Raw genomic sequence first — 122,621 nt, 5'->3', positions numbered from 1 at the left:
TATTTACTGGATAATATTGACGAATTTTAGATAGGTAAGCAAAGTTTTCACTTTAGCTGTTACACGTATTTAAATAAGGAAATGTTTTCAAAGTAAAAATAACTGAGTATTTTAACTTCAAAATTACAAGTAGGTGCTACCAAAAGTAAAGGCAAGCTAAGTAACCTAGATGTTTAAAAGTTAATATAGCGTTTAGTAATTATTTGTCGTTGTCTAGACGATACTATCTATATCATAATATCTATTATTAAATTTTCCGCCTGTAGTGTCACCCCGTGCAATTTATAAAAGAATATCGTCATTAAAAGTAACCCAACAACAAATCTGATCGCTCGACATCAGGTGATTCGTCTGCCTACACCTTTAGTGTTGCTGTGCACAGACGTTAATCGCTTACCATTTTTCTCTCGTGGAAAATTATCCAGCTTCTCCCACCTTGGCAACCGCTCAGATCTTAATGGGCGATAACTTTGACTAACTTTTGTTGGGACTGACCATGTAATGGCTTTTGTTTTTCGTTGCTCAGCAGATAGTGATATGAAGCGTGAAGTGATGAGGTCTGTCTGGGCTGGTAGAGTGACCACTTTGAGCAGCTTACCCAAATGGGCCAAACATTTGGTTGACTGTTTTCATTGTTCACACGTAAACGGGGTGAATAGAATTCGAAGGATGAAAATGGGGTGAATAGATGTTAGAACACTTTCCCAACAATTATTCACCCCTTGTATATATTCATCCCTCGAATTCTATTCAACCTGTTTTACGGTTTACAACTTTTTAAATACGAAATTCAGGGTTACAGCTAATATATAATATAGAAATAAGTTGTGTTTTCCTTCTGGACGCTATAACTGCAGAACGTACTAACCGATTTCTACAGTTTTGCATTCATTGGAAAGGTCTCGGGCTCCGTGAGGTTTATTGCAAAGAAAATTCAGGATAAAATTAAGAGAAAAGCAGGAAAACAGGGAAAGTCGTTAGTGGCGAAACGGAGTTCGCCGGGTTTGCTAGTATAAAATAAAACACGTTCATAATAATTTACTCATTTAAATATATATTTATATAATAGTAATCTGTTACGTATTTTTACATAAATAGTCGACGAGCGCCGACGATTTTACAATTTATAAATAATTATTACAATAAATTATTTTTATTTATCATTAATACAGAAACACTATGATTTAGCAAATCTTTGGTTAAAAACAAGATTCCCTCGCGAACATTCGAGTTAAAACAATATAACAATTGATAAAATTATACAAAAAAAAAACAACCACTCTGCCAGTCGCGTTTACATCGTCGAATTATAAGGACGAACTCGGCTTTATACTCAGCCGAACTCGGGTTCATAATCAGCCGAACTCGGGTTGAACTCAGCCGAACTCGGCCTTATAACTCGGAGGCCGAATGCCGACATAAGGCTTATATTTAGCTAATATTTTTACACTATCCGTTGACTACTTGCGGCGGATGTGAACGCGACTTGTAAGCAATACTTAACTATCGGCATTATAACTAAGTTACGGCATTTTGTAAAAATATATAAACGTTACCTCCCTTTCTCTTAGATACATATTTAAAGTTTAAATTGTATTACATTGAAATTACTGTCCCAACCCACCACCCATAATGAAAAAAAAAAATGACAAAAAAAAAACACCCACAAAGCTGAGAAAATAACTATTTTCGCCGCTGGAGGCGCTAGTGTAGTTTTAAGTCTACTACCTGATAGAATATTGCTTAATACCAACTCACTAGCGCGCAATAAACATCTTAAATCTGTTGTATACAACACAGAAATCTGTTTGGACTACAATGAATGACTAGAGAAAATAATACAAATACTGTGAAAAAAACAACGATATATATTTTTAATAAATAACTTAGTTTAAACATGAGTATGTCGAGATAGGTATCTAAAGCTACTGTGATGTTATGATATGACAATTAAGTCAAACTGTATTATGTTTTGGGAGGCAAACGAGCAGACGGATCACCTGATGGTAAGCGATCCGCCCATGGGCACTAGAAGAGACACAGGTGCGTTGCCGGCATTTAAAAAGGATCAGCTCTTTTCTTGAAAGTTTGAAGGTCGTATCGGTTTGGAAATACTATCCATAGTTAGTTTCGCTGTTAATTCTCAAGCGTAATTAAATACGAATTGTTAAAGTCATACACTTTAGTTTTAAATATTGTATGTATGTATAAAAGTGCTATAATTTTGTAGTACGTTTGCAAAACAAATATGTATTATAAATCTTGTTCTCATAGTTTTAACTACACATAAGATTTTAAAACGGTAATCAGTGACTAGATATCACTATAAAAAACTGTTGCTTCAAGCTATACTATAACTATTACGGACGGGAGTGATCATATTCCTATATACAATACAATATATCATCTGTTTACATATAATATACTAATATAGTGTTGCATACAACAGACCAGTAGCTATACAACCTACATAGCTCCGTCCCTCTTGCACTGCTCAATGATCGACCATTCTGACACAATTGTAATAGCAGACTAAGGCCCCTGAGACCTCGTCATCATCAGGCAATCAGCCACATACCGTCCACTGCCCTCCAAAGTCCTCCCCCAATGATTACACATCGCGAGGTTGGAAGCAACCTGCATACATCGAAACAATGTAACCAAGTATTGTATTGTGAATCTGATTGAAAAAGAGTAACCTATGGAGTTTCTTGCTCGTTCTTCTCCATAGGAATCTACACTTTGGAACGAGCAAATAGAGCAACTAGAGGACTGACAGACAGACAGACGTTATCAATATTATTATATTTGCTTTGACGTTCAAAAGTGCCTTCCTAGTCTTTTTGAAATAAATGATTTTGATTTTGACTGTTGCAGGCCATTTAGTAAAAAAGCATCAAGAATCAACACTAATCTTTTGTCATAATTAAAAATATTACAAGAAAGAGACGCAGCTATACACACGTATAGCGCTATCTCTTTCTTCTTACAAGTACATTTTAAACCTCTAAATATGTATCTAAGAACATATAGATTTAGGGATCAATTATCAAATTACAAAAACCACGTTTATTTATTTTCCCAAAATGCCAGCGGTTCCGTATATCGAGACAAGCGTTAACAATTCATATACATATATATATTATATTATTTATTTATATATTTTGAACACACTATACTAATCCGCCATATTGCTGTTTAGATTGTAATTCTATATGTTACATGTTTTGGTACAATATTTATACATATGTATTATACATATAAAATCATGCTTAAATTTGTTCATAGAAATGGGGAAAGTTGTACTTCATATCTATCTACTAGTTTGTAATAGGGTAGATGACTAATTTTCATTTCAATGTCCGTCTTGTAGATTATTTTAAAACATTACACACGTATTTTTTATTTTCTCACGGAAACAAATACTTTCGACGATATATCGATTTGAAATATCGCGTCAAGGTACATTTTATAAGTAGAAATTACTTTAGCTTTGATTCGTTTTATCTAAGTATTGTTATCTTATATGACAAAATAAAAAAATACGTGTCTAATATTTTTTCATTACCTAACTGACGGACTAAATAGATTTTTAATTTTCATACCCCGTCATCGTCCCTATTTATCTAAACCGTTTGCATGATGAACATCAAACATGCAAAAACCAAATCTTCAAGGAACAATTGTACTTTATATTAAAAAACTAAGAAAAACAACAGTAGTTTTACTGAAATTTTCAGTTTTACTTCAAGAGACACTCTCTAATAGTTGCAATATCATATATTTTCCGTATAAATATAGTACCGTCAACATATAAACATATAAAACGACAATCCAAACTCTCGCTCCATCACATCCAAGTCATCGACCTAAAATATTTTGATTTTACTTTATTTTTGTACCATAATTATCATTCAAATGGCAATTTGTATATTACTAAAGCACTCACCTTCGGTTCACTGAAGATAACTGTTCAATCTAATAAAAATAATATTAAATCCAACACTTTCAACAAACCGAGGGTAGGTAACGTAAATACAGACACGACGAGAACGCCCGACTTGGTCAGTTGGCGTCCGACAGCCGACCGAGACGCACGTGCCTGCCGCTATTAATTTTAATAATAAATAAAAACAAAAAAAATGCCATACGTTCGACATGTAACATGATTGTTTTTTTATCAACGGTAGTAGATACACAGGAACTCTATTTAAACATCGCATTGCCTGTAAACAATTTAAAAAAAGTAAAAAAAAATCTTACTGCGACATGCCTAAACCACAACTAATCATTTAAAATTACATTTTAAACGAAACTTTGGTTTAAAAACTAAATGTTTTCAAATTAAAAAATGCAGTTTTTTCGGTTAACTTTTAACCACGGATTTACTGTAAACAGGCAATGGGATATTTGACCGTAAGTATATTATAATTGGATAATAAAATGCATAATATATCTATTTTACAATCACACATGGACTTTCGAAAAAGCTCTACCTATAAAAATTAGAAAAAAAAAACAATTATAATTAACAATAATATGTAATAATAATTATATTGTATTGTATTTATGTTTAGTTAATAAATTATGAGGGGGAGGGACGTGACAAAATGGCAACGATTGCACGGTGAAGTGACATGGTTACACTCAACCAAACATAATTAAAAAGTAGGAGTAAATAATCGCACAACTAGCAGAAAAAAGGGGTATATTATATCCTTACAATTTTTAAAAGGGGGGATTAACACTTTAACAACCGCTTCGTCACCTCACTGGTGACCGATTTGCCTTCAACAATTTTCTTTCGCCAGTTAACGTTTTCATATCACTACATAGTATAAAACAAAGTCGCTTTCTCTGTCCCTATGTCCCTTTGTACGCTTAAATCTTTAAAACTACGCAACGGATTTTTATGCGGTTTTTTAATAGATAGTGATTCAAGAGGAAGGTTTATATGTATAATACATGCGTAATATATCACCATTGCACCCATGCGAAGCTGGGGCGGGTCGCTAGTTTGTTAAATAATTTACTTTTTGTAAGGCCTAAATGTAAGCACGCCACATCACCGTGAGAGAGTAATAAATTAATAAAATACAATAATATTAAATAATTAAACGTATTCTATCTAATATGTTCATAACTAGTGCTAGTAGTTTGAGTATGTCTTGGTATATTTTGTTTTTACTTACGGATTTTTATTATTAAACTGAAATTTTGTTATGTAAAGAGCTTTAGAAAAATGTATACATGGATGAAACACCATTCATGATTCTTGAATGAAGTAAAATGATCGATTTTCGGTTTCTACACATATCAATTTTATAATATTTTGTCAAGAATAAAAAAACATATTGTGTCTCAATCTATAATCATCTCTCTTGATGATATTTTTAAAATGGTTTAAAACATACCAAGACACACGCAACCAACTAGCAATTTATTGCATTGACCAAGTTTCAAAACACAACAGATTTTTCATAACAACGCCATCTAGTGACCGAGTTTGTCATCATGTTTGTTGCAACGCCATCTAGTTATATAAATAATCAACTTTCACACAAATTTCTCTATTGTAAGCTTCTGTTATCGTATTAAATTACTATGTAAATATGAATTTCTTATAAAAACTATAAACGAGATAAGTTTTCTATTTTAATACGCATTTAGTTGAAGTTTCGCCGACTAGATGGCGTTACTTGTTAAGGAAGTAAGAAGACATGTTCTTTACGTACGTGTAAATAGGGTCTATATTTGTTTGAAAAACTCAAAATTGTATTGTGTAAATACATTGTATGTACTGTTTTCGAGTTATTTTTGAGAATTTGTAGTGATAACAGTTGAAATATAAACAAAATAAGTAGCTACAGTAATTTTGTATGTATAAAAATGTAATTTTTGTAATCTGTACAATTGCCTTGAATATTGGTATCACTACAAATTCTTAAAATATGTCAAAGAATTCGGCATATCAAGCTATCCTTTTTCTCAATTTTGATGTAAACTCTGCCTATATCATATTAATCGCAGCGTGATGTTTATAGCCTATAAGCCTTCCTCGATAAATTGACTTTCTAACACAGAAAGAATCATTAAATTCGAACCAGTAGTTCCAGAGATAAGCGCTTTCAAACATACAAACAATTTATATCACACTAATCTTAGAAATGTGAAAGTTTGTTTGTCCGTCAATCACGCTGAAACTACTGAACAGATTTTGATGAAATTTGGTAAACAGACAAGGTATGAGTTGACTTAGGTGATAGGATACTTTTTATCCCACTGGAACGCGGACGAAGCCGCTGAACAGAGGCTAGTACCAGAGGCAGTGACCATTTTTATTTTACTATTGATGTCAAAGTCAAAGTCAAAATTATTTATTTCAATTAGACCAGGAAGGCACTTTTGAACGTCAAAATGGATGGGTGACGTTTGGCCGCTATCTCGCCTAATGGTAAGTGACGATGCGGCCTAAGATGAAATAGTATACCTTGATATGCCGTTTCTCATATAAATAATATTTTTCAATATAAACAGGAAATATTGTACATAAATCCATCTTCTTACCTCGTTGAGTAATACTTGTACAATTTAGAGTCCCTTTTAAAAAGGTACAGTCGGCCGGTATGACGGAATATAAACTTTAATTACAAAGCAATTAAGACCAAAATTAATTGTAACTAGTTATAATTGAATTTCTGGGCGATATATCACTACATAGTATAAAACAAAGTCGCTTTCTCTGTCCCTATGTCCCTTTGTACGTTTAAATCTTTAAAACTACACAACGGATTTTAATGCGTTTTTTTAATAGATAGAGTGATTCAAGAGGAAGGTGATCACGAGCATGTTTTTAAGTACCTCTTTAAGTAATTTAATTAAACAATCTCCTTGAGATTATTTAATGATTTCAAAAACAGACGTTTGTATTTTTGTTCCCAAACATCTCACGACTGGCTGAACCGATCTTGATGCAGTTTTTAAAAAAGTGTTTGTTACAATTGGAGGCAGGTTTTTAGTATACCAACTAACTAGAAAAAACTGAGGTTGGTCCTTACAGATTTTGATGCGGTTTTCAGAAAAGTGTTTGGTACAATTAGAAGCAGACTTTAGTATATTAACCGACTACCAAAAAGGAGTATTAAGTAGCTTTTTTAAACTATCACCCATTAATTCAATTACAACAACACTTGTCATAGAAAAATGAACCTTTTATATGAAAAAATAAAATAGAATTTAGTTAATTCGGCTATCTATATACAGCCTAAGTTACTATTGAGTTTGTACTATGGATTCCTTCAAATAATATTGTATAAGGCAATTCTTTTTACTATAGACACATATATTTGGCGTGTGAAAGAGATGACGATATACAGACATAGCTCCGTCCTTTTCTATGAACGTTTTTTTGTAGAACGGACTGAGTATTAGCATTAGACAATTTTAGAAAGAGACGAAGCGATTTTAGGACCAAAAAACGTTTATTTTGATATCTAAAATCATGTCATTATTCAGTGATCAACGTAAATCACCATCATTGGCTGGTTTAAATCCAGAACTGAACATAGGCTTCTCCTTAAAAAGAGGGGATTTAGCATAATCCCCACGCTTGACAAACTACTTGGAGATCGTAGTTACATCACCAAAATTGATGACCATTTTCACAAACCCCTAAACCATCTCTTAACTAAGTGTTACTTAGCGTTAGGAATCACCTAAACTAACCCTTTATCTGTACTGTTAGGTGTCACTTAAATGTTGGTGAATACCAAAATGTCATCAACTATCTTCGCTTAGGGGTCCCTTAAATTTTAAGAGAGGTTTTGGTAATATGAGAATCCTATGTTTAGCAATGGACGCCTCATGGTCTTAAAATCGCTTCATCAAGTTCCTAGTCCAAAAAATTCAATGTTTTAGAGTCATACCGGCCGGCGGGTAATGCTGGCGGTGTCTGAGTGAGGGGGTAGGGGGTAGGGGGTGTCAGGGGGGTGTAGGGGGTAAGGGGTGCTACGTGTGTCGCGCCAGCTCGTAGAACAGGACGTACGCTTCTGAGGACACCACGTTGCGACTGTTTATTGGGGAGACCCTGGAAATGTTGGAGTTTAGTGTTAAAATACATTTAAAGTGTAAATTCTGAAATAAAAATTTCAATATGGCAGTTTTTTAGCGTATTTTTTTACGTAATAAAGGGCTTAGTACGAGTTTGTTTTACGTTTAACAAAATCAAAACGAGACTGCGTTCGATACTTTGATTGGCTAGTTCATTCGAGCCGGCCAATCAGAGCGCCGAACGCGCTCTAGTTTCGATTTCGGTAAATAAAACAAACTCGTACTAAGGGTACATATTCATGAATTTCAATCAAATTGAAATATCGCAGTGAAGAGTTGTCGTAAATAGACGACTGAAAGTGTTATGAAGTGAGCAAGACGAGTAGAATGCAATGCACATATATACGAAAATCTAGATGTGAAAGACATACTCTTCCTTCGAAGATTATACACCTTTGCATATTTCAAAAACGGTGTTGTTTCTGTACCCTTAGTACGCGTTTACTTTACGTATACGTTGAAAACAAAACGAGAGCGCGTTAGGAGCTAAGCTCTCAGAAGGTAACAAAATTGTAGAAAGCAGTGTAACCTATCTTTGTCTGTTTATAGTAGAATGTATAAGTGTATTGCATCCGTACCGTGAGTCGTTGTACTCGTGCCAGTCGCCGGTGTAGGGGTGCTTGCAGTACGCCGTGTAGTGCCCCGAGTACGTCGTGCCTGCAACGTACGCGCACAATGTTATATTTACGTGTCGACACATGACTAGTGACAGGAGACACAAGTCGCAAATCGACGATCGACGAGCAAATCAACAACGTCATAAATCCTACATCGCACATATGAAGATTCGTCGTCATCATCATCAGCCGAAAGACGTCAACTGATGAACAAAGGCCTTCCCCTTAGTCCTCCACGTAGAACGACAACGATATACATGTGAATAAACAAGGATAGGAAATGCCAACGAACAACAGTTGGGCCGAAAGCCCGCCAGACACGATCGCCTCGCCTGGTCGGAGGATCTTACTTTTCGTAGGGCACTCTCTATTCCCTAAACGTATATTCACTTATAATATTACACTCTACCTCACACAGTCCTCCCAAGAGGTTGGAAACATAAAAATATAATAACGACTTTAAGGGACATTGTTTAATGACTTCTCCCGCCTTGGGCGAGGCGAGAGGAGTTGTCCGACTCTTACTGACTAAACACCACCCCATTTCTACTCCTGCTTAGAGCCGGAGCCATGGTAATGGCGCATCCACAAGCCCGCCGGCCATCCATTTTTATTTGCAATCTTTTACCTGCGACACGCGCGGCTTTTAGTTGCCGGCGCATTCAACGGCAAGTTTGGAACCCGGCGGCATAAGCCGGCGGCATGTGTGGATGCGCCATAACATGCTAGGTCGTCCGCAAACGCAGTCAATAAAATGTAAAGTTATTACAATTAAAAAAAAGGTGACAGTCCTCTACTGGACTATGGAGTTACATGAGGGGGTTTCAAACTCCAAGTAAGTATATACCTACCATGTACCTGATGAATAGATAGAGACTATTACAAAAAAACCCGGCAACGCACTTGTACCGCCTCTAATGTTGCAGGTATCCACAAGCAACACCGATTGCTTACCATCAGGTACTACATCTACTCATTTACACGTACAAGTGTGTGGGTGCGACATACCCGAGTGGTTGCTGACCGCGTACAGGTTGTAGACGGGCGCGGGCCCGCGCGTGGCGGCGTACGGCGACATGTCGAGGTTGCTCAGCGGGAACTCCACCAACACGTTCAGCTTGCCGCGGAAACGCTCCGTCGGGGAGAACCTGGCACACAGACACAAGGAAGTCGTATAAATAATGGAAATATTACACACTAACTTCTGCCAGCGGCTTCAACCGTGTTTCCGTGGAATAAAAAGTCCTATCACCCAAATCAGCTCATACCATGTCTGTATATAAAATTCACTGTTCACTAGTTTCAGCGTGATTGACGGACAAACATCAATACAAATAACTTTTACATTTATAATAATACTAGCTACTCCCGCGCGGTTTCACCCCTTTGGCTGGGCTCCTATTGGTCGTAGCGTAATGTTTTATACCCTATATATTTCCTCGATTAATGCACTATTCAACACAAAAAGAATTATTCTATTCGGACCAGTGGTTCCGGAAATTAGCGCGTTCAAACAAACAAACAAACAAACTCTTCAGCTTTATAATATTAGTATAGATGGAAATATTACACAATAACTTCTGTCAGCGGCCTCGCACGCATTCTCGTGGAATAAAAAGTCCTATCCTATCACTCAAGTCAGCTCATACCCTGTCTGTATACCAAATATCATCAAAATCCGTTCAGTAGTTTCAGCGTGATTGACGGACAAACAACCAAACTTTCACATTTATAATATTAGTGTGATCCTTTTCATCTACCATGGGAGACTATAGAAAAGAATTTTCAACAAGGAACCATAGGAACAAGTTCTAGGAAAAAAATGTTTAGAGGTAATAATGTATTATTTTATTCCAGTCCATCAATACGGCAAAGTAACTTGAAAAAACAAACTATAAAGATTGTAGTAACAAAATACATAAAATGCTGATTATTCCTCGAAAATCATATACAAACACAAAACAACCGCTCAGAAGTCTGGAAACACTTGTATGTATTTTTGAGGAATACAAAATAATTTGGACTCTGTACAGTAATTTTTTTTTATAACGTCACTCCTTTAATCTTTGGAGGGATATGCACATTATGGCACATAATGCCAATGTACACACACATTTCACAATTGTTGTAAGTCCCATGTAATAGGTGGTTAGCCTATTGCCACATACCGGACACATTTCCAGACTCCGTGCTATCACTGAGAAATTTTAGAAAAACCGAAAAAAGCCCAATAATACTTCGCCCGACCCGGGAATCGAACCCGAGACCCCTTGCCCGGCAGTCGCACTTGCAACCACTCGGCCAACGAGGCAGTCTGTACAGTAATAATTTCTTGTAAATATTATCTTCACATTCTTTTACTAGAAAATACATACAAAAATAGTAAATTTACAGCCGTCTAAATAATATGAGAATGTAATAAATATAAAATACCTCTTGAGATGCAACACGAGTACTTGCGGGAACTTCTGCACCGTGAACCACTTCAGGCACTTTCTGCGCACTCCGCACTTCGAACACGTCTGTAACATCACATCATACCTACATTAGAGGGCTTGTCCACCAGAGATGTGGGAGGAGTGGGGGAGAGCCATGCTTCGGCACTGCTGGGCCGGCTCGACCGGAGTGATACCACGGCCGAGCAGTACACCGACGTGAAACAACCACAGCGTTGTGTTTCGTTGTGTGAGTGAGGTTACCGGAGGCCCAATTCCCCCTTCCCCAATCTTCCCAATCCCCGATCCGAAAAACCACCAACGCACTTGTAACACCTCTAGTGTTTCGAGTGCCATGGGCGGCGGCGATTGCTTACCATCAGGTGATACATCTGCTCGTTTACCGACTTGGTTCATAAAAAAAGATGTGCTAGTAGCTATGCTACGAAGATGTAATAGCTAAGCTAACTCTGTGACCGTTTCCACTGATACTAAGCTATGTAGCTGTGCGAGGGAGATGCGCAACTCGAGTATGCGATGTTCGATAGTAGCGCGCATCTTTCCATATAAAAAACTCAAGCTGAGTCCGTTTCCACCAGTGCTAAGCTATGTGTACCAATGACTATGATTGGTGGAAGCTAAACGCATCCATAGCAACGTAGCATAGCACATCTCTGGTGTAAAAATAACCTTAAGCTTTTCTTTGAATGACCGATGGAATATTTGCTAATGCAATGTCATTATTCTGTTCAGTCTGTTGTTTTGTTATTGTGATAAAAATAAAACGAATGAGTATACAAAAAAAGTTTCTTTGAAAAAGTTGTTTGTAATCATGAGTACAATCACGTGTTTAAATATCGTTCACTAATTACCAGTCACCATATACAGTATGTAAACTAACAGAGGGCGTTCCATTAAACTCGTAAATCTATATCATTAATAGATTAAAATAAAAATATCAGCATAGAAAAATAAGCAATAAATTCCTTCCTTCAACTACGCGTGCACAGAGTGTTTCTTTTACGTATCGATTTAAAATTTTTGGTGAATATTTTAATATTTAAAAAATAAAATTGTTTTGTTTCTGAATGGTAATATTTTTTTTAGCATGTATGGATGCTATACTATTGCGGGTTAACAGGAACGCCCTCTGTTAGTTAACATACCGTAAAATGGGGTGAATAGGGATCGAGAGGTGAATAGAGACAGAAGAGGGGTGAATAGGTATAGGGAAATTCTTCATAGTATCTATTCACCCCTCTTCTGTCCCTATTCACCTCTCGATCCCTATTCACCCCGTTTTACTGTACTGTGTGCTATGTTAGATAGACATGTGGGGGGTACAGTACCGGTTTCTCGTCTCCGTCGAGTTCCTCCTCGCGCGTGAAGTGCGACAGACACTGCTGCAGCTTCAGGTTGCCCGTGCGGGACGGGATCGGCAGACTGCGACACAAACACACTACATTAAAAACTTTAGAAAAAAAACACATTTTTTTAAATACTATGCAGAAAACTGCATCAAAATTAGTTTAGCCAAATGCGAGATAGTTGCTCACAAACATACATACATACATAGGGTCAAACTAAGAACCTCCTTTTTGAAATCGGTTAATAAAAGGGGTCGGAATATAATTTAAGTGTGGGCTCGCCATGCTTCGGCTCTGCTGGGCCGGCTCGACCGGAGTGATACCACGGCCGAGCAGTACACCGACGTGGAACAACGCTTGCGTTGTGTTTCGTTGTGTGAGTGAGGTTACCGGAGGCCCAATTACCCCCTTCCCAATTTCCCAACAACCCTTAAATTCCTAACCCCCGAAAAGGCTGGCAACGCACTTGTAAGACTTCTGGTATTTCGGGTGTCTATGCGGCGGCGACCCAGCGGCGATTGCTTACCATCAGGTGATCCGTCTGCTTGTTTACCGGGTTATCACTACACAGTATAAAACAAAGTCGCTTTCTCTGTCCCTATGTCCCTTTGTACGCTTAAATCTTTAAAACTTAGCAACGGATTTTGATGCGGTTTTTGTAATAGATAGAGTGATTCAAGGTGTATATCTATACTAATATTATAAAGCTAAAGAGTTTGTTTGATTGTTTGTTTGTTTGTTTGTTTGTTTGAACGCGCTAATCTCAGGAACTACTGGTCCGATTTGAATAATTATTTTTGTGTTGGATAGCGCATTTATCGAGGAAGGTTATAGGCTATAAATCATCACGCTACGATCAATAGGAACCGAGCAGAGCGGGTGAAACCGCGCGGAAGTAGCTATGTATAATACATGCGTAATATTTCACCGTTGCACCCATGCGAAGCTGGAGCGGGTCGCTAGTTAGATATATAAAAAGAATGGTGTATGTGTGTACCTGAGGTCCCAGAAGGGGTCGAAGGTGACGCTGTCGTGGTGGCAGTGCGTGCAGCGCAGCGTGGACTTGAGCTGGCCCACGAAGATGTCGCCCACGCGCGAGTCCTCCATGCGCAGGTAGCGGCTCCACGCCTCCGCCGCCTTCGCCGTGTCGCTGCAATCGAGACAAACACTTTTAATATAAGCTAAAATATATACTAGCGGCTCTGGCGCGGTTTCACACGCTCTGCTCGGCTCCTATAGACCGTAGCATGATGTTTAAGACTCCTCAATTTATGGATTAATCAACACACAAACACTTTTTCGGATCGGATCAGTAGTTCCGGAGATTAGCGCGTTCAAACAAACTCTTCAGCTTTATATTTTACATAATGCTTCACTACTAGGTACGTTTTATACGTAGAAATAAAGTATATACTACCACTCATAAACTTTGATTCGTTTTATCTAAATACGAGTAGTATTGTTGAACCTGCTAGGTAGTCCACAGCTTCGGATATACTATTAGGAGGCTGGGAGAGTGATATAGGTTTCTTTTGTCCTTATACAACGCGGGTGAAGTGGAAATCTAGTGCACACATCACATCATCAGCCTCTCACACGGAGAAGGTTTGATCATTCATTACCACGGTTGTTAAATACGGGTTGGTGATTTCAAACTTAGAATTAGATATTACGCAACGTGTAGCGGGTATGATTCACGCACGGAGCAACTCTTTGTGATATCCACAAATTGTTGTTCCGGGTCTGTGTGTGATGTGTATGTGAACTTGTATGTTTGTAAACGCACCCACGACACAGGAGAAAATCCTAGTGTGGGGCAACGTTTTTTAAAGTAATAAGCTAAAGTGGCATACCTGAGGTTGTCGTCGATCTCAGTGAGTATGGGTTTCGGTTTGACGGTCACTCGGTTCACGTCCTCGTGTAGACCCTCGAGCAGGTAGCGGAGGAACTCCTGTGGACAAGGAATTAAAGTAATTAGGTACATACTTAAGCTAATACCCGCCTTGGGCGAGGCGAGAGGGAGTGTCAGACTCTTACTGACAAAAAACCACCCCGTTTCTACTCCTGCTTTTCGAGCCGGAGCCCCGGTAAACCCGCTAGGTAGTCCGCAGCTCCGGATATACTACAACTTAAGCTAACCTTATTACATACATGGATACTGGTAAAAGGCCATGTAACTAGGTGATTTTTCAAAAAACTTGTAACTTTTATTTAACAAATCATTATTCTCCCGCGTTATTAAGCATCGTGGTAGCTTATTATCATCCTTATTTTTATTGGATTGGTTGAGAGCAGTGATAGGGATCAAGTTATTGAAACCAAATTTTGAGTTAATTGCCAGAATTGTTAACTTTTGGTTGAGTATAATGACGCCGTTAACTTTTTGTGATTTTCTTTTTTTTTTGGAAATTCACCCGACTGGGTCATAATTTGACCAAATCCCATGTAATACTGGGTGAGTCAATAGTATCGAAAGTATATCGAAAACTGAAGGAGTTGTAAGGCCCGGGAGTAGGTTGGAAATGCCGCGGTTTTGTTTAGTTTCGAATTGCGGCTACCGCTAGCTGCCAGCGAGCTTACGGCGCGCCGACTGCGCGCTGCAACCTATAGAGTTTCTTGCTTGTTCTTCTCCATAGGAATCTACACTTTGGAACAAGCAAATAGAGCAACTAGAGGACTGACCGACAGACAGACATTTTTTTATTTGCCCTGTTGTTCAAAACTATTCAAAAGTCTTATCTATTTGAAATAAATAATAAAGATGACTGTTGATGAAGCGAAAGAGGCATGTAAGAGTCGTAGCAATTGGCGGTCCATTGTCTCTGCCTACCCCCATGGGAGACAGGCGTGAAGTTATGTATGTATGTATGTAATTTTTGACCTATTGACTGTGACTAATTGAAGAATGGTTAACCTGAGCGTCCTGCTGGCTGTACCCCATGAACCGCGGCGCGAACCGCTGCACCTGCGACTTGAGCGCCGTCGTGTTCACCACGGCGTCCTTCTCGCCGCTGCGCCACAGCTCTTTGATCACTATCCCGAATGCTGGAACCGAACGATACAATGTTATTTGGAAGCTTGTACATATTAATTTTATGGTATTTTTTGAGGAGGGGAAATCATCCAATGATATCTTCCCCTCGGGCGAGGCGAGAGGGGTGTCAGACTCTTTTTTGAGGGCGGAATATCATCCAATGGCTTTCTCCCGCCTTGGGCGAGGCGAGAGGGAGCGTCAGACTCTTTTTTGAGGGCGGAATATCATCCAATGGCTTTCTCCCGCCTTGGGCGAGGCGAGAGGGAGCGTCAGACTCTTTTTTGAGGGCGGAATATCATCCAATGGCTTTCTCCCGCCTTGGGCGAGGCGAGAGGGAGCGTCAGACTCTTTTTTGAGGGCGGAATATCATCCAATGGCTTTCTCCCGCCTTGGGCGAGGCGAGAGGGAGCGTCAGACTCTTTTTTGAGGGCGGAATATCATCCAATGACTTTCTCCTTCCTTGTGCGAGGCGAGAGGGAGCGTCAGACTCTTACTGACTAAAAACCACCCTGGTCCTACTCCTGTTTTTCGAGCCGGAGCCTTCATAACCTTGCTTCGGCACTGCTGGGCCTACTTGACCGGAGTGATACCACGGCCGAGCAGAAAACCGACGTGAAACAACGCTTGCGTTGTGTAAGTGAGGTTACTGGAGGCCCAATTATCCCCCTAGCCAATCTTCCTAATCCCCAATAACCGTTAAAATCCTGACCCCCAAAAGGCCGGCAAGGCACTTGTAAAGCATCTGGTGTTACAAGTATGTGTCCATGGGCGGCGCTGATCGCTTACCATCAGGTGACCGGTCTGCTCGTTTGCCACCTATTCCATACTTTGCCTGACCGGGAAATCGAACCCGAACCTCGTTTCCGGACTTGCATCGCCTTGTGACCACTATCAACGAGCCATCGTAGCATTTGGCGTTACACTGTCTCTGCCTACCCCCATGGGGGATATGTATGTATGTGTGTACCTTTAATGAGCGCCCCCTTCATACAGGAGAGCGTGGTGTTGATGTCGTCGCAGTACTTGTCGTCGGCGAGGTACTCCAGCAGCGGCCGCGTATTGGACAGGCACTGTCTCTGCCTACCCCCTACCCCCATGGGGGATATGTATGTGTGTGTGTACCTTTAATGAGCGCCCCCTTCATGCACGAGAGCGTGGTGTTACACTGTCTCTGCCTACCCCCTACCCCCATGGGGGATGTGTATGTGTGTGTGTACCTTTAATGAGCGCCCCCTTCATGCACGAGAGCGTGGTGTTACACTGTCTCTGCCTACCCCCTACCCCCATGGGGGATGTGTATGTGTGTGTGTACCTTTAATGAGCGCCCCCTTCATGCACGAGAGCGTGGTGTTACACTGTCTCTGCCTACCCCCTACCCCCATGGGGGATGTGTATGTGTGTGTGTACCTTTAATGAGCGCCCCCTTCATGCACGAGAGCGTGGTGTTACACTGTCTCTGCCTACCCCCTACCCCCATGGGGGATGTGTATGTGTGTGTGTACCTTTAATGAGCGCCCCCTTCATGCACGAGAGCGTGGTGTTACACTGTCTCTGCCTACCCCCTACCCCCATGGGGGATGTGTATGTGTGTGTGTACCTTTAATGAGCGCCCCCTTCATGCAGGAGAGCGTGGTGTTACACTGTCTCTGCCTACCCCCTACCCCCATGGGGGATATGTATGTATGTGTGTACCTTTAATGAGCGCCCCCTTCATGCAGGAGAGCGTGGTGTTACACTGTCTCTGCCTACCCCCTACCCCCATGGGGGATATGTATCTATGTGTGTACCTTTAATGAGCGCCCCCTTCATACAAGACAGCGTGGTGTTACACTGTCTCTGCCTACCCCCTACCCCCATGGGGGATGTGTATGTGTGTGTGTACCTTTAATGAGCGCCCCCTTCATGCACGAGAGCGTGGTGTTACACTGTCTCTGCCTACCCCCTACCCCCATGGGGGATGTGTATGTGTGTGTGTACCTTTAATGAGCGCCCCCTTCATGCACGAGAGCGTGGTGTTACACTGTCTCTGCCTACCCCCTACCCCCATGGGGGATGTGTATGTGTGTGTGTACCTTTAATGAGCGCCCCCTTCATGCACGAGAGCGTGGTGTTACACTGTCTCTGCCTACCCCCTACCCCCATGGGGGATGTGTATGTGTGTGTGTACCTTTAATGAGCGCCCCCTTCATGCAGGAGAGCGTGGTGTTACACTGTCTCTGCCTACCCCCTACCCCCATGGGGGATATGTATGTATGTGTGTACCTTTAATGAGCGCCCCCTTCATGCAGGAGAGCGTGGTGTTACACTGTCTCTGCCTACCCCCTACCCCCATGGGGGATATGTATGTATGTGTGTACCTTTAATGAGCGCCCCCTTCATGCACGAGAGCGTGGTGTTACACTGTCTCTGCCTACCCCCTACCCCCATGGGGGTATGTATGTGTGTGTGTACCTTTAATGAGCGCCCCCTTCATGCAGGAGAGCGTGGTGTTACACTGTCTCTGCCTACCCCCTACCCCCATGGGGGTATGTATGTGTGTGTGTACCTTTAATGAGCGCCCCCTTCATGCAGGAGAGCGTGGTGTTACACTGTCTCTGCCTACCCCCTACCCCCATGGGGGATGTGTATGTGTGTGTGTACCTTTAATGAGCGCCCCCTTCATACAAGACAGCGTGGTGTTGATGTCGTCGCAGTACTTGTCGTCGGCGAGGTACTCCAGCAGCGGCCGCGTATTGGACAGGCACTGTCTCTGCCTACCCCCTACCCCCATGGGGGATGTGTATGTGTGTGTGTACCTTTAATGAGCGCCCCCTTCATGCAGGAGAGCGTGGTGTTACACTGTCTCTGCCTACCCCCTACCCCCATGGGGGTATGTATGTGTGTGTGTACCTTTAATGAGCGCCCCCTTCATGCACGAGAGCGTGGTGTTGATGTCGTCGCAGTACTTGTCGTCGGCGAGGTACTCCAGCAGCGGCCGCGTATTGGACAGGCACTGTCTCTGCCTACCCCCTACCCCCATGGGGGATATGTATGTATGTGTGTACCTTTAATGAGCGCCCCCTTCATACAAGACAGCGTGGTGTTACACTGTCTCTGCCTACCCCCTACCCCCATGGGGGATATGTATGTATGTGTGTACCTTTAATGAGCGCCCCCTTCATACAAGACAGCGTGGTGTTGATGTCGTCGCAGTACTTGTCGTCGGCGAGGTACTCCAGCAGCGGCCGCGTATTGGACAGGCACTGCAGCACGCTGTTCATGAAGCAAGTGTTGCCGATGTTGCGGAGACCGTTCAGACCTGCACATTTAAAGATATAGGGTTAGAGGGGAGGGGGGTTGGGTGAAAAGATATTAAAATGTCTCGTAAAAGCCAGGAAGAAATAAAATATACAAAAATTTGGCTGTTAAATTGTAAGAATGTGCTATGTGTTTTTTGATTATGTGTCACAGTCTTACATACAAAATATCTGTGGCATGTCACACGATATATCGGACTTGCAACCAACGATAACCTTGGAGTTTCTTGCTCGTTCTTCTCTATTCGAAGTCATACTTAGGAACGATAGCCTATCTTCACTGACCGACAGACTGACGTTTCAAAAGTACCTAATTTAGGATTAATTGAAATAAATGCTTTAACTTTTGACTTTGTTTTGAACTTTTGAATTACTGCACGGTTGGTAGCTAGACAACCGGCTGCCGCACAATGCGTAGCAGGTTCGATTCATTAATAATTTTTCGGTCAATCGACTAAAGGGCCATTTACAATAATTTGTATCTTATCTAAAAAACTAGAACTACAAACACTTAATACAAAAAACAATATAAAAATATAATTATTCTCAACATACCACTAGTATGACTGTGTTTGTCCGTACGTCCCTCAGACACAGACTCGGATCTCTCGCTGCTCCTGCGCAGCCCGCTGGGCCCACTCTTACCACCGGCCAACTCCTGTCAAACAGACAAACGTTAGACATTTTTCGAAAACGCTGCGACTTTTTGTCGCATGCGATTTTTTGTCGCAACTTATTATATGTATACAAATAGCAAAAATAAATAGGACAAACAATAAAATATTGGATTAAAATACTAAATAGAAATAAAACGTTGCGACAAAAAAATCGCAGTGCGACTTTTTAACAATCACACTATGCACATGCGTTCCACTAGATACACGACAAACGCTAGGGCAACATAACAATGGATCGCAAAATAAACCGGGAAGTGGAACGAAGGGCATTCGATTCGGAGAAGCGAAAATAAAAAAAAACGTAAGTGATTAACTTTGCATGCTAAATAAAAAAAAACAAAACGAAAAAAAAGAAAACATAATTACACAAGTCTATGGTACACACGTACAGTCGCGATCGAAACAAGATCACTTGCAGAATGACATTGACAGGTGTCAATTTTGACATCTGTCAAAATTACTATTCAAAGTCAAAGTCAAAATTATATATTCCTTTTTTATAAGAAAAAATATTGTTTTGAGAAAAAAATTGAGACGATTTTCTGTAAATGCTTATTTCAATCGCTCAGTACATAAATAAACTTACCGACGCGACGTAACATTTGAAAAATACTTACCAAATAGTTTCTTGCCTTTCAGATAATAAATCGAGAACCAAAAAGACTTTACCGACTGCTACTTTGGAACGAGCACCTAGCTTCACTGACGGACAGACTGACAGACAATTGTTTATTTCTTTCTTTGTTGACGTTTCAAAAGTACCTAAGTATATGGTTTTGACTTTAACTGGGGACAAATCCGCGTCAATCTCCCAAAACTGCATCTCCACAACTCCTATACACCAGGATCTACAGTAGATACAACCATGCAAACACCGGAACACTGAAGTCTAACGTCCCAGGGACATTAACAACTATCTTGTATTAACCATCGCACTCAGAGACATTTAATGATTACTTAAACTATTCCTTAGTAACGATTTTGTTCCGAAAACAATTGCTAAGGACTGGGTTAAGTAACCATTAAATGACTCTGACTACGGCAGTAAGACTTTGACTGCCAACAAAAATCATATCCTCCGCTAGCGCCGATCACTTTCGCCACCCATGGCATTTAATGTTAAATAAAGAGACGACCTACAAAACTAAGAAACCTTTTATAGAACAAGTCGGTAAACGAGCAGACGGATCACCTGATGGTAAGCAATCGGCGCCATACCACGACAGTGGCAAGGAAGCACACAGCCCACCTGATGGTAAGTGGTTACCGCGGCCTATGTACGCTTGCAACACTTGGGGCATTACATGCGCTTTGCCGACCTTTAAGAAACCTATTTACTTCCTTCTTGAAGTACCATATATTGTAGCCTACTGGGAAAACCTCGCTCATTCCACAATCGGTGGGTCCGTGAGAGGAAACCGAAACTGTACGGGACAATTTGGAAATCTGGTAATCTATCTAAAAATCTTTGCACACAAGAAAACTCATGAACAGTAGTATTTAAAGGAAAATAAACTTTATAACAAGAGCATTAAAGACATGCTTAACACAATGTTAGTCAATATACATACATAGGTAAACCAAAAGACTTTCAAACCCAAATAAATAAAATTTGCGACCGCCAAGCGATTCGATGCCAGACGAGATATTTTGTCGTACCACGCACAAACCTGCACGAATTCTTAAGTCTCGCTAGCATAAAATCACCCTTTAGTTTTAGGGCATACCCAGCGTAATTTGGGTAACTTTAAATGGGCCTTTTTTATGGGACAATCCCGCCACTACCTCCCACACTGCTGCAACTCCAGTATCAGGATCTACAGTAGATACAAAGTCCGGCGTGTCCCAGGGACATGAATGACTGTCATGGATCCCGCAACGAAACAAATCAGAAGATAAAATGGGCCTAAGCAATTTTTGAAAGGACTTAAATTAGTCGTGGTTGCCCGGAGGTTTAAGACGTCCGCTTCTCATACACGAGGGTTCGAAACCTACCAACCGCAAGTACCAATGTGAACTTTTTCCGACTTATAGGATTTAAGATTATTTCGACACCACTGACAAACAGTAAAGGAAAACAGCCTGAGAAAACCTGGGCTTATTAATTTCTGGTTATAAGTTTGAAATCGTCAACCGGCATTGATCAAGCGTGGTGATTAATGAGGTTTTGGTCAGCAGTGGATACTTATAGGCTGATGATGTATAAAATATTATATTAATATAAAGATTGTTGAACGAAGCAGTAGTTGGTTTTTAAAACCACTATTTAGTCTTAAAAGCAGACAGTGGGTCTCCTAAGGGCCTATTAGATGCCATTGTCAAAAATACGCTGTTTTACACTTGAGTATAAAGGTAAGCGTCCACAAGCCCGTACCTTAGGCATTCCGTTTGACGTCATCAGTACGCATCGCATGTAGGCATTGCCGATGAGCGGTCCGTACGATGCGGATCAGTGGACGCAGTTGTATGAGTTTCTATACAAGACAAACTAAAATCCGTTGCGTGCGATACGTACGATGCGGGCCTATGGACGCTTATCTTAATAGTTTGACGCACCAACATTTACAACATTTGCAAAATCTTCAACCTACAACTTTCCGCCCAAATTACGCCGAGCACAACCCAACGACTATTTAGTCGCATAGTCGCATAATCGCATACCATCCGTGCGAACGTCACCGCCGCGAGCTGTACCGCGTAGCGGCTGTGCTCGCGACCACTGAACACCACGCGCCGCGACATGCGACCGTTAGCAACGTGTGCGACGTGTCGTGTCGTGTGCGCCCGCTCTTATAAAGAAAACAGTCACCGGGGACATTTTATTATAGACAGGTAATAAGAAAAAAATGGCATTTTGACATTCAGTGCATCGACTCGCCAGGAGAGTCCACGTTAATTTTATTTCAGTTCTTTCGATTAGGGTATGTTTAGTCTTCAGTATTATTTTAAGTAGAAAATTCACCTGTATTTTGTAAAGAAATAGCAAAAACATTGAACTCGCTGGGCGAGTCTACGGCACTGGAATAAAATTTACATGGACTCTCCGGGCGAGTCGGTGGCACTGAATGTGTTAACTACTAAATAATAAAGATGGGTAAAAAATTAACTATGATGGTGTCAAATTGTAACCAACTTGGTGTATGTTTAGACTACGAAAGAAATTGTGACATCTGTACTATTTCATATTGTCACAATATATTTTCCAATAGGGATGATGACGGGTATGAAAATTTTGAAATTTATTTAGTCCGTCAGTTAGGTAATGAAAAAATATTAGACATTTTTATGTTAAAATATTATAAGATAATAAATCGTACCAAAAAGTGACGTCTCGCGATATTTCAAATCGATATATCTTCGAAAGTATTTGTTTGGGACCGTGAGAAAATAAATAATACGTGTCTAATATTTTACAATCATCTACAAGACGGACATTGAAATAAAAATTAGTCATCTACCCTATTGCAGACACTCAAGTTCATACAGGAACATTCGATTTATAAATTAAGTACAGTTCTGTACCCTTAGTACAAGTTTGCTTTATGTTTAAAGTAATCGAAACGATGCGTTCGGCGCGGCGCTCTGATTGGTTGGTTTATTCGAGCCGGCCAATCAGAGCGCCAAGTTCAACAGGAACATTTCGGATTACTTTAAACGTAAAGCAAACTCGTACTAAAGCTACCGTAGTCTAAACATACCTTACTGCCATACCCAGAGACATTTAATAATAACTAAAACAATTCCTTAGTAACGAAATTTACCGAATACTAAGGACGAGGTTAAGTAACCATTAAATGACTCTGAGTACGGCCGTTTAAAGTCTACTTTGATACAGGAGGAGAACTTACTATGCTATAAAAGTTGTCTACATTGCTTTGGTCTGGCTTTCTGAAACCGGGGGTAGACAGGTCATGTCGCGTCTACGTAGACTGTCTATCTTGTCAATTGTAATACTACGTCGGGTTGGCTGTGACTAGTTCTGGGTAACTGCTATGGGGATGGAGTTTAATGGGGGTAGAAGAAAGAAGAGTAAAGGCAGACAGAAGAAAGGAGAAGTTAGGAAAATAAGTGAGTAAACCCATTCACAAAACGGGAGAAATTATTTCTTCGGATGTCTTAGGAGTTCTAAATAGTCCTTTAAAAAAAGGTAAACACTATTTTCGGAAGGAGAAAGCAGTGTCATAAGCACTGTTTACTTTGTTTTTATTAAACAAAGTAAAAAATGGGACACCTTCGCAAAAAGAGATATTATTCAGGACCATCTCAAAAGCAGCAATGGACATTTTTCTTGGAAAACATTTTGGCTAGAGTAGACGCGAACTCACCGTCTACACACGCTGCTCATGATAAAGAGTCCATCTGTGACTCGAAACTAGTAGTAGCTTTTCTCCATTAATTTACGTGAGTAAGCCGTGATTTTTAGTTAATTTAAACATTTCGGTTTTTAATTCATGAAGGTTTAACAATTGCAGGAGATAGTTATTTATGAGAAAAGACCGCTTTGACTATCATCAACGAATTTGCGGAAGCAATTAGGAAAAGAGTCACCAAGGACCCAAAAAACTCCACCCCCATAAATCACCAACCCGAACTGATCCACCATGAAAAACACCATCGAAAAATCACCATAAGCACCTGGTAAGTATTGACCCCATAGGTCCGCCCCCCCACAATCGGCAGTCGGGGCTGCGAGGGCCTTGGGTGCGCTCGACTGGGCTGCGGCGCGACGCTGCGAGGCCGCGGCTCGAAGCACCGTCGACATCCACACCTTTAGCATCTCCAGATTATAGATATGCTTATCCTTATACGTGATTTACTATACGTAATACTCTTAGAAACAGACGACACACACTTCACGCCTTTTATGCCCGAAGGGGTAGGCAGAGTGCACATTACGTATGGCCGATATACAATGTACAATTACTACTTTTCACCATTTTTGTGATATAAGTCCAATGTAATAGGGGGTGAGCCTATTGCCATATCCTGGACACAGTTCCAGACTCCGTGCTACTACCGAGAAATTTTCGAAAATCCGAAAAAGCCCAGTAATACTTTGCCCGACCCGGAAATCAAACCTGAGACCCCTTGTTCGGCAGTCGCACATGCGACCACTCGACCAACGAGGCAGTCAGAAACAGATGGTGAGAAGAAAAATGATTTTGTTTTTACATTTGATGGGTCGACGTTTGGCCGCTATCTCGCCTGGTGGTAAGTGATGATGCGGCCTAAGATGGAGCACGTCTGCCCTTGAGCAACCTATTCACTCGGGTCTTGAAGACACCCAGGTTATACCCATCAGGAAACACAGACTCCGGCAAGGAGTTCCACTCCCTAGCAGTTCGCACAAGGAAGCTTGAAGCGAAGCGCTTTGTGCGAGTGGGTGGGATATCTACCATGAAGCGGTGGCGCTTCATAGATTGACTTGTGGTTCGATGATAGAAAGAACTAGGGGGAATCAAGTTGTGCAATTCCCCAGACGTTCCCCGAATTGTATCCGGTAAAAAACCGAAAGGCTTGCAATTTCGAGGTCAAGAGATCCTTCCTAGTCCATTAATAGACTGTTGATATTGTATAGTTAAAGGCAATATAGAATAATATAAACCTCAAAATTCAGGACGATCATCTCTTAAAACCCTTGGGTTTTTATTAGTTTTTTCTGGGATACGGGGAACCAGAAGGATCACTTGATGGTAAGCGATTAGCACCGCCCATGGACACCCGCAACACCAGAGGAAGTCACAGGTGCATTGCCGGCCTTTTAAAAAGGAGTTTGAACCCCCAAAACCCCCCAGACTACGCCTATGGGCAACAGTTAATTTCACAGTTCGAAAGAAAGATTCGTGTCCGCACAGTTGTGTCAAGTTTCGCTAGAGTATTACGTATGCAATCACGTGGTTTTAAATTAAATGTCAAGGCGGTTCAAATGTAGCAAAATATTTACCTCATGGCCGAGCGCGATCAGACCCGTTGTCAAGCATGCTAGAATCACCAGAGCCTCGTAGTATGAGAGCATATAGGTTACTAGCAAACAGGCCGATAATTGCTCCTTTGGCGGATGATTCCTTACTTCTTCTTATTATATTTTTGTTCAATTTTCCCAATAACTAGAGTTTATTTTATGAATGGACTGTTTGTAACGGTATACGAGGTTTCCAAATTTCAATTTTTTAGAATAGAACAATTATTTAATGCGAAATTGGAATTTTTGCAGGAGGGCAATACAAAGGATCCAAATGTGGGTATTCCTTGTCAATACTAAGAATTTTAAAGATGGAAACTTCTCTAAAACACCACTTAAATAGAATATAAACAAAAACTAAAACAAACTGTTTGTTACTTTATTATTATAACGTTTTTTTTAGTCCGTTGCAGAGTTAAGTTAAGAGAGTTTTTTTAGTTTTATTTATTAACCACAAACTTTGGACGACACAATTGTCTATGCACATACAGTTTACATCTCAGCCGTCGGTCTTCCCTCATACAAAAAGTTATCACACACTGTAAAGAGCGTTCGCAAACTTAACGCATCGTTACACTTTCAATTTTCAAAGGGCAAAGCCCTAAAAGAGGTCACATACAAAAAAAAATTAGCACTGCATTGTCTTTGACCGCGGGGAGGAGCCGATTGCTGTCACTTTTGACAGCGGAATGCGCGGGAAAAATGACGTTTAGGTTATGCCGGCGGGAAATAGCATTTCGTTTAATTTAACGTTTCGATTTCTTGATTATTTCGTGCGGTTTGCGGTGTGCTGGTCGGCCGGAGACTAGTGTGGCGCCGTTCGGAGTGTGTAAGCCAAAAACTGATGCCAAATTTCACAATCAGTAGTACGTAACGCGCGGTGATAATAAATATATTTTATTCATTGCGCTCACGTGGGATCAGGTCGAGGAGCAAAGGGGTGTGACTGTGACCCTGGGTGGGAGACAGATCGGTAGTTGTACCTATGTAAGGGAAGGTTTACGCCCTTGAAACTAATTCATTATATCTGTTAAAAATGTATAGGTGTAGACATAAAACAAACCAGTTCCATCTATATGTACTTATTGTAACTAAAGAGTCCTGTCAGGACATCTATATGTCAATGTTGGAACTATCTGTTTCACTGCCCTGTGTTCGGTTGTTCTACAATAAATTCAGTCGTTCGTGTGCATTTGAGAAAACTGCTGTTTTATTTTATTAATATCCCTATTTATATTGTAAATGCGACAGTAAGTGATACAAGTTATTTTCCTGCGAAAAGTCATAATACTACTGATACTCATTTAATGGTTACTTAACCCAGTCCTTAGCTATTGTTTTCGGAACAAAAGTAAGTTTTAAGTAATTACACGGTTGACACAGTGGCTGGGCAACCGGCTGCTGCGCAACGTCGCTACACGTTCGATTCCCGCACGGAGCAACTCTTTGTGTGATCCACAAATTGTTGTTTCGGGTCTGGGTATCATGTGTATGTGAACTTGTATGTTTATAAACGTATTCACGACACAGGAGAAAATCCTAGATTGGGGCAACGTTTAAAAAGATATATTCAATAACCCCTTATCCCCTCAATAATGGCACAATAAAACACCAATAAGCCCAACAAAACAAAACAAATACAATAAAGAATATTTCTGTACCAACGGAGGTAAAACAGTACGTACACCGGTTGTCATGGCAACGAGGAATCGTCAGGGATGCGTCGATGTATGTCAAGGACATGCTGCTAAGGCCACTGGGTCACCGTGACACGCTAACCAGATATTGTACCTATTCAAGCAACGGTTTTTTTTTTTATAAAACGGGCCATCCTTAAATTACGTCACACGTTAAGGGGGATGGAGGGGGTCGACGAAGTGTGACATTGTGTGACAAGGGGGTGGGAGGGGTCCTAAATTTCGTGACGTCACATTTCAATTATTATAATCTAACTCCTTAAAACACGAACTTGGAACTATTATCCAAAAACTTATGTCATGTTATGTTAATTTTACTAAAAAAATAGATAATTGAAATAAAACAAATTTCGGAAATGCTGTTTTAATTTGTTAAATTATAAAATGAGACGTCACACTAGGGAGGGGGAGGTCTCACAAATGTGACCAATTGTGACAAGGACGGGGGAGGGGGTCAAAAATCATGAAATTTGTGTGACGTAATTTATGGATGGCTCCAAACACGAGTAAACGAGCAGACGTATCATCTGATGGTAAGCAATCGCCGCCGCCCATGGACACTTGAAACACCAGAGGCGTTACAAGTGCGTTGCCGGCCTTTTGCGGGTTGGGAATTTAAGGGTTGTTGAAGAATCGGGGATTGGGAAGATTGGGAAGGAGGGGAATTGAGCCTCCTAGTCTGGACGTCACGCCTTTTATCCCCGAAGCGGTAGGCAGAGGTGCACATTACGGCACGCAATGCCGCTATACAATGTACACCCACTTTTCACCATTTTTGTCAACCAAGAATTTCGAAAAGCCCAATAATAAATTACACCACCTGAGTATCGAATCGAACCTAATATCGCTTGCTAGGCACTAGCACTATTTATTATAAAACTATATTAGTCGGGTTTTCCTTCCTGACGCTATAACTCCAGAACGCACGAACCGATTTCCACGGTTTTGTATTCGTTGGAAAGGTCTCGGGCTCCGTGAGGTTTATAGCAAAGAAAATTCAATAAAAATTCAAGAGAAAAGCAAGAAAATACGGAAAATCATTAGTGGCATAACGGAGTTCGCCGAGTTTGCTAGTTTATTTATAAGACTATATATTAAAAATAAATAACCTACCAAAATAACCTGCAGGACGAAAGAGGGCATAAACCCCCATTTCGACATCACATCACTGAATATCACAAACACAGCGTTCATCTTCATCACATCACACTTTGGACATCACATCACACTTTGGACATCACGCGTCATCACAGTTCAATGACCTTTGTCAAACAAATTATGTTCCAAAAAACATTTTTCATTTAAATCTACGAACAAATTGTCAGTAAACTCATCCTTATTTACATAACAATAAGGAAATCACGATTCGCAGTAAAATTTTCCGTGATTTTTTATCAGAGAAACACAGTTGCACACTTTTATAAAGATATACACTGACAACTAACACTTTAAAATATGACGAAATCTTTTTCCAAATACCGCCTTTTAAAAGTACATTTTTAAAACACTATAAACAATGCTTTAATATCTTTGAATCGAACGTATTAATTTAACATAGTCAAAAGCACATCTTAGTAAAATCATCAATGCAAGTTTGTGAGGCTTTTACACCAAAACTGCTGAACGAATTTGGATGTAATTCGGCACAGAGATAGATTATAGTCTGGAATAACACTTTTTATCTAGACAGAAGTAAATTTAACACACAATACACTTTTTTTTAACATTAATAGGTCGACGTTTGGCCGCTATCTCGCCTGATGGTAAGTGAAGATGCGGCCTACGATGGAGCACGTCTGCCCATAAGCAACCTATTCACTCGGTCTTTGAAGACACCCAGGTTATTTGAAGATACGTTAAATATATTTAATTCAATGTTTGAATAAAAATTCGCGTCAAACGTGTGTGCATTTGGCCAAAAGGTGTGCCACTGAATTAGCGCTGCTTATCATATCAACATTAGCCTCGTATCTACGTAATCCACAAAGTTATGTAATTTGATAACGAACATATAACAACTACACTGATTTTTACAATTTAATCGGTGAATTTAACATTGATGTTTGACCATAATATTCCCAGTCTTTTATCCCCGAAGGGATAGGCAGAGGTGCACATTACGGCATGTGTAATACCGTTATACAATGTACACTTACTTTTCACAATTTATTTTGTAAGTCCCATGTAACGGGTAGGAAGTCTATTGCCATATACTGGACACAATTTCAGACTCCGTGCTACTACTGATTTTTTTTTTTCTGTGAGTTCGGTCAGAGTTATACTATGACCTCACAGAAAACCGACGTGAAACAACGCTTGCGTTGTATAAAAGATCGCATTTGCATTGAAAAATGGTACCTATACTCAAACTTTACTACAATGCAAAATCAACTTAAACATGACCGGAAAAAGGTAGCATTTTGCATCACCGACTAATATTCACACATCCGCATACATAGATAGACAAGACAAAACAAAAACTTACAATGCAAAAACTACCTTACATACATTGACAAAAGGTCTCATTCACATTGCCTAAATGTTTCGTCCAAACAACATGATGTTTGCTTGCTACTCCATAGTCCATGCACGGAGCAATGACGTCATAGTCTACGTCAGTCAAGGTCAGTGTTGTGTGTGACGTCATATGTATACAATCGCACCTGGACTTGTACGATGAAGGATTCAAATGTTTTATATGGTTGGTAGTGTGGTATGGAGAAAGAGTTTGAATTATAAAAGGTGGTATCGGAAGGACTGCCTCGTTGGTCGAGTGGTTGCAATTGCGACTACCGGGCAAGGAGTCTCGGGTTCGATTCCCCGGTCGGGCGAAGTATTACTGGGCTTTTTTTGGTTTTTTCTCATTTTCGGTGCTCGGAAAAATTATGCCAAAGTAAGCTCTGATTAGTATGTTTCTTCGAGCCGGCCTATTAGAGCGCCGAACGCACATTTGTTTCGTTTACTTTTAACGTAAAGCAAAATCGTACTAAGGGGACTGGGTTTATTTCATATCACTATATAATCGAATAAGATGAATTGCAGGCATTGAATTACTTCCAGGATTTATTAGAACTCATCAAAATTAAATGGAGTTGCATATGATCTTCAACAAAAGATGCTTTTTTAAACGAATCATGGATCTGTGTTGCTTTAGACAAAAGATATGACTTAATATCATGACCCACATAGTGAAAAGTCGTATGTCGCGGAATGCTGCTCATGAATGTGAGCCTCTAGCATGGCTTGAAACTAGTCGAGTTCCTCGTCAAACAGTTACGTGAGTAAGCCGATAACATAATAATTAATTTAGTATGTATAGGTAAAAATCTATAACTTTCGTGAGACGAGTTATCATTTTAAGATACTGCAAAGCAGTGACGTCATTTTTTATCAAGTATCACACAGTTTCTCCAAAAATGAAACTAAACCATTATAACCGTATAACGTTAAACGAAAGTTATTATGCTAAATAATATCACGTCTACACACTTTCCTTTTAAATATAATTTAATAAGCGAAACTGATTCATTTCGCTACGGCCACACCGTGGCATTGGTTATCTTGTTCAAAGCATTAACTGGTAAAAGAAAACTGTTGAAGACATATCCTACGCTAAGTCTCGGCTACTATCCGGAGCTGCGGACAACGTAACAGGTTACCGGGGCTCCGGCTCGAAAAGCAGGAGTAGGAACGGGGTGGTTTTTAGTCAGTAAGAGTCTGACACTCCCTCTCGCTTCGTTACAATTGTGTTGCCGGCATTTTGGGGGTTAGGAATTTATGAATTGTTGGGGAATCGGGGATTGGAAAGGGGGTAATTGGGCCTCCGGTAACCTCACTCACACAACGAAACACAACGCAAGCGTTGTTGCACGTCAGTTTTCTGTGAGGCCGTGGTATCACTCCGGTCGAACCGGCCCAGCAGTGCCGAAGCATGGCTCTCCCAACTTGAATTATTATCAACTATTATCTAACTGACCGACTAAATGGATGTCTCCAATCGGCACTACGATAAAATACTTTGATTAATTAATTATAATCCCCAAAGAGATTAATTTACTATCCATTGCTATCCTATCTCCAATCCGCGTAACAGCAAATTCTTAGAGATAAGGGATATCTCCCAATATTACATATATCGCTCACCTAGTAATATATTGGCACATCTGCAAAAAATGCTAAATTGACTTTATATGGTTTACGTGTTTAAAAGTGCATATTAATCTATTTATTTCCATATTCATCGAGAGAGGTCGTAAGTGTCATTATACCATTATTGTAGTTTCCCCCTCACGCACGTAAAACAACGGTTCATTGGTCAGTAAACTAAAAACTAAACAAGTCAGGTAAACTATGAAAACCGTAAATGTGCCAATATATTACTAGGTGTGCGATATGTATATAGCAACTTGCAGCAAGATATTACATGATTCTTTAATCCACTCGTCAATCAAATCATATTATCATAAAGCAAATCAAATTCAAGCATTGTTTTTTTTTTAATTTAATGGGTCGACGTTTGGCCGCTATCTCGTCTGATGGTAAGTGATGATGCGGCCTACGATGGAGCACGTCTGCCCATAAGTAACATATTCACTCGGGCTTTGAAGACACCCAGGTTATACCCATTAGTATAACATATCATATCATCGCATTGTTCCGTAGCCAAGTTTCATTGGTAGAGCCGCACTATAAAACTGTCCGATTCTCAATAGAAACTCACGAAGACGCGATACACTGCGACGTTCGCGAGAAACATAAAACTTGGGCACGCTGCCATAATCATTAAGTCTCTGGAGTAGCGTGGAAGTCTACCAGCACACCACAGGGCACAGGAGACATTGCTAACTAGGGCACCGCGAATAACCGCTCCACAAGCCCACATAACAAACAAAAACACACCGCAAACCAATTCAGACCTTAATCTATTTAAAAAACCGCCATTTCCCGCAAAAATTCGCGTGCAACAAACAACGGAAACAAAACAACCAGCTCCTCTTACCGAATAAAACGAAGATATCACATTTAACATTTAAAAAATATCACAGAAGTAGAAAAAAATTGATTGCAAAAAATTGTGTATCGAAAATCGCAAATGACATATATTATGTTAAAATTGACAGACATTTAGGTTTTGGAACGCTCTGTCAAAAAAGCCAAGCGGCCAGACCACAAGACCATAGACCAACGAAAGAGGTTAAGTTTGCAAACGGGGGAAATTTTAGCGCGCTTTTTCTAAGATGGCGGCGCGACACGTGGCGTTTGAAAAAGCGTGGCGATATCGTCTGCCGAGACCGTTTCCCGCGTTATTTATTTCTAGACGTTACATTTCGCGGTGATTATTTTTAGCTATGAATTTGTATCGGGAAAGGGGACGTCGGGTCGTTCACTACATATTGTCGCACGAGTGTGTTGATGCGAAATGTTTTCTGGCATCAAGTACTTAGTTTGCAATGTGCGTGGATGGTTAAACGATGACTATTCTTGAGTCAGAGAGATGATGAAATGCACTTTTCGTTTGCTATGATGCAGACCAAGAACGGTATTTAAGATATACTAACGAACTGATGGTAAGCAATCTGCGCCACCCATAGACATGAAGCATTTATCTGAAGATCTAATAGAGCCTTCCCAGTCCCTCTAGTGACTATTCAAGGAAGTTTAATATATCCTATTGGGGACTACCTAGCGGGTTTACCGTGGCTCCGGCTCGAAAAGCAGTAGGAACGGGGTGGTTTTTAGTCAGTAAGAGTCTGACACTCCTTCTCGCCTCGATCAAGGCGGGATGATTCTCCCCACTTAAAAAAAGACTGCCCACCTCGCTATTTCTCTGATTGACTACATCAAAATATCAATCGTCCATTCGCCCGAAAATATGACATCTCCAAATCTCCATAGCCACATGTCAGACATCATCAGGAGATTTAGTTTTAGAGTCATCCTAAGCTGACATTTCTAGTCTAATCTAGACTGCGGTGACATTCTAGTACATCGACTAGATGACTAGGTATTTATAGAACATCGAAGTTCAATGATTTGGCTCAAGGAATGTAGATTTTTTGAATACGGCCATTGGAGCGGCCAACACGTCTTGTAAAATTATTGAAAATTGTTTAATTTTAATGACATCTGAATGGTTTACAAAAACTATAGCTTCCTGTTTTTTTAAGGAAAAGGGGCAAACGAGCAGACGCGTCACTAGATGGTAAGCAATCAGTGGACACCCGCAACACCAGAGGAGTCACAGGTGCATTGCCGGCCTATTAAAAAGGAGTACGCTCTTTTCTTGAAGGTCTTATCGGTTCGGAAATACCGCGGACGACAGCTCATTCCACAGTTTTGCTGTGCGAGGCAGAAAGTTTAGTGAGAAGCGCACAGTTGTAGCCTGCCAACCATCTATATGATGGGGATGGAAGTGCTGTCGTGTAGGTCGATGTCACTATCAGACCAAACAATTCCTCAGAGCACTCCCCGTGGTATAGGCGATAGAAAATGCACAACGAAGTTACATCTCTAGTTTTTGACTTCGATGAAGTTTAGCAAAGAATAGCTTCCTGAAATCTTGTTTCATCTTATTTTTATACACCAATGAAGTGTCTTAAAAACTTTACAGTCCGATTTGGAAAGTAGTTATTGTAGACCAAATAATAAGTACGTCTGCAACACCAGAGAAAAACTACATTAACCGCCACATTCAGAAACATTTAATGATTACTTAAACTATTCCTTAGCAACGATTTTGTTTCTACAACAATTGCTAAGGACCGGGTAAAATAACCATTAAATGACTCTGAGTACGGCAGTTAATGTACCCAAAATGGACAAATAAGTCACAAAATCCATTCCAATACCAGAAAAAACATCACCAAAAATAGGGGAATGAATCACCCAAACTGGAATCTGACCCATAAAATCCCCAAATAATCCTACAACACGGCTAGAAAGGTTCACATCTCTACAGGTGTCTGATCTACTCAGTTCATTGACATTTCGAATGAGGCCGTGTATAAGTGTGCGTAACGCCTACGTAGCGACGTGCGCACACGCATGTGTGTGTAAAAACGGACCCAATTATCTCCCGACTGTTTATGACTTCCTCGTACTTGCGAATATTTTTGGGGGGTAAGCTGTTATGTAGGTGGGGGCTTCAACAGCGCTTTTTAATAAACCGAATCTTTTTAAACCGCGATATTTAATCCGTTTGCCAAGCGTGGGGATCATTGCAAATCCCTCTTTTATAAAGAAGACTCATAGTCTAGCAGTTGGCTCTTATACGCTATTGATGATGATGGGCTCCGGAGTATGTCCATAAGAGGACCCAGTGCCATTTACAGGCGCTGATACCGACCACAGAATTGGTTTTAGCAACGTAAGAATCCCATTCCCCCCTAACTCTTTCTCTTCAAAAGCTAAGTACCATTTGTATGTTTCCTATCAAAAACAAAAAGTGCCCAAAAGCTATGCATCTTATGAGGGTGTTCCCATGAATACGAAAATGTGTAGGAATTTAAAATTTTGCTGTGGTTTATGTGGACTATGACTTTTGGTGGGCGTGACCTAATTTTAGGACAGAAATAGCTCGAAATCATGCGTGCATACAGTTTTTACATCTCTTTAAACTCATATTTGTAACAAGGATCTTTTGATTTGATTTTTTAAACGTTGCTCCATACTAGGATTTTCTCTTGTGTCGTGGGTGCGTTTACAAACATACAAGTTCACATACACATGACACCCAGACCCGAAACAATAAATTGTGGATCATACAGAGTTGTTCCGTGGGGGAATTGAACCCTAGGCGATGTTATAGACAAAATAAGAGATATCTACACTTTTATTTATCTAATATATAAAATTCTCGTGTCACAGTTTTCGTTGCCATACTCCTCCGAAACGGTTTGACCGATTTTGATGAAATTTTTAGAATGTGCTTATCCGGTATCTATGAGAATCGGCCAACATCTATTTTTCATCCCCCTAAATGTTAGGGGTAGTACAACCCTAAATTTTTAAATTTTCCGCGGACGATGTCGCGGGCAGAAGCTAGTAAGAAATAATTTCCATACTTGTACTACACAATGGCATCTCACACTCAGACCTAAACGAAAGTCACGCGTTTGCTTAACGAGTCTAATTACCGATGTCCTAAATAAATAATTGACGCCACGAACCAAACCAGAGCGAATACACATTCAACAATAGCTTAAGATGTGTTGTATCGGTAAGGAAGTACATATTTCTTTTTGTCGGACAGGCAAAGGAGTAGCCGAGTGGTAAGCGATCACCGTCGCCCATGGACACCTGCAACACCAGAGGAGTCACAGAGCGACGTGCAAGAACAAGGTGATTTTTAGTCAGTAAGAGTCTGACACTTCATCTAGTCTCACCCAAGGCGCGAAGAAGTCATTAGAAAATTTTCCCTCGTCAAAAAAAAAAAGGCACATGAAATCTTTGCAAACCAAAGAAAAATACCAAAAGAGACAACACCTAGGTATTATTTCTCCAACGAAAGAAAGACCTGTAGATACAAAATACCAAAAATCCAATCACCTATTATTTAACCAACGAAAAACCTATACTAAGAAGAAAAATCCAGACTGATGCCAGCTGAAAAGGACACAGTAAATCTATAAACTAACACACACTAAAATTTCTGTATATATAAAAAAAAAAACAAGAACACAAAATTAAAACACGTGCAAAAAAGAGCCAAGATAAATGAGGTGCTGCATTTCTTAGGTGCATCGATTATGGGTACCACAAATGCCTTAAAACGCAAGACATATTTTTAAAGAAATACTGTCGTACTGAGAGACATTTAATGATTACTTAAACTATCGCTTAGCAACGATTTTGTTCCTAAAACAATTGCTAAGGACTGGGTTAAGTAACCATTAAATGAATCTGAGTATGCCGAATTTATAGAGTTATAAAGAATGCCCAATCGAAGCAACTAAGAAATGTGGGTAAAAAAATGACTACTTACCGCTTTGATATCGTCGTAGTCTTTCGAGTCCAACACTCTTCTCCTAGAAGACGGAGTATCAGGGCTCATGTTAGTATCATCAGTCGGTTCACTAAGAGTACTCTCCGTACTGGTCTCCATTGACTTAATCTCCTCCAAATTCTCTTTTCCTTCTTCACTCTTTTCCGTTCTCTTCTTCAAATAATTCTCATGTTCAAACGTCTTGTTTTCGAAGCCGGTACCGCTGGGCGATTCAATGTCATTGTCGAGGAGTATCCTGTCGTCTTCAGAGTCTATGTACTTTAGACTAGCTCGTTTCCTTGGCTCTGCTTTCACATCGTTCTTAGGTGATTCTTCATTAACCGTGTGATTTAAGTCTATCTGTTTTTTCGGCGTCGTCCCAGAGGAGACAGGCTGCGAGATCTGAATGTAGGAAGCGAAGTTAGATGTGTGTTTGGGCGTTTTCGATTGTTTCTCTATATCGCTCTTTATATCTTTAATTTTACTTCCATCCGAATTGTTTTTCTTGTAATCCAAATCGCCATTTTCTACATGAATGACTGTGGACTTCTCTAGAATCTTTCCTATTGGATTGTTTGGGTCTAGCTGGCTTTTAATGCTGGCTAGACGGTCGGAAGGCAGTTTTGACGTGAGAGAAGTGGACATGGAACTATTTCTATCGTGTATTGGTTTGGCTAGACACACTGGCTCGGATATAGTCTTACTGAGTGACAGATCTGAGTTGGAATTGGATCGAGAGCTGGAGGAACCGGCTTCCCAACGTAAACCGTTCTTTTCGTAAGGCAGATGTACGGGAACCGGTTTTTCGTCTTTCGGGACGACCTTTGTGTATCCTACAGTCCCATTTTCGCAGTCCTTGAGCTGGTTAAGATACTGTTCGGTGTACCGCGAGTCGTTTGTGGGTAATTTCGTTACGGTCATTTTCGGGTCGAATCTCTTTCTGATCTCCGACACGGAGGGCACTTCGTTCCCGTTGGTGTCCTTAGCACCGTTTAGCATCCCCCTCTTGTACACTGGCGAGCTTTCCTTATACGATCTTCGTTCCGGTCTCTGGTTTTCAAATATTACGCTTATTTTTTGTTCTCGTGACGTAAACTATGCGACATGTGAACAGTGTGTGTTAGTCCATTTAAATCATGCTTTGCCGTAATACCTGATGCAGCATTCATGGTACCTTGAGTCAGTGAGTTTCTGGAGTATTGTACAAGATAGGATGTAGCATGAATGTTACAAGTAAATGTGGTATTACTAGCAAATTCGCATCTATGTTACTACTGGAACACCTGTTGAAAGGTTGATAATTGCTTGTACATTGACTGGCGGTTACTACCTTTCAATCGGTGCGTGTTCTACGATATTTTGAAAGCTGTCATTGAATGTTTTGGCTCTTTATTAGGTGCGATGTTAAAGAACGGACACACACACTCACACGCGCACACATTTATCTGTGTGCCTGCGAAATTTTTGACATAAAAAAATGTATGGGCCAGTTGTTCATGGGTTTTTTGGAAAAGAAAATAAAACTCAGTGGTTGTGATGTGATGAGCTTCGGTATAGTTTGTCGAAACGAACTTTGCCGAAGAACTGTGATGGATGATGATTGATGATGATGATATGATGTGATGATGTTCAGTCGTGAAAGATCTTTTATGAATTTTATGATTGACAGAAAAAAACGTAAATAAAATCGATAATTTTTAACACAATAATGAATGATTTCTTTTTAATGAACCGTAAAATAATCTAAAGATGATAATTCGAATTATTAATTACTTATTCTTACATAGAAAAAAAAAACAATAAAAAAATAAGCCAATTGGTTACTAAGAAGGCTAAAACTGACATAAAACCTTTTTGCATGCTGTCAATTTTGACAGTGACATAACACCACAAACAAAATCATTTATAGAGCGAGAGTGTGACAACATATAGCTATCTCTTTTACACTTTTACTGTAAAGTTTTAGGTTAGAGCGAGACGACAATACTTTAGAGTAGTTTTATTTGAAAATAATGTTTAAAATATCTTACCACGGCCGTACATAGGATGACACCAAATATAGATATATTACTTTTATACATATTTCCGTCTGCCCGTCACAATGAGAGAAAATACAATAAGACTAAATATATAAGAATCATATTTCTCGGAGGTTTATGTAAAAATTATCACTTTTTCAAGGGTACATACATATGTATTAAACTTACATTGGAAACGAATATTTGGTAAATAACTTGTATAATATAATATTGTAATAAGTCGTGTGGTGACCGCAAGTACAATACATTAGTCACCACCCCTACTCTTCCCGCGGGTTTCGTATACCGAGTAAGGGACTAGACCGTGCAGTAGCGCTCTATGATAAACGTAAACTTTTATACTAAGACCTCCAACCTGCTTAACGAGGATTATGGCAAGACCATCTTATGTAGAGGAGGCTCATAGTCCAGCAGTGGACTTGTATTGTCTTTTGAAGCAGCTATCAAGACATATAACTATGTTTGTATATTTTGGAGCCATTGGTACATAGAGTGGGGTCTCTAGGCGCCTACCCAGTGACTTCAGGAAGACGGTGGCACAGTGGTCACGTGCTGCCGTGCAATTTGCACAGCGAGGCTCATTGGGAGACGCACGTCTCCCGAGGGATGTGCCGTAACAGGCTTTGCACCATGGGGCTCCGAAGCAGGACTACTAAGAGGAATCTGCCCTTACAGGCCTTAGTCTGCTATTACAATGGTGTCAGAATGGTCAATCATTGATTAGTGCGAGAGGGACGGAGCTATACAACCTACATAGCTCCATCCCTTTTGCACTAATCAATGATCGACCATTCTGACACCATTGGCTAAGGCCCCAGGTGTAGAGGGTGGCCACCAGGGTTGTTTTAGTAAGGTAAAAATCCCTATACTCTCTAGTCTTTTATCCCTAAAAATCTAAGCGCCTTTTGAAGGTTTCCGCTCGTCATCAAAGAAATAGGCTAATGGGAGACGCACGTCTTTCAAGGATGTTCCATAACAGGCGTTGCACCGTGTAGGCTCCGGAGCAGGTCTACTAAGAGGACTCGGTGCCCCTTATCGGTGCTGAAGGTGGCCACCGGGGTGGTTTTAGTGAGGTAAAAATCCCACACTTCCTAGTCTTTTATCCCCGAAAAGCTAGATGCCTGACGGTTGAAGGGCTGAAGGTTTCCCCCGTCATCATAAAAAATAGGCTAATGGGAGACGTCTTCCAAGGATGTTCCATAACAGGCGAGGTACCGTGGGGGCTCCGGAGCAGGTCTATTAGAAGACTCGGTGCCCCTTATAGGTGTTGAGGGTCACTCCCTAGCCTTTTATCCCCAGAAAACTAAGCACATTCAGAAGGTTTCCCCACGTCATCAAAAATGAATAAATGTATGTATGTATGTTGTCACACTCTCCTCTTTAAACTGTAAGAGTTAATAATAAATCTGTGTGTAGTGTATTTCAGTCTGTTTGTTTGTGTGTAGTGTAGCCTACTACCTATATATTATATTTTATTCGAATTTATTTAACGAATACTATATTTTATGAAGTTATTTTTGCCATATTTTAAAAGAGAACCGAAATATGGAAATATACTTTACCTATTCAGTGTTATTTTTTAGATTTTTTATGGTTTTTACTAAAGCACATTATCAATTCTGTTATATGTTAGATATTTTTAATGTTTTTTTTACGTCTATAATGTAACATTTTTTTACGATTAACCGATGCATACAATCAATCCTAATTTTAAGTAAGTTTTAGTCCAAAGATCCTAATTTTAAGTGAAATTAATTATGTATAAGTATTTAGCGTGATTGTATTTTATTTTTACCGACATAGAAAAAGGAAGAGATACTATATTCGGATGTTTGTTTTTTTTTATTTATTCACCGTCCGGATTGAAATGAACCTATCTACACCGATTAAAATAAGTTTCATTTAAGAATTATTTCATCACATACGAGTTAGTTTCCTGTAATTAATTACAAATGAATTTGGAATGATTTTGACACGGTATCAATAACTGTTGTATTGATTTCTATATTAACTGACAAACCGAGCGTCCTTGACCTCCCGGGGTCAAGGTCATTCATAATACATTTGTCATCGATCCTAATGTTTTTACGTCATCTATTTGTCTATTTCAAAATAAGCTATGTCTAACCATTTTTAATACGTATCTGTGTGAATCATTTAAAATAGACGAATGTATTTGATATTTTCTTTCCCTATTTAAATAAATGGCGATTCGATTTGTACTTAATAATCATCAATTTAATTTTCCAATGTGATCATCACATGGACATCACGATCCAAAATGAACATCATGACAATGACCATCAGAGTTCATCAACAAAACCAGAAAAAAACATGTAAAAATAAAAAAAAAATACCTTCAGAGACAATTTCGCAGACACTCAAAATAAAAAATAAAATAAAAATAAAGAAATATAGTACATTGATATAGAGAGAGAGAGAGAATGGAAGTGACAATAAATAATTACCTCGGATATCGTAGCTGCGGAGTTCCTCGCTTTCCTGGCCAACCGGGTTGGATCCGACACGGGGGGACGTCCAATATCATTGGATATAGACTTCGACCTTGAAATCTCCCCAAAATTCTGGTTAAGCTGCTGCTGCTGTTGAATCCTCTGCGTCAAAGGTATGTAGTTGGCTGGCGAGTATTTATTATACCAGTCCGCATGCGACATCGCTAAATCAGCTGACGGGATCACAGCTCGTCTCCTGCCGAGCGTATCGCTTGAAGTCTTGCTACTTTCGCTCCTAGTAGTCGAGATATCTCTCGAGCGGGATTCGCTTCGATCCGAGCGATATCTACTAGAGATACCGCTGTCAGAATCAGCGATGCTTGGCGCTCTTGAGGTTCTGGAGCTGGTTCGCTCAACGATAGTCTTTCTCTCGCGATTCCCATCGATATCAGAGAACCGTGACCTGATATGGTATTCTGACTTCTCGTAGCTTCGTATGGTGCCATAGTTTTCGCTAGTGGATCTGTAGTAGGGTTTTTCTACTGTGGATGAGGTCAGGGTTGGCCTATAGGAGCCGGACAGGCTCGATGATGTGGTGCTGTACCTAGACGGTGAGACGACGGGCATTGTGGCGGGTTCCGAGTTCACTTACTGTGTTTAACACATATCCTTAGCGTAAGTATACCTTAGTCTATTCTAGTCTAACTTTAATCCTGGACGGCGGACGTTTTCTTTGCATGATTCCTTTCTAATACACTTTGGTTAGTTGCTTGCTTCGGGCTTTCCTGTAACAAATGATAATTGGTTAGAGTCAAAGTCAAAGTATCTAATAAATTGACGTTTAGCATTCATCGTATTTTCTGGGGTTGCAAACGAGCCGAAAGATCACCAGAGGGCGTAGTATGAGTTTGTTTTACGTTTATCATCATCATATCATCATTAGCCGAAAGACGTCCACTGTCCGCATCGTACGCAACAGATTTGAGTTTGTCTTGTATAGAAACTCTTACAACTGCGTCCACTGATCCGCATCGTACGAACCGCATCATCGGCAATGTCTACATACGATGCGTACCGATGACGTCATATGGGATGCGTGAGATGCGTACGATGCGGGTCTTCGATTTAAAATAACACGTAACATCACTTCTAGGTACATTTTATACGTAGAACTGACGCCACTCCCAAACTTTGATTCATTTTATCTAAGCATTATTACCCTAATATGATACAATAAAAAAATACGTGTCTAATATTTTTTTATTACCTAACTGACGGACTAATTAGATGTTTAATTTTCATACCCCGTCATCATTCCTATTAGGGTTTTTCTTTTACCAAACACAAGCAAAAGCTATAAAATATCCTGCAGTAATACGCTCTTCATATTCAGCCGATTTTAATAAAATATTCCAAAGAATCAGGCCAAATTCAATGGTTTTATGTCTAGTAGTCAATATTCGGACTACAATGGGGAACGTTTGCCAAGAAATACACCATTAATGCCAGACTCAAGTCTTCCACTTGATATTCTAGTTTGAACATAATTCTATAAGCCCTATTACATGGGACTTATAACACAAATGGTGAAAAGTTGGTAATGTGCACCTCTGCCTACCCCTTCGGGGATGAAAGGCGCTTTACAAACATGGCATTATAACAGCCGCGCCGCATGTCCGTAACATTCCTAGACAACCTACAACATTATAGCTCTTCTGTGGTCAAGAAACATGGGGTTGTTCTCACAGAATTTAATAGGTACTTAATTAATTTAATTATTTATTTTGTTTGAAATTATTTGGTTCATTTTCTGTTTTCATTGAAATATTTAGTAGTATTATGCTTCTATAGACTAGCAAAACTTGTAGTTTCATTTAAATCATACACACATATGATTTAAATGAAACTACAAGTTTTGCATACATTTCTTACTTTTTCAAATTCCTAATAGCTACCTACTAATGAAATATTTTTACCCAAACCAGACATCAACACTATAACCTCACTTAGTTACTCAACCAAACATCACTCAAAACCCAATAACGAGATAACACCAATAACCAAACAAAATAAAATGTACTATCACCAATATTATTGTTTATACCAGTTACCATGACAACACAAACTGATTATTTCCTATCTGTAGCTAGTTTAAAAACAAAGAGATAGTAAAAGTAGCAGAAATATTGAAGTATGTACATTGTAATATTGTTTTGTATGATAAACAATAACACAGGGTTTATAATCATCATACAATCAGCCACGTACTATCCACTGCCTCCCACAGTCCTCCCCTAATGACTACACATCGCGAGGTTGGAATCAAAGTTAAAGTCAACAATTATTAATTACGAATAGACCATGAAAGCACTTTTGAATGTCAAAGCAAATACCTCAATGACTACACAAACACGTCACAGGATTGGAATTAAAGTCAAAGTCAAATTATTTCAAATAGACCAGGAAGGCACTGTTGCACATACAATAATATTAAAATATTAACAATTTCAGTCTGTTGGTCAGTCCTCTAATTGCTCTATTTGCTCATTCCAAAGTGTAGATTCCTATGGAGAAGAACGAGCTTGAGTATGTGGCTGATTGCACAAAGATGAAAAGTGAGAAACCATTAGGAGTCAAAAACCACTAAAGATTTTCCTATTAGTATTTTTAATATGCCACTATTTCGCCTGATGGTAACGATGGAGCACGCCTACATAAGCAACCTATTCACTTGGGAATTGAAGACACCCAGATACCCAAGTTTAAAAGAAAATGTCCCTGTGTCATTGGTACATATGCAAACACAAGTTACTGCCTTCAGTTTCGCCTGCATTCCTATGAGATAAAAGATGGTCTATGTGTTAATCTAGACCATAATCTATAATCTACACTGGTTCCAATTGTCATCTCGATCCATTCAAAAGTTTTGACGTGAAGGAGTAACAAACATACACAGAAACTTTCACTTTTATAATTATCAATGTTACCAATAACAAAGGATATAATTCCAGTTCATCTATCAATATCATCAGGGCAGATAAGTGTTATAATGTAATAAGGTGAATGACCTACAATGTCACAAAAATCATGTGATATTAGCTGTTGTCATGTTGATATAATATCTACATATTTTAGAACATTTTTCTTCCGGGAATAACACTAGAGATGTGCTATGCTAATGGCTGTGGATGTGTTTGGCTTCCACCAATCATATTAATTAGTTGCACAAAACTTAGCATAGATGGAAACAGACTCAACTAAGATGTGTTTTTTATATGCAAAGAAGCATGCTATGGGTGGCTTTCCTACTATCAATACATACTCGACCTGCACATCTTTCTAACACAGTTTCATAGCTTAGTATCAGTGGAAACAGTCACATAGTTTCACAGCTTAGTTGTTACAACTTCATAGCGTATCTACATAGCACATCTCTGGTGGAAAAGCAACCTAATACTAAATATTAAGTAAGTTCAATTGTTCAGATCAGAGTTGATGCAATTACTGAGAATTTTGATAAAATTCTTACTGCCACACCCAGTCATTTAATTGTTACTTAACCCAGTCCTTAGCAATTGTTTTCTATACAAAATCGTTACTAAGGAATAGTTTAAGTAATCATTAAATGTCTTTCGAGTATGGCAGTTAGACTTCAGTTAACTAATGAATCAAACTTAGGTTTAATGTTAGTAATTTGCAATCACTTAACTCTATTGCACTCTTCATTAAGTTCTCTAATATTATAAATGCAAACATTTGTGAGTTTATGTGTATGTTTGTTACTCATACATACATAACTTCACGCCTATCTCCCATGGGGGTAGGCAGAGACAATGGACCATCAATTGCTATGAATCTTACATACCTCAATTTACTTTGTTACTCAATCACATCAAAACGGTTGAATAGTTAAGGGTGAAATTTAGAACAGGAGTAGATTATGGTTTGGAATAACACATAGGCTACTTTATATACCACAGGAGTGTGGGATAAAGCCACAGGCAGAAGCTAGTTTTCAGTCATTTATAGTAATAGTTATTTGATTTGCCATAACATAATATTGCACCCTTAGAATGAAAATGACCGAATCCAAAAACTGCAAGTTGTGGGAAATGAGCCAGAAAGTCTCAGAAAATTATAGTATTGAATACATTTTAGTATCTCTTCTGTATTCCATGACATATGATTGATTTTTACTAGATTTATGGATTAGTTCTTTGGTTGTAGAGTATATTTTATAACGCCAGTTTATGATAAAATCGAATGTTACAGAAATTTTCAGTTAAGTCACTTTCATTCAATATTAGATCCTAAATGCAAGGCATATAAAACCTCTTTACTAATTTTTCAACCTTTTTAGTCTGTTCGCGATTATCTACGCAAATGTTTACAAATGCATTAGGTACTATAACTCCAATGACCTAGAAAATAAGGTTTAGTATTGTTTAAATACAAAGGAATGCCTACAAAGAACTTGGGATCTGATAACAAAATACTACAATAACATTAGTTGGGTGACCAGTTGCAATTTTACCCCGGATTATGGGTAAAGTGGAAAATCATGTTTGGACATTATTCTAATGGGAATTTTAATGATTTTAGTGTTGATTTTATAGTGATAGGGAAAATAACTGAAATTTTAACTTGACATTAAATCCGAAAATAAGATTGCGCCATTTTTTACATTGAACTGAACAGATGATTGCACAAAAGTGAAAGTCAAACACAACACTGCAATATGCCACGGTTTTTGTGCACAAACCTGTTTTTTGTAAACAAATCCTTTACACACCTTTAGAGGAGGCGAATTTTTCACATCTGGTAACTTCGCGTTAGGAAAATATTGCCGTGTTCGTCGGTAAGTAAAACACGGTTACCGCGATGCGTATTCTACTCGATTCAAGGTCATGCACTAAGAATTGATCCAATTAAAACCCTCACGGACATTCCGTGCACAAAAGAATCCACATAACAAACCAGGCAGAATAAGGATGAATAACATCGTACCTTTGCGTTAAAAAACACGTAACTTGATACTATGGATCGAAATATTGTTTTTTACTTCAAGGACATTTAATAAAAAGCGGTATTTGCAACGTAATTACAACTTTCACACGTCTTTACAGCTTCGCAGTAGCAAAATCATCAAATATATTTCCAAAAATACACTCCAGGAGTATTTTTAGCGACATATCATGACACAGGCTATGTTCATAAAAACACGAATTAAAACATATTATTCACGTTACATCACGTGTATGGTACGGCGAAACGTAAATATCGATCGTTAATAACCAGTTTTCGTGTGGAAAATACATTAGATACTCACAAAATACGAAAAATATCTCCGGTAACTTAGTAACAAAATCACACAGTTTTAACTTTGAATGTTGCGATAAAAACGATTATTTCAATTAGCACACGCGTCGAACACTTTTATCGAGACTTTTGTATATTAAATTATATTAAAGCGGAGCGCATACGTCGGGAAAATATATTTTCTTGCGCTGTTCTATGTAATTTTAGAAGGCTCCATCACTCCAATAGCGTGACGTCACTCGGATTGTTGGCAATCCTATTTTTATGCCACTTCCTACTCAAACGATAAAATGTCTTATTAACTTTATTTTTCATGCAATTTTAATCCTTTTCGTGCTGTCATAAAGCACATTTTACTTTTATGGAAAGGATTATAAACCTGTGATGGCGAGCTTCAGTGCTGCCATTGTAAAATTAAAAGAATAACTAAAAGTTTTTATGCATGACTCAACACCAGCTGATTGTTTCAATTTTAAAATTATTTTATTTCAAATAAATCTATTATGTTGACATACATTCTTATAAATCATAATTTGCTCAATTATACCAATATTTCAATTTATTTTTCAAATTTTAAGTGTATACTAAATAATCCACACCGACTGGCAAATACAAGAAAATACTGCTACACATCGCTAGATGGCGCTATACAAACAGCTATAGCTACTCGACACTAGATGTCACTACACGTTTTCACAACTCGCACTGTAGAGCAGCAGTACTTTTTATTGAACTTTTGAAATAAATCACTAAATAAACAAGGAATATTGTGCTTATGCCTAATTTCTTACAAATACGTGTACCTTCCTTGTGCGAACTGCTAGGGAGTGGAATTCTTTGCCGGAGTCTGTGTTTCCTGATGGGTATATAACCTGGGTGTCTTCAAAGCCCAACGAATAGGTGCTTGCGGGCAGACGTGCTCCATCGTAAGCCGCATCATTGCTTACCATCAGGCGAGATAGCGGCCAAACGTCGACCCATCAAATATAAAAAAAAACCCTATTTATAATTATTTAGGTACCTACCGTATCTCTGTCTTACTTTTACATTGCAAAATATAACAATACTGTGATTTTTATCTAAAAATTTGTAGGAGGCTGATGGGTGACCATACAGGCTAACTTATTTCTCATCAAGTGCTCTTGAACTAACTCAAATAGCGAACTCGACAATAATCATCATCAGAACATATCAGCCATAATCTGGCCAGCGAGAGCTACCTACAACGAAATTTAAAAGAAACGTGCTAATGTAGCTTATTGAAAAGTTCTTCTGCACTCTAGATTAATATTTTAAGTATAGTAATAAAATTGTATGTTATTTTCACTCTATACTATAAGTTTTACTTTATAATGACTGTTGATGAAGCGAAAGAAGTGTGTAAGAACCGTGGCAATTGGCGTTCCATAGTCTCTGCCTACCCCCATGGGAGACAGGCGAGGCGTGAGGTTATATTGTATGTATGTATGCCAACTATAAGTTTTCGCGCCCTACTGAAGCTGAATGTTTTTTTTTTGAGGGTGTAAAATCTTCCAATGACTTCTTCCACCTAGGGCGAGGCGAGAGGGATTGTCAGACTCTTATTGACTAAAAACCACCCCGCCCGCTAGGTAGTCCGCAGCATTTTAGTTTAAAGATTTATAACCTATGCCTAATAGCGCCTCACACAGTTTTCCCCTAGACTCCCAGATTGCCTCACAATATAGGACTATTAATAATACTGTACCTTTAATAATTGCACTCAATCAAAGCTTATTATTTTGCATCTCTAGTTCATCACATTGCACTGATTTGCAACCAACACAGAGAGCAAGAAGTCAATAGGTACCTACGAACGCATCAACTTATATAACCAGTATAAACTGACCTATCAAATGTATGAAAAGATTATACAAAGCGAGTTCATGATAAACTGGTTATTTATAGCTCAAGAGATATTACCAGTATGAACTGACCTATTAAATGTATGAAAAGAACATAGAAAGCGAGTTCATGATAAATTGGTTATTATAGCTCAACAGATATAGAGTAACCAGTATAAACTGACCTATCAAATGTAAGAAAAGATCATACAAAGCGAGTTCATGATAAACTGGTATTGTATAGCTCGATGTGTTTCGTTTAAAAAGGTACAATCCAGAATCAATTGTTTGTCAATTTATTTATTTGTTGATGATTCTATATAAGAAACCTATTTACTTCGTCGTCACACCTTTTATCCCCGAAGGGGTAGGTAGAGGTGCATATTAGAGCACGTAATGCCGCTATACAATGTGCGCCCACTTTTCACCATTTGTGTTATAAGTCCCATGTAATAGGGGGTGAACCTATTGCCATATACTGGACACAATTCTAGACTCTGTGCTACTACAATTTACTCTCTTCTTGAATTACCTCATATTGTAGCCTGCTGGTATGTTGCCCGGTCTATGTCAAAATCCTTATTTCTTATACAACCTATCACTATACCTACAACTTAACATGTTTAAACACTAACCATCGCACTCAGAGACATTTAATGATTACTTAAACTATTCCTTAGTAACGATTTTGTTCCTACAACAATTGCTAAGGACTGGGTTAAGTAACCATTAAATGACTCTGAGTATGGCGGTAAGTACCTACCTAAATCTGTTATTAAAGAGTGTCTAATATTTCCAGTATTTAAGTCAAATCATTTATTCCAATTAAACCATATACCTACTTAGGTACTTTTGAAACGTCAACAAAAAAGAAATACTTAAATAAATAATAGGTTATCAGTCTGTCCGTCTGTGAACGTCATGGTCGATACCTAACACAATCGTACTACTTCTAGTGTTGCACGTGTACCTAGACTAGTGTCTGTTCACCATCAGGACAATCATCAGCTTTATTACTACTGATAGTACCATTTTTTAAGAGTGTAATAACATCCAATGACTTCTCCCGCCTTGGGCGAAGCGAGAGAGAGTGTCAGACTTTTACTGACTAAAAACCACTCCGTTCCTACTCCTGCTTTTCAAACCGGAGCCCCGGTAACCCGCTAGCTTACTAACATTACCTAGTACTAATAAATTCGTACCTATTTAAGAATAGTTTCAAAATCTAGATAATAGATGGCGTTACTATCGCCATCGGTGTTCAAGTAAAATCTATTTTACCTAATATTTAGTTGTTTGAGAACTTTAGTAATAGCCAGTGGAAGTCCACTGCTGGACTGTGGACCTCCTCTACATAAGAGGGGTTTGCCATAATCTCTAAAGGCAGGGTTGGAGATTGCAGTTTGATCTGGAACTGCGGACTACCTACCGGGTTTACCGGGGCTCCGGCTCGAAAAGCAGGAGTAGGAACGGGGTGGTTTTTAGTCAGTAAGACTGTCCCATGACTTTCATCTCGTCTCATTATATGTGCATAGTATTATTATAAACTGAAGCATTAGATAGATATTTGGTTAGGTTATTTTCTTTTTCTACCTTTTTGACTGAATATCAGTTTTACATTGTTCTCACATAGTTGAAGCAATCGAAACAATGTAACCAAGAATTGTATTGTGAATCTGATTGGAAAAGAGTAACCTATGGAGTTTCTTGCTCGTTCTTCTCCATAGGAATCTACACTTTGGAACGAGCAAATAGAGCAACTAGAGGACTGACCGACAGATAGACGTTATTAATATTATTATATTTGCTTTGACATTCAAAAGTGCCTTCCTGGTCTATTTGAAATATAAATAATTTTAATTATGACTTTAGGTTGCGGACTACCTAGCGGGTTTCTTGGGGCTCCGGCTCAAAGCAAGAGTAGGAACGGGGTGGTTTTTAGTCAGTAAGAGTCTGAGACTCTCTCTCGCCTCAACCAGGGTGGGAGATGCCTGCTTTGAAGAATTTCTCCTCTAAAAAAGTATTAAATATTTGCTGAAATGGAGATTCGACAGTAAGTATGATTAGGTATAGTTAGTAGTTAGTATCAATGTTGGTTAAATAAAAACTCCTACTCCTACCAAATTCGCTACAATCCTACCAAAACTACCAAAATGCTTTACCTATTTTTTTTGGAAGGGAAAATCATCCAATGACTTCTCTCGCCTTGGGCGACAGATAGTATCAGACTCTTACTGACTAAAAACCACCCTGTTCCTAGACCTGCCCTTTGAGCCGGAGCCCCGGTAACTCGCTAGGTAGTCTGCAGCTCCGGATCTACGCTTGATATTTTTATGCAATAATTAGAATAATGTAGAAGTAACTTAAATGGGTAGCTACTGAATTTTTAAGAAAGTAAATGATTTATTAATAATCTTTTTTCTGCTTGTCGTTTTTATACAGCTTGATAGGTGGCATTGCATTCAGATAACGCAAAATAGTTCTTAGAAATAGTTACCTAACTTTTAAATTAAAAAAAATATTAAGCACAGCACCATTTTTGGTAAGCTTTCGCTTAATTATTAAAATATATAGGCTGTATGTAGGTACCTATTCTACAGATACCTACCATATCGGTCATTTTCATAATTTATGTTTGTCCGTCAATTACGGTTAAACTACTGAACGGATTTTGATAAAATTTGGTATACAGACAGGGTAAGACAAGACAAGCTGACTTGGATGATAGGCGGATATTAACATGAAAAGTACCTATTGCTGGGTTTTTTTTTTTCGAAAATTTCTCAGTAGTAGCACGGATTCTGGAATTGTACCCAGTATATGGCAATAGGATCACCCCCTATTACATGGGACTTATAACATAAATGGTGAAAAGTGGGTGTACATTGTATAGCGGCATTAGGTGCCGAAATGTGCACCTTTGGCTTCCTTTTCGGGGATAAAAGGTTGTATATAGGTAGAAAAACTACTTTCTTTGGTCAAAATATTTCTTTTTTAAAGACAAAAAAAATAGCATGACGTCACAACTATTAAAAAACAATAGACAAAACAAAAGAGTCTATTATGTACCCTGACCGTCGATAAAATTATTATTAAATACAGCCATTAAAATGCTAAAATATTAACCTATCACAATTTCATACCACCGTCTGTGCACTTTCCTAGCCATAACTCGGAAACTACTGAACCGATTTTGGTGATATTTAGATTGACGTATAGCTTGTTAATGTAGGAACAAATCTTTCTTTAAGCATTTTTATCCAAGTCTAATGAGAACAGAGATATTTTCAAAAATAAACATAGACTTATCAAAAATATTATTGGAATATCATAAAATTTTCGTGTCCCAATGTTATTGTCATTTATTAATATTTTTATTATAACAGTCTGTATTAATACATATTTTAATATTGTTATGTTATATAATGTTATAGAAACTGCTGTTTTATTACGAATTAAACTACACATTTTGTTTTATTTAAGTGATTTTAATTTAACACGTGGTAACATTCCAGTTACCAATATATATGTATGTGCTTTTCCACCAGAGATGTGCTATGTAGCTATGTTATGAAGATGTAATATCTAGGCTTTGAAACTTGATCCGGAGCTGCGGTTCCCCTAGCGGGTTTACCAGGGCTCCGACTCGAAAAGCAGGAGTAGGGACGGGGTGCTTTTTAGTCAGAAAGAGTCTGACACTCCCTCTCGCCTCGCCCAAGGCGGGAGAAGTCATTGGATGATTTTACCCGTCAAAGAAGGCTGAGATACTATGAGACCGTTTCCACTGATACTAAGCTATGTAGCTGTGCGAGAGATGCGCAGCTCGAGTATGCGATGTATCGATAGTAGGGAAGCCATCCACTTCGCATCTTGAGGCTCACAGCAGCAGCAGTAGCACCGGTTTGACACACTGAGCTTGGAAGATGGAATGACGCAAGAGTATTTCGGAATTCATTTCCAAAAACATGACCCTTATTTAGTGTTCAGATATTTCAGCTAGATTCATAAACACTGTTACACTACCTATATTTAAAGGTTATATAGTAGTTTCAGTTAAACAGTGGCTCAAAAGGAAAAAACAAAAAAAAGTGTAACGTTGCAATGTGTCTTAAAAACTATATAATTATACGTTCAAAGTCAAAGTCAAAATTATTTATTTCAAATAGACCAGGAAGGCACTTTTGAACGTCAAAGCAAATATTACCAAATCTCTGTCTGTCGGTCAGTCCTCTAGTTGCTCTATTTGCTCGTTCCAAAGTGTAGATTCCTATGGAGAAGAACGAGCAAGAAACTCCATAGGTTACTCTTTTTCAATCAGATTCACAATACAATTCTTGATTACATTGTTTCGATTGCTTTAACTATGTGAGAACAATGTAAAACTAATATTCAGTCAAAGTGATAGAAAAAGAAAATAACCATGAGGACAACAAAGTATAATATACTCTTTTTACATTTGATGGGTCGACGTTTGGCCACTATCTCACCTGATGGTAAGTGATGATGCGGCCTACGATGGAGCACGTCTGCCCATAAGCAACCTATTCACTCGGGCTTTGAAGACACCCAGGTTATACAAATCAGGAAACACAGACTGCGGCACTAGCTGTTCAAACAAGGAAGCTTGAAGCGAAGCGCTTCGTGCGAGTGGGTGGGATATCCACCATGAAACGGTGACGCCTCGCCGATTGTCTTGTGGTTCGATGATGGAAAGGACTCTCTTTTCCATGCTCTACTATCACACTGCAATATCTCTGCACTGTTCTTACATATATGTACATTTATTTGAGGTAAAATTTCTCGATTTATTTTACACCACTATTTTAAAGTCAATTTCCTATAATAAGTCCTATATATAGCATCCTTTTTTCAGCATCAGTAGCATAGAAGCAATCTTTCAGATTGTCAGTATGTATATGTGAGGACCATGTTAGATCAAAGGGTCCCTCAGTACATTAACTTAGTAAGTTCTACCATCTGTGTCGCGCGTTGCAATGTCTCTGCATTGTTCTCACATATATGTACAATTACTGATTGGAAAAATGTATCAGAGTAAATCTAAACATGTATTTTTAAAAGAGTAACGAATGGAGTTTCTTGCTCGTTCTTCTCCATTTGAAGATACACTTTGGAACGAGCACCTAGCTTCACTGACGGACAGACTGATATTTCAAAAGTACCTAATAATTGGAATAAATTATTTGACTTTGAGACAGTCTAACTCTTTCCATTCATGTCAGCTCCCAATGTTTCCCTCATAATCCTCACTTTTAGCGTTCATTTAAAATTCACATAATTACAACCAGGTAAAACAAAGTCATATCATTTATTTCAATTAAGACCGTAAGACACTTTTGAACATAAAACAAAATATTTCAAGACAAAAAAAGTCAGTCCTCTAGTTGCTCTATTTGCTCGTTCTAAAGTGTAGATTCCTATGGAGAAGAACGAGCAAGAAACTCCATAGGTTAACTACTCAAAATTAGCTGATTAATACTAAGTATTGAAATACCTAAATAGATCTAAAGTCTTACCTTACTTGGTCTAGTATTTTTAGTAAATGTTTTTAGGTATAGGTATTGCTCAGTATACTATCAAAGTCAAAATCAAAATTATTTATTTCAAATAGACCAGGAAGGCTATTTTGTACATAAAAACAAATATAATAAAAATATTAAAAACGTCTGTCTGTCGGTCAGTCCTCTAGTTGCTCTATTTGCTCGTTCCAAAGTGTAGATTCCTATGGAGAAGAACGAGCAAGAAACTCCATAGGTTACTTATATGTATACACAGTTCTAACATTAAATTCAAATAATTCTATATCTAGTATATAAAAACGTTATTATATAGAAATAAACTATATATGTATTCCAGGAAAACTCAACAATTATTACCTAATTTTAAAATCGTATGGATTGTTAATTTTAACTTAACAAAATTAAGTTAAATTTTTGCTGATACACAAAATGGATGACAGACAAATCTTTTTTAAATTCCTTAAATTCCCAGTTCGTTGTTAAAATAATTAGTTTATTACTTTAGAAACTATTTGATCTAGACTAATTGTTAGCAGCTAGAGTTAAGGCACTAATTCCTTAGGCCAATTACTTAGACAAACGTCTAGGTAGGTAAAATCAAATCATTAGAACTTAAAACGGGATATTTACCATGTTTATTTATGTCTACGAGTTTCCGATATTTCGGCACTGTTGCAAGCACCATGATCACGGATGAACTGGGACTCACAAAAACTAATAAACATGGTAAATATCCCGTTTTAAGTTCTAATGATATTACTAGTCACCATGTCAGTTTAAAATCTTATATAGGTAGGTAAAAGTCTAACTAACTAACTAGACAATTAGATTTAATAATCCCTACTATGTATTTCCAATAAGAAAAAAAAAATACATATATGTATGTAGTTTAAAACGAATCCCTTAAAGACTTAACCAAGAAAAAAATCCAATTTTATATAAGAAAATAAAGGATTTTTCTACAAAATAATACAATTAGCTGATCACCTGAGATAGTTTGGCTATAATATTGGTAATAGTAGATAAAGTATGTAGGTAGGTACTAGTGATACGTATACCTACAGCTATGGTTGCCTCTTTTAGGCGTATGCGCACCACGAGCGGCACAAGGCTGGAACTCGGCAACGGCGTCGTTCCGCCATTCCTAACAAGTGAGCCGCGCGCGCGCCACCTCCCGGCCCCAACACTCAGCACCCAACCAACCCCAACAACCCTCACCCACCCACCCTTCCACCCAGAAAAAAACCCAAAAAACCCTTCCAGAAAAACCCAATTTTAAAATGGATTAACAAGCCGTGTGTTACATTCAGTTATTTGTGTTACATTCCGGTCGATGGGATGGTTTGGTCGCGGTTGTCCACGTGTGTCCGTACACCAGTCTCGATAACTTTTCGGGCCCTTATCTAGGTAGCTAAGCTAATGTATCGTATGTTGTATTTATCATTCGTGTGCTAAAGTGTACGGGCTGAGGTGGCTGAGCGCGCGGCCGCTTGCGCTCGTAGGCCTAAATGACCGGCAACCGCGCCGATCCGCGAATTTTTCGCACAACTAACCAACGTTTGATTCCAATAAGATTATTGTAGGCCTATTTAGAAAATTGTCGTTTTGTGTACGAAATTTAATGAATTTTTCGATTAATAGGATATTTTTGTGTTTTTCAAAGTGTTTTTATGTTTTTTTTTAACGTTTCTGTGAAGTGTCGGTGTTGGTACGCGCGGGTTAGTGGTCGGATCGTGTTGTGACTCTTAAAAATGGATTGTTCTTCAAAGTTCCAGTTGGAAATGTGAGTATTAGAGTAATTTTGTATTTATTAATAGTTATAAGACAGAAAACGATTGATATTCAGGGGTTGTTTACCCGTTTCTGCGCGGCAAACGTCTCGGACGCGCGCGCTCCCGATTTTTGCTTATTTCCTACGAAAAAGTTAAAAATACCGATTAGAAAATGCTTAATATATGTTATTTGATGTATATTCTTCCTTATTTATAAAGATTTGTTTCATTTAATACTTGATTAAAGGGAAAAAATTCATCTCAAAGTTGGCGTCCCTATCAAAATTACTTGCGCTCATCTTGCCTTTGTTTTAAGGTTCATTATCGTTTTTAAAGTCTTTAATCTCCTCAAAATGAGCAAAATTTGTATTTAAAAAGGTATAATTTAACGAAATATACACTACTTTATCGAAGTCTATCCGTTCACCCTTTAAAAATATCGAAAAATGTGATTAAATAAGATTTTTAAGGAACCACGAGCTTTGCCGCAGTATATCGGACGAAAAATGTAAAAAAATCTAAGAAAAACGTGTAAAAATCCCAATAAAATCGTTTGTGGAAACAGATAATGTATTAGTTTGTAGAAAAACAACATTAAATGATTGAAACTAAACATATTTTACAGTTCAAAGCTTTGAGAACTTCAATCGGGACCAACTGTAGGCAAAACCCACTATTTGAAGAAAGAAAAATGTACATAGCAAACAAATTCTTGTATATAACTAAATGTCATGTTGAAAAATACACTTAGAAATACATATTACGAGTTAAAATATAAGAAAAATAGTATATAACAAGCTAAAATTGAAGAAAATAGGTCAAAACGCATTGGAGATAATTTTTGCCTCTCTCAGCTCTAGGCCTATAGTTAGTGACCATTTAATGAACATATACAAGTATATAGACCACAAATAATCGAAAATCATATACCAATGTACCTGTTTAACAATTTTATTTATATAAAACTATAGCATATAAGTGTAAAACTATATCTACACGGCGTCCCGTTTCCTATCCCGACCAAATAAATAGGGTTAAAAAAATTGTCTTAATACTCATTTAAAAAGTCTTTTTAAAATGTAGGATATTTAATTTTGAAACATACCTTGTCTTAATTTATAGACTAGACATTCAGATCTTCATATTATCTAGAAAATCTAGATGTTTTCTAATACTAACTGTCTAGAATTGGCAGTCTAAAACAAAAAAGCATCACTTTTTTGCTATGTCCTATTTACTGATTATGTTAGTATTATATCTTAGTTTAAAATTAGGTAAAAATTACTTCCATTCTTGACAAAAATCCTTTAGATTCTGCCCTATTATTTAATTTAATTTCTTTATTAGTATATAAAGCTTATAATAGAGCAAAAGTATTACTAGGCTTTTTTCGGTTTTTCGAAAATTTCTCAGCAGTAGCACGGAGTCTGGAATTGTGTCCAGTATATGGCAATAGACTCATCCCCTATTACATGAGATTTATAATACAAATGGTGAAAAGTGGGTGTATATTGTATAGTGGTATTACGTGCCGTAATGTGCACCTCTGTCTACCCCTTCGGTGATAAAAGGCGTGACGTTGCATTTAAATATAAACCTTAAAAAATGGTAAAATATATGTAGGTTACATTGTCATATATTATCATGCTAAACTACATATCATGTCATAAATATTATGAGAATTAAATCTAAATACTCTATTCGGATGACGGTAGAGTAGAACACGTTTTCCACCACCCCTAGTCTTCATGTGGGTATCACAAGTAACGACTAAGTGACTACACATTAGACAGAGACCGGGCAGCAGCGCTCTCTGATAAACCTGAACCTTTTATACTGATTTCTACCATCAGGTTGGTAAACGTGAAGGTTTTAGCAAATCCTTTGTACATTGAGGAGGCTCATTGACCACAAAACTGATACAGACTGTTGATGCTGACAAGTCTGATTCAGGCATAGATACGGTCTATATTTTTCTCTAATACATTGTTTTTATGCAAGCTCGCCAATTGGGTAGTTTCCTCTGTCAAAAATGACTGCTATATAAAAAAAATATTAAAAAATAATCACACTTTCATTCATAGATTTTATGATCTACTTAATTTTCGAATTTTTCAAGAAATAAGTCTGCTAATTGATGTAAAAATCTGATGACGTCATAATAGAGTATTTCATACAAAGTTCATAGAAAATGTCATTTTTGATGTTTCGAAAAAAGTATTGAATTTGACTAGTAGGAAAGTAGCCTATTATGGCAGATCCCTTATGACTTATGATGGATCAAATCCATTTAAGTCATAGCCGCCATTTTAAAATGACACGTTAGAGTAACCTATGGAGTTTCTTGCTTGTTCTTCTCCATAGGAATCTACACTTTGGAACGAGCAAATAGAGCAACTAGAGGACTGACCGACAGACAGACGTTATTAATATTGTAATATTTGCTTTGACGTTCAAAAGAGCCTTCCTGGTCTATTTGAAATAAATGATTGAATTGAAATTGAATGATAGTCGTTATTTAATGTGACAGCATTTTAAAATGACATTACAAAAAAAAATCTGTCCAAGGTACTGATTAAGTTCTTGTCACATTAAATGGCAGATAACTTAAGATATTTTTCATTTCAAATGTATAAAAACATGACTCAAAGATACTATGAATAAAGTACTAGGCATATTAAAAAAAACAGTTAGCATATGAAAAAATATTTTAGTGTTAAGTTATCATTTAGTATTAAATAGTTGGTTAACCTATAATTGACGACTGTATAAGTCCAAAACTGATATGTATTTACTGTACTTAATATTGTTTAAACAGAAGTTGTTGGTAACCTCTGTACCTTTAGTAAATAAAAAAAAACAGAAACAGTGTAAACTGAAAAAGCAATGAGATTTATATGGATTAAAAAAATATAAAAATATCTCTGAGTATTTTTTTAAGGGGGCAAAATCATCCAATGACTTCTGCCTTGAACGAGGCGAGAGGGAGTGTCAGACTCTTACTGACTAAAAACCACCCCGTTGCTACTCCTGCTTTTCGAACCGGAGCCCCGGTAAACCCGCTAGGTAGTCCGCAGCATCGGATATATCACAGAGTATGGAATTGTGTTTCTGGTTTAATTAAAGCTTCTACCAGCAGCTTCACCTGATTTCCCGTGGGATAAAAACTAACCTATGGGTTAATCCAGACCATAATCCCCTCTGTTCCAAATTTCATCCCGATCCCTTCAGCCGTTTTGACGTGATTGAGAAGCAAACAAATTCACAAACTCACAAATTTAAAACTAGCTTCTACCAGCGGTTTTGCTTGCGTTCCTCTGGGATAAAAAGTAGACTACGTGTTATTCCAAACCATAATCTACCCCTGTTTCAAATTTCATTGTAGATGCCTTCAGCCGTTATGACGTTATTGAGTAACAAACACAGTCACAAACTCACAAATTTAAAACTAGCTTCTACCAGCGGTTTCACCTGCGTTCCCGTGGGATAAATAGTAGCCTATGTGTTATTCCAAACCATAATCTACTCCAGTTCCAAATTTCTTCTTGATACCTTCAGCCGTTTTGACGTGATTGAGTAACAAACATACATACAAACTTTCGCATTTACAATGTTATAGTAAGATAGTTAGATTAAAAACTATTTTCTTCTGGATATAATAATAGTAAGATCTGGAACTGTATATTCCTAAGCCTATGTCTAAGAGTTTCAAAGTCAAAGTCATTTATTTCAATTAATCCTTAATTTAGGCACTTTTGAAACGTCAAAATTGAATTGTCAGTCAGTCTGTCTGTCTGTCAGTGAAGATAGTCAATGTCTTAGTAATATTCTGGTAACACCAATGTAATAACTAGTGTAGGTATATAGCCTATTTTTTTCTGAGAGTTATGTAGCATTCTAAGATTTCATTTTTTAATAAAAAAAAGTAATTAAATTAATCAAGTATTAAATTCTGTGTGAACAGCTCCATGTACCTTGACCACAGTAGAGCTGTAATGTTGTAGGTTGTCTAGGAATGTTACGGACATGCGGCGCGGCTGTTATAAATAAATTCATACATATCCTTATAATGGAAATAACTTTTGTGAGACGTACTAAATTAATTATTATGTTATCGGCTTACTCACATAACTGTTTGACGAGGAACTCGACTATTTCGAGGCTCATATTCATGAGCGTCATGTGTCGAATGCTGCTCAAGATTAAGCATCTAGCATGGCTTGAAACTATGTCGAGTTCCTCGTCAAACATTAAGTCATAGAGTCTTATACAGTATAAAGTACCTTATGTAAACTGCTCAAAAAAATCTTTACTTTACAAAAAAACATTTTTTGTTCTTTGTCACATTTTTTGTAACACTTTCATATAAAAAATTGTGTTACATTTTCATTTATTTATAAATGGGTTGTTAAAAAAGAAGTATTATTTTAAATGAATAATTTGCTCTGAATACCAAAACGACTGATATGAATACCTATGTATTCTTTATACTATACATAACATAACATTACGACTATTAATTCGCGATAGTGTGAGCAGAAATGCACTTTTTACTTGTCATGTTTATGAGACCAATTTTAACAATACTATTCTTAAAATTGTAACTTACTTCCAGACTCTATGACAAAAAATTTATAAGAATAATAATATATCGTCACGCCTTTTATCCCCGAAGGGGTAGGCAGAGGTGTACATTACGGCACATAATACCACTGTACAATGTACACCCACTTTTCACTATGTGTTGTAATATAAGTCTCGTGTAATATGGGGTAAGCCTATTGCCATATATTGGGCACAATTCCAAAATCTGTGCTACTACAGAGACATTTTCGAAAAACTGAAAAAAGCTTCAGTAGTATGTTTGCCCGACTCGGGAATCGCCCTCATGCAAGAGAAGCGGGCATTTTAAACCTCCGGGCCACCACGACATAGCGCCTATTTCATTTGAATTACAAAAATTAGCATAAAAAATTTTTCTAAAAATATTAAAATTTTCTGACAAACATGAGACTAACTATATTATAAGCAAATTTAGTAGCGTGATCATATACATACATATATTTATAATATGAAACAGAATGAGACACAAGACATATCTGTCCCTCTCTCACATATACTATGTTGTCCCAACATATAGGTATATCAGTAAAATAAAGTGTAACTGCTAGGGAGTGGAACTCCTTGCCGGAGTCTGTGTTTCCTGATGGGTATAACCTGGGTGTCTTCGAAGCCCGAGTGAATAGGTTGCTTATGGGCAGACGTGCTCCATCGTAGGCCGCATCATCACTTACCATCAGGTGAGATAGCGGCCAAATGTCGACCCATTATCAATAAGTATATAAAAGAAATATGGTTGACAGTTTTGACAGGAATATGTCCAGGTATTAATTTAAACTAATAAATGGCAATAGGCAATAGACTCACCCCCTATTACATGGGACTTATAACACAAATGGTGAAAAGTGGGTGTACATTGTATAGCGGCATTACGTGCCGTAATGTGCACCTCTGCCTGCACCTTCGGGGATAAAAAGGCGTGACGTTAACCTATGTGTTATTGCAGACCATAATCTACCCCTGTTCCAAATTTCATCCCGATCCCTTCAGCCGTTTTGACGTGATTGAGTATCAAAGAAACCTACAATTAGGATGCGATATATGTATGTTTGTTACTCTCTAACGCAAAAACTGCTAGACGGATTTGGATGAAATTTGGTACAGAGATAGATTATAGTCTGGAATAATACATAGGCTACTTTTTATCTCACAGAAAAGCGGTCGAAGCCGCTGGCAGAAGCTAGTTTTTCTAACTAGAATAAACACATTTCCCGCCAACGCCATTTCTAGACTACACCATAGACAAACCATAACCTATGTATGTGTGAATAAGTTTAGCACGTTGCGTTAGAATTAGCAAGTTTTTTTTTAAAGGTAAATGAACATACATACATACATATCGTCACGCCTTTAATCCCCGAAGGGGTAGTTAGAGGTGCACATTATGGCATGTAATGCCACTATACAATGTACACCCCCGAGAGAAGTCTTTTTCAAAATTTTTGTTGTAAGTCCCTTGTAATAAATAGGGGTGAGCCTATTGCCATATACCGGACACATTTCCAGACTCCGTGCTTATTTTAATTATAATAATAATTTTCGAAAAACCGAAAATAGCCCATTAGTAATAAAAGGCTTTTAAGTTACCCATAAGTAGAGTGGGGATTAAGACATGATAAATGTGTTACTGCATACATCATCATCAACAGCCTATAAGTGTCCACTGCTGACCAAAGGCCTCTTCTCACACGGACAAGGTTTGAGCATTAATCACCACGCTTGCTCAATGCGGGTTGGCGATTCCAAACTTATAAAAAGATATGATGAACCTCAGTTTACCTAACGTTTGTCAGTGGTGTCTAAATAATCTTAGAAGGTACATATAACTTGGGAAAAGTCACATTGAAACTTGCCAGGTTTCGAGCCCTTACGCATGAGAAGCATCCGGAGCTGAGGACTACCTAGCGGGTTTACCGGGGCTCCGGCTCGAAAAGCAGGAGTAGGAACGGGGTGGTGTTTAGTCAGTAAGAGTCTGACACTCCTTCTGGACTCCACTCGAAGTCATCAGATGACTTTCCCCCCTTTAAAAAAGCCTTTCACGACATCTACCAGGTCGCTAGTCACTGAACTAGTCCCAGCCTCGGGCCGGTTGCCGTCACGAGCCTACACCGCGCTACCAGTCAGTTCGTTCAACCGCAACTCATGACATCACTAGATGACGTCACGGAGCCGACTCTGCCCGTCTGTGGATGTTGCCGCGCGTATCTGTTTTTAGATCAATTTGATACACCGGCCGAATCGCTGGTTTAGGGTTCAAAACTGAAAATATTAAAACTTTGAACGTTTTTTTTCTTGGGACGTCATGCCCTTTATCCCTGCAGAGGTAGGTAGAGGTGCACATTACGGCACCTGTAAATTATACACCCAATTTTTACCATTTTTTCAAGTAATCAGTCCCATGTAATAGGGCGTGAGTCTATTGTCTATTGCACTCGACCAACGAGGCAGAACTCTTTTGTGGGGGGAAATAGTTCACGACTTCTCCAGCCTTGGGTGAGGCAAGAGGGAGTGTCAGACTCTTACCATCCCGATCCTACTCCTGCTTTTCTAGCCGCAGTCTCAGTAAACCCTTAGTCTGCAGTTCCGGGTCGGCATCAGCCCTACTCGGCCCAGTCTATGGTTGACTGATAGCTCTTTGAAAAGCTCTGTACGCACGGGTCTGGTTCTGGTCGGACGGCGAGCTAACCTTGCTCACCGTTCGCAGACCCGCACTCATGGTAGCCGAAGCCCGTCGCGTGATCCCCGACGCCCAGATTGTCTCTCGTAAAACTATGAACTTAAATATTTGAATCCTTGATAAGTAATATTGGGCCATTTTGTTATATAAAATTCTCAGTAATCGGTAGTTAAGAGTCTGTAAATATGTGTATTGCAATAGATTCGTGTGTGGTTTTTAGTGTGGGAGAGCCATGCTCCACGGCCTTACAGAAAACCAACGTGAAACAACGTTTGCATTGTGTGAGTGAGGTAACCGGAGGCCCAATTACACTCCTTCTCAATCTTCCCAATCCCCGATTCCCCAACAGCCCTTAAATTCCTAACCCACAAAAAACCGCCAATGAATGAAAATGAGCCTATTGCCAGACTCCGTGCTACTACTAAGAAATTGTCAAAAAAGTCCAGTAATACTTTTCATGTCAATAGCCTTTAAAAAATACTTTATTACCATACGGAACCTTGACTCTTGCAGTCAGTCTCTAACGCCCGCTGTACAGGCTTCACCTTTGACCGGTCATTAGGAGGCCCATGATCAAGCCCGCTGTACAACGATAGGTCATGAAATGAAGTTACTGTTACATTTCGTTTACTATGTGTTTCTAAGTCAGTCAAGTGGAAAGACTGCCTCGTTGGTCGAGGGGTCGCCTGTGCGACTGCCGGACAAGGGGTCTCGGTGGATTCTCGAGTTGGGCCAAAGTATTGCTGGGTTTTTTTCGGATTATATAAAAAATCATACAAAAAAATCTACCATAAAACGAAAAACAAAGAAAGATTTAAACAAACACAGTTTTGAATAATATCATGTCAAATTTTATTATCTTTCTACATATCTCATAACGTGATTGTATAGACCCTATATGACCCTAAATTATCCGGAGCTGCGGACTAACTAGCGGGTTACCGGGTCTCCGGCTAGAATAGCAGGAGTAGGAACGGGGTTGTATTAGTCAGTAAGAGTCTCACACTCCCTCTCGCTTCACCTAAGGTGGGAGAAGTCATTGGATGATTATCCCCCCTTAAAAAATGACCATAAATTATGTTACGTAGGTATTACAAGACCTATAAAGTTAGTAGATAAAATAAATAATTAAATCACTACCATCACCAACTAGACATCATCTATTATAGGATTAAATAGTTAAATACGACTCTAACCCTAAGCCCTTAAATATACCCCAAGACCAATAGCAATACCCTATATCTAGTAGACAAAAAAATAAATAAAACGCCCTACTCATAAATAGACATATAATCTATTATAGGGTCAAATAAATGAAAAATAATTTACATTTAACCTGACCCCCAGACATCTATTATCTAATATATTAAAATATTTAACATATGACCCTAAAATAGTGACCCCTAGACTAATAGGAATAGACACAATAAATCTAATAGATAAATAAAATAAATTAAATTACCCCACTAAGATTTTCAACCAATAAATAGACGATTAAATGAATAACAATTTACATTTAAACTCACCCCTAAAACATCTATTCACAAATAGACAAATAGAAATAGATATTAACAGACGATCCCTCGAATAATAACAAGAATAATATTCATTTGATATTGAAATTAATTCATTTAAATTCACCCCATTTTTACATTTAAATTCAAATACCTGTTTCAATGTACAAGTGTGAGAATGGCCTTGGTGTCTTCGGAAGGTCTTTTTAGACCCTTTTTGAGAGAGATAAGGGTTACTTTAAGGTCATCAAGGTGAGGTCACTTTCTGTAAAGGGTTAGGAGTATTTGTGCACAGTTTTGAAGGCCAAGGGAGTTTTTGGTGTGAGAAAAAAGGTCTGTAGTAACCTTGAGTGATGCTTGCAAGTTTAATGGGAACAGCGGAGTAGAGCGGGTTTACCGGGGCTCCGGCTCGAAAACCGGAACAGGAGTAGGAACGGGGTGGTTTTTAGTCAGTAAGAGTCTGACACTCTCTCTCGCCTCGCCCAAGGTGGGAGAAGACATTGGATGATTTTCCACCCTCAAAAAAAAGAGTATATTTTGTCATCGTTGTTACTTGTCTAGTAAGAGTTGGCAAAGGAACTTTTGTGATCATTGCTGTCAAGACTGCCTCGTTGGTCGAGTGGTCGCAAGTGCGACTGCCAGACAAGGGGTCTCGGGGTCGATTTCCTTAGGCAAAGTATTACTAGGCTTTTTTCAGTTTTTCGAAAAATTTCTAAGTAGTAGCACGGAGTCTGGAATTGTGTCCAGTATATAGCAATAGGCTCACCCCCTATTACATGGGACTTATAACACAAATGGTGAATAGTGGGTGTACATTGTATAGCAGCATTACGTGCCGTAATTTGCACCTCTGCCTACCCCTTTGGGGATAAAGGCGTGACGTTGTTGTGTTGAATGGCCATAGATTCTATAAGAGACTCATTCCTCACAAGAACTATTCATTGAAAAGCCATGAAAGTTACCCAACCCGAAAATCGAACCCGTGACAGTCCCAGCAGTCACGCTCACAACCACCCAACCAAGACGCACTCAGACGAAAATAGTTCGATGCAACATCTAACAGGGGCCTTAGTCTGCTATTACAATTGTGTCAGAATGGTCGATCACTGAGCAGTGCGAGAGGGACGGAGCTATACAACCTACATAGCTCCGTCCCTTTCGCACTGCTCAGTGATCGACCATTCTGACACAATTGTAATAGCAGACTAAGGCCCCTGGACACGATGACTAACCGACAGACTATTAAAAAACCCGATATATCTAGATATAACCGGTTACAACCTTGTGTCTCTGATAACGTGTTAGTTTCGGTATTTCCCCGGTTATGGAATAGAGGTCGCCACTATCAGTTACAAGATCGGGCTCTGATAAGAGCCTATCAGAAAGTATTAATGTAAAAAGCCCTGGATTTGAGTAACGTAGAGTAAAAAGGCAGGCTTTTTTTTGAAAGGAGGTAAATCATCCGATATCTTCTCCCGCCTTGGGTGAGGTAAAAGGGAGTGTCAGACTCTTACTGACTAAACACCGCTCCGTTCCTACTAATGCTTTTCTAGCCGGAGCCTCGGATCTGGCATTAGCCCTACTGGGCCCTATCCAGGCTGGTATTAGATTCCTATGGAAAAGAACGAGCAAGAAACTACATAGGCAGACGGATTGCCTGATGGTAAGCAATCGGTGCCGCCCATGGACATTCACATTAAAGAAGCCATATAGAAGCGTTCCCAGCTTTGCAAAAAGGAATACGCTCTTTTCTTAACGGTTTGAAGGTCATATAATATTAAAATTAAGTATTAATTTTACGTTACAAGTGAATAGATAACTACATACCTGTACCTTTTGTAAAAAACCTTAAGTGATTTCATTTAAGGGGTCCCAACCCTCCATTCATTAAAATTAATCCACATTACATTACAAAAAGAATTTACATTTAACTACAAAAAACTGAACATTAGAATAATTCACACAAAAATTGAAATTTACATTTAAATGTAATTTGGGGTGAATTTAAATGAAGCTCATGTGAAATTATTTTAAATTAACATAATAAATATTATTATATTTTTAAAGGGCCAATAGACGTCTTCTATTTCTATTAATAGATAATAGATAAATAGACATAGTTAGGGGACTATTAGTAAATACATACATAATGTCTATCACATATGACCCTCAAGTCTTAAAACGTCTACGTAGTGAAGGGTGTCATATACCCGACTGATTCTTCTGATTTATTTCGTTGCGGGATCCAAGACAGTCATTCATGTCCCTGGGACGCGTCGGACTTCAGTGTTCCGGTGTTTGCATGGTTGTATCTACTGTAGATCCTGGTGCATAGGAGTTGCAGCGGTTTGGGAGGTTGTGGCGAGCTTGACTCATTTAAAAAAAAAATATACCTGACTAAGGGACTACACATTAGACAGAGACCGGGCAGCAGCGCTCTCTGATAAACCTGAACCTTTTATACTGCGATCTCCAACTCGCCAACTAAGATCTGATTATCCTGCTTGCCTTTTTTGAGGGGGGAAAGTCATCCAATGTCTTCTCCCACCTTGGGCGAGGCGAGAGGGAGTGTCAGACTCTTACTGACTAAAAAACCACCCCGTTTCTACTCCTGTTTTTCGAGCCGGAGCCCCGGTAAACCCGTTAGGTAAGAGAAAGGAGTTTATGATGTGATGACGTCTGATAGGGGAGAATGGAAGAAGTGTGGGCTCGCCATGCTTCGGCACTGCTGGGCCGGCTCGACCGGAGTGATACCACGGCCGAGCAGAAAACCGACGTGAAACAGCGCTTGCGTTGTATGAGTAAGGTTACCGGAGGCCCAATTACTCCTTCCCCATCCCCAATCCCCGATTCCCCATCAACTCTTAAATTCTTAACCCCAAAAGGCCGGCAATGCACTTGTAACGCCTCTGGTGTTTCAAGTGTCCATGGACGGCGGCGATTGCTTACCAATTTACCATCAGGTGATTCGTCAGCTCGTTTACCGGCTTATACCATAAAAAAATTAAAGAATAATGAGTTATATTCTTTTATTTGTTCTGACAGACATTGTTAACACCAGCCTAGACGGGCTGGCACCTAGTGAGACTAATAATTTAATTCGTGGGCGAATATGTCCGTCAGACGAATTAGTTGACTCAAATATGGCGTGAGCTAGCTTTAAATAGAATTGTAGGATGGCAACACCATTGTTTCAAGTTATGGCAACACTCGCGTATATGGGTGCTTTTCCACCAGAGTTGTGTTATGCTACGTTGCTGTGGATGCGTTTGGTTTCCATCAATCATATTCATTGGTACACATAGCTTAGCACTGGTGGAAATGGAATCAGCTAAGATATGTTTTTTTACATGGAAAGATGCGTGCGGTAAATGGCTTCCCTTCTACTGTTACATAGCTTAGTATCAGTGGAAACGGTCACATAGTTTCACAGCTTAGCTATTACATCTTCGTAGCATAGCTACATAGCACATATCTGGTGGAAAAGCATTCTAATTGTCTCATTGGTACACTTGTCTCACTAGCGACAACTTTTTTTATGGAACAAGCCGGTAATCGAGCAGACGTGTTACCTGATGGTAAGCAATCACCGCCGCCCATGGACACTTGAAACACCAGAGGCGTTACAAGTGCGTTGCCGGCTTTTTGGGAGTTAGGAATTTAAGGGTTGTTGTTCGGGAATCGGGGATGGGGAAGATTGGGAAGGGGCGAAACACAACGCAAGCGTTGTTTCACGTCGGTTTTCTGCTCGGCCGTGGTATCACTCCGGTCGAGCCGGCCCATTCGTGCCGAAGCATGGCTCTCCCACACTTAAACTCAAGTAAGGGTTTGATTTCTCTCCACGTCATGCCGATGCCCACCGCTTCTGCTATCACTGTACGCCGCCAAGTTTGCCGAAGACGACCACGCTTCCTTTTCCCAAGTCCAATTTTAAACCTCAGTAGTTTTTTGCCTGAGATAAAACCCAAAACAGTGAGACCCTTTTTTTAAGGGGTGAAACATCCAATGTAGAATACATTATCCGATGATAAATGTGTATGTGAGTCTTACACCCACGGGAAGAATAGGGTAATGTATTCTACTCTGCTGTCCTCAAACCTTTTTTAAGGGGGAAATCATCCAATGACTTCTCTCGCCTTGGGCGAGGCGAGAGGGAGTGTCAGACTCTTACTGACTAAAAACCACCCCGTTCCTACTCCTGCTTGTCGAGCCGGAGCCCCGGTAAACCCGCTAAGTAGTCCGCAGCTCCGGATACGGTGAGACTCCCTAGCTCCGTAGACACACACCTAGGTAGTTGGTCGTTGTCTACAGTGAAACATTAATATTCAACAAACAAACAGTAGAAGGTACTGAATTTACATACTTTATAGTTTTGGATCATTTTTGAGCACAACTATTGAATATTTCATGGGTAAAGTCGGTATTGGCACTTGATTTGGGAATTTCAACCTTAGCGCTTATGTAATAAAGATCATGTAAGTTTTTATAGTGATAGGTGATATAAATCAACCAGCCCGTGGACAGTCCACTACTGGACTATGGGCCTTTTTTTGATGAGGGAAAATCATCCGATGACTTCTCCCGCCTTGGGTGAGGCAGGAGGGAGTGTCAGACTCTTACTGACCAAAAACCACCCCGTTCCTACTTCTACCCTTTTTTTACGTTTGATGGGTCAACGTTTGGCCCTTCGGTTCAGATAGTCCGCAGCTCCGGATCAGGCATCAGCCCTACTGGGCCCCATCTGTGGTGGTCTGATGGCTCTTTGAGGGGCGCGGGTCTGGTTCTGGTCGGGTGGCAAGAGCTTCAAATAGATGACATTTAACGTCATGCTTGTTTGCACCAACCTATAAGTGACACCTAAAACTACAATTTAGGGGTTAGTTTACGTAACTTTAAGTGATCTGTGATAGTTTAGGGGTTATTGGTAAACGGGCATAAATTCCCGATCCTCGAATTCGTAAAAAGGTGTTTCTTTAAATTTAATATAAGTTGGTTATAAACGGGCATTGCAGATTTTGAAACGGGATATTTCGGCCATGTGTAAATATGATTTGTGTGGTACGTCTCTGCCTTGCTCCCTGCGTGCTAGCGTGATGTAGTAGGAGGGTGACGCAATAGCCACGCCCTTGCACGTCAACGGACCGAATTATAACAAACAAAGTTTGAACCCGCGTCTGGCTGTGGCAGTGCAGTGTCGAACCAGACGCTTGGTGAAATTACTGGTCGAATGTTATTTTTGAATTTTTTTTTCTGTGTTTCGTTGGTCGAGTGGTCGCGATTCCGACTGCAGGGCAAGGGGTCTCGGGTAAAGTATTAATGGGATTTTTTCGGTTACTCGAAAATTTCTCAGTAGTAGCACGGAGTCTGGAATTGTGTCCGATATATGGCAATAGGCTCACCTCCTATTACATGGGACAAACAGTTGGTGAAAAGTAAATCTCAGTGTCCTGTCTGTCCAGACACAATCTTAATGTAAGGTAAGAAAAAAATAGAAGTACTATGAGGTAATCATGAAAGCCCAATTGGGGGTATTGGGAAGATTGAGAATGGAGGATACCATTCTCAATCTTCCCAATCCCCGATTCTCCAACAACCCTTAAATTCCTAACGCCCAAAAGGCTGGCAAAGCACTTGTAACGCCTCTGGTGTTCCAAGTGTCCATGGTGATCCGTCTGCTTGTTTACCGGCTATATCATGAGAACGACCTAATAAATTAAATCATCTTTATTGTAGACTATAGGTATACGTCATAAATACAGGTCTTAAATAATCAAAATAAGTTCAGCTATGTCGATAATAAAATACAAATCAGAATTTATAACACAATTACTTAGTTATATTAGTCTCGATACATTATTAAAATATTCCAAAATATAGATAGATACATACAAATTCAATTTTAAGTCATATAAGTTATGTAATCGTAGTTCATTATTATAACAGAAATCAGAAATGTATTTGTTAAACATGGATACATACATATATAATAAAGGTCTGACAAATTAAAATATTTAATCCAACCATATCACTAAAACCCAGTAACATCAGCATTATCCAAACATTCCCACTTTGCCAGCGACATAAGACCATGTGTATAGTAAGCTAAGCAAACAATAAGGCCAGCCGCACACTGCCAGACTGGTTTTTGTCGTAGACGCAAAAAAAATCGTCTGCAAACGATAATATGCGACTGACATTATTATTACTCAGAGCCCGCACTATTATTATTTGAACATGTATACTATATTATACTATTTTAAAATGTAGTATTAGAACTTGAAACGGGATATTTACCATATATATATGCAACGTCACGCCTTTTATCCCCGAAGGGGTAGGCAGAGGTGCACATTACGGCACGTAATGCCGTAATGTGAACCTCTGCCAAAGTAAAACTTTTCACCATATATGTTATAAGTCCCATGTAATAGGAGGTGAGCCTATTGCCATATACTGGACACAATTCCAGACTCCGTGCTACTACTGAGATATTTTCGAAAAGCCGAAAAAAGCCCAGTAATACTTTGCCCGACCCGGGAATCGAACCCGACACCTCTTGTTCGACAGTCGCACTTGTGACCACTCGACTAACGATTTACCATGTTTTTCTATTTCTATGAGTTTCCGATATTTCGGCATTGTTGCAACGGTGAAGGAAAACATCGTGAGGAAACCTGGGCTTATAATTTCTGATTATAAGTTTGAAATCGCCAACCCGCATTGAGTAAGCGTGGCGATTAATGCTCAAACCTTCTCTGTGTGAGAAGAGGCCTTTGGCCACTTATACGTGACGTCAGAGAAGAGTACTTTTAACACCACCACTCGTCTTCCCGCGGGTGTCATATACACTGCCTATAAATGGCCACCACAACGACTGTATTGTAGACTAATTTTCATTTTAATGTCCGTCTTGTAGATTATTTTAAAACATTACACACGTATTTTTTTTTCTTCTTCAAATACTTCCGAATTTATAATATCGTGTGACTTCACTTCTAGATACATTTTGTATTTGCTTCCACTCCTAAAGGTTTGATTCGTTTTATCTAAGCATTGTTATCTTATATGACAAAATAAAAAAAATATTTTGTCTAATATTTTTTCATGACTGAATAGATGTTTAATTTTCATACCCCGTCATCATCCCTTTTTTTGAGGGGGGAAAATCATCCAATGACTTCTCCCACCTTGGGCGAGGCGACAGGGAGTGTCAGACTCTTACTGACTAAAAACCAACACGTTCCTACTTCTGCCCTTCGAGCCGGAGCCCCGGTAAACCCGTTAGGTAGTCCGCAGCTCCGGATCAGCCGTCATCATTCATATTCTGCAAACCTCTCTAGTTTGAAACAGCGCTATACTACACATCTGGCCGGCTCGACCGGAGTGATACCACGGCCTCACAGAAAACCGACGTGAAACAACGCTTGCGTTGTGTGAGTGAGGTTACCGGAGGCCCAATTCCCCCTTCCCAATCTTCCCCATCCCCGATTCCCGAACAACAACCCTTAAATTCCTAACTCCGAAAAAGCCGGCAACGCACTTGTAACGCCTCTGGTGTTTCAAGTGTCCATGGGCGGCGGCGATTGCTTACCATCAGGTAATACGTCTGCTCGTTTACAGGCGTGCTTCATACACGTGGCACGACCTATATGAGGCTCATTCGTCTCTAGAAAGAGGTATGATAGTGAAAAGGGGCCACTCACTTATTAGCATGCGAAAACGGCAGATTATTATATCTGAGAGATAAGACTTATCATTTGGGGCGCCAAAGAGTCTAACATCGAGTTTCACATTTCATAACAAAGTGTTATTTTTGTTAGGTTCATAGATGTTATAATTTTTTTGTTATTATTGGAAGCAAGTATAACAGCTCACACATAGGACCCATTTAGTTTTTAGTCAAATTTCCGTGGTGCTTGGCGACTGGGCTTCTCCCAGTTGTGCAGTCTCTTTTGTGCCTTAAGGCTTAAGTTGATCTGTCTCCTGTATTAAATTCACCGAGGGAAGTGGAAACTATCGTTTTCTTTTTTTCTCCTCTAATAATATCTTCTGATTTATTTCGTTGCGGGATCCAAGACAGTCATTTATGTCCTTGGGACGTTGGACTGCAGTGATCCGGTGTTTTCATGGTTGTATCTATGGTAGATCCACGCCTTTTATTCCCAAAGGGGTAGACAGAGGTACTCATTACGACACGGAATGTTGCTATACACACTTTTCACCATTTGTGTTATATTATAAGTCCCATGTAATAGGTGGTCAGCCTATTGCCATATACTGGACACAATTCCATACTCCAGACTCCGTGCTACTACTGAGAAATTTTCGAAAAAAGCCCAGTAATACTTTGCCCGAACCCAATCAAACCCGAGACCCCTTGTCTGACAGTCGCACTTGCGACCACTCGACCAACGACGCACTACATAACATAAAATAAATAAATAAAAATATCTAAATAAACGCTCTAACCGTAACGGAAATCACTTAGAGATAACATAACTTTAAAATATTTGTTTAAACTATCATAAATAACCTTTTCCTATTGGTCGAAATGGGCCCTTTGCTATCCTAGACCACTGGTGACGTCGCGAGGGGGACACGCAATCCTAGACAACATGGATCGACCAATCAGAGCGCTGCATTTTTTTTCTATGTTAATTTTTTTATGTTATGTTATCTATTTATCTATGTGGAGTTGTGGATAGAAATGGTACTACATATTATATGTATATTGCTGTGCCTCTTTAGTATAATTTGTATAATATGTTTTGTCCTAATTCATTTTGGTATAATTTGTTTTGATATAATAGTACATTGGTATAATTTATTTCGGTATGTTTTTTTTAATTTTTTTTTATTTTTTTATGTTGGTATCTTGGTATAATATAACCAATGGCTTGTTATATGAAAATAAATTAATGTAAAGTATTATTATATCAAAAAAAGGGATCATAAAAGTATGTATGTGAACCCAAAAAATAGCAGGTAGTTCTTAGAGAGCTAACATGAAAAAAAATAATATAGAAAAAAAAATGCATCGCTCTGATTGGTGAAACTATTACATATAAGTGTGTCTATATCAACACTGGTCTGGAATAGTAAAGGGTCTATTTAATCAACGAGTTACTTTATTACCCGACTGCGCCAGAAGGAGGGTTATGTTTTTCGAGTGTATGTATGTATGTATGTATGTATGTATAATTGTTTGGCACGCTCTGCAGCCTAAACGGCTTGATGGATTTTGACTTGAGAGGTGTCGTTAGATTCGTATTTACTGTGAGAGTGACACTGGATATATCAAAATATTAAAAAAACAAAATGGCGGATTTTTGGCGCCAAATTCGAATATTTCTCACTCTCTAGCCTAAACGGCTTGATGGATTTTGACTTGAGAGGTGTCGTTAGATTCGTATTTACTGTGAGAGTGACACTGGATATATCAAAATAATAAAAAAACAAAGTGGCGGATTTTTGGCGCTAAATTCGAATATTTCTCACTTTCTAGCCTAAACGGCTTGATGGATTTTGACTTGAGAGGTGTCGTTGGATTCGTATTTACTGTGGGAGTGACACTGGATATATCAAAATAAAAAAAAAACATAAAACTAAAAAAAATAAAATAAAAAAGGTAATTTAAAAAACTAAAAAACCCGACTGCGTTTCTTTATAATATTAAAATGAAAAACCCTAAAACAAGAAAGTCATCGTAAAATTTAAGCAGTCGGGACCCATTCAAGAAAGCCAGCCGTATGTGCCTTCACAAAGTCTTTATATTAAGAATGGGTCCCGACTGCTTAAATTTTACGATGACTTTCTTGTTTTAGGGTTTTTCATTTTAATATTATAAAGAAACGCAGTCGGGTTTTTTAGTTTTTTAAATTACCTTTTTTTTATACCAAATAAAATTATATCAAAACAAATTATACCAAAGTGCATTAGAATGGGACGAGAAGCTCCGGAGCAGGTCTATTAGAGGACCCGGTGCCCCTTACAGGTGCTGAGGGTGGCCACCGGGGTGGTTTTAGTGAGGTAAAAATCCCACACTCCCTAGTCTTTTATCCCCAGAAAGCTAGGTGCCTTTTGAAGTCTTCCCCCCATAATCAAAAATAAGAAAACAAGGATAGTACGAAACATATTATACAGAAAAGGGACAGCAACATATTTTTTTGTCAAACCAAAAAAATAGCAGGTAGTTCCCACAAAACTCCATATAGAAAAATAGATAACATGAAAAAAAAAAATATAGAAAAAAAAAACAATGCAGCGCTCTGATTGGTCGAACTATTTTGTCTAGGAGTGCGTTTGTATACCTCTTGCTATGTCAACTCTGGTCTTTTTTTTTGAGGGAGGCAAATCATCCAATGACTTCTCCCGCCTTGGGCGAGGCGAGAGGAAGTGTCAGACTCTTACTGACTAAAAACCACTCCGTTCCTACTCCTGCTCTTAGAGTCGGAGCCCCGGTAAACCCGCTAGGTAGTCCGCAGCTCCGGTCTGGTTTAGGATAGCAAAGGAATTATTTTATTTAATGTGCAATATTAAAATACATACATACATACATAACCTCACGCCTGTCTCCCATGGGGGTAGGCAGAGACAATAGAACGCCAATTGCTATGATTCTTACACACCTCAATATTAAAATTTAAAAAAAAAAATATTCAATATTAAATTGAATTATATCAAAATCTATTATATCAATAATCAATTACACCAAAGTAGACTATAATAAAAAAAAACATTATTTTAAGATAAAGGACATTTAACATGACAGTGTATATGGCAACCACAAAAAAATAAATATAATAATTGCTAAATGAATTATATCCCAAAATTAAACGTATCAATGTAGATTATAACAAAAACACATTCTATGAAAATCAAGGACATCTAACATAATACATAGTATCTATGGCAACCAACAAAATATCAGGTAGTTTCTAGTGAACCACATAGAAAAAAAATAGATAAGGATAAAAATACAGCGCTCTGATTGGTTGGTTTATTTTATCTAGGAATGTATGTCCCCTTGTTACATCAACACTGGTCTATGATAGCAAAGGAATTATTTTAAAATAGTTTTTTTTGCTGTAATTTAATGATAAATGATATTTATTTTTGCAAATAGGTTACAATGTACACGTCAATCTCTTAAATAACTAGATGAGGCCGGCATTTCCTATCGGACCACTCTGAGAAGAAATGCCGAAACAAACTCAGAGGTCATAGTCTCTTTTAAAGTCCAGACAAAATCAATTAAATCTATCTACTCTATCTACCTCTTCGGGGATAAAAGGCGTGATTAAATGACATTGACTTTCACTTTGATATAATTATTACATGCGAAGGTATAGCCCTTCGAAATATTTTTTTACAAGTCTCAAGTATATTATGTTTTTTTTTTTTATACATTTCGGGTTCTTTACCTGTCCCAGAATCCCAAATGTTGAAAGGGATCTTTACCTATTGTTGTCCAATAAAAGGTAAACTTAGAAAAAATGCACCGTCGAACACAGAACCTCCCTCTTTTTTTAAGTCGGTTCAGAAGTAACACCTCATTGGTTGATGTCACAATGACACGACTGCATGGTTGGTGCGGTGGCTGGGCAACTGGCTGCCGTGCAACGTGTAGCGGGTTCGTTTCCCGCACGGAGCAATTCTTTGTGTGATCGACAAATTGTTGTTTCGGGTCTGGGTGTCATGTGTATGTGAACTTGTATGTTTGTAAACGCACCCACGACACAGGAGAAACAATAAATAAATAAATAGTAAGCTGTTTAACTGTTTGTTAAGCTCAGGTTTGATTCCTTTATCGCTTACTTTACTTTTCTATTAATAATCTTGTTAATATACATACATAGGCTAATGTTTACCCCACGGGAATACAGGCGAAGCCACTGGCAGAATCTAGTCAAAAACAAATGTCAACGTTTTTTAAAAGGTCAGACAATCTATATCTCTGCCGGCCCCTTAACACACTTAGCGTGAAGATATAGATCAGGGCCCGAAAACGTCTAATCTTTCACCAACTAAACTTGACCTCTGTGGGCGGCGCTACTCGTGAAGAAAATGTACTAGGAAACTTTAGTTCCAAATGTCGCCACGTATCTATTTATACTGGTCACTATGAAATCTATCAGTAGTATAATTCTTTACAATGCCTTTATCATTTGCATATTGCTGATAAGAAAATATTGATGTCGTAGTCAACTAAATATTACTTTCTTTTGTTAAGTAAAAATTAGTCGATTTTTTTCACAACACCATCTTCGAACCACAAGACAATCGGCAAAGCGCCACCGCTTCATGGTAGATATCCCACCCACTCGCACGAAGCGCTTCGCTTCAAGCTTCCTTGTGCGAACTGCTAGGGAGTGGAACTCCTTGCCGGAGTCTGTGTTTCCTGATGGGTATAAATAATCTTTGGTATAATTCCGTTTGAAATCGCCAACTCGTATTGAGCAAGCGTGGTGATTAAGAGGTATTTGCCACATTGGGCTTTTTAAATTATCAACAAAGGAAAAAATATAATACCTGATGTCAAACTATTGATAAATGTATAAGTAGAGATATTAATTAAGTATACATAATCCTAAAAGTCGAAGCTGTAAACGGAATTGAGCTGATTTTTCATGGAATAAGCCGGTAATCGAGCAGACGGATCACCTGATGGTAAGCAATTGCCGTCACCCATGGACACTTGAAACACCAGAGGCGTTACAAGTGCGTTACCTTTTGGGCGTTAGGAATTTAAGGGTTGTTGGGGAATCGGGGATTGGGAAGGTGGGTAATTAGGTCTCCGGTAACCTCACTCACACAACGAAACACAGCGAAGCTTTGTTTCACGTCGGTTTTCTGTGTAGTCGTGGTATCATCGAAGCATGGCTCTCCCACACTTGATGGTAAGCAGTCGTCGCCGCCCATGGACACCTGAAACACTAAAGGCATTACAAGTGCATTGTCAGCCTTTCAATCACGAATATAACTTTACCCAACCATCAAAGCTTGCACCCAGGGAGGCCCTCTTTGATGAAACAATAAAATTGAATGATACTGCGTTATCGGTCGTTAGCAAGGACACTGCTATCAGTTGTATATCGAGGTATTTGACTCAAGGACTTGTGATAATAATCTAGACCTAACCAACTAGGTGATACATCAATATAATATAACTTTTTCTGAGGTTACTAAGCGACTTACAGACAACAACTTCGCATGGGTGCAATGGTGATATATTACGCATGTATTATACATATAAACCTTCCTCTTGAATCACTCTATCTATTAAAAAAACCGCATCAAAATCCGTTGCGTAGTTTTTAAGATTTAAGCGTACAAAGGGACATAGGGACAGAGAAAGCGACTTGTTTTGTAATATGTAGTGACTATCAACAGCCTATAAGTGACCACTGCTGACCAAAGGCCTCTTCTCACACGAAGAAGGTTTGAGCATTAATCGCCACGCTTGCTCAATGCGGGTTGATGATTTCAAACTTATAATTAGAAATTATAATGTCAGGTTTCTTCACGATGTTTTCCTTCACCGTTTGTCAGTGGTGTCTAAATTTTTTTTTTTTTTTTTACATTTAATGGGTCGACGTTTGGCCGCTATCTCACCTGAGAATAATAATGCTAAATAATCTTAGAAAGTACATATAACTCGGAAAACGTCACATTGGTACTTGCCGTTGGTAGGTTTCGAACCTTGAGAAGGTACGAGAGGTTCGCAGGCATCTTAGACCTCCAGGCCACTACGACATTTTTATAGACACTAACCGCCGTACTCAGAGTCATTTAATGGTTACTTAACCCAGTCTTTAGCAATTATTTTCGAAACAAAATCATTACTAAGGAATAGTTTAAGTAATCATTAAATGTCTCTGAGTACGGTAGTAAGATTTAATGGTTACACTAAGGTTAAAAGCTTCTTCTCCTTTCAGCGAGTAGCATAGGTTTTTTTATGGTATATGCTGGTAAACGTGCAAACGGATCACCTGATGGTAAGCAATCGCCGCCTAACATAGACATCCGAAACGAAGGCATTACAAGTGCGTTACCGGCCTTTTGGGGGTTAGAAATTTAAAGGGTATTGAAAAGAGGAGTAATTGGGCCTCCAGTAACCTCACTCACACAATGAAACACAACGCAAGCGTTGTTTCACGTCGGTTTTATGCTCGGCCGGCTCGACCGGAGTGATACCACTCCGGTCGAGCCGGCCCAGCAGTGCCGAAGCAATGGCTCTCCCACACTTATGAATACTTCATATAGGTACCTATCGTATAAAAAACATTAATTTCCTTGATCTACTCATTATAAAACCGCGTATACATGAAACAACATGACAATATATCAGAATATATCTCTTTCATTGTTGACACCCCCAAATATTTGGCTGCTGTTCAAAAATTCAGTTTGGTATGTGAAATAAAAAAAAATAATTCAGTGTTGCTAGATGTAATATACAGTATGGAGATCACTCATATGATTTAAATGAAACTACAAGTAGTACTCGTCCATAGAAGCATAATACAACTAAATATTTCAATGAAAACAGAAAATAATTAAGCATAAATAATGAAATTAATCAAGTGTTAAATTCTGTATGAACAGCTTCATGTTCCTTGACCACAGAAGAGCTGTAATGTTGTAGGTTGTCTAGGAATGTTACGGACATGCGGCGCGGCTGTTATAATGCCGTATTTGTAAACAGTGTTCAAATTAGCTCAAAGAGAATAATGCACTTTTTGGCTTACCTACTGGGCCTATTTCGCTCATTTTTCGTATATTGTCAGCCAAGATGATAACAAATATGTGGTTTAAATTAAGTCATAAGAGGTCTCCCCATACGGTATGTATTACCTAGTCGGTTTGTTTATACAACTCGGTAGTAGAGTCACAATTATGACTATCGAATTCTCAGGTTCGATGTCTAGGTTGTTCAAATTTTACCGAACACTCAAAAATAATTCGTCCTTACATTATTAGGTATCACTTGTAGTTTGGTGACATACAAAATGTACCTAGTTAAGTGCCACCTATCTTAGTATAGGGGTTCCTTAAAATTTAAGAGAGGAAACTTATTACATACATACATAATATATAACTTCACGCCTGTCTCCCATGGGGGTAGACAGAGACAATGGAACGCCAATTGCTACGACTCTTACACACCTCTTTCGCTTCATCAACAGTCATCAGTCTTTTCATGCATGCTCGTCGGTTAAAGGTACTTTTAATTTGGCCATTCTTTAATATATCGCCAATCTGGTCGCTATATGTCCGTCTAGGGCGCCCTCTACCGACGGCCCCATTCATATCCGCCTTGTATATTTTTTTCGTAAAAGCTTGCAACAGTGCCATAAATAAACATGCCTCGTTGGTCGAGTGGTCGCAAGTGCCGACTGCCGAACAAGGGGTCTCGGGTTCGATTCCCGAGTTGGGCAAAGTATAGCTGGGATTTTTTCGGATTTTCAAAAAAATCTCTGTAGCAGCACGGAGTTTGGAATTGTGTCCAATAGGCAATAGGGTCACTATTACATGGGACTTATAACACAAATTATGAAAAATGGGTGTACATTGTATAGCGGCATTACGTGTCGTAATGAGCACCTCTGCCTACCCCTTCAGGTATAAAAGGCGTGACGTTGCTTATAAATAAACATGGTAAATATCCCGTCTCAAGTTCTAATGATATCAAAACAAGGGGGTGCCCTTTACTCTAGTCATAATAGCAAATATCCAACTTTGAGTCGAAACCTCAATTACAAACAATATTACCTCAGACGGAACTCAAACCAACCTACGTATACAATAATCGAACTGCACTAAAGGGTGGCATTCCCCCCCATACACCCGCTTTTGCACCCCATGCACCCACTTTTGCACCCTACACCCCCCTTTTTGCACCCCCCAAAAGGGGGGTCCTTTCTGTAACGTATTTCTGGTCCTATTGATGTCCAAATTCCCAAGGCAGCTCTCTCTTAGTGTTGGAAAGAGATGCAGATAGTTTTGTGGGTGAGTGTGAAAGAGAGGGGTATAGTCTGCAGTCGAATGCGCGGCGGGCTGGGGTGTGGTGCCAGTGTTAGCGAGGATTAGTTCGTGATTTGAGAATTGTTTAAATATATTTTTTTACACACAGTCTTATTCAGTTATCACTACATAGTATAAAACAAAGTCGCTTTCTCTGTCCCTATGTCCCTTTGTACGCTTAAATCTTTAAAACTACGCAACGGATTTTGATGCGGTTTTTTTAATAGATAGAGTGATTCAAGAGGAAGGTTTATATGTATAATACATGCATTATCACCATTGCACCCATGCGAAGCTGGGGCGGGTCGCTAGTGTTATATAAGTCCCTAAAAGAGGCTGCGGCCTGCGAGGCTGTTGGTATATTTGACAATTTCACAGAAAAAAGAACAGTATTTTTGTTATTATGTTTTCTCGGCTTACTCATGTAACTGTTTAACAAGCTACTCGTCTAATTTCAAGCTATACTAGAGGCTTATATTCAGTCTTTTTAATCAACCTTTTTTGTCTCTTTTCAGATTTGGAATGCTCATCATGGAAATACTGATTCATCGTTGTCGTAATGTAAGTTGATTTCTTATCATTTTTGCTGTCTGTTTGCTGTAAGTTTTTCAGGAGAAATGATGAAACTAGACAATTTGCATTAATTGGCTTTAAAGCAGAAGTAGGAACGGGGTGGTTCCTAGTCAGTAAGAGTCTGACATTCCCTCTTGCCTCGTCCAAGGCGGGAGAAGACATTGGATGAATTTCCCCTAAAGAAAGTTTAACTTTAATTAAAAAAAACGTTCAGTTCTATGAAAGATAACTGTTACTATCTCTGTTAAGTTTTCACTTAGTCTAACCTACTTTTACGACACCCACTCAAAAAGTAGTGGAGGCAAAACATTCATCTTACCCATCCCCAAAACAGCAGACCTAAATCAAATTACATTAAAACGACTATCGATCGCTCATCTTAAAACCCGCTGTTACTGCGACCGCGCCCGACTGGCCGGGCTCGCTCGCCGGGGTCAACGGCCCGGCGTTCACTTCCGCGAGCATTCAGCGCCGTACCTGCAGACGCGACAGCATCCCAACAATCAATTCTGATACTACAACATATCACTAATACTGCTATCTATACGAACTTTATTGTGAACTAGCTACTTCCGCACGGTTTCACCCGCTCTGCTGGGCTCTTATTGGTCATAGCGTGATGTTTTATAGCCTATAGCCTTCCTCGATAAATGGACTATCCAACACAAAAAGAATTATTCAAATCGGACCAGTAGTTCCGGAGATTAGCGCGTTCAAACAAACAAACAAAGTCTTCAGCTTTATAATATTAGTATAGATTTGATTGAAAAAGAGTAACCTATGGAGTTTCTTGCTCGTTCTTCTCCATAGGAATCTACACTTTGGAACGAGCAAATAGAGCAACTAGAGGACTGACCGATAGACAGACGTTATTAATATTATTATATTTGTTTTGACGTTCAAAAGTGCCTTCCTGGTCTATTTGAAATAAATGATTTTGACTTTGACTTTTGACTATCACTAATACTGCTATATACACGGTGTAACAAAAAGGGGGTATACATATCAAGTGCACGGTTTCTAGATAACATAACAAACGATACGGGAAGGGTTTTTAGACTCATGTTTTCATGGAACGAATTTTTCCAATACATAAAATTCCAGAAGCCAAACATCAAAATTCGGTAGATAGGTACTAGGCGATCAGATTTCCAGAAGAAATGTTTCGTAATTAGCGAGTGGCCCCTGTAGTGTTGTGATACGTTTGTATGATTTATAAAATCAAGAACCATGCGACACCAAGTATTTGGTACCAATTTTTTTAAACGTATTTTAAGCTGAAACTTTGTGTAGAGATTCTATTCAACCTGTATTCTTTAGTGCTTCTTGATGTATATGGGTATTTTGTTACACGCTGTATATTAACTGAACGGTTCGAAGATCATTTTCAAAGTCAAAATTAAATAATTTATACACTCACAATGTCACGCCTGTTTATCCCCGAAGAGGTAGGCAGAGGTACACATTACGTCGCGTAATGCCGCTATACAATGTACACCCACTTTTCATCATTTGTGTTATAAGACCCATGTAATAGGGGGTGAGTCTGTTGCCAATATACTGGGCACAATTCCAGACTCCGTGCTACTACTGAGAAATTTTCGAACAACTGAAAAAAAATCCAGTAATATTTTGCCCGGCCTGGGAATCAAGCCCGAGACCCCTTGTCCGACAGTCGCACTTGCGCCCATTCGACCAACAGGTTAGTCTTTATCAAATCATTATTATTAGTAAACTAGCAAACCCGGCGAACTCTGTTTCGCCACCAACGATTTTCTCTGTTTTCCCGCTATTCTCTTGATTTTTTCCTGTTTTGCTATAAACCTCACGGAGCCCGAGACCTTTCCAACGAATGCAAAACCGTGGAAATCGATTCGTGTGTTCTGGAGTTATAGCGTCAGGAAGGAAAACCCGACTTATTTTTATATAGTAGATGATTTATTTCAATTATAAACTATAAATGTCAATTAATAGGTCTGTCTATCAGTGAATCTAGGTGCTTGTTCCAAAGTCTAGCTTCGAATTGAGAAGAACGAGCAAGAAACTCCACTAAAAATACATATTTACAATTTCTCTGATATATTTTACAAACATATAAGTTCACATACACATGACACCCAGACCCAAAACAAAAATTTGTGGATCACACAAAGCGTCGCTTCCATTTCTTATAAGTTACGTTCCCAATATCCCTAAAGCCTTCTCCTAAATTTTAAAAATACTATGCTGAAAACTGTATCAAAACCGGATCAGTAAAACCCGAGAAAATCGCACACAAACATACATAGAAACAGGTCAAACTAAAAACCTCCTTTTTTCTAGTAATATTATAAATGCGGAAGTTTGTGTATGTTTGTTAGGTATTCAACCACGCCAAAACGGCTGAAGAAATCGGGATGAAATTTGGAACAGGGTTAGATTATGGTCTGGAATAACACATATGGTACAATTACAATTATAAACAGGAATGCGAACGAAGCAAAGTCAAAGTCAAAGCCTTTATTTCAACTAGACAATAAATAGGTATTTTTGAAACGTCACCAAGTCCCTGACAGGCGCTGGTTATAAATAAAACAGGTACCTGTACTGAACAGAGAGATATGAACCTTACATCAGATAAAAATAAGGTCCTTAATTACATATTTAGATGTAGATAATGACAATCTTATAAGTGATAACTTCTGTCTTAATGTGGGTAATTTAAATTTAAATAATAAATAGTAAGTGTGGGAGAGCCATTCTTCGGTACGAATGGGCCGGTTCGACCGGAGTGATACCACGGTCTCACAGAAAACCGACGTGAAACAACGCTTGCGTTGTGTGAGTGATGTTACCAGACGCCCAATTACTTCCCTTCCCAATATTCCCAATTCCCGATTCCCCAACAACCCTTAAATTCCTAACCCCCAAAAGTCAGGCAACGCACTTGTAACGCCTCTGGTGTTTCAAGTGTCCAGCGGGCGGCAGCGATTGCTTAGCATCAGGTGATTCGTCTGCTCGTTTACCGGTATTCCGTAAAAATAAGACACAATCTTCATAAATCAAAAACCTCTGCTTACCAACAGATCAAGAGTAAACAGCGCAAAGATAACACCAATTAAAGACACCACAAGACATACGCAAGTAAATTTTAAGTACACATCGACATAGCAACAGCACTTTTTACAAACCAACCATTTCCAGACCTTACGCAAGCCTTTGATACGGTGGCCATTGATTTTAAACCTTACACCGTACTTGCAAAGGTTTATTTTACATTAAAGTAAGACCATTTCACTTAGCCAACGTTAAACTGGTTGAAAAATAATTGATAAGAGGTAACTCGCTTGATTTTTGTTCGAACTTTTTGTATGTGTTCCACAGGGTTCGCTCTTGGGCCCTTTTGTGTTCGTCCTTCGATGGTACAAGGGTCGTGCCTGTATGACCGACTTTAGCTTTTAATATATGAAAATGTGTTATTTATTTTAATATTTTATTCTGAATAGATACGAGTATTTGAAGATTTATGTTAATTTTTGTATTTAAGTTCAACGTCTTTATGTTTGAATGATTCTTGTGTGTTGAAAGGGGTGTGGAGTTACCGTTGTTAGATTAAGATTTATGACTTGTGCAAAGTTTTTGGCAATTTTTTTGTGATATAAGCCGGTAAACGAGCAGACGGATCACCTGATGGTAAGCAATCGCCACCGCCCATGGACACTTGAAACACCAGAGGCGTTACAAATGCGTTACTGGCCTTTTGGGGGTTAGGAATTTAAGGGTTGTTGGGGAATTGGGGATTGGGAAGGGGGTAATTAAGCCTCCGGTAACTTCACTCACACAACGAAACACAATGCAAGCGTTGTTTCACGTCGGTTTTCTGCTCGGCCGTGGTATTACTCCGGTCGAGCCGGCCTTGCAGTGCCTAAGCATGACTCTCTCACACTTCACTTAATTATTATTAAAAGAGGAAAGAGGTGCACGCACATATACAATGTGACTCCTAGTTATGAGTCTCATGTAATAGGGGACGACTCAAAGTGTCTCCTAGTTAAGAGACCGTCGGTGAAAATGACCACACGCTTACACGCGTTACACGCCCCCTGGCGACAAGCCAAGCAATTAATTCTGTTGTTTCAAATATTACAGGAATGTGTATAATATTAAACTATCTCTGTGGTAGTAACAGAGTAGAATACACGTGTCACCACCCCTGTTCTTCCCGCGGGTGTCACATACCCGACTAAGGGACTACATATTTGACAGAGACCGTGCAGTAGCGCTCTCTGATAAACCTGAACCTTTTATACTGCGATCTCCAACCTATTTGCTCAGTGTGGGGATTATGACAAACCTCTCTTATGTAGAGGAGGCTCATATTGCAGCAGTGGATTGTCACTGAAAACTGATTAATGAACATAATTGTAATCCCCGAGTTAATCGCCAAGTGTGGTGATTACGGTAAAGTGTTAAATCGCACTTGAAAAGTTGGAGATCACTGTTTTGAAGGTTCAGGTTTATCAGAGAGCGCTGCTGCACGATCTCAATCAAATATGTAGTCCCTTAGTCGGGTATACGATACCCACATGAAGAGTATGGTTGGCAACAAATGCCTTCTACCCTACCGTTATAGGAAATCACTAACAATCCTCAAATTCGAAATTGCAACTTAGTTTAAACACAGGGTGTTAGAGCGGGACGCACGATACGATACAGGGTGGCACAGTAATGGGAGGGGTGGGTGAGGGGGTACGTATTCTTAGCCTAGATCAATACTAGGTCTGAATGCCTGGGTCTAGCACTAAAGCTAGTGCATTCAGGAATAAGGAAGTAAGGTTACTAAGCTTTTTAAGTATTTAGCTTGCCCTGTTGATTTGCTTGTGTCAAATTTATTAATAGGGATGATGACGGGGTATGAAAATTAAAACATCTATTTAGTCCGTCAGTTAGGTAATGAAAAAATATTAGATACGTATTTTTTTATTTTGTCGTATAAGATTACAAATACTTAGAAAAAACGAATCGAATGTGTGAGTGGGAGCAAATACGTCATTTCTACGTATAAAATGTACCTAGAAGTGACGTCACGCGATATTTCAAATCGATATATCGTCGAAAGTATTTGTTTCCGTAAGAAAATAAAAAAATAAGTGTGTAATGTTTTAAAATAATCTACAAGACGGACATTGAAATAAAAATTAGTCATCTACCCTATTGTAATTTCACCCCCTTCCTAACGACAGATAGATCTGATATTTGGTACACACTCTTAATCTTGATGACTACTTTTTTTATGGGGGAAAACCATTCAATGACTTCTCCCACCTTGGGTGAGTCGAGAGGGAGTGTCAGACTCTTACTGACTAAAAACCACCCCGTTCCTACTCCTGCTTTTCGAGCCGGAAAACGAAATAAATTCAGTGATTTATTCTTTGCCCAACCCGGGAATGGAACTCAAAACACCTTGCTTGGCAGCCGCACTACAGAACTTCTGCTCTAGAAAGTAAATAGATATGTATATATACATTTATGTATAGTTTTATCAAATAAGCTACAGCAGTTTATGAGGTTATCGTTCACAGATAAACATACAATGAGGTATCATAATATTATTTATTTTCTGTATAGTAGACTAAGTATTGTTTGTACATGATGAAGTTGGGTTCGATTCCTGAGTCGTGCAAAGATTTTTATACATATATGTAGAGCATAACTTCACGCTTTTTCTACCATACAGGGTAGGTAGAGATGTCCATATTTTTATTGACAGCCAAACAAATTACTACAGGACGTAAACGGTTTGTCATAATCCCCACAATTGGCTGGGGATTTGAAGAATTTTTTTATTAAACGAGCACACGTATCACCTGATGGTAAGCAATAGCCGCCGCCCATGGACACTTGAAACACCAGAGGCGTTACAAGTGCGTTGCCGGCCTTTTAGGGGTTAGGAATTTAAGGATTGTTGGGGAATCGGGGATTGGGAAGATTAAGAAAGGAGGTAATTGGGCCTCCGGTAACCTTACTCACACAACGCAAGCGTTGTTTCACGTCGGTTTTCGGTGAGGTTTAAATTAAGTCATAAGAGGTTTCCCCATACGGTATAAGTGTATTACCCATCTCTTGTTGGCTTATCGCAGTATTAGGACAAACAGACTTTCATTATATATGTATATATTTATAAACAAACAAGCTTTGTTCCTGGGAGCCCAACTAATAGGGGAGATGCGGGCAAGACGGGGTGGCGGGCAAGACGGGGCACCCGTATTATAAGGAATCCTAATTGGCCTATCACGATCGTTCTAGCGCGTGACGATGCGGCGCCATGATGGCTGTCAATGTGCCCGTTGAGTGATCGCAGCGACACGTATTTTTTTGATTATTGAGAAAAAAGTAGTTTCTGGCAGTTTGATTCTTATTTTTTAAGTTTATTTGGTACGTGTTTGCTACGTAAATAATACTAGATTGTATTAGCTTCACATTTATTCCTATGCTTCAACGATTAAGCTAGCAGGTAAGAACTTGTTTATTTCTGTATTTTGTATTGCTTTTCGTATGTGATTTTTTAAATATAATTAGGCGTTTGAGGGCAAGATGGGGTATTGTATACCCCATCTTGCCCGCTCGTGGTTTCTGCTTATATCGCAATTTTTTATGGTTTGTTCGTGTGTGAATGTGTAGGATAGTGAGTGATTTGGGTGCAAGGGAGTAGGTATTGATGGTGTAGGTAATCAATCGGATATTATTTTGTTTTAGAATGGTGAAAACGTATAAGAAAAAAACAAATAGAGGGGATTGGGCGCAAGAGAGTATGGCAAAAGCTGTGGATGCTGTTATAGAAGGAAAAATGGGGTATATGTTGGCAGCGAAGACATTTTCAGTCCCTCAGACAACTTTAGAAAGAAAAGTCAAGATATCTCGCGAAAATTTAGCTGCTTCTTCATCTGCAAGTATAAAAGTTCCTTTAGGGCCTAAACGACCTGTTTTTACAGAAGACGAAGAGAAAGAGCTTTGTAACTATATATTAGATATGGAGAGTCGACTTTACGGTCTTACAACTAAAGACCTCAAGGCATTAGCGTATAATCTAGCAGTAAAAAATAATAAACCACATCCTTTCAATGTTCAAAAACAAGAAGCTGGCAAGGACTGGATTCAAGGATTTTTGAAGAGACATCCGGAGTTGTCAATAAGAAAACCCGAAAGCACTTCAGCTGCGCGTGCTGCCGGGTTCAACAAAGAAGTTGTTGATCAATTTTTTACTTTTTTGGGTAATATCTATGATGAACATCATCTTACACCAGACCGTATTTACAATTGCGACGAAACTGGCATTTCAGTTGTTCCTAAAACCAAATCAAAAATTATAGCGAGAAGAGGCCGAAAGCAAGTAGGGGCCTTAACTTCTGCGGAACGAGGTGCTACGATTACAGTCGAAATATGTTTCAGTGCCAGTGGGCAATATATGCCACCTATGATGGTGTTCCCCAGAAAAAGGATGGACCCTCAGTTAATGCTTAACGCTGCTCCTGGAGCATGGGGAGTTGTAAGTGACTCGGGCTGGATGACCACTGAATTATTTCTCGAGTGGTTTAAACGATTTGTAAAATTCAGTGGGGCGACAGCAGCTCGACCTGTATTACTGTTATTAGATGGACATAGCACCCACACAAAAAACATAGACTTGATTAATGAAGCTCGTTCCCACGGGGTTATTATTTTATGTTTCCCCCACATACTACTCACCGGCTTCAGGTAGCCGACGTTGCTTATATGAGACCATTAAGCAATTATTACGATCGACAAATCACGGCGTAGCTTCGCAGCAATACGGGGATGGTAGTTACAATTCGGCAAGTTGCTGAAATTTTTGGAAAGGCCTTTATAGAGGCGTCTACCATGGCAACAGCTGTGAATGGATTCAAGAAATGCGGAATTTGGCCGTATGATCCATCGGTTTTTTCTGAAAGCGATTTTGCTCCTTCTTTGGTGACTGACATTCCGCAGGCTCAATCAATAACTACAACCAGTGCACCAAACAATGAACTTTCAACTGCAACACCACCCTCGGTGGATCTTGCAATATCGACATCCATTGAAACAGCACCAATAAACCAATCTGTGCCGACCACATCAGTTATCAGCAGTGTCGCCATTGTAACACCTACAACAATTTCAGCAGCCATAGCACTTGCTGAGCCAGAAACACAGCCAGTTAAGGTTTTCAATGTGCCAGGTATCACTGGAGCTGCTACCACTGCAACAACATCTCGCGCCTTACCATCTCCCGAGGTTGAAGCAGCGACTATTCATACGATCGCTATGATGTTTTCTGACGCCCCGTCGAGTCCTAAGCCCGGATGTTCCACTTGGCTTGATAATACCAAAACTGATAGAAGACCAACAACTCCACAACAATCCAAATTTCATGTTGCTAGTCCATAGCAAATATTACCCCTTCCAGCCACTCGCAAAACTTCACGCGTGACTCGGAAACGTGGAAAAACAGCTATAATTACTGCGTCACCCTACAAAACAGAACTGGAAGAAACGATAAAAAAAAAGAAGCTTTTGGAAGAGAGTAAGCAAAAAAGGAAAGAAATCAGACAATTAAAGTTAGGAAAGCAGAAGAAGACTGGAGGGAAACGTACAGTTATATCAAAGAAGAAAGTAAGGGGCAATCGCAGATGGTCCAGTACCAACAGCGAGAGTAACACTGAAAATACCCCTTGCTTATACTGTAGTGGACTATATTTGGAATCGAATGAAGGCTGGGTTGCCTGTTCTATGTGTGGCAATTGGGCACATTGCTCCTGTGCTGGCGTAGATGATGAGGACGATGAAGCAACATTCACCTGCGAATTTTGCGAAGAATAGTTAAAGAATTTGCTATACCCCATCTTGCCCGATGGGGGTACCCCATCTTACCCGCCCTAGAGGGCAAGATGGGGTGGGTGGAGTTTTTTTATTTTTATATTGTTAAAAAAATAATTATAATTCAATCGTTCCTAAATTTATAGAAATTTGAAAGACTGATTACCAAAGAAAATAAAAATAATAAAACAGAGTATATAAGTATAATAGTGTCAGTTTTAATGCCCATCAAACGTTAAGTACCCCGTCTTGCCCGCATCTCCCCTACTAGTCGAAACTTCTACATACTAACTACCAATTAACCTTGACCTCCCATTTCCATTAAACCCTATGTAATGTAGAGCTCAACTTATAATAGACGTTGCAGTTCCCCGGATTGTAAAACCAGGAACAAAGAGCTCCCGTTTAGATGAAGTGTAATAGTACTGGGAGCTCAAGTTATATTGGATGTTTTATTCTTATGTAAACCAATGTAATTTCAGTTTAGGGCATTGTAGGAAGTATATAAGACTTAGTATGACGACTTTTAATACCAAAAGGGGTAGGTAGAATAGTCCTATCTGGAGCTGCGGACTACCTAGCGGGTTACCGGGGCTCCGGTTCGAAAAGCAGGAGTAGGAACGGGGTGGTTTTTAGTCAGTAAGAGTCTGACACTCCCTCTCGCCTCGCCCAGGGCGGGAGAAGTCATTAGATGATTTCCCCCTTAAAAAAAGGGAGAATAGTACTAAGTGCTCCCCTACACTGCCCTAGCGCGCTACATGTCTTTCAGATGAAAGAAGTAATTTTATTGCCGCTAAACTAACCCCTAACTTGTAAAGTTAGGTGTCTCTTAAGTTTTATAAACCATTATGTCGTTAAGTAACTATCATAACTAAATCTTAGCTTAAGAGTTCCATAAAATTAAGGATATTGTAAACGGACAATAAGTACATAATATGTCACCACCCCTACACTTCCCGTGGGTGTCGTATACCCGCCTAAGATACTACACATTTAACAGAGACCGTGCAGCAGCGCTCTCTGATAAACCTGAACCTTTAAACTGCGATCTCCAACCCGCCTGGATATTATGGCAAACCCTCTTATGTAGAGGAGGCTCATAGTCCAGCAATTGGTTATTCGTTGGTCGAGTGGTTGCAAGTGCGACAGTCGGACAAGGGGTCTCACGTTCAATTCCCAGGTCGGGCAAAGTATTACTGAGTATTTTTCGGTATTCCGAAAATTTCTCAGTAGTAGCACGGAGTCTGGAATTGTGTCAAGTATATGGCAATAGCCTCACCCCCTATTACATGGGACTTATAACACAAATAGTGAAAAATGACTACCTACATTGTATAGCGGCATTACGTGCCGTAATGTGCACCTCTGCCTACCCCTTCGGGGATAAAAGGCGTGACGTTACGTAAGTAAGTAACTTTAATATATGTATGTATAGTTTATAGATCGATCTGCTGTACACAGAGTAGAAAATTTCAGTCGCTAAACCATGACCTACGATACGTGAAACTATAGTGTCTTAGCTACTCTGTGACGCACGCACACATACAAAGCTAGGTTTACAAGTCGATGTGAATCATAACTATGTATTTGACAATTTTTTTTCTTAAATATTTTTAATGTTTTTTTTTAGTTTTGTTTTAGTGTCACGGGATGGTTTGTAGTTTGTTTCCTGGGTCGTGTAAATTTAGTTTATTTTTGGCTTGGATTGGTCGATGATTTTTCGAAAATTAATGTGTTGTCTAAATTGGCTTTAGTTTCCTATTACTAGTCAAATTCAATACCTTTTTTTATCGAAACGTCAAAAACGATATTTTCTTTACGAATTTTGTATGAAATATTGCGTTGTATATGACGTCATCAGATTTTTACATCAAATAGCAGACTTATTTCTAGAAAAAATCGAAAATTAAATAGATCATCAAATCAATGAATGAAAGTGTGATTATTTTTGAATATTTTATTGTATTAGAAAATCGAAATACTCAAACTCAAATCATTTATTGTTAATAATTTATTAAATAATTTATTTAATTAATATAATTTATTTTTGACTATGGAAATTACAACATTTTGTATCACCTTTTTAACCTTCTCTGTACCTACACTAATATTTCAAGACCGAAATCTGCCGCATCGGTCCAGCAGTTCTTGAGTTTTAGCGAGACTAACGAACAGCAAGTCTTTTCTATACTTCTTTTATACAAACCTTCTCCTTACAATAAGGAATACATTGAAAAAACATCATCCAATTTGGTGCAGTCGTTCAGGAGTTATGCGGGTACAAACATTTTGGCGATTCATTTTTATTTATATGTATAGAAGATACATTTTATTAACTGGTGAAGACTTCACGCTTCACATTTCAATAATTTTCCTTATTTATAAAAATATTTTAAAGGAAATATGTAATGTTAATACTGCGCAAACGAATCATAGTTGCAGTGGGGAAATTCTGTACCTAATGTGAATAATGTTCATACCTGCATATAGTCATATTATACTATTGTTCATTTAACATCCAAACTGTCATACTCAGGGTTATTTAATCCGAAGGGCAGGAGTAGGAACGGAGTGGTTTTTACTCAGTAAGAGTAAAAACCACTCCGACACTTTTCACAATTCCCCCCCATAAAAAGGGTAATTTAATGATTACTTAAACTATTCCTTGGTAACGATTTTGTTCCGATAGCAATAGGGAACTGAGAGTAAAGTTCCCTATGAAATGAAAGATCCCCCGACCAGGCGAGATGATCCTGGCTAGCGGGCTTTCTTTTTTATGTAATAAACCGGTAAACGAGCAGACGGATCACCTGATGGTAAGCATTCGCCGCCGCCCATGGACACTTGAAACACCAGAGGCGATACAAGTGCGTTACCGGCCTTTTGGAGGTTAGGAAATTAAGGATTGTTGGGGAATCGGGGATTGGGAAGATTGGGAAGGGGTGGTAATTGGGCCTCCCGTAACCTCACTCACACAACGCAAGCGTTGTTTCACGTCGGTTTTCTGCTCGGCCGTGGTATCACTCCGGTTGAGCCGGCCCATTCGTGCCGAAGCATGGCTCTCCCACACTTAACAATTCATAAGAGGCCAATTAACAAACTTGAGGATCTATTTATAGATACCAGTTATTGTTCCTCGGACAATATGACTAAACGTCACCATATGTAGGTACCTAATGAGTCACATACATATAGACTTGTCTACTTGTGGTATATATAGATATATATACCGTATGGGGAGACCTCTTATGACTTAATTCAAACCACATATTTGTTATCATCTTGGCTGACGATGTACGAAAAATGAGCGAAATACGCCCAGTAGGTAAGCCAAAAAGTGTATTATTCTCTTTGAGCTAATTTGAACACTGTTTACAAATACGGCATTATAACAGCCGCGCCGCATGTCCGTAACATTCCTAGACAACCTACAACATTACATCTCTTCTGTGGTCAAGGTACATGGAGCTGTTCACACAGAATTTAATACTTGATTAATTTCATTATTTATTTTGTTTCCGTTGAAATATTTAGTTGTATTATGCTTCTGTGGACGAGTACTACTTGTAGTTTCATTTAAAACATATGAGTCGTCTGCTTATAGGCTTTGTATTATTCTAGACTAGCTTCTGCCAGTTGCTTCGTTTGCGTTCCCATGAGATAAAAATAATATAATATTCTATCACTCAAGTCAACTCATACCCTGTCTGTAAACCAAATTTTATCAAAATCCGTTCAGTAGTTTCAGCGTTATTGACGGACAAACATCCAAACAAACTTTCATATTTATAATATTAGTGTGATTATAAATGATCTATCTCTTTGCTAATGTTCATTCAGATTTGTTAAGCAGTTTTTGCGTGGAAGGGTGAGAAACATACATACTAGAAAACTTTATTAAGTTTATTAGCTTTCCAAATGATTTTTTTATATTTAAAAGGTTCTCGACTGGGTTTCGATCCTATGCTCACAGAAAACCGAAGTGAAACAATATGCGTTGTGTTTCGATGTGTGAGTGAGGTTACTGGAGGTCCAAGGCCTTCCCAATCCTCGATTCCCCAACAACCCTTTAATTGCTAACCCTCGAAAGGCTGGTAACGCACTTGTAACGCCTCTGGTGTTTCAAGTGTCCATGGGCGGCGGCGATTGCTTACCATCAGGTGATCCGTCAGCTCGTTTAACGGCTTATACCATAAAAAAATCTATGTTCCTCGCTGAAAGTAGAAGCTTTTTAACCTTAGTGATTAAATTGAAATCATTGAAAATCATTTACGACAATTTTTCATTCACAAATATCCAATCAGTACCACACGAAACAATCCCTGCTTACTCCCTTTACACACAAGAGCCGTAATCATAAAATTTCGTCCAGTAATATAAGCGGTGCTGTTGCTATGGAAAATGCAAGTTACTGCGTTCTGACTTTCTCGAGCGGCGCGCGTGTGGGTGAGCGCTGAGCGTGTGTGTGTGCGCCCTGCGCGTTGCAGGGCCGCAGTACATTGCAATGCATCGACTTGCAACGTCGTGTCGACTCTATACAGCATTAAAATGCACTTTTTTAAACATTTTTTTCAAAACTTGTGACTTTAAAAGTAGTTTTTTTATGGTTTTTTCGCGTTTTTCAAAGGATTATTGGTGTTTTTTTTTTGGTTTACGCTTTCTTTGTCTCGGCGCCATGTTTGTTCCAAGAGGTGAGTACCAGCTTTCTATTCCAAATGTAATTTCACTGTTCCCCTTGCTTTTTCAATCCTCGCCCAGCCCTTTTTTCAACAGTGCTTGTCAGAAAATTTTCTACCCAACTTATTAACCTACGTATTTTTCTATATTAATGCAACTTTTTTTCTTTTTCAAATCTCGCCACACTCTCTTTGTGTCGTATACTTGCGAACGTCGTGGAAAAGTGATTTCTTTTTTTATTTTCACTTAGTTATATATGTATGTATGTCTTATGTATGTGTGTGTGTGTCTTCGAGTGTGTGTGTGACATAATTGCCGATCGATTGAGAGATGCGCAAACAACGACCCTTTTCAAAAACCAAGTGAATTTTCAAAAAAAATGTGTGTTAAAATTATTTTAATTTTGCCCTTAAATAGTGTTTAAGGTGTATTTTTGTGTTAAATTGTGTTATATTGGTAGGAATTACGTCACAGAAATTGGTAGGAAGCCATTTTGGAAAAGGGCGTCCCGTCCCCCCCCCTACCCCTTCGACTTGCTTTGAAACAAAGAAGCTTCAAGTTGAGGTCGGATTTATTAACTTAAAATGAAAATTACATAAAGAATATTACTTCAAAATAATTATTTAGTTATATTTCTGTGGAATACGGTACAAATATAGCAGGTTTACAAATAAATATTTTATAATAAAGCTACATAAAGGCATTTCCTATCTGACTGACTTACTTCACTGACAGACAGACTGACGGACAATTCAATTTGACGTTTCAAAAGTGCCTAATTAAGAATTAATTGAAATAAATGCTTTGACTTTGACTACTCTGAGAAGAAATGCCGAAACTAACTCAGACACTCCAAAGTCAAAGTCAAAATTATTAATTTCAAATAGACCGGGAAGACACTTTTGAACGTCAAAGCAAATATTACAATATTAAGAAAACAAAATATCTGTCTGTCGGTCAGTCCTCTAGTTGCTCTATTTAGCTCCATTTTTAAAAGTGCAGACAAATTAAAAATTAATTGGAAAACTGCAAAAGAGGATGCAAATCCTGGTCCCACTTTCCAATAGCTATGTGTGTTACATCATTGGATAGGTAATTTTGAGCTGAATAAAAGTTACTACGGCGCCAAGTTCCAAATCTTAGTCCGTTCAGAGTTATTCTTTATTTTATTAAACATGGTAGTTTTATCAAATTAAAAGTGCCTCTAACCGACGAGCATGCATGAAAAGACTGATGACTGTTGATGAAGCGAAAAAGGTATGTAATAGTCGTAGCAATTGACGTTCCATTGTCAAAGTCAAAATCATTTATTTCAAATAGACCAGGAAGGCACTTTTGAACGTCAAAGCAAATAAAATAATATTAATAACATCAGTCTGTCGGTCAGTCCTCTAGTGAAGCTATTTGCTCGTTCCAAAGTGTAGATTCCTATGGAGAAGAACGAGCAAGAAACTCCATAGGTTACTCTTTTCCAATCAGGTTCACAATACAATTCTTGGTTACATTGTTTCGATTACCTTTAACCGACGAGCATCCATGAAAAGACTGATGACTGTTGATGAAGTGAAAGAAGTGTGTAAGAACCATGGCAATTGGCGGCGCATTGTCTCTGCCTACCCCCATGGGAGACAGGCGTGAAGTTATGTATGTATGTAGTTTTATCAGACATTCAGCTCAAAATTACCTATCCAATGATGTAACACACATATCTATTGGAAGGTGGGACCAGGTTACATAGAAACTCTAGCATCATCCTTTGTCCTACAATCGTTCGTCGAAGAAAGTTTAAAAAAAACAGTTGTCCTGTGCAGAATTTATCTTTTCCACTAGCTGTCCCGGCTTGTAATACTTTGTATTACCTCCAATATATTTTTTGTTGTTGTATCGTCACGCCTTTTATCCCCGAAGGGATAGACAGAGGTGCACATTATGGCACGTAATGCCACTATACAATGTACACCCACTTTTGATGTTGCCACCAATGATTATATTCCACCCTGTTTTCCTGCTTTTCTTTTGAAAATTTTCTTCGCTATAAACCTCACGGAGCCCGAGACCTTTCCAACGAATGCAAAACCGTGGAAATCGGTTCGTGCGTTCTGGAGTTATAGCGTCAGGAAGGAAAACCCGACTTATTTTTATATTATAGAAGATATCCTCGATAAATGGACTATCCAATACACAAAGAATTATTCAATTCGGATCAGTAGTTTCGTAGATTAGCGCGTTTAAACAAACTCTTCAGCTTTGTATAATAAAAAAGTATAAGGGAGTGTCAGACTCTTACTGACTAAACACGGAGCCATGGTAACCGCTTAGGTTGGTTTATAACTCCCGATCTCATACATAACTTCACGCCTGTCTCCCATGGGGGTAGGCAGAGACAATGGAACGCCAATTGCTACGACTCTTACACACCTCTTTCGCTTCATCAACAGTCATCAGTCTTTTCATGCATGCTCGTCGGTTAAAGGTACTTTTAATTTGGCTCTCATTAACTCTGATTAGGTCCCGATATCAGCTCCTAACCTAAAATAAGGGCGTGGCCTTAGTCTAGCCACGTGCTATGGCATAAGTCAACTCAATTTGAAATAATAGCATTTTTTTAAATAAAACTCTCCTGGTTTAATATAAGTGTGGGAGAGTCATGCTTCAGCACGAATGGGCCGGCTCGACTGGAGTGATACCACAGCCTCACAAAAAACCGACGTGAAACAACGCTTGCGTTGTGTGAGTGAGGTTACCGGAGGCCCAATTCCCCCCTTTCCAATCTTCCCAATCCCCAAAAGGCCGGCAACGCACTTGTAACGCCTCTGGTGTTTCAAGTGTCCATGGGCGGCGGCGATTGCTTACCATCATGTGATACGTCAGCTCGTTTACGGCGTGTTCCATAAAAAAAATGTTCTCAAAAATAACAAAAGAGTCACCCTCTATTACATGGGACTTATAACATAACTGGTGAATAGTGTAACATTGTATTTGCACACCTCTGTCTACCCCTTCAGGGGATAAGAGGCGTGAAGCTACAAAAGTTCAATAACCTCTCAGCTAATTAGCTTGGCACTGCGACCGAAGACAGAATCGTTTCAGCACATTTCAGTAGATACAGTGCTGAAAACTGAAGAATTTCAAATATTGATCACACTTGCCAAATAACTGAACTTGTTGTTATTTTTAGTCGTTTTACTGACATTGTAAATATTCTGGTTTACTGACTGACTGACTGACTGACTGCCTCGTTGGTCGAGTGGTCGCAAGTGCAACTGCCGGACAAGAGGTCTCGGGTTCGATTTATTTATTTATTTAATCTTTATCACAAAAATTATAGTGAATAGCGGACTTAATGCCTTAAGGCATTCTCTGACAGTCAACCATAGGGGAGTGCAGTTCGATTCCCGGGTCGGGCAAAGTATTACTGGGCTTTTTTCGGTTTTTCGATTTTTTTTCAGTAGTAGCACGGAGTCTGGAATTGTGTCCAGTATATGGCAATAGGTTTACCTCCTATTACATGGGACTTATAACGCAAATGGTGAAAAGTGCGTGTACATTGTATAGCGGCATTACGTGCCGTAATGTGCACTTCTGCCTACCCCATCTAGGATAATAGGCGTGATATTGCATTGAACAAATTATATGAAAGTAGATTAGGGCAAAAAAATGATAAGTGTGGGCTCGCCATGCTTCGGCACTGCTGGGCCGGCTCGACCGGAGTTATACCACGGCCGAGCAGAAAACCGACGTGAAACAACTTTCATTGTGTGAGTGAGGTTACAATTCTCTCCTTTTCAATCTTCCCCATCCCCGATTCACCAACAACCCTTAAATTCCTAACCACCAAAAAGCCGGCAACGCACTTGTAACGCCTCTGGTGTTTCAAGTGTCCATGGGCGGCGGCGATTGCTTACCATCAGGTGATGAAAAAAAGATTATGTGAAATTGTGTGTGTACGATCGCGGTGACCCATCCATTTGATGTCCTCGCGTCGGTCAGTCACTGTCACGCGGTTCAATGGTCGAGATATTGTAATCAGTTACATGTATTTATTTATAGCTTTGTTATTGCAAGAGATAGCATTCGAGAAATATATACACATATATATGTCGGTAAACGAGCAAACGTAATGGTAAGCAATCGCCGCCGCCCATGGACACTTGAAACACACAATTCCAGACTCTGTGTTACTACTGAGAATTTTTTTTCGAAAATACCGATCAAGTCCCACCAACACTTTGCACGACCCGGGAATCGAACCCACGACCGACTCATCCAACGAGGCAGTAGAGCGAATAGACTCCAAAACGAAAAAGGATAGATAGAGATCCCGTGTCTAAAAAAACCGTGCAGGTAAAAAAAGGGTCCCGTTGTCCCATTGGCCTACGACCATAGTATGGTCTATGATTATGTAAAAGGTCGACCAATCAGAGAGCGGCCCTTTACATGGCTCTATTATAGACCAGTGGGATAGATGACACTGACAAATAGATCCGTTTTTTTTCTAAAGGTTGTCGGAATAGGAAACAGTTTATGTTATTCCTTAGTTATCACTACATAGTATAAAACAAAGTCGCTTTCTCTGTCCCTATGTCCCTTTGTACGCTTAAATCTTTAAAACTACGCAACGGATTTTGATGCGATTTTTTTATAGATTAAATAATTTTTTTTTATCATTTCAAGTTTAAGTAAGCATTCAATGTATGAGTACGGCGATATAATTTTTTTGGGATTATTCCAACTTTGCTTTTGTTAAATAATTTAATTTATATTCGACTTTAAAATATACGAAAATAATTTATGATTTTCTTTCAAATAAATAAATATCCCCCATCACATAGGAAACTAAAAATATGGGGGTTAGAAATTTAAGGGTTGTTGTAGAATCGGGGATTGGGAAGGAGTGCCTCCGGTAACCTCACTCACACAACGCTGTGGTTGTTTCACGTCGGTGTACAGCTCGGCCGTGGTATCACTCCGGTCGAGCCGGCCCAGCAGTGCCGAAGCATGGCTCTCCCACTTACAAAATATAACTAATATAACTAGTAGATACCGCCCAATGGCCCTTCCTAACCTTTAAATCATTCAGTCATCGTCATTGAGATATTTGGACCAATCAGCTGCCGCATAGATTTCGGTCTATCACAATGCAGTTGAATGCAGTAGGTTTAGTTTGAGCAAATGATTTGTAGGTCGGTTAAAAATTTTTTTGACTAGATTTTTTGTGAGTGTGATGTGTTTTTCTATTATGGATAAAAAGACTAATTAAAAAAAAGAATTTATTAAATTAGTCAAGAAAAATATGAGTAATGAAATAATATAGGCTCAAAAAATAGTTTAAACGAAAAACAAACTGCTTTATTTTTTTCTTATACTTGATTATTACATTTCTAAATATTAAATTAAAAGAAAAAAAAGTATTTAAAAATATAAAAAGCAGTAGTAGTAGTATTTTTTTAATTATTATGTTTCTCGGCTTACTCACGTAACTGTTTGACGAGGAACTCGACTAGTTTCTAGCCATGTAAGAGACTTATTCATGAGCAGTATTCTGTGACACACGACGCGGTGATTGTCGCGCTGTTACTACTAGCATGGCTTGAAACAAGTCGAGTTCCTCGTCGAATGAATAAGCCGATAACATAATCATTAATTTAGTATGAAAAGCTCTACTAGTTTCGAGTCACAGAGGGACTCTTCATCATGAGCAGCGTGCGCAGACGCGGCTACATCACGCAGCCTGATTTTTAGTTAATTTAATTTAAATCTATCATTTTATTACACTTCAATAAAAACAGAAAAAAAAAACAATTATTATTTTACGAAAAAATATCAAATAAAATAGTTAATAGTTTTGCCTCTATAATACTTCTGTTATGTCTTGCATAGTGACTATGATGCATTCGATGCGTTGAAGGGATCGACCAATAGCAGGGCCGGACGCCCTAGCCGTACTATTGTTGATTTTTGGCCCTTTGTGGCCCAGCACTAGCGAGCGAAGCGGACATTTTTTATTTGATTTTTTGTTGTAACGTATTTTTGACAAAATCTTTTGAGAGATTTTTTTATGTTACACTTTGGTACCTAGCTTCACTGAAGGACAAAATTACATATTATTATATAATTCTTTCTTTGTTGACGTTTCAAAGGTAACTAAGTATATGGTTTAATTGGAATAAAATTGTCATTTTCTGTTTTATTGTTATTTTCTAACCTTTAGAATAACCGTTCTAATATTACATTTTTTGAAGACAATACATTATATTCTTACAGTAAAAGTATGCTATGACTTGATGATGAGTGATTTATGTACAACTGCGTTTAAATAATTCTGGAATTAGGGTCTGTGTTTCCTGATGGGTATAACCTGGGTGTCTTCAAGCCCCGAGTGAATAGATTGCTTATAGGCAGGCGTGCTCCACCGTTGACCACATCATCATTTACCAAACGTCAATCTATTAAATAAAAAAAAAACACATTGAGATTAAAAAAAATACCTACCATATAAAAATACAGATTGATTATTTGATTTCAAATAATTTTCCTTTTCTAGGCTCTAGTCCAAATATAAATACCTATTCAATTGCAATAAATAATTGTTCAATCAAATATAGGTAGGTATCTATGACAAATTGAATAGAATTAGGTAAATGACCCCTGTTGTTATTCGTTAATCAATGGAGGAAGGAAAATTGAATAAATACCTGGTGACTTAGTAGCTAAACTGACCTATTATACATAACTACATAGTATAAAACAAAGTCGCTTTCTCTGTCCCTATGTCCCTTTGTACGCTTAAATCTTTAAAACTACGCAACGGATTTTGATGCGGTTTTTTTAATAGATAGAGTGATTCAAGAGGAAGGTTTATGTGTATAATACATGCATAATAGTAATAAAAAAAATAACTGACTTCACTGAAGAAAGACGGTTAAAAAAACATTAAAAGGATCAAATTGACTTTGATTTCGAAAGTCGTTGTTTCTCATTATTGTTTGTTGCTTATTTAACACCGACCTCCGAAATAAAAGTTATTTTCACCATTTTAGTGTACTTTTTCAGAAGTTAGCTCTTAAAATACTAAAATGAAGATTTAAATTATAGGTATCAATATAATGATCAAAGACAATCAAAAATACGGTCCTGAAATCAAAAATCCTGGTCTAATTGAAATAAATAATTTTGACATGTGAGTTTTTTGACTTTTGACGAAACTCTGCCTATCCCTTTTTGTCATTGATATACAATATGATGAATATTATTTACAACAGTTGCACCACACTCAAGGCAATGCGTATCTGGGTGGGGCGGCGCCATTTTGGATTTTTTTACTTTTTTTATCTATTTGCTCAAGAATAGAGTGGATTATTATTCTTATTTGAATGTTTTCGTAGGTATATATAATATGTCGCATATACGTACTTGTATTTTTTTGTCTGAAGTATTACCTAGATAGAGGTGTATTAGTATGAATCATCTTCGTCAAAAATAATAAAGTCTAGGTGTGGGAAAGTCTGATCCGGAGCTGCGGACTACCTAGCGGGTTACTGGGGCTCCAGCTCGAAAAGCAGGAGTAGGAGCGGGGTGATTTTTAGTCAGTAAGAGTCTTACACTCCCTCTCGCCTCGCCCAAGGCGGGAGAAGTCATTGGATGATTTTCCCCCCTCAAAATAAAAAGGTGTGAGAAAGTCATGCTTCGGCACTGCTGGGCCGGCTCGACCGGAGTGATACCACGGCCGAGCAGAAAACAACGCTTACGTTGTGTTTCGTTGTGTGAACAGCAGTGAACATTGAGTGTCCTGGCGGGCTTTCTGCCCAACTGTTGCACGTTGGGATTTTTTTTCGTGATCTATGTTAATGGTAATAAGAGCGATGTAGGATTTATGACGTCATCCGTTGATTTGCTCGTCGATCGTCTATGTACGACTTCTGTCATCTGTCACTTGCATGTGTCACCACAATAATATTAGTAAAGATCTTCAGATCAGACTGACTCGTCAGCCGAGTGGTTGGAAGTACAACCGGGCAAGGAGTCTCGAGTTTGTTTCCCGGGTCAAATGAAATATTGTTGAACTTTTTTCGATTTTTCGAAAATTTCTCAGTAGTAGCACTAAGTCTGGAAATGTGCCTGGTAAATGGCAATAGGTTCACTCCCTATTACATGGGACATTACAACATAAATTGTGAAAAGTGTGTGTACATTTTACAGTGGCCTGACGCGCCAAAATGTGCACCTCTGCCTATTCTTTCAGGGGATAGAGAGCGTGACAACATAAAAGATTATTTTCTTTTTTCACTTTGACTGAATATTAGTTTTACATTGTTCTCACATAGTTGAAGTAATCGAAACAATGTAACCAAGAATTGTATTGTGAATCTGATTGAAAAAGGGTAACCTATGGAGTTTCTTGCTCGTTCTTCTCCATAGGAATCTACACTTTGGAACGAGCAAATAGAGCAACTAGATGACTGACCGACAGACAGACGTTATTAATATTATTATATTTGCTTTAACGTTCAAAAGCACCTTCCTGAATTTGATATAAATCATTTTCTCTTTTGACTTTAAAAAAAATATTTAGTTAAATGAAAAAACAACCCTTATTGACTGTTAACTTTCTATACAACATTAATCACAGCACATATTAGCATGCACATGACAAGGTGGTCAGACAGCCGTTGCTAAGGCGACAAGACGACGCCGCCGCGTCGCCACACCCAGTTGCAAAAGCCTTGCCTTGAGTTCGACTCCGGACTGATGCAACACGCCGTAGCAATGAGCTTTTATATTTTAGCAATGAATAAATTTAAATTTGTTGCTACGCTGTGATCATATATACTTGTAATAAATCTGTTGAGAGGTCATTTCTGTACATTAATGTTTATTTAAAAAATAACTGTCAAAGGGTGATTAGTGATCGAAAAATTATTGTCTGTCTGTCTGTCTGTCAGGAGTCGCATATTAGCACATGCCACGCGGACGAAGTCGCAGGCAAAAGCTAATATGTTAATAAAGTTTTGTATACGTGATACCATATAAAATAATAAAATAAAAATAAAAATCATTTATTATCAGACAGGAGTCCATAGCACAGCAAATCACTAAATATACATTATACATTAAATAAAATTATTATCATTTAAGTCTCAAAAATATTCAAAATCATAATAAATAAATTCAGAAAATAGGTATATGATATCACGCTTTTTAATTCCCAAAGGGGTAAGCAGTGATCTGCAACCCAGATGAATGCTGCCTGCTCCAATTCGAAGCAGGAATAGGAACAGTTTGGTGTTTAGTCAATAAGAGTATGACACACCCTCTTGCATCACTCAAGGAGCGAGAGGACAGTTCATGATTTTCTCCCCTCAAAAAAATAAGACAAACGCGGAGATTATGGTAAATTCTTCTAAGTAGGACTTTTGATCGATTCCCGGGTCGCGCAAGGTATTACTTACTAGCTTTTCGGTATTCCGAAAATTTGTCAGTACAGCACGGAGTCTGGAATTGTGTCCAGTATATGGCAATAGGCTCACCCCCTATTACATGGGACTTATAACACAAATGGTGATAAGTGGGTGTACATTTTATAGCGGCATTACGTGCCGTAATGTGCACCTTTGCCTACCCCTTCGGGGATAAAAGTCATAGTCCAGCACTACATTGTCACGAGTGATGATGATGATTAATATAAAAGTCATTAATTGTGTCTGTATGTTGCAATTTGCACTGACTCTTTGACCCTTAAGAGTCTACAAATGATAAGGTGTAAGTCGACTTATCACCTCGTGGAAAGTAATAAGTTCGCCGCGGGAAGTAAGGTCTTATAGATATTTTTTTATGGGACAAGTCCGCCACAACCTCCCATACCGCTGCAACTCCTGTGCACCAGGATCTACAGTAGATACAACCTTGACATCACTGAAACACTGAAGTCCAACGTCTCAGGGACATGAATGACTGTCTTGGATCCCGCAACGAAATAAATCAGAAGATGTTATTAGAGGAGAAGAAAAAGAAACGATAGTTTTCACTTCCCTCTGATGATATTATTAATATGACGATGACGATTAAACGGTTCAGGTTTGTCAGAGAGTGCTAAATACGATATAACAAACTCAGTGATTATACCAATTAGACTAGTATTATCAACATAATGGCAGCCACAAGACATTGACTGCTGAACATAAGCCTCCCCTTTTTTTAAGGAGAGAAAATCATCCAATATCTTTTCTCGTATTGGGCTAGGCGAGAGAGAGTGTCAGATTCTTACTGACAAAAACCAACTGTTCCTACTCCTGCTTTTCGAGCCGAAACCCTGGTAGCCCGCTGGGTAGTCCACAGCTCATAGAACTTCCCTAATGGCATACAATAAATAGGACTAGTATACTTAAAAAAAATATAGCTTTTCAATAAGAATTCCTGGATTTTTTTCGATTTAAAAAAAAATCTCAGTAGTGGCACGAAGTCTGAAATTGTGCCCGATATGTCCCTATTAGGTACATGGGACTTATAAAACAATTGGTAAAAAGTGGATATACATTACATTGTACAGCGGCATTACGTGCCGTAATGTGCACCTCTACCTACCCTTAGAGGATAAAAGGCGTGACGTTGCAAAAAGTTTTTCAACAAAAAAAACGTCCCGACCCAACATTTTCATTTCACCAAAAAAAAAAAGAAATGTCTATCACCCCAACAATTTTTTTCCAAGCATCCATACCTGTACAACGACATATATAAATTGATAAATCATATAGTAAAGCGATGCAAGGCCATAATTTCCAAAACTAAGCTGTCTCGCTGCGCGCGCGCCAAGGCCGTGTGACGTAGCAACATGGCGGACGCGCGATGACTGTGAGTGTAAAGTCGAGTTCGTTCATCCGAACACACACTAACGCACGCTATTACTCATTATTTCACTTCACGGGGACAATTTGCTGAGCGACGGGGCAGACAGAGTAGTTTTGTTTTAGCGTGTTTTAATATCATTTCACTGTGTAGAATATATTTCTGCCTCTGTTCTTTTCTGTCGTTTGCACCAACTGAAGAATTACTTCAGTTAGAGCAACTCAAGAGTTTGTCAAAGTAATTTTTTTAACGTTGCCCCACTTTAGGGTTGTCTCCTGTGTCGTGGGTGCGTTTACAAACATACAAGTTCATATACACATGACACACAGACCCGAAACAACAATTTGTGGATCACACAAAGTGTTGCTCCGTGCGGGAATCGAACCCCCTGCACGTTACACGGCAGACACCGCGCCAACCGTGCAGTCAGTTATTTATTTAGTTAATTAATTATTTCAAATAGACCAAGCAGGCATTTTTGAACGTCAAAGCAAATATTACAATATTAATAACGTCCGTCTGTCGATCAGTCCTCTAGTTGCTCTATTTGCTCGTTCCAAAGTGTGGATTCCTATGGAGAAGAACGAGCAAGAAACTCCATAGGTTACTCTTTTTCAATCAGATTCACAATACAATTCTTGGTTACATTGTTTCGATTGCTTCAACTATGTGAGAATTCAACTTTGTTTCGGCATTTCTTCTCAGAGTAGTCCGATAGGAAATGCCGGCCTCATCTAGTTATTTGAGAGATTGACGTGTAAAAGAGTAACATTGTAACCTATTTGCAAAAATAAATATCATTTATCATTTTTCAGGATCTTTTAAATATCAATTGCTAAAAACCATGTGGATTGTACTCGTATTTATCCTTTTACTCTTGTTTGCACCTTAAAGAGCCATCAGACCACCACAGATGGGTCCAGTAGGTAGCTGCGTGCTACCTAGCGGGTTTATCGGGGCTCCGGCTCGTAAAGCAAGAGAAGAGAAGGGTGGTTTTTAGTCAGTAAGAGTCTGACACTCCCTGTCGCCTCGCCCAAGGTGGGAGAAAACTAGCTTTTCGAGCTGGAGAGTATTAAAATCAGCATTACAACAATGTTTTAACCCATCTCTATCAACCTGGTGTTCTAAATAGAGCCCTAAAAACAAAAGGAACAAAGTATAATTTTACATAACAAGTTGTAAGGGACCTCTGGGCACAATAAACAACTTGGGTATCTGTCTTTGAGTAAACAAGAACTCTTTTGTTCAGTTGTGTGTGATAACAGAACATACGATGGTTTATAACATATTCATTGTTATATACGCAACGCAACGTCACGCCTTTCATCCCCGAAGGGGTAGGCAGAGGTGCACATTACGGCACGTAATGCCGCTGTACAATGTACACCCACTTTTTCACTATAATGTGTTATAAGTCCCATGTAATAGGAGGTGAGCCTATTGCCATATACTGGGCACATTTCCAGACTCCGTGCTACTGCTGAGAATTTTCGAAAAACCGAAAGAGTGTGTTATGTGTTATTCCAAATCATAATCTATCCGTGTACCAAATTTCATCCCGATCCCTTCAGCCGTTTTGACATAATTGAGTAACAAACATACAAACAAATATTCTCATTTATAATATTAGTAAGATATGTCCCCGAAGGGGTAAGCAGAGGTGCACATTATGGCACGTAATACCGCTATACAATGTACACCCACTTTCCACAATTTCCTTGAAACACCAGAGGCGTTACAAGTGCGTTGCCGGCTTTTTGGAGGTTAGAAATTTAAGGGTTGTTGGGGAATTGGGGATTGGGAAGATTGGGAAGGGGGAAATTGGGCCTCCGGTAACCTCACTCACACAACGCAAGCATTGCTTCACGTCGGTTTTCTATGAGGTCGTGGTATCACTCCGGTCGAGCCGGCAAAAGTTATGTTATGTTATAAGTCCTATGTAATAGGGGGCAAGCCTATGACCATTAACCATACAATGCCACTACATATGATACTATTACATCGTTGGACATGATCAAAAAGTAGACACATTCCTTCCCTATCGTATTACATACCGCAACTCCTAACATCAGCATATTTGTTTGTTTATACGTGCAAGTCTCAAGAACTGCTGATCCGATTTTGATTGAACCTTGACATTGGATTATTTTATAAAAGATTATTCTCTTTACACTGTTGTTATGGAGAGTTATATTTGATTGGTCGTTGACCTTGGGTGATAGGTTATCCGGAGCTGCGGACTACCTAGCGGGTTTACCGGGGCTCCGGCTCGAAAAGCAGGAGTAGGAACGGGGTGGTTTTTAGTCAGTAAGAGTCTGACACTTTCTCTCGCCTCGCCCAAAGCAGGAGAAGTCATTGGATGATTCCCCTTTAAAAAAAGGGTGTTAGGTTGATTGTCAAAGTCAAAGTCAAATAATTGATTTCAAATTAAAGGAACAAACAAACGAGATAGACCATCAGTTTTTATGGTGGGGGGTAACCTTCAAAAGGCACTTGACTCTTTAGGTAGAATCTTCCTACATTCGAAGAGAATTACTTAGAGCAAGGTTTATACATATATTAAAGTTACTTACTTACGTAACGTCACGCCTTTTATCCCCGAAGGGGTAGGCAGAGATACACATTACGGCACGTAATGCCGCTATACAATGTACACCCAATTTTCACCATTTGTGTTATAAGTCCCATGTAATAGGTGGTGAGCCTATTGCCATATACTGGGCACAATTCCAGACTCCGTGCTAATACTGAGAAATTTTCAAAAAACCGAAAAAGGCCAACAATACTGGAGCAAGATATGTATTACATTACACAAAAAAAAAAAACTATTCATAATATTTCAAGTTTTAAACCAGCGAATCGAACTTAGGTAATCATGTGACAGTTACGCTTGCATGCGTGAATAAATTAACATGCTTGTTGCAAAGGGTTGGGTGCACTCTGCGTCCCCTTTTCATTCATATGTGATCATACTTAGACGACATATAAAAAGTCAACGAAATCCGTTCATATCACTACATAGTATAAAACAAAGTCGCTTTCTCTGTCCCTTTGTCCCTTTGTACGCTTAAATCTTTAAAACTACGCAACGGATTTTGATACGGTTTTTTTAATAGATAGAGTGATTCAAGAGGAAGGTTTATATGTATAATACATGTGTAATATATCACCATTGCACCCATGCGAAGCTGGGACAGGTGCTTAATGTAAATATGAGTCGATTAATTTTAAATACCCGCAATGCCCTAGTGACTACTCTGGTGTTGTGGGTATCCGGTAAAGTAGAGGCGGTATCATGTAATATTTTTGTGGGACACGCCCATCATACTTCCAATGCAGCTCCTGTGCACCAGGATCTACAGTAGATACAACCATGCAAACACCGGAACACTGAAGTCCAACGTCCCAGGGACATGAATGACTGTCTTGTATCGAGCAATGAAATAAATCAGAAGATATTATTAGAGGAGAAAAAGAGAAAAAGTTTCATGCAATTAGCATTTTTTTAACTGTTAGAATCAGTATTGAAAATTTCTTCATATTTTCGAAAAATCGCAATACAATGCCTACTTTATCCGGCCTAAACCCAGAACCCAAAACCTCTTACTCAGCAGTTGCTTTCTAACCACTGCACCAACAACACAGACAAAACTCTATTTGTCGAATTAACATACGAAAATAAAACGAAAAAATAAAATAAAAAAAAATAAAAAAATGTCCCTTTTGCTCCTGTGTATTCATAGATCAGGGCGTGTAGGGCCCACGGTGAGGGGATGTGCTATCTCGCTCTAACGCATAGCTCCGTCCTTGTCACACCTAGCCACAGTTTTTGACGCTCAATTCGCAAAGGGTGGGGTACTAAGCGTTTTTTTTTCTTTTCCTTTTTTCTAACTAGGCTTAGGGTAACGGGGGAAAATGGTGTTTTTTTTCTGCAAAACTTTTTTTCGAAAAATGCAATTTTCCAACGGTGGTGTTTGTTCGTGTTTTTTGGGTTTTTTCTGTCTGTCTGCCGATTTTTTTTTTTCGTTTTTCGTTTATTTTTCGTTTTTCGTCGACAATTCGTTTCGTACGCTTGCGTAGTAACATGGGTTTGGTTGTTTTTTTAATAAATTAAACGTCTGTGTCAGTAAAGGGTGACCACCCTTTCTTAAAAATATAAGCGACGATCTTTTGATCGTCGCTTATATTTTTTAAATAAAATATTGTATTTTGTACTCATGTCGATTTAATGAATTGCAAATATCCTTTTTTTAATCGGTAATTTCTTAGAATAGATTTTTTTACGATTGATTTTCGATCTTTTGTATCGAATTAAAATTTGACTAGACTGCCTAGTCGGTCGAGAAGGGTCTGAGATTTGGTTCCCGGGTTGGGCAAAGTATTACTAGGCTTTTTCGCTTTTCGAAAATTTCTCAGTGGGAGCACGGAATCTGGAATTGGCAATGGACTCACCCCCTAATATAATATAACACAATGAATGAAAATTGGGTGTACATTGTGTAATGGCATTACGTGCCGTAATGTGCACCTCTGACTACTTACCCCTTCCGGGATTAAAGGCGTGACGATACGTAAAAAATATGTAAAAATATTAATTTTCTGTTTATTCTTTACAGATAAAAACACAGAATGTAGCTGAAAGATCAAGTAAGTAGTTTAGTAGTAATTTACACATTATACTTTACATTTTAAGGTACAGAGTTCAAAGACTACAATAGGGATGATGACGGGGTATGAAAATTAAACATTTATTTAGTCCGTCAGTTAGGTAATGAAAAAATATTAGACACGTATTTTTTATTTTGTATAACCTGCGTGTCTTCAAAGCCCGAGTGAATAGGTTGCTTATGGGTAGACGTGCTCCATCGTAGGCCGCATCATCACTTACCATCAGGCGAGATAGCGGCCAAACGTCGACCCATCAAACGTAAAATAAAGAATTTAACATTATTTTCAATGAGATACGTAATTACCATTAAATATCTACATCTAAAAAGCGCCAGAGTGATCACACAAAGTGATCATACACCCGTTTTGTAGACGGACCCTTTACTCAAGACCACTTACTCAAATTATATCCAACTCTCCTTGACTACAAGACCCAGCTTTGTAAAGGGTTGGTTTCCGACCAGACCGGTTTGTTAATCCGTTCATATGGTCCTTGACCATAAAACGCAGTCAAGGTCTTAAGTTACTTGACCGGCTTACGACCTTGCGGGATACCGGGGCTTTAAAGAAGCAGGAGTAGGAACAGGGTGGTGTTTAGTCAGTAAGAGTCTGACACTCCCTCTCGCCTCAGTTAGGATGGGAGGAGTTGTTTGGTGTTTTTTTTTTCTTGTATAAGCCGGTGAACGAGCAGTCGGATCACCTGATGGTAAGCAATCGCATAAGTCCAGAGGCGTTACAAGTGCGTTGCAGGCTTTTTGGGGGTTAGGAATTTAAGGGTTGTTGGGGAATCGGGGATTGGGTAATTGGGCCTCCGGTAACCTCACTCACACAACGCAAGCGTTGTTTCACGTCGGTTTTCTGCTCGGCCGTGGTATCACTCCGGTCGAGCCTGCCCATTCGTAGTGCACCTCTGCCTACCCATTCATGGATTACAAGGCATGACATTACATTACCATGAGTCACTCTGGAAGGTATTTTTCTCAGTTTATCTAAGATAAGATTAAAATGTGATCACACAGAAAAATATAACAAGTATCTATGTGTATGTTTGAACGTATGTGTGTGCTACCATCGGAAACTGCTAAGTAGATTTTGATACGGTTAAGCATGACTTATTTTGTTGCATGGAATATTTTGGTGTTATGTTTGATGGTCAGTAGTATGATGATTGTTTATTTAATTCATCATGCTATCAGTCACGGACTTGCTATGTAGCTTTAAACGTGAAACGTGAAACAACGCTTGCGTTGTGTGAGTGAGGTTACAGGAGGTCCCATTACCCCCTTCCCAATCCTTCAGATCCCCGATTCCCCAACCTATGGAGTTTCTTGCTCGTTCTTCTTTATAGGAATCTACACTTTGGAACGAGCGAGCAACTAGAGGACTGACCGACAGACACATTTTTAATATTGTTATATCTACTTTCACGTTAAAAGTGCCTTCCTGGTCTAATTTGAATAAATGATTTTGACTTTGACTTTGATTATGCAATCAGCCACTTACTAACCATACTAACTACAAAGGTTTAAAGGTGAGAAACTTATTTTGGAGGCGGTGCAAAGTTTGCCTGGTAAATAGAGCCACCCCGGTTGCTAGCATCAGTTAGGACTGACCAGAACCAGACCCCTGTGTACTCAAAGAGCCATCAGACCACCACAGATGGGGCTTACTAGGGCTAATGCCTGATCCGGAGCTGCGGACTACCTGGCGGGTTATCGCGGTTCCGGCTCGAAAAGCAGTAGTAGGAACGAGGTGGATTTTAGTTAGTATGAGTCTCTGACACTCCCTTTCGCCTCGCCCATAGTGGGAGAAGACACTGGATGATTTTCACACCTCAAAAAAAAAGCATCAGCTAAGCTGTTTTATTGAGGTAAGAATCTCACATTGCCTAGTTTTTTCTCCCCAATAGCTAGCCCCATTTTGAAGGTCACCAAAAAATAAAGTGTCTAATAAAAGTTTAGTTCAAAAATGTTGAATTTTATAGCGAAAAATTGCAGTAACGCTTTGGAGAATGCTATCATGAAAAATTTGGCAGAATACCAAATTGGATTAGGTGTGACCTAGTTGGGGGGTAGCCAGGAATCTAGCGCTATACTATAATCTAGGTAATACGTGATTAAGGAATTTTAAATCCAAATAACGAGATTGCATTTTTCAAGGCAAAATATGACTAAACTTCGTACTCAGAGTCATTTAACAGTTACTTAACCTAACCCTTTTTTTAAGGGGGAAAAACCATCCAATGACTTCTCCCGTCTTGGGCGAGGCGAGAGGGAGAGTCAGACTCTTACTGACCAAAAACCACCCCGTTCTTACTCCTGCTTTTCGAGCCGGAGCCCCGGTAAACCCGCTAGGTAGTCCGCGGCTCCGGTAGTAAAAAGTGGGTATTAAAGTCATTCAGCCTTTCTGTCTACCCCTTGGAAGATAAGTAGGAGTGAAGTTATGTATGTATGTTTGTAAGGAATGTGAAATGCAAATAATGAACGCAGTGGTTCGTTGGTTAGAAGCGTGAATGTCGAGGACGAGGTCGCCGGTTCATTCCCCGCTTGCTCAATTGATTTGTCAAACTTTTCTCTCAAGGTTGTTCATTCTTTATTCATTATAATATAATTAAAATCATTATAAATTTATAAAATGAATATAAAAATCTTTTAATGATTTTTTAAAAATCTTTTTCTATTAAAACTTTCGTGAGACATACTAAATTAATTATTATGTTATCGGCTTACTCACGTAACTGTTTGACGAGGAACTCGACTAGTTTCAAGCCATGCTAGAGGCTCATATTCATGAGCAGCATTCGTGTGTCGTGGAACGCTTCAAGCTTCCTTGTGCGAACTGCTAGGGAGTGGAACTCCTTGCCGGAGTCTGTGTTTCCTGATGGGTATAACCTGGGTGTCTTCAAAGCCCGAGTGAATAGGTTGCTTATGGGCAGACGTGCTCCATCGTAGGCCGCATCATTGCTTACCATCAGGCGAGATAGCGGCCAAACGTTGACCCATCAAATATAAAAAATATTAACCAATATTCTTTGTGTCCTTAAAAATATTCTCAATTTTTTAGGTTATTTCAAAAATTATGTTGTAAGGGTCTTCGTAGGAGGTCCAAACGTGAGGGTTTTGGAAAACTAATTGGTCTGTAAGGTCCACACACCTTCCGGCCATCACGCTATCTCGTGGCGAGGTGTGAGCAGCAACACAAGTGAGAAGGCCACTCGTGAATAACTATTTATGTTCTTATATTCATTCAAAAAAGGATAATTTGGTAATATGAAAAAAGGGCAAATTTCATGAGTGAAATAAATACCTATAATAATTTAAATTTTATATTTTACAAACATTCATTTTTTATGGAACAAGCCGGGGTGTCTGGCATTGGGAAGACTGGGAAGGGGGTAATTGAGCCTCCAGTAACCTCACTCACACAACTCAAGCGTTATTTCACGTCGGTTTTCTGCTCGGCCGTGGTATCATTCCGGTCGAGCCGGCCCAGCAGTGCCGAAGCATGGCTCTCTCACACTTAAATGTGTGTGACGTCATTATAATAGGTATATCTAACAGTCAAAGTGAAAGAAATCATTTATTGCAATTAAACCATAAACAGATAATTTTGAAATGTTAACAAATAACGAAATAAATTATAGACGTTTATAAAAAATTAGGTAGAAAAAATTGCCAGTATAGGTACCGTAGTAGACAATTTCGTACTGAAGACTCGGTTGCCAAAGCCATCAAGAAAATAAAAAAAAAGCTGAAAAAATTGATTATTGAACGTTATATATTTTTTGTGAATTTTCTAGTATAAAAAATCCTGATAAATAAAATACAGTAGGTATTGAAAATGTTTGGGAAGAAAAATTTGTATTTTTTTTAAGTCAATTTGATGCTTTTAATGTTTTTTTACTGTCTTTCTGCAGTGAAGTCGGTTATTATTTTTTGTAAAAGGTTTTTTGAAATGAAATGTTTGAATGATGAAAAAATCAGGCTGTATTGAGAAGGTAAAAAAATATTTTTTTAAATATTATATGTAAGAGGATAATTTGACCAGTTTTATTTCTAGTCCTTTTAACTACTAGTAATAGGTACTTAATATAAAAATATTCAATATTTTTTTTGGATAAAACAGACTTGGATAAGTTAAAAATTGAATTTTAATGGCCACGTACCATGAAGAATGCCTGGTGCCAGTGTGTTACACATATTATTTATTATAATTTCCATTTAACAAATTAAATTGATTTAAATATGAAAGGGTTTGGAGTGTATTTTTATTACAAAATATTTATAATTATTTTTCCAAAACTTATAATGACGAAACATTTATTTAAAATATTGGATACTACCTAAATGTGAATAATTGTTACATAACTGACTCCAATTATGAATCAAATAAATAAAATATATTTACAATTACTTAAACTTAAATACGTAGATTAAAATAAAAATTAAAAAATAAGACTAAAATATTTTACAACTTAATACTTAAAATTATAGATTTAATATAAGAAACAAAAAATTTTATAATATGAAATGTGCATTTAATTTTGTATTAAATAAAAATATTGATGATTTTAAATTACCAAGCCATTTCATTCTAAGTGCCTAAACTAGGCAAGACAAGATTTTTTCAATACTTAGGCATAGGATTCCTTAAATATTTCATTAAAAATACTATAAATATATAAAATATATTAAAAGCAAGAGTTGAAATAATGTTGGGTATAATAAAAATGGTATATTTCGTTATTATTTTGGAAAAATTAAAATACCTACTGACTTAGCCCTGAGTCTTCGCACTTGTCAAAAATTTTTCAATATTTTTCTGAAATAAAAAATAATTTCCAATATGTTCGTTTTAATATCGATTTTAAATTGAACAATAAATAAAATTTACAAAGTTAAATTATGATATTTTTGTTATATTTAATATTTTAACGATATAGAAAATTTTCACTGTGTAACTTTATTCAATTTAAATAAAATAAGTTTGATAATTTTAAATAAATTACATTCTGGTTACGGAAAAGTAAAAAAAGGAATAAAATAAACTTATTATTGGGTTTTATTATTATTAATTTAAAAAATAAAACGTGACAATGAATGGCAATATGCCGTAGGTAAACTTTAGCGTGCTATCAAATACAGAAAAAAATAAAAATAAATAAAAAATCACATAAAATAACATAGCTTATATTAAATAAAATACAAAATGAAACATTTTACAAAAAAATATTCAGAAAAAAATGTAAAAAAATTAAATTTAAATAGTGCATGCTAGAGACGCCACGATGCGTTTCCGTGAGAAGTGAAATAAAATGAGTTTTGAGGGAAATAAAAATAAGAGGAGAGTTATTTGACCTCCAATCAAACCAAAGGAATGCATCCTGGTACCAATTTCGCGAAAACCACAAACATTTCTAGGAAAAATGTCCATTCTAAAAATAGACTGACAAAACCCTACCCATTCACATTCATTCACCCATTCCATAATAAAGTTAAACCACTCCTCTACTAGATGGCACCGTCTCCCTTGATCCCAAAACTACATAATTTTCATCAAAAAATCAAATTAATACGGTGGAAAAAAGCGGTCAATTTAAAAAAAAAATTATGAGGTCGCGATCGCAGGCGCCGACCCGTTAGGTGTTGGAGACGGAGCGCACAGAACGTCTATCTATCTCGCTCACTCGCGCCCGCCTACCTCGGTCGCCCATGAAAAGGCGGCTTTATACCGTGACCACTGATTTTGATACTCTGTCTGGCATTTTTTGTAGACGGTTTTTTTTTAAGGAAACTGTTTTACGTTTGGTGAAAGGTGTTGTAATTGGGCGCTAATGTAATAAATAGATGTTTATTTTCGTTTTTTTTGGCGTAATATAAATGGATAAAGCTGTTTTTGTTAATAATAGGGATGATGACGGGGTATGAAAATTAAAAATTTGTTTAGCCAGTCAGTTAGGTAATGAAAAAATATTAGACACGTATTTTTTATGAAAATTTTTATCGTATAACAAAACAATACTTACATAAAACGAATCAAAGTTTAGGAGTGGCAGCAAATACGTCATTTCTACGTATAAAATGTAGCTAGAATTGACGTCACGCGATATTTCAAATCGATATATCTTCGAAAGTATTTGTTTCTGTGAGAAAATAAAAAATACGTGTGTAATGTTTTAAAATAATCTACAAGACGGACATTGAAATAAAAATTAGTCATCTACCCTATTGTAAACCGGACCAAAATAGTGAAGAAAATACAAAAAAAAACACGGAAATTAATTGAATTAAAGTTTACCTTTTACGAGTTATTAAATAATTTAAAAAGATCCATTGATATGCAAACTAGTGTCATGTTTTTTTTCATTAAAAGCACTAATTATGCAATGTCTTAATTATTATAAATGTGAATTTATGACACTTTTAATGTTTTATTGATCTGAAGAAATAATAAGCATTTATTATCATATTATCGATATAACATTAAAGTATGTTTTATCTTTATAATTATAATTATTCATTTCCTTTATAATTTAATTATTGGGGCCACGATTAATAATACATTAAATAAATAAATATATATGTAATTATGCCAAATTGTCCAATCAATGCATGGTTTTTTTTTCGTTTTTTTGAACAGTTTTATTTTGCTTGACCTATTTTTTTTGTTTGGGTGAAAAGTAATTGGAATTTTTCCCCCTTCCTGACGACAGATCGATCTGATATTTGGTACACACTCTTATTCTTGATGACCGTACACATTAAAACCGGAGTAATACCACGGCCTCACAGAAAACCGACGTGAAACAATGCTTGCGTTGTGTTTCTTTGCGGAAGTGAGGTTACCGGAGGCCCAATTACGAAAACTGTGTAAAATTTAAATCTAGGTAGATACTGACATAAAAAGTAAAGCTAATTTCCCCATAAATAAAATAAAATCCGTTAAAAATAACAAAAAAGTGGTCAAAAGATATAAAAATGCACTTTTTATTATACTTCTGTTAACTTTAAATAATAAAATTTATTGTGTACGTACTCAATGTGTCATAAAATGAACAATATAATAATATTATATTTTCTTTTTACTTAATACCTTTAAAATATGGACATACAAATTGTTATACTGAATTTTATAGTCAGTAATTTTGTTAAATTATATTTGTTGTGTACAAAGCTCCATTTGAAGGCTCCTTTCCTTTAATAGGACACAAAGTAATATCTGCATTTTTATCGTCTTACAATGCGTAGGCAGAAATAGATTTTTAGAATAACACTTATTACCTAAACATTTGAGCTTTTTTTAATAATTAATAGCTGGCCCGGCAAACTTTGTATTGTCATATTTTTTCTCACTTTTTAAACCTTCCCTGTACCTACACAAATAAAACTAATAAATAATATAAACTGCTCCCTCTCCACATAGAAGAAAGACATTTGGACATACACTCTAACATTTACAATATGTACCTAAGAATTTTGATATTACTTAAAGCACTGCTCCATTTTACAACCAACCAATAGCCTGAACCAGCTATCGGAGACAATATTGACACTAAAACCAGACTATACAAGATAACCCACATTTAAAATTCATTATCCAATACTAAAATAGCATTGCAAGTTTTGCAGCAACTGCCCTGTCCTTGCAAAAACCAGTCAAGGTTCAAGTATTATGTAGTAGACCTATTTTTAAAACCGACTTCGAAAAAAAGGACATTCTCTGTTTGACCTGTATGTATGTCTGTCTATCTGCAATCATCTTGGGATTGGCTGAACCAATTTTGATGTGGGTTTCTGAAGAGTGTTTGTTGCATTTTGGTGAAGGTTTTAGTATATTAATGAAACCACCTCGACTGCTACCATCAGCTTCCTAAAAGATTTGGTGGTTCTATTTAGACAGACCAGCTATGGAGGTCCTAAAGTGCAACGCCTGTTAGATCCTATAAAGACAATCTGTCTAATATATTTTAACCGACTTTTATCTTTAAAAAACGAAGGAAATTGAAATCAATTATTATGTTTTTCGGCTTACTCAAGTAAGTAACAGTTTGACGAGAAACTCGACGAGTTTCAAGCCACAGTAGGGGCTCATATTCACGAGCAGCATTCCACAAATTCTTACAAAGCTGTATTATTAAACGTAGTCTATTGAAAATAATAATAATTGCTTACAATAGGCTAGTTTCCTACTAGTCAAATTCAATACTTTTTTTGAAACGTCAAAAACGATATTTTCTATGAACTTTGTATGAAATACTCTATTATGACGTCATAAGTTTTTGACGTCAAATAGCAGACTTATTTCTAGAAATTTAGCTAGAAAAATCGAAAATTAAGTAGTTCATCAAATTTATGAATGAGAGTGTGATTATTTTTGAATATTTTATTGTATTGAAAAGTTGTAATAATTTATTTTTGACCCAGTCATCATCCCATTTCGGATCGTGCGCTTGGTCTGAAATATTTTTACACTTCAAGGCAGCAACCTTGACCGTATGCTTGTAAGTCTTGTAACCAGTTTACGGATGGGGTGAGCACAATACACGAGTACTTTGTTCCTTTAGCGTCGCGTTCTTGTGTAGACTTGTTCCTTGGTATTTAAAGGGATTGGTTTTATAGGTTTTTAGGTTGAGCTGCGGACTACCTAGCGGGTTTACCGGGGCTCCGGCTCGAAAAGCAGGAGTAGGAACGGGATGGTTTTTAGTCAGTAAGAGTCTGACACTCCCTCTTGCCTCTCCCAAGGCGGGAGAAGTCATTGGATGATTTTTCGCCGTCAAAAAATTCATAATTTTTAGGTTAGAGAGTTGGATGGAATAGTTTTTGGTACCTACCTCTACCATGAGTTTGAAGCAATAGTATTTGTCGATAGTCGCTAGCGACGACGACGTAGGGCAAATTTTAGTTCCATTGGTGGCCGGTAGAGGCGTTGTAAAATTTGTCATTTTTTGTATGGCAAATTTTAATTCCACAGGTGACCGGTAGAGGCGTTGTAAAATTTACGTCGTCGCTAGCAACTATCGACAAATACTATTGCTTCAAACTCATGGTAGAGGTACAGGTTAGGTCGACATTTGTATGTATTTCTGTTTCAAATAATTTCTCAATACATGTTTCGTAGTTTTTTTCTTTTATCTCACTGGTCTTTGACTTAGTCTTAGAATCAAACCGGAATATGAATTGAATATCAAACGTCTTACTAAAGATTTTTAAACACAAATTCATTAGAAAACCCTGAACTATCACTATTAACTCTACACACGACTATTCTCTACTAGAATATATATTATATGACTAAACCCCGTCATCAAAGCTTCCAGGGAAAACCACTAAAAGCCGGTAAACGCATATAAAACAACTACACAAACTGAATCACACTTTAATCCCCAACAAACAAGGTATATTTTCGTTCGCAAGCATCGCGTAGTTATTTCTAGAACCGTCGGTCGAGATTGTTGCCATGGCAACAGTTAATTTATGAATGAATTTATGACTGAGTCGCCGTATGCTGTGCTGTATACTAGAAATATTAATAGCACCGCCTTAGTGTAGAGACAATCGGCTTATTGTAGTATAAAACACATCAAGCTATACAAAACCAGTCTATCTTGGCCTCGCTTTGTGTGACCTTTCAGAACATTGCAGGGTCAGCTTATACTGGATTTGTGTAGCTGGTTCTAAAGTCTTGCAATGCCTTGATATATCCTTCAGTGGGTTAGTAAACTCTCTGTTTAAGTCTAATGAAGGTATCTTAAGTGCAGGATGTGAGTTCAAAAGAAAGAGAGGACGGATTTAATGTTTTAGTGGGAAAAGAGACAGAGATATTAATGGTTTGAGTGCATTTTGTAGACATGTTTAGGGTTAAAACTTGATTGTACAATGGGTTGACACTTCGCATGGGTGCAATGGTGATATAATATGCATGTATTATACATATAAACCTTCCTCTTGAATCAATCTATCTATTAAATAAATGCATCAAAATCCGTTGCGTAGATTACGTGAGTAAGCTGCAGAACATAATAATTAATTTACTTAACGTAGATCACACAAATATGAAAAACATCACAAAATTTGAATCCCTACAAAAGTATCAAAATTTCTTCACAAACAAGCAAAATTAAAACCAATGGCAAACGAAATACCGCACAAAATTAAATAAATACAATTACTTCTTAAAACAAGTCTGCAACATGCAACACTAACCCATTTCCTCCACAGACCTTCATACACTACATTCTTTAATTCCAACATAAAAATAAGACAAAAAAATCGCAAACGCACTTGATACTTGCATCCATGTGAAGAAAAAAACCACGACGGATAATCAACAACGTTTTTGTACTGCATTCTTGCTTGTCTAGTCGCTTAATTGACTGATTTAAGAGCTATTTATAACCATCTATAAATAGGCTTCGCTGTTGCCAAGCGGTATCGTTAAGTCTGCTGCTCACTTGCGATTCTACGACTTTTATGTGCGACAAGTCGTTGGGAATTGTGTCTTGAAAAAATTTTTTTTGGTATAATTAAACTTGTTTTGTTTAATAAGTGAAGTTTTTAATTGTGTATGATAATGGCTTGTATGTAGAAATGTTTATTAACAAATTTTTACATCAACATTTTTGTCAAACTATAAGATTACGACTGGTGTACGGTAGTGGTTGAATGCGTAGGGCTGTAGATTGAGCTCAGTGGCGTGCCATTGGAGATGCCTATGTCCAGCAGTGGACGAGAACAGGCTGATGATGATGAAGAGTACTACTACATTAGTTTTCTTAACCATATATTAAACTCAATCGCTGTTCGTTAGTTTCGATAAAACTCGAGAACGACTGGACCGATTTGGCAAATTTTGGTCTTGAATTATTTGTAGAAGTCCATGGAAGGTTTAAAAGGTGAGAAAAATGTTTAAGACTGTATGAAGTTAGTAATGGAATAAAAATAACCATACATAAGTCCTTGAAACTTGGAGCCAAGATTAAATGTCGCTGCGATTAGTCGCCCATCTGCAACCGCCCTTACATCTCGCGGTATTGTTTCATTCATAATGCAATCATTATAATTCCTTCATTACAGCGAAAGTCTTTATTAATTAGCGGACGATTATTTACTTAAACGTGACGTCACGCCTTTTAATCCCCGAAGGGGTAGGCAGAGATGCACATATACAATGTAACACCCACTTTTCACCAGTTATGTGTAATAGGGGGTGAGACAATTGCCATATATGAGATACAATACCAAACTCTATGCTATTACTAAGATTTTTTTCCACTTTGTTCAACCCGGGAATCAATAAGCCGTTTTTAATGGAATAGGTGGCAAACGAGCAAACGAGTCACCTGATGGTAAGCGATCAACGCCGCCTGTGGACACCCGCAACACCAGAGGAGTCACAGGTGCGTTGCCGAGAGTTGCCTTGTTTAACTTAACCAGTCATATTTGTAACCGCTTACATAATTAAACTTCCTTTAACACTTTTTACTAAGTTAACTTTAACATTACAAGTCACCACCAACATCTTGATTACTAAAACTATTTAAATACATTGCGTATTGCTAATTACGTCATACATATGCAAAGTCTTACAAACCATCAATGTACGATCACCTGCAAGTCAAGCTATACTCTTCTTTATTACATCTTCGACGTTATTGTATTGGTTTAAGGTCGAAAATCGAATGGATAATGTTGTCATTTTGGTGTAGGTTGATAAGCTGGTGGTAGTGCGTCTAATTAAAGTACTAATTGGTAATGAGTAGCCATCGTGGGTCTATCTAAAGAGAATCTACATGCATGCATGTCTTTACAGGGAATCTATAGTTAAATAAACACTTTACATAGAAAAAAAGAGTTAAATTCAATACTTTTTTCGAAAAACTTTGCACTGTATGACGTCACAATTAGGTTGCATCAAAATAATATACTAACCGCCAAACTCAGCTGTAATGATAACTTAACCCAGTCCTTAGCGATTGTTTTCGATACAAAATTGTTACTAAGGAATAGTTAAAGTAATCATTAAACTGAATAGTCCCCTCTAGTCTCAGTTAGTTCTCTTAAATAAGCCACGAAATTGCTAAAACTAAGCTTTGAAAATTCAATCAGTAAAATTGTAAGACAGTCAAATACATTTATTATTGAAAAAAAAAAAACAATCCTATTACATAGACACAAAACACGAAACACGAAATCGCACAATCGTTAAACAAAACGAAAAAAAAAACGAAACAAAAAGAGAAAAAGGCGTAGACAACGAAACGAAACGAAAAATTTTCAAAAAACGACAACACGGAATAAAGTACCAAGACCGGCAGGCGCGCTGTATCGATCCAAGTACAAGTTTCCAACAAAAAGTGGACCGGCGTCTGCTGTCTCGCTCGCACGGCCGCTTTACCAACGAGAGTGGGGAGACGGCAATATCGCTGCGCGCGCCCACACTTCGGGAGGACGGTACATTGAACCCTGTTAGACGCACGTACCAGAAGTATACGTACGTCTCACTCTAGCGACGACGCAGCGCTAGCGTTCCGATTTTAAAACATACCCCATTCGTCGTCCGCTACGGGTACGAAAATTCCATTCTTGAATTTTAAAAATCGTTATTCTCAGAATGGTTTTTACAACTCTATATCAGATATACACTGGGGATTAACAATTTTTTTTTAATGGTGAAAGTGTTGGTGTCTAGGCCTAAATCAGTGTTGCGATGTTCCCGTTTTAAAATGTATTGTGTGATACTCAATGGTGATTATTTCGGTGATTACTGTTTCTGGTGATTATTGGTAAATGTGTTTCTTAATTTTGGATGTTGTATTTTTGCCTTTGGACGTGTTCTATTCGGGAGGATGTCTGCTGGTGACGCGTGGTGCATAGCTTGAAGGTACGTTGTTCGTCATTTATTACCATCCCTTCTCTTTTAAGGGTGTAAGTAGAGTTGTGAGGTTATTGCAATGGATTTTGCAAACCACGTGCCTTGTAGCACATTTTGCAAGAAAAATTGCAACTCTATCTTT

General features: G+C 38.4%; 2 protein-coding genes and 1 long non-coding RNA gene across 3 annotated transcripts; 1 reads left to right on the top strand and 2 right to left on the bottom strand.

Moving 5' to 3' along the window:
• Positions 1 to 7,741: 7,741 nt before the first annotated feature.
• LOC118280234 (uncharacterized) lies at positions 7,742 to 46,298 on the bottom strand. The gene is made up of 13 exons (XM_050701983.1): positions 45,999 to 46,298; positions 40,685 to 41,454; positions 36,178 to 37,227; positions 19,414 to 19,516; positions 18,702 to 18,860; positions 15,443 to 15,573; positions 14,382 to 14,479; positions 13,526 to 13,678; positions 12,511 to 12,604; positions 11,160 to 11,248; positions 9,735 to 9,874; positions 8,688 to 8,766; positions 7,742 to 8,086 (listed from the first exon to the last, which is right to left on the bottom strand). Exons 2-13 carry the CDS (start codon positions 41,294 to 41,296, stop codon positions 8,008 to 8,010), a joined length of 2,787 nt encoding a protein of 928 aa, XP_050557940.1. The 5' UTR covers positions 41,297 to 41,454; positions 45,999 to 46,298; the 3' UTR covers positions 7,742 to 8,007.
• Positions 23,377 to 32,766, bottom strand: LOC126911999 (uncharacterized). Its single transcript, XR_007706607.1, has 4 exons — positions 32,194 to 32,766; positions 25,480 to 26,098; positions 24,171 to 24,303; positions 23,377 to 23,423 (listed from the first exon to the last, which is right to left on the bottom strand). It is a non-coding gene; the product is annotated as an uncharacterized LOC126911999 (long non-coding RNA).
• Positions 46,299 to 86,769: 40,471 nt separating the features above from the next.
• Positions 86,770 to 90,127, top strand: LOC118277956 (uncharacterized). Its single transcript, XM_050701953.1, has 2 exons — positions 86,770 to 87,062; positions 87,305 to 90,127. Exon 2 carries the CDS (start codon positions 87,306 to 87,308, stop codon positions 88,305 to 88,307), a length of 1,002 nt encoding a protein of 333 aa, XP_050557910.1. The 5' UTR covers positions 86,770 to 87,062; position 87,305; the 3' UTR covers positions 88,308 to 90,127.
• The last annotated feature ends 32,494 nt before the right edge of the window (positions 90,128 to 122,621 follow it).

Source organism: Spodoptera frugiperda, chromosome 21 (assembly GCF_023101765.2).
Source record: "Spodoptera frugiperda isolate SF20-4 chromosome 21, AGI-APGP_CSIRO_Sfru_2.0, whole genome shotgun sequence".
In the NCBI taxonomy this organism is placed as follows: Eukaryota; Metazoa; Arthropoda; class Insecta; order Lepidoptera; family Noctuidae; genus Spodoptera; species Spodoptera frugiperda.
The sequence above is the reverse complement of the archived record's forward strand: the minus strand, read 5'-3'. Positions and strand labels throughout refer to the sequence as shown.

Coding starts and splice junctions, on each gene's coding strand:
- LOC118280234 (XM_050701983.1), bottom strand. CDS start 41,296: ATGCCCGTCGTCTCACCGTCTAGGTACAGCACCACATCATCGAGCCTG. Junction 19,517..36,177: donor ACTACGACGATATCAAAGCG/GTAAGTAGTCAT, acceptor TCTGTTTGACAG/GAGTTGGCCGGTGGTAAGAG. Junction 15,574..18,701: donor GAAGGGGGCGCTCATTAAAG/GTACACACATAC, acceptor GTTCGGTTCCAG/CATTCGGGATAGTGATCAAA.
- LOC118277956 (XM_050701953.1), top strand. CDS start 87,306: ATGGTGAAAACGTATAAGAAAAAAACAAATAGAGGGGATTGGGCGCAA.